At 27.3% G+C, this 144,179-nt stretch overlaps 5 protein-coding genes and 1 non-coding gene across 11 annotated transcripts in view; 3 read left to right on the top strand and 3 right to left on the bottom strand.

Annotated features, from left to right (window-relative positions):
- The window catches only part of LOC129971260 (cytochrome P450 2J2-like), a 21,207-nt gene extending 5,907 nt beyond the window's left edge, over positions 1-15,300 (bottom strand). Inside the window, exons 1-6 of the mRNA XM_056084854.1 lie at positions 14,553-15,300; positions 12,266-12,390; positions 9,413-9,522; positions 4,782-5,083; positions 1,422-1,540; positions 1-167 (exon numbers count right to left, since the gene is read on the bottom strand). The exon at positions 1-167 is cut by the window's left edge and continues 89 nt beyond it. Coding sequence (XP_055940829.1) covers positions 1-167; positions 1,422-1,540; positions 4,782-5,083; positions 9,413-9,522; positions 12,266-12,390; positions 14,553-14,809 — 1,080 coding nt within the window. The 5' untranslated portion in view covers positions 14,810-15,300. The remainder of the gene's footprint in view (positions 168-1,421; positions 1,541-4,781; positions 5,084-9,412; positions 9,523-12,265; positions 12,391-14,552) is intronic.
- A 13,940-nt stretch (positions 15,301-29,240) lies between these two features.
- On the bottom strand, positions 29,241-39,232 carry LOC129972632 (endonuclease G, mitochondrial-like). 3 transcript variants are annotated; one of them, XM_056086841.1, is made up of 6 exons: positions 39,127-39,228; positions 36,716-36,768; positions 35,062-35,556; positions 33,954-34,066; positions 32,978-33,158; positions 29,241-31,842 (listed from the first exon to the last, which is right to left on the bottom strand). In XM_056086841.1, the coding sequence occupies exons 1-6, from the start codon at positions 39,212-39,214 to the stop codon at positions 31,732-31,734; spliced, it is 1,041 nt and encodes a 346-aa protein (XP_055942816.1). In that variant the 5' UTR covers positions 39,215-39,228; the 3' UTR covers positions 29,241-31,731. The 3 variants fall into 3 exon arrangements, with proteins under 3 accessions (XP_055942816.1, XP_055942817.1, XP_055942818.1); XM_056086842.1 differs by lacking the exon at positions 36,716-36,768 and having other exon boundaries at positions 39,127-39,232; XM_056086843.1 differs by lacking the exon at positions 36,716-36,768 and having other exon boundaries at positions 39,022-39,161.
- A 28,104-nt stretch (positions 39,233-67,336) lies between these two features.
- On the top strand, positions 67,337-72,342 carry LOC129971755 (zinc finger protein 271-like). The gene is made up of 3 exons (XM_056085730.1): positions 67,337-68,318; positions 70,286-70,465; positions 72,167-72,342. The coding sequence occupies exons 1-3, from the start codon at positions 67,337-67,339 to the stop codon at positions 72,340-72,342; spliced, it is 1,338 nt and encodes a 445-aa protein (XP_055941705.1).
- Positions 72,343-78,620: 6,278 nt separating this feature from the next.
- On the top strand, positions 78,621-86,418 carry LOC129971311 (mitochondrial ribonuclease P protein 1 homolog). The gene is made up of 3 exons (XM_056084942.1): positions 78,621-79,578; positions 82,315-82,414; positions 85,935-86,418. Exons 1-3 carry the CDS (start codon positions 78,678-78,680, stop codon positions 86,119-86,121), a joined length of 1,188 nt encoding a protein of 395 aa, XP_055940917.1. The 5' UTR covers positions 78,621-78,677; the 3' UTR covers positions 86,122-86,418.
- An 84-nt stretch (positions 86,419-86,502) lies between these two features.
- LOC129971310 (next to BRCA1 gene 1 protein-like) lies at positions 86,503-119,519 on the bottom strand. Of its 4 annotated transcripts, none has more exons than XM_056084937.1 (20): positions 119,375-119,519; positions 116,433-116,495; positions 114,869-115,054; positions 101,639-101,740; positions 101,054-101,174; positions 100,458-100,530; positions 99,257-99,442; positions 98,490-98,619; positions 97,708-97,980; positions 97,383-97,475; positions 95,556-95,639; positions 94,554-94,679; positions 92,773-92,937; positions 91,577-91,718; positions 91,407-91,496; positions 90,588-90,749; positions 90,043-90,485; positions 87,983-88,083; positions 87,568-87,682; positions 86,503-86,987 (listed from the first exon to the last, which is right to left on the bottom strand). In XM_056084937.1, the coding sequence occupies exons 1-20, from the start codon at positions 119,435-119,437 to the stop codon at positions 86,742-86,744; spliced, it is 2,964 nt and encodes a 987-aa protein (XP_055940912.1). In that variant the 5' UTR covers positions 119,438-119,519; the 3' UTR covers positions 86,503-86,741. The 4 variants fall into 4 exon arrangements, with proteins under 4 accessions (XP_055940912.1, XP_055940913.1, XP_055940915.1 ...); XM_056084938.1 differs by having other exon boundaries at positions 114,869-115,048; XM_056084940.1 differs by lacking the exons at positions 114,869-115,054; positions 116,433-116,495; positions 119,375-119,519 and adding an exon at positions 105,785-105,928.
- A 389-nt stretch (positions 119,520-119,908) lies between these two features.
- On the top strand, positions 119,909-119,981 carry Trnar-ucg (transfer RNA arginine (anticodon UCG)). Its single transcript has one exon. It is a non-coding gene; the product is annotated as a tRNA-Arg (tRNA).
- The last annotated feature ends 24,198 nt before the right edge of the window (positions 119,982-144,179 follow it).

The raw sequence follows: 144,179 nt of genomic DNA, 5'->3' as shown, positions 1-144,179 counted from the left end.
GTACTCGGGCTGCTTTTCAGTACCCAAGACGTCCATTATCTCTTGCTGGACTTTTTTTTGGACATCGGGAAAAGCAGCCATGCAGTAAACAAACCAGTGAATGGAAGTGCGGACAGTTTCACTGCCTGCGTCGAAGACATCCATGACATTGCTACGTAACATCTCCTCTGAAAAAGGCGAAAGATAAGTCTCATATGAAAATACACTCAATATAATTTGAGGGAAGTCATATCACTGATTCTCCGACCTGCCTCGAAGGCACACGGATGAAAAAAAAAAAAAAAAAAAAAAAAAACTGAATCACCGGATCGCTGCTACAACAACACTGGCGGGAGCTGTAGTTGAGTCCTAAGAACCATCACCAGCCACGATAGAACCCTTCCCTTAGGAAATACGTCCCGTCATCGATGGGAGAAGCCAGAATCTCACCTTTTCGTGTACTCTCCAGGGTGGCGAGATCCAACCACCATACCGGAAGAATCTCTTCCTCTTTTCGAGGTACACCCCCGGGGGGGAATAAAATTTAAGAGAAAGTATATTTCATAATACTAGTCGCCTTCGACAACCAACTTCTTCGCCCAGATTATTTATTTTTTAAGTTGTTAAATAATTAGCATGCAATAGTTTTTTTTTTTTTTTTTTTTTTTTTACATTTTAATTTGCTTATTTGATACGATCGAAAAACATGAATTTAACAGAATAAATTATAACGCATGCAAATAAAAAAGTGTGCATACAATAAAATAAAAGCAGAAATGAAAATCCTATTTCAGGTTTAAATTACAAAGAAAGCCATTTTTAATATTAATTTTAACACTGGCTAAAGCATGAGATTAAATGTTTTAATGAATGAGTTTGAATTTCATCAAAACATTAAAAACACTCTAACAGATGGTGCATTCAATTAAATTTAAAAAATGTATTAAAAATTTAAGAAAATTATACAGAAGTGAAACTAACATTCTTAAAAGGTAATATTTTAAGATAATATGAAGAATATTTTTGTAAAATAAATGTTTTTAAAGATATGAACATCCATTTCCGGGGGCAAGTCATAATGATTACCGATCTAGCAACGATTAAATTTATTTTATCACTCGATTAAACGTCCTCTTTATACTTATTTCTTGATTTCTTTTAAACCCTCATTCTTCTGGCTAAATGGAGTTTTAGGACTTCAAAGTAATTGGTAGTTATGTTGAAAAATAGTTAATTGGCCACATTTTCATTTTTGTTTCGTATCAAATTATGTACAAAATTATGGCATTGCCATTATTATGTCAAAACTATGGCAATTGTTGATATCCCCTCGTACCATGTAATATTATTACATAATTCAAATGGGTAAAAAGCTTCTTTTCAGTAAATGTTGAAAGGGTGTTAATCATGGTAATAAAGAAACATTTAACTTATAGACTTACCACTGAAAGAGCTGTCCGGATTTTTATCTTTTTGTGTGTCTATTTCTACTAAGTATCGGTCGATAAAATCTCGTATATTTGAAGGATCGAAAGTTTTCTTATGTTCATCTATCTTCTTCCTGGAAATAAAGGCAACTTTTCTAGTTATATTTTGCAGATAAATCTGATAACATTTAAAAAGACACGGGGCAATGCGGGGGTGATCTGAAACATGGAGATCCATCATAATTTCGAGCTTGGATATTTTGACGATTACAATAATTTCTTTTTTGTGCTCTTCATATACGAGAAAATGAAATAATGCGAACTAAAAAAGCTCAGCATAAGAAAAATTGCAACTACAGAGTATATATATATATTGAACGTTAAGCGCGTGAAAGCGATTCCATATGAATTGATTTCATAGCGCGTATTTTCTGAGCATGTATATGATGTTACCCTACCATTAATTTATAGATGAAAGGTTTTCGTTTAAATAAGCAGGTTCTTTTTACGCTTGTGAATGAAGTAATGATGTGGGATGTGATTAACCACAAAAAAATACCTCGCCCTGCTTTAGCATTTGGAGTAATCTGGATGATCGGAAATAGCATTGCAATGATTAAATTATAAATTCCATTATGGAATGGTTTATGCTTTCACGCTTTAAACAGAAGAACAGTTTGTCATCAGGGTGAGGGGAATTCAATATTGTATATGAGAAATATGTACATCATTATTGTACTCAGCAGGGGAGAGAACAAACCATCGCACAGAAAGATTCTCATTTCCATATCTGAGGCTCCTCCTGTTAGACAATGCTGTGCAGTAGACTTACCGCCCTTCCAATTATGGAACGCGATTTTTACGAGAGGGGCTGGGCTTTGGGAGGTGCTGGTGCACAGAAATCTAATTACTGTTTCCTGCCTTCCGCTGCACGATGATGGATATTCTATTAACACAAATGGCTCCTTTGTGATATATACGATATCCCAAAAGATGGGTTATTATACACTCATGTCCATAAATTAAGGATAATTCAGAGTTACGTGGAAATTGTACTTTAAAATGCATATATCACCCATAAAATGACTACACACATCTTCAAAAATCATATGCAAATTGCAGGAAGTCACCAAATGAAACCGATAGTACACGTCACAATGACGAGAGTGCAAGACAGTGATGTATAAGGAATACAGGCAAAGAAGTAAAATTGTTCGTAAGCCTTTCAGTGCCATAACCGCATAGTTATGACACAAAGGACGCATTTGGATGATTTTTTAAGTGGTAGAATTATCGGCAGTCTGGAATGTAGGCGTACCCAGCTGGAAGTATCCGAGGAACTTGGAATCGCCCAGAGTGTCATCTCCAGGCTTTGGCAATGATTCCAAGATTATGTCCTGTCTCGTCAGATCTCTTCAACCACTGGTACGACAGTTTCAAGGCAGACCGTGTACAGATGTTTAGGGCAGATTGGTCTATATGCTCGTAAGCCTGTCAGATGTATTCCACTTATTGCAACTCACTTGCGGTTAGCCTAGAGTAGAGAGCATGAATTGTGGACACCACAACAGTGGGCTAGTGTGATATTTTCCGACGAGTCCAGATTCAGCTTGCAGTCTGATTCTCGCCGAACTTTCATATGGAGAGCGCCAAATATCCATTACCACCAACAGAACATCATTGAACGACACCGTTACAGTGGTGCAGGATTGCTCGTTTGGGGAGGAATTATTCTGGGTTCCAGAACTGACCTGCATGTTCAAATTGGAACCATGATGGGCCAAATCTATTGGGACGTCATTCTGGAGCAACATATACGTTTGTTTCGGGCGCCATGGGCGCAGAATTCGTGTTTATGCATGACAACATCCATCCTCACCATGCAAACATCGTAAGCGAATGCCTTCGATCGGAGGATATCACCCGTATGGACTGACCAGCATTCTCACCGGACTTGAATCCAGTCGAGCATGTATGGGACATATTTGGTCGACGAGTTTCAACTCGTCAACCACCTCCTACATGTCTACCTGAACATCGGAGAGCATTGCTTGATGAGTGGTGTAATATTCCCCAAGATCAGATCGATAATTTGATACTCAGCATGCCTAGGCGTTGTACGTACTGTATTGCATTATCTGGGAGACATACTATTTATTAACCATCATACCAACCATGTAATATTGCTTTTTATAAATATGTGTTTTTTTGTTGTTGTTTTTTTTTGGTAATTTACACCAGGGAGCAAAAAATCGCAATTTTTATTAATGATATCAAACATATAGCATCTTTTTTGCTCTTTACCTTTTGTTTAATAAATAGGCTTCGCAAATATGTCACATTTGTTTTACTTCTGACTCTTTCTTTTCCTGAACATGCATTATCTTTAATTTATGGACATGAGTGTATTTAAATACAGTGCAACATACAGAAACGTCATTTGTAAAAATAGCATAGAGATGTAAACATAAATAGTATTTCTTTATCTGCCAACTAAGTAAAAGAAAAAATGCAACAGGAAAAGTAGAGCAAAGACTTAAAGAGATGCAAACTCATAACAATATAGTGGCATGAATAGAATCTAACGACACGTACACAGTTTTGAACGAAGTCCTTTGATCAAAAGGTTTAATGGTGATATAACATTTTACTTGTCGTTGTGCTGTAGTTATAATTATCTTTAATGCTGCTTAAGACTTAAAGTGAAACTTTTGCCAGTATGAACATGGAACTCGAATGCATTAGAACCGACCCTCCGATATCGCCCTCATCATCTGATCATGGTTCAAAAGCAGACGGTCGATCCTAAATATGCTCTGAATATCTTCAAAACTATACATAAATATAATAAATATTAAAAATGCAATACAATTAAAATCCAATATATATTTAAAAGAACCAATGCAAAAAAAAAAAAAAATGTAATGGTACAAAGTATCTCCTCAAGACTAACTGAGCTGCATGAAACATAAACAACTTCTTAAAGTCTGCTGTTTTGAAACGACCTCTTAATTTTAAACTGGGTCAGATGAGGAGGGCGACAGCTGCACCGGTTACTCATGAATGAATGAATGTTGGATGTTCGACAGAATTAATTCGTCCCCGCCTTCATACACGGCAAATCTTACATAAAATCAAGTCCCAAACCCGGGATCCATAGCAGTCTCGGTCCAGAAACCGAGACTATAGTAGCTTCTTCATCCGAGAAAACCAATAAAAAACGTCATCATGGCAATTTCGTAGCAGTTCACGCATTTCATTTTCAATTTTTTTAATCATTCATAACTGTATTATAGGCAAATGAAACTTTCTTTTTAATTCAACAAAAGCTAGACTAGGAATGCGTTCTAGAAAAATAATAATTGACATACGTACTGAAAAAACGATGTGTAATTCTTTACCACATTTTCGACATGTGGATTAGATACCAACTTTTTGGCAACAGGGATTTTCTGCATCCATGGGAATAATGTATCCAAAGAAGTTTGACTGGCGGCTTCGAATTCCTGTTCCACATTTTTGTCCAGGAATTGCCGTTCGGGATGATCGTACTCGTATCTCTTCCCAAATATCAGAGCACAGATGTTATTGGATATGCTTGGCGACAGGGGTTGCTTCACATCCAGGGGCTCGCCGTTATGACTTCTTAATACCGCTATAAAATGGTTAATTTCATCCTGAAAAAAATAATATTTATTTATATCAGACAATGACCAGATTTCAGAATCGCGATATATCCTCTAAAATAAATCATTAGCTGTATTATAGGTACATTATTTATTAAAATTTATTATATGTACATTATTTATCAAAATTTATTAGAATTAATAAAGGATGTTGTAATGCTTGTATAATATTGTTGAAAATATATATATATATATATAAATTATCTAATGAATTTTTATAATTATACAAATTTATATTTTAATAATTAATTAATAATAATATAAATTAGGTATAATATTAGTTTTATCAGTTTATATAATATTATTTATTTATTGAAGATTTAGCTATTCGACATTACTGCTTCAAATATTTTAATTTCAATTTTACTCGCAACCTTCAGAGACCAGCTGTTCGCTCTTCTTATTTAAAGTTTTAATTTGATAATGTCAACCAATTTTGATAAACTTCGTCTTACAGCTCGAAATGAAAGTACTTTTTTTTTAATTAAATTTGCCCTAGAAACATTCCTGTTGGTCAGCTGTGCTTGCAAAACAGCTAAATCGCTATGGTTGTTAAGCCTGCGGGCACTACAAAAACTTTATTTTTCGCGCTCTCCAGTCTTTACTTACGCTATACTTTATTTAGTGAAAAAATAAACGCTATTATTGCTATTTCTCTTGTATGGCGTTTTCAAAAGGATGGGTGGAAAACATTAAAGGAAAAACTAGTCATTGTAAATATATATATATATATATAATATGCCGGCGTCCCGATATATATATATATATAATACGCCGGCGTCCCGATATATATATATATATATATAATATGCCGGCGTCCAGATATATATATATATATATAATATGCCAGCGTCCCGATATATATATACATATAATATGCCAGCGTCCCGATATATATATATATATATATATAATACGCCAGCGTCCCGATATATATATATACATATATAATATGCCAGCGTCCCGATATATATATATATATATATATATATATATATATATATATATCTAATATATAAAATTCTCGTGTCACAGTTTTCGTTGCCATACTCCTCCGAAACGGCTTGACCGATTTTGATGAAATTTTTTGTGCTTATCCGGTATCTATGAGAATCGGCCAACATCTATTTTTCATCCCCCTAAATGTTAGGGGTAGTCCATTATTAATTAAAAACTAACTTTCCCGCCAAAAAAATCTTCCATTTTTCCCAACGCCAACTTTTCCGCCAAAAAAATCTTCCATTTTCCCCATCGCCAAATAAGTAAGGCATCAGTTGTTTTTTTCTCCCAACAGTAATTAGGCTAGGGTTAACATTTTTCGACGGATTATTTCAAACGATTCTGTTTATTTTCTTAATGTTTTATGCATTTAAAATTAAACATTGTTAATTAATCCATGTTTCACATTCATTCTGAAGTACTTTTGAATTAAAATAACACAGAATAAAGGAAATTAAAAATGTCTAATCTGCATAGCGTTACCCCAACTGGCGTAGAAAAATTTACGCATTTGCGTTGACGTAACTGGCGAAGAAAATCCACGCATGCGCATTGTTCTGATTGTTGGCATGACAACCAACGGACGATTTAAATTATTTTTAGGTTAGTTGCATGCTTTTGTAAGTAAAATGTATTTATGTTAGTTATATATTTTTTGTATATGCTTATAGTTTTAAGTACATCGTTTTTTAAGTAGATTTTTTTAAACCTGTTTTCGACCGATTATTTTAAACGATTCATTTTATTTTCTTAGTGTTTGATGCATTTAAAATTAAACATTGTTAATGAATCGATCTGTTCATGATGAATCTGAGAAATTTTTGTTGACAAATTCTTGAGATATTACATAAATTAAGAAAGATATTCTTTAGTGACCATAAAGTTTAAACGCTCAGTGACTCTATTATCAGTAATCATATTATTAAAAAAAATGCTTTGTTTCAGTAAAAAATATTATATTAATTGCAGATTAATCATTTACACTGTAATTTAAAGCATAATTTCTACGAGGGGTAACAGAAAATTAGAGAGATATATATCACGCTATAACTGAAGGCCTTTATAATATTATGAGTGAATTATATGACTATCAAAATTTGAAGTTTTAAAATATTTTGCTGAAGAATCTATTAAAGTTGGAATTGCGTAAAATGTTTAATGGTACGACCGGAGTTTTATCCCCTGCTTGGCGAAATTTTTAAAAATCGCAAACAACGGCCTTGCGAAATGTTCAAAAGCAAAGAAGCAGATGTTCAATTATAGTGCATAATAAAGATTGCCAGCTTTGGTGCGTTATCGCAACTTGGCGAAGAAGGGGGTTAAACTCCGGTTAAAGCTATTTAATTATTAAAATTTAAACGAACATTAAGATTGGCGAACCGGCTGGTCGCCAAAGGCGGCTAGTATATATATATATATATATATATATATATATATATATATATATATATATATATATATATATATATATATATATATATATATATATAATATGCCAGCGTCCCGATAGATATATATATATATATATATATATAATATGCCAGCGTCCCGATATATATATATATATTCGAGTCCCAGTTCGGACATGGTTGCTCTCTTCCTTGTGTTCTCTCTGTGAAGGGCGTGAATGAGCCCCCCTGTAAAAAGGGGTTGTGCTAGCGAGTGTGTGGCGGTGCTATCTTCATTTGCGTTAGAAGTCAGACTTCGGCTCTCGGGTGCTCAGGTGTCTTTGCCCTCAGAAGCTACTGCGCAAAAAATTTGGCTTAAATAGTCACACGGCAAAATATATATATAGTATTTTCTTTATAATTTGGAACATGGTGTTATTTATAGTGCAATAAACATAGGTTTTCTGTTTTCTAAACTGAGCTTTTACTAATCTTGCGTTTTTATTATTCCGGCAGTCATTTGGTCTCGTATCTACCGGATTACTGAGAGTTATACTTTAATTTATGCAGAGCAAAGATAAAACAGAAAGGGAAAAGATAAATCCTGAAAAGAATTTCTTTCATTGCTTGTGTGTAAAATCCGGAGAAAAACTATATGAAAATAATAAGATGCAGAAAACTAATTTGTTATATCTATGGTAAACAAAAATTGCTGTTTGGAAAGGATGGATTACAACATTTGGCACTGAAATGCTCTAGTTGCAACTCTTGGCGTTAAAATCTCGATGAATCGAAATATTATCGCCAAATCTAAGAGTAGACATTAGCTGGACTTTCAATGACAGTTACATAAAGGTACTTTTCAAAGAATTGCCAAGATAGTTGAAAACAGTCATATTTCGAAAACTGAAGTATGTATGTGCGATTTTTCCTTTTCTTGATATTCTCGCATTTCATTTCTGCCTCATTTTTATGCAGTTCGTCGTTTCTGATTGATATTTGTAGAGCTAGTATTAGTCGAATTCAATTAGATTAATATCACAATTTGCTATTATACCTATATTATTTAAAGAAGTACCTGGTTGTAATCAGTTGACGATAATAACTTTTATGATAGAAACTGTCTTTGTAAACTTCAATACGTCGTCAGCAGAATAAGTTTACCCTTTCGATGAACTATGCTTACTACTTTAAGTTTGCCTTTTATATTCATGTTTTGGAGGTATTAAGTTGAACAAAACTTGGAACCCACAGCAAATTCGATGCAAAAAGATTATTCCAACAATCGACTACAACCCAGAATTAGAAATAAAAAATGCTTTGAATAAAGGTAATAAAGAAAGCAATATGTACGAGGTAATCTCATTACCTGCTCAGGAAAGGAATATTTAACATACTTATTTATCAAGACATATGTCCATAACAGGCTATCCTCTGAGACTCTTTTAGTGTAATGTTATAATGTTAAATGATAGGTATATACAATAGAAAATTTATTTGTTATAATTAATCCTTTGACTTATAATTAATCCTTTTTAACAAATTTTTGTTTGGGATATTTATTATTATTACAATTTATATAAGTACATAAAGAAAAACTAACAATTTGTGTTCAAGTAAATTTTGTTTTTTGAATTAAGTAAAAGAGCTTAACTGCTATTTTTTTAAATGTAAACATCAATTTTGACGACATTTATTCCTGATATTTTGATGTATGAGCCAGACTTCTTAATACAACAATTATAAACGTTCCATTTTGTAACATAGTTCTTATTTCTAATCTCGAAACTAATCTGCCAAAGATATAGATTCAACTTGATCCAAATCTCTTTCTATATAGGATTAAATCCGGAAATAAAAAATGGAACTGGTTTCGATAATATTTGTTATAATAATGTTAATATAGATTAGGTCTTTGCATTTTAAATCTTACCATTATATCTTCTTCGATTTTTGTTTTTCCTAGACCAAGGTCCTTCATTGATTGCACCACGAATCTACGTTGTTCTTTCCAAGCATGAAAATTTCCTCCAAAAAATGCACCTAAAATGGCAAAAGTTTATTATTTCATCAATAATAACTTGTTAATTTCATATTTAGTCTTTTTGTAACATTTATTTATCAACTCTCCACATAAAGAAACGAATTCTTATCCTCTAACCGATGTCCGGTTTGATTCCTTCTTCAGCTGCGATTACACGAGTAATTCTATTGACCTTTATTGTTCCATTCTTTAGAGAAAATCGTATTCTTCATAAACTGCGTTAAAGTTTCATCAGCCCAGGGAAAAACAGGATTATTTTTGCCGAAATGAAGAAATAATGGCTAAATGGAGAGGAATAAAGACACACTCAAGTCACTATGAGGAATTTAGTGCGTATTTAAAAGGAATCAAGGAATGGCAAAATGCCGGATACGATATCGTGCTACAAAATATGATGATCATTTTACATAACAGTTTTTGTTGAAAATTTCTACAGTCTACTACCTCTAGTTTAGTTATATTTCCATTTTTCTGGTTATATGATCTGGTATCATATCAAAATCATAAATTGAGAAATGAAAGCATTGAGCCGTTTTTCTTCTTCATAAATCAGTTTTAATCAGAAACAGGCTTTTCTGTCACCATAATACCTTTCGTATTCTTGTCATCAAGAATACGACCTTTCATCAAATTCTTGAATTCCTAAATGGGAATCAGAAATCATTCATTAAACTTTTTTTGGTTCTACTTCTTTAAAGACTGAAGTAAAACTAAGAACAATAGCTTGTCTTCTTCGGTAGTTCCAAAGGTACTTGCTCATTTTTAAGACCGAGTGATAAATAGCCAAAAAATGCAAACCTCGCGACCATCTTGGCGGTATCTTACGTATAATGGAACTTTTGTGTTTTTGGTGTATTCTGAAAATCATCCAAATAAAATTATCTTGGGGTAATATTCAAATCGCCAAATAATCTAAGAATGCAACCATCTTGGCGAAATCTTGTTATCATATTGTTTGCCAACGGATTCTAAAACCCACCGTGCTTTTTTCATGCGTTAGGATGCGTTTAATTCGACAAAATAGGGGTGAGAGGAAAGATGACAGGAAGAGATGTTTACATTTAACAATAAAGTACATTTCGGAAATACGCACATCCTTCCGTGTCTCACCCCTTAGTGCGATGGAATGTGCGGTCGTCTGAGGATACGTATGTGTAATAGAGCTAGACCTGGAATAGAAATCCTGGCATCTTATGTTTAATAGAGTTTAGTGATCATGGCAAAATCGTAAATTAAACCCATTTTTTTTTTTTGATGATCTTATGATAGATGCGATTTATAATTAAAACTCAAACTAGACTTCCAATGTTGCTGGTTTGGATAATATCCATTCTTGCCATAAATAGACAGGTATTTCTCTGCAATTGGCTACGAAAAATAACAATAATCGATCTTCTTGAGTAAATTTTTATACTCATTTTGACAAAACTTTCCTACAGACCTTGATTATTAATCATCTGACCAGTATAGCTGAAGATATCACAGTAGCTACTAAGGCAAGATTGCTGGCATCGATCCGAAACACAAAACTGTCTCTTCTTCAGACTGAAACAACTAGAAAAGAATATTCAAAACAGTTTGTAATTTGTACCTGATCGGAGATAGATCTCCTTCAAATAGAGTTTTGAAAATGAAATTAATTTAAAAGTTTTTTAATCAAACATTAAACGTCCATCTAAAAACATCAACTTGTTATAAGTAGTTTACAATCCAATTTTTAAAAAGTGGTAAAAGATTTCTTCTTTTTTAAGGCCAATAATTTTTTATGCTAGTCCTTCAGAAATTCCTAAATTTTCTAAGTTTTTAATTCTTTGAAAACTAAATAAATGGATATAATTCTTTCATAGAATTTTATTTAAGTAGGCTTAGATCGCTTATATTGCTAAGTTAAAAAGTTCCGGAACGAATTTTTTTAAGGAAGAAGAATACTGGTAGGAACAATTTATTTGGTATTTCCGAAATGCTCTATTCAATTATGTAATCACTTTTGTAATCAATCACATAATGATATAAATGAGGATTACAAGTCAACTTCTGCCATCTCTTCCAGTGCTGCGTCGCTGTACTTCTTCAGAATTTGAGAATCGTTTCCTTTTAAACAAATCCTTCTTTAGATTAAAAAGACACAAGCAGCAATATCAGAAGAATAACTTGGTTGTAGAAGTACTGGAATATGATGTTTCGGTAGATAATTTGACATAAATGTGAATTGTGAACGCTCTTTCATAAAGAAACACTACAATTTGGGAAGTTTGAGCAATATTAATTAAAAGCTATATATATATATATGAGCGTTATGTGTAAAACCAGTTCTGACTAGGCTTAATATACTACTTTTCGTTTGCTCTGACGAAAATGATATAATTTTGTTGAATTTAAGTGATATTTTACCAATTCTGGTAGTGTTTGGAGTTCTTGCTCTCGCCGCCCGTCAGTACATTTTGTGTGTGTCTGTTGATATATTGCGAAATTGCATCAATCTAATATGTTAATATTTATTATCAAAAAGTTACTTTAGTCCAGATGTCTGAATTCTAGGGTATCTTTATTTTGATCTGAAATATTACTAAAATTTATCCAATTTATTTAAAAAATATATAAATAGTTAGGAACATTTTTAACGTAATTGAATCATTGAATATGTTAAATAATTTTCACACCTTTATTTTTAAATATGAACTTTAAAAACTGGTTATACTTTAATTTTGAAAAGTAATATATAAGGGGTAGATCCAAGCTTACTTTTAGGATTTAGTATAGCTAGTGCACTATCAGGTGGCCGACCCAGGAACTCTGTTTTATTATATGCTTCTTTTATAACTTCAGCTCCATGCAGCACAACAATGTTTTGCGATCCTAATTTCAAACTAAATAAATGGAACTCATAAAGAAGCTGCATCATTACATAAATTATTCAAAAAATAATATTTCACAATTATTATGAATAATTTAGAAATTTCTATTCAGAGATCTAATTCTGATTTTTTTTTTTTAAAAGAGGCTATTAAAAAAATGAGAATATAACATAAAAATTCAACAGTGTTAGTAGGTCATAAGCTGAACGCAATATTAGATACTACAATAAAATGAGAAAAGAACTAAAACTTCTAGAAATGCGAGAAAAATTCTGATTCTCATTTTATTTTAGACAAAATGTACTATAGTAGACTCTCAGTAATCCTGCACTGCACCAATCTGGCTCCTCTTATTGTTCGTCGTTTTGAAGAAACAAGAGAATAAAATTAAAGGAAAAATAAAGTCACTGCATGTGGATTACAGTGACCTTGGTAGGTAAATATCAGGACTTTCTTTCAAGACAAGAGTAATATATCAAGATTATATTTTGTAATATTTATTATATATATAATATAATTTCCATTATAATTTGTACATTTATGTAATATTTTGTACAATAATTATAGGTGTTGCTGGTAAAATACGCTTTTTAAAATGAACGTCAACTAATCCACGCTTTTTAAAATGAACGTCAACTAATCCACGCTTTTGTAGCAGTAACCCTTTGGTTTGATGTCTACCAGATTACTGAGAGTCTATTGCATTTCCTTTACTAAACTGCAATGAAATAAATAAACTGCATATTTTAAAATTTGATTTTTTTAATTCCAGCGTTTAAATATTTTGAAAATAAGAAAAGTTTCAGCCTTACTATTAATTTATAATACATTAGCTGAAGTCTGAGTATTAAATTTAAATTTCTAATCTGTGTTTATATTGTAAAAACTAAAATAATATCACATTTTGATTAATTGTGAAATTTTCCATATAATGCAAGAATAACTTCTTATATCGAAAGATCATAGCTACTTTTGATGTTCCCAGCTCTTTATTTCTGACGTTGTTCAAGTTGATTTTTTCTTTTTTACTAAGTAAAAACTTAAGGTTTAATTAATTATCCCAAAACCTTTAATTAGAAATTCAACGTGAGCAAAATTTTAACCATGTTTTGCATGCAGAGAAATAAGAATATATTTCATTGTTGTACGCGGCGAAAGCACAATACATCCATAAACAAACTCTTTTAAAATACTTATTTTTATTGCAAAAACTTATTTTTGATAAAATGTTGTTAAAAAAATTTACCGTCTGCAATTTTGCTTTTAATTGTAAATAAGCTTTAGAATTCTTCTGAAACTGATAAAAAAACGTTGCCAAAAATATTTTTAAGAAACGGAAATATCAAAAAAAAAGTTACGTTAGTTCAACTTTTCACCGTTGCTTACAAACAAAATATCAATATCCTCATTGGAAATTTATCAATTATTTATTAAATTTTAAAAATTGTCAAAAATTGAAAAAAATTGCACTAGAATGTAACATGGCATCATCGAAAAGGTCAAATTTTGATTTTTAAGATGCTATAAAATTATTTCTTGTGGAATAATTTGCTCCGAAAGTGTAAAAAGGGCAAATTTTTGAAGTAACTTCATATTTAATTAATTTTTACATTTTAAAAAGTTGATTGTATTCCTTGTGAAACGAATAAAATACCCCTGTTAAATAATATTTTATACATTGTAACATACTTCTTAAAAATAGTAAATACTACTGAAATTTCCTTAAAGTTTTCTGTACTTGTTAATTTATCAATTAGAGGAAAAATCAATTACTCTGACTTGTTACTGGATTAACAATCAATTAGAGGAAACTGATTTTAATTTCTTCTGATTTAACATTTGATACAGAGAACATCAAATTTTATAAGGCTATTTCAACAAATTTCAAGTTTTATGTTTCATATTATTACTAACTTGTTTATTGCCTATTTATTATTTTAAATAAAATAACCATAACATCGCAAAATTGAAGCAAATTTTTTCTCTGTGATAGTCATTATAATATCTATACCCAAAACAAACCATAAAAAATTTATGATAATTACGAAAAAATTTCGATTTAAAATATAAATATTTTATTAAGTTTTTAATAAAAAAATATAGAACTACATCATCAAAACTTAATATATTACAAAACGAAATAATTAAATAAAAAAAATATTCCGTTCACTCACCTGAACACATCACCGTATTTTTCTCCAAGTTCAGTTAAATCCGGGAACATATCTTCAGACATGAAAGGGTAGTATCCAACAATCGGTAATCCCATGGGTCCAGGTGGATATTTACGGTTCAATCTCTTAATCAACTTAACAATCACAAACGCCAACAAAAAACCAAATATTCCTAGCGAAATTTCATATTGATGAGCTTTAAAAAATGATATTAAATCATCTATTTTCGAAATCATTGTTAAGTTTTCTAAATACATTTTAATTTCCTTCCTATTCTTTTGCAGATTTAAATTTAAAAGTATTTTTTATCAATTTTTCTGACTTGTTACTGATGGAACGCCTCAGCGATAACTCCAGATATCATTCAAACGAATATTTTTTAATGATTGATACTTCCTCTAAATAGCGGAGTTAAAATTTTAAAATAGAATCAAACGATATCGCAAGTGCAGCTGACTTTTATCTATTTTTCTTTCTGTATTTTTTTTTTTCAGTAACGTTTTGCTATTGTATGGATTCTTATTATATATTATTACTTGAATATAAAGAGGAGACAGTTACATACAAATCTTCTGAAGAATCAAAAATATCTTCTTGTAAAGTTTATCAAAATTTTTCGGCTATTCTTCGAATCCTTTTTCAGTGAAAAGTACTAGATAAATCAGAGAGAAGAAGAAAGTTCGTTTCACGGCAGACGATTTTTTTCGTTCTTTCGGTTTCGATGGCAAAAGTACAATGATGCCACGCTCGGAAATGTGTTTACAAAGTAAATAAATAAATTTTAACAAAAAAAGGGGGGTAGATAATCCGGTTGTTTTTCGACACGTGTTTCCAATTCGAAGGTCATCGTTTAAGTTATCGGAGCACTTTTTTATTTTACACGTGTTTCTAATTTGAAGGTTTATTTCGTAATTATAGTACTACTTTTTTTGGAATCATACTGCAAAAAAATAGAATTAAAAAATAAGGGATGCTGTTATATCATTTTTAAGTATAATTATAAAAATAAAACGATGAAGAAAATCAATTTAAAAAAAGCTTAATTCCATGCGAAGTGAATCTTAGTATAATGATAGCTTTTACATCTTAGATTATGTTTTTGTCTAAGGTGATAAATATGATTTTGTCTGATCATATGTCAGATGATATTGGCTAATGTCAGTTTATTTCGTTCAGATCCCAGATATGATCTAAATCTCATCTGTACTTTTCAAGTTTAATTTAGTTATATTAACGTCCCGTTTTAAAGCAACACTAGGGCTATTTTGGAACGGACCTCATAATTTTGAATAGATGCCAGATAACGAGGATGACACCTGAGCTGTCAGTCCCTCTCCAAACTTCAACACCACACCAACGGGAGGCCGTTTGGTCCAGACGGATTTAACATGCACTAGACCCTCTTACACGATGGTGCTTCGTTGGAATCGGGTGTCGAACCTGTACTTTGCAAAGCAGATTTTCAGCATTAGTGGAATTGAAAGCAATTGCATATGATTGTACTTGTATTTTTTGGCTCACTGCTGCATAATTTTGCTACTTGTTTTTTCTTAAGTAACTCAACTATTTTTCCGGCGGTATTTTTGTTTCTCCCCTTCATTTCATTTAACAAATCGCCTTTTATTATAGATCGCTGCAAACTTATAAGCCAGGTTGTGAGCCCTATTTTTCCTCAATTCATATTAAATCCTTGTCATTTTATTGATATATTCTACTAGTAAAACTCATCGTTTTTCAGAAAATATTTTTCTAGTACATCGAACATCATATTTGATATTTGAAATCCTTCTTAACAGACTTTTTATAAACCACTAAATGAGGAACTAATATTCTAAACTTACCATTAAACACATTAGACGACTCTCTAATTGAAATTTTCTTTCTTCTTTAATACACATAGCATCGATTTCTTTTTTATATAAATTTCAGATCTGTATTTTCATTGTTTGTCTTGCTCTATGTCATGATATTATAGATTAAAAAGACTATGATAATTAATATCATGTACTTCGTATCAACTATCCATGGTACAGGATGTTATTTCTGATCCAAGACAAAGGATGTGCGTATAATCCATAGTGCAAGATGTGATGATTTATGATTTAACACTCAGTAATCTGTATAGCTTATGTTCGAATTTACAAACATCATGTAGCTTTAATTTACTGTGATATTCTGTACAACTTTGAGTACAAAGGAAATCCCTGAACATTTCTTGAATGTTTCTAAATCTATACTTATAATAAAGCTCAGTGTGTGTGTGTGTGTGTGTGTGTGTGTGTGTGTGTGTGTGTGTGTGTGTGTGTGTGTGTGTGTGTGTGTGTGTGTGTGTGTGTGTGTGTGTGTGTGTGTGTGTTGGCGCTCTACAGGCAAGGTCATTTTGCATACAGCTATCAAATTTGGTACATGTATACCTTAGAGGTTGGGAATGTGCACCTGGGGTCCCTTTTTTTGAAATTTTAATTAGAATTTTAATTATTAATTAAAAACTAACTTTCCCGCCAAAAAAATCTTCCATTTTCCCCACCGCCAACTTTTCCGCCCAAAAAATCTTCCATTTTCCCCACCGCCAAATGAGTAAGGCTTCAGTTTTTTTTTTCTCCCAACAGTAATGAGGCTAGGGTTAAAATTTTTCGGTGGATTATTTCAAACGATTCTATTTATTTTCTTAATGTTTTATGCATTTAAAATTAAACATTGTTAATTAATCCTTGTAGAAAAATATAACTCTTCGCCAGATTCTGCTTTTTAAATTAAAAGAAAAATAAATCGCAGCTGCACTCATAAGCAAGACTTGAATGCTAAACATCAACTTTGTCTTTTCACCAAATAGTAGTAAGTGTTGTTTTAGTTAGTTCATTCAAGACGCAAGCGCATACCGAGGCAGGGATTAGTGATCCAAGGTCAGTTCTATTCAAGATATAATAATGATATATAATATTGATTAATTAGCTAAATCCCAGAGCTGCATTCAGCTGGCATTTCACTTCATTTATGCATTTTTAAAAAACATGAAAAAGACAAAAAATCGAAAAATAATTTTCTCTGCTGTGATTTTTGAGAAAATTCTTTTATGGATTAAGGAAAAAGCGTAATTTTGAAAAAACATGTATTAGCACTTTCGACCCTAAAAAATAATAAAAATCCTTATACCTCTCCTGAGTTCGAAAAACATTTTTAGAAAATGTCTGTCTGTGACAAAGATAATGGAAAAACTCTTATCTAGACGAATGAAATTTGGTATACGGTATTTACATCAAATTTGTAGATTTCTATCAAATTTTGCACAAAATCCGTTCAGAGGAAGTCTGTCTGTCCGTTTTCCGAATATAAGTTAACGTGATTAAAACAAAACGAAGAGGTGCTAGATAAATAAAATTCGGTACACAGACTTAACATCTATGTTGTAGACACCTGTTAAATTTTTAGCGAAATCCATGAAGGGGTTGATCTTTTGTCAGTTTGTACTTTCAGAAAATTATAAACGCGTTAACTCAAAAATACAATGACTTAAATATGTCACATTTGATATAGATTTCATGACTACAAGTGTGATTCTGTGCCAAATTTTTGTTTCAACCGGTTAGGAAAAACTCGTCTGAAACACAAGTTCGATTTTCCGATACAGTTAACCGCATACCAAAAATTAATTGCCAAAAAAACTCTAGCCTAGGATGATGTTATAGATTCAGTAAAAACACTAAATTCAAGCCAAAGATTAATATTTCTTAATACCAATACCTCGCAAGGCGTTCAGCGGGATAATATCTTTATTAGAGAGTGTACCAGAAAGTTTAAGGTAGATCATATCCGCTGGTTTAATATAAAAATGACATTGAACTGAACAAATATAAAAAAAGTTTTACCGCTTTTTTTTTTCTTTAATTTATATTTTAAAAAATCCATAATGTTTTAACATATTATATTATGCATTTACAATCAAAGTTAAATGTATTAAATATTGGATATTTACTATTTTTTTTCTCTGCTCCAAATGAATGTAACCAATTTTATTAAATCAACAAGTATCCCATTATTGTGATGCCTATAGGTTGTCGCCTATATTTTCATTTATTAGCGCATTTAGGCATTTTTTTTATCCCAGGCCATGCACATCCTGAGACCTCAATATCGATAAAACTCAATTTTTTTTTCATTTTTTTTAATTTTAATTTTAATCGACATGTTAATTATTTATTTTAATTAATTTTTATATTTTAATAACTCAGTAAAAAAATAATAATTTAATTAGTAAATTGATTTATTTTTAACATATATATATGAAAAAAATAACCTAGTAATAATTTTTTTAAATTACTTCTAATTTCTAAACTAAATTTAAAATATTAAACTTCTGTCTAACAAATAAAACCATCTTAAAACAGATAAGAAAATAATAAACTTCAAAAAATATGATATTAAAAATGAGCCTTTTATAGGACATGTCAAATGGAATGTAACATAGCTATGTGTTTTATTAAAGTAGCTAAATAAATAATTAATATTTAATACTTCAAAATTAAATGCATAATATTGCTTTAATGCTTATAATAAAGACCTGAATAATTCAGTGTTAACATGCACAATGGTACTATTTATTATTTTATATTGTGTTTCATACAATTCTATTGATTTGACAACTAAACTAACAGTATTTTTTAATCGACTCGCCTCAGATTTTGAAATAATCCGCCGAAAAATGTTAACCCTAGCCTCATTACTGTTGGGAGAAAAAAAAATTGAAGCCTTACTCATTTGGCGGTGGAGAAAATGGAAGATTTTTTTGGCGGAAAAGTTGGCGGTGGGGAAAATGGAAGATTTTTTTGGCGGGAAAGTTAGTTTTTAATTAATAATCAATGGCTTTAGGTAAATGCCTAATCTGCACAATCAGAATTCCATCATTGTTTATTTTATGGACACTCAGGTTATGAACCTCATTTACGTAACATAAAATATTTTACAGGATTGTATTATCTCATCCAATATTATAAAAATTGTCCAACCGCATAGTTTTATATAGAATTTTGCTCAACAACAGTAGATAGAAATTTGCTCATTTTGAGATCAGTGAACATCGTTAAATATAATTTTTAGGGAGGAGAGGGGGGGGGGAGGTAAATATCATTTGTTATAAATTTAAAAGTTATTTATTTTTATATTATCTAGAATTTATTCCTAGAAACATAAAATTAAAAAGGAAAAAATGACTATAAATTAAAGATTTTTTTTTCTATAGCTATTGGGCAGAGAGGATTTAAAAAGCACTGATTAATTGCCCCTAGACCAATCTTGCAAAGCTGACATGAATTTCCTTTCTTTTTAATAACTGAATGATTTCCATTTTCAATAGTAATTTACTAAAAATTACGAATTAATGACTCCAAGACCAATCCTGTAAAGTTGAAATGAATTTCTGTTCCTTTCAATAACGAACAATAAATTAATAATTTTTATAATAATTTAATAGAATGGAATCGTCTCCCCGAGACTAATCCTGTAAAACTGATGGAATCCGTTCTTTTCAAAAATAAGAAGAGAGCTATTTTGTTTTTTTCCTAATATATTAAGAGATCGCCTTTTAATCATTTGTTTTCTCTACGACCAATAATAGATACACAAGGTCATTTCGCCAACAAGGAAGTAGTCACGGGATTGGACAAACAAGTTGTTTTTTCTACCCTGAGGGGATGTTTATGACGTCATTTGCTCGTCCAGGCTTCTTAGATTGTATTTTCAGAAATTTTTTTTTAAAAAGAAACATCACTTTAAAGTAATTTTTTAACACTTTTATTTCTGGTTCGAAAGGCTTAACACTAGAACTACCGAAGTTAAATATATACCTAGTTTTACCAAACCAGTCAAATTGACGAGTTTTTCATCATCATGGTTTTCATTTTAATGTTGGCTCAGTTTAGGTAAATAAAAGAATATAATTTAATAAAAATAACATTTAATATAATAATTCATTAAATATTAATGAAAAAACCAAGATAAAAAGTTTGTATTTTCATTTATTGAGTATCCAGTTAAGACTTTTATTCTAAATTGAATCGGAATAAAATAAATCCCATCATAACGGCTGTCAAACGTTTTGGATCATTCAGTATATTTTCATAAAAAAAAAAATGTAATTCAAATTTTTCCAAGAAATGTCTTAAAGCGATGTATGAATAAATGTAAATATGTATTGATGCCTGTGGTGGTAACATCATAAGCCAGATAACAACTTCCGGAGAAGAGAGTACTCTTTTGTCTAGTGGTTACGTTACTCGGCTACGAACCCTAACGTTGCGAGTTCGAACCTCAGCCTGCACATTGGTGACCCTGGTTCTGAACAACCGCATCCTTCGTTCTACTGTCGTGGCTCCATCTACCGGCAGCAACCGCTCGCCGTCGCCCGCCATGACACTTGGCGCGATAACAACGTTCGTCGCTCGCCATAACGCTTGGCGCGATAATCACGTTCGTCGCTCGCCATAACTGGCTCGAAAAACTCTACCGACTCACTGGTGGGGGACTATTGTGGTGGTAACATCATAAGCCAGATAACAACTTCCGGAGCAGAGAGTACTCTTTTGTCTAGTGGTTATGTTACTCGGCTATGAACCCTAACGTTGCGAGTTCGAACCTCAGCCTGCACATTGGTGACCCTGGTTCTGAACAACCGCATCCTTCGTTCTACTGTCGTGGCTCCATCTACCGGCAGCAACCGCTCGCCGTCGCCCGCCATGACACTTGGCGCGATAACAACGTTCGTCGCTCGCCATAACGCTTGGCGCGATAATCACGTTCGTCGCTCGCCATAACTGGCTCGAAAAACTCTACCGACTCACTGGTGGGGGACTATTGTGGTGGTAACATCATAAGCCAGATAACAACTTCCGGAGCAGAGAGTACTCTTTTGTCTAGTGGTTATGTTACTCGGCTACGAACCCTAACGTTGCGAGTTCGAACCTCAACCTGCACATGCCCATCGTTGCATAGATAACACATAAAATATTATAAACATTGAAGTTTCTGAAGTCTCTTCATTTTGCTATTGCCTTGGTATAAATAGGTGTAGGTCATACTGATTAGGGAAGTTAAAATGGTTGAGTGGAAATTGAATAAGAATATGTAAGTGTTCTTATATTTCATTAAAAGTCGTCATAAAATTTTAGAACAATACGTAAATTATATAAAAAAATTTTAAGATGAAGTTTCAAAACTATCAAAATAACGGTCTTGGTAGTCCTAGTGTTAAACAAATTTTATTTTAGAAATGTGACTTTATATTACTTCAAAAAGATTTCGATATCAGATTATATTCACTCAATGTACTGTCATAAATGTCAAAAAGAATCACATTTAATAAATTTTGTGCTCTACGCTGCGAAAAAATATTTTTTTTGGGGGGGGGAGGACAATGAGAACTGAGCATCGTAATTACGCACTTCCAGTTAACGATATAATTAAATGTGATTAACGATCCAATTTGCTGCTTAAACGATTTAGCAATTACAAATTCATCGCTTTAGAGTTGCAGATCTGCAAGAATTATCTGCACTTCTTTTTAAAAAAATTCACAGCTCTTATCCACTGAATAACTATTCTCTTCTGGAAAAATAGATGAAATCTTTGCTATTTAGATCCGTATTGCAATTAGAATGTTTGTTTGTTTGTTTCTTAGGGCACTTGCCACTGACAAGCCCGCTGTTACGAAGACAGCGATTTAAGCCTGAAGGGGAACGTCTCTTATTTTTTATAGCAGCGCCAACAGTACGACTTTGCCACTCACGCATCATTCATTCGCTTGCACAACCCCTTTTTACAGGAGGGCACATTCACAGATAGAACAACAGAAGAACAACCATGCCCAAACCGGGACTCGAACCCGGGGCGCACAGATCACGGGGAAGACGCGCTACCCCTATGCCAGGACGCCGGCGCAATTAGAATGTGAAAATGCTTATCAATCTGCAGATAAAAAGGGAAAAGGCATTATTTGAATAAAAATTGCAGCTAAAAATGTCAATGAATTCTTTTAGAAATTCATTTATTTTTTTCAATTTTTTGTAATTTTTTTCATGAATCTGATGGCAAGAAGTGAAATTTTTGAAAATGACCCTAATTAGGACCTTTTAATCAAGGTCGGAACTAGTACTAGGGCAGTATTTCAAGACCTCTAATTTAAAAAGGTCCTACTGTCTTCCATTTTTGTAAAATCCTACGACAGTCATAAAACCACTGACTAAAACTTTCTCAGCATTGATGGAAGAGGATTTTTCATTTTTTAATTATGAAATATGACTGGAGATTTCTATCAAGTTTTGAACGAAATCTATTCAGAGAAAGTCAATCCTCTTGTGACCAGCCAGCCATCCAGCCACCACTGAACGAAGCAATATCGATAGGATTTATATTGTGGCAGACTGTTGTCTTCATCATAACCCGTCCGATTCATCGAACTGGCATCCTCTTTGAGGCAAATAGACCCCAGTCTCAAAGTGGTCAATCTCAACTTTAGTCTTTATTTTCCCGTACTCTAAAAAGGCTTCTAAGAGAAAAGGAAAAATGACATTGAAAATTTATTTTAAAAAAAAATTGAAAGTTTAAACTTCGATATAAGCGATATTTATAAGAATCGATATTTATATTCTCACTTTTCAAGTCGAAATTTTTTTTTTTATCTAAGTAGAAATGAAGTTTATTTCTCATTAAATAAAAAAAAAAAAATGAAGAAAATTACCTGTAAATATATTACTGCTACCAGATGGCACCACTATACTTACCTACTTTGTATTAAATTAAAGGCTTCTGGACGAATGTAGCATTACCAGAAACGAAGATTAAAAAAACTAGTATTCACGAGAGTGATCTGTAAAATCCTACAATAGGTGTACTAAAATAATATCAGGTATAAAAAGGCGAATCAAAGGCAGTGTGTTGGGATTAATATCTGTGATCATAGATATGTAATAATATGTAATATAGTAATATGTAATAGCACGCATTCACTCTTCTGGGCATGATGATGGAAATTTCTATCATAACATTTAGTGAACAAAAAATTGTACTCGGAACAGGTGTACTGTAAATTGGTTGTTGCTGGCAACTTTTTTCACTACTATTGCGTAATAAGGAACGTAGCTATCAAAAAAATATATATATCGAATGTTGCAATCATTGCAGCTGGTTTGAACTTGTCATTCCGCTGTTTGTTGTGGTTGGAAGAAATGTACGATTTCATGAATATTTTTTTATAACTAATATGAGACTGATTTTTCATGTAATAAAAGCGATAATGAATGAAAAAATTTAGAAGAAAGGGACATTGAAGATTTTGTACTAAGCTTAACATGTAAATTTGTATGATGATGGATATTTCCATCATACATCGTTTACAATGCATCGTTTTTTAATTATGTAATATCATACATTTATACTAAAAAGTTTTTAACATTTTTTCTTTAATCTAGAGCATGAATTATATCACCCTGATTTATTTCACAAAAAAAGAAAAAATCATGCAAGGAAGGGTTAATAAGTCATTTGATGAAAAATGTTTGATTTAATTAAAGCATACAAAGCTATTTCAATTATTAAGAAAAGACCATAAATAATTTTTTTTTAAACGATTAAGGTTAAAAAAAATAAAAAAAAGGGGTACATTATCGTTTGTTATTCTGAAATGTATGTGGAGTAGGGTGGAACGAAAAAATAAATTTTTGATTTTTAGTTTGTAATAGCGTGGAAAAGCTGCCTTTTGGTGTAGATAAAATAAATTATAAATATGAAAAAATATTGGTGTAGGTCTTGAGGTGCCGCAAAGACGTTAAAGTTGCATAAAATTAAAATTTTTTTCTACATTTTAAAGTATTTTTACGAAATAATCAACTTTTGATATTTAATTTGTAATGGCGCTGAAAATCTGTCTTTTGGTATAGATAAAACAAATAACTCTAAAAAAAAATTTAGAATATATCTTGAGGTGAGGTTAAAATTTCATAAAAACACACCTTTTGCAACTTTTTAAGGATTTTTGTGTGCCTCGATTATGAAATAAAAAGCTTTCATTAGGCATTGTCATATGAATAAAAGTATAAAAACAGTTTTACTATTGCACTGGCATGACACTGAGTCGTCGCCGGAGCGGTTGTTATAGAGGTAAGGCGGAGATTTGTGTGCGTCCGGTGACAAGGACAGAGCTGGTTTCAAATCAGTTGCTTTGCCCAGTTCAGTTAAGTTGGCGTCTCCGCTCCGTCTATTGTGTAACTGATTAACGTAACTGATTTGTCAGTTTATGAGTTTGTATGCTTTGCTGTGAGTAAAAATGACTCAGTCTAGATTAGGGAAGACAAGACAAATATCAGAATGTTCTATTTTTGAGGAATTCAGTAGTTTGCTTGAAGTTTAACACACTACTGAAGAATCTAATGCTACTGTTATATTAGACATAACCTCAGAATTGCTTCAGAGAAAGATCCTTCTATAAGCGAAATATGCGACACTTTAGTTCCCATAATATGGTCAATAGCTTCTATTTCCGTTGCTTCTTGCAAACGAATTTCACAAATGATAAAAGCTTATCATGTTAAATACAGGAATTTATTGAAATCTAAAAGCGGAAAATGTTCAGATAAATTTAATTTGAACCTCGCAGAATTTAGAGAAGAAGCTAGACACTTATTTGATATTGCTGACTTATATATATATAAAAAAAAGGTCCAGTTATGGAATAAAAGGTTCTAAACGATCAAAGCTCTAACAAGAAAATGGTTATAGGTAATATTGATATTGCTATCACAAGCGGTTTGAAGTAGAAAGAAGCAAGAAAGAGTAAAGAATTAACGAGAATACTTAAGTTTAATCAAGAACTGGCAAAAAATACTAGTGCATCAGAAACGATTGCTGGTGACAATGATGACGCTGAAGAACAACAGTATTCTTTACAAAAAGAGGCAAGCCAACCAGATCCATCAAATAGACAAGAAGCGATAAAACTACCAAGTGCCTATGCGGTTTAATATTAAGTTAAAACTTTATACAGAAGGCATCTGAAGCTGAACCAAATAGTATAGGGGACTCGGTTATCGACTTTCTCTGGCTTCCTTGTCACATGCAAGCAGTGGAAAGAGCTGTGAGGCTGCTGGCCGAATCGGCTCAAAATGTCTGTGGTTCAATCGCAAGAAAAAAGTACATAAAACCAATTATATTACGTCACATCCGCTGTAACACACCTCATCTAATAGCGGATTCATATTAGTTTCCCTTTGTTTCGTCTGAAAGCTGGCATAGCAGTAATTAATCTTTCTTCGAAGAAAACCGTTTTGCAGGTGAATTGTGAATCCTACCCTCCGCATAAAATTATGGATCCTGAGTAAGGCAGGGATGGCTTTTGCATGGCATTGGCGAACAATAGTTGGCGTATTTCTAACATTTTAGCTGAATCTATCATACAAAATTTGACACGCGACTACAGTTGTAGTCGCCAGATCGCATATCGAATTTCATTGATTTATGTAATTACATTTATGAGTTATCACGTTTACATTCATGCAAAAGTACAGACCGACAGACAATCAATCCTTTGACAGATTTGGTTTAAAATTTGATGAGAATTTACATTTTCGATGGTAACCATGTGTACCAATTTTATCTAAGTAGCTCTTCGCGTTTGGCAGTTACCGAATTCTATTGTACTCGAATAGCAGACAAATAGAAAGAATGGATTTCGTCCAAAGTTAATAAAAATGTTCAAATCTGATGTAAGTTTGTGCACCAAATGTCACGAGTCTAGCTCAAAGAATTTTTGAATTATTGTGTTTACAGACATAATTCCCATAATATATTTTTCGAACTTAGAGAGGTCTGAAACAAGTAGATTTGTCGAAATTACTGCTCGCATTTTTTTAAACAATACTTTCTCTATACTTCATATATGAAAAATTAAAAATTCGCCATCGGCTCAGTACTGCGATAAGCGTCAAATAAATTCCTAATCCCTCTATAGAAAACGCCACTACAAGCAACAAATTGCGGTTGTTGTTGTTTGAAAGATTTGGTTATTATTATTTAAAATTGCAAATAATTGCAGTGCCAAAACATCCTTTTTTCAGGGATGGGTTCCCACTTGCATTCAAATTCTTGTGAAATAAAAAAATAAATAAAAAAATTTCCCATTCCGAGATTGCGCACAAGACATCAATCCTCTTTATGCATAACACTACTAAAGCTATTGTCTTTCCCGAGATAAAACTTGCACCATCATGTCCAGCAAAATGATGAATTCTCTTTATTAAATAAAATTTTCTAAAACTTTATGCTACCTAACTATTTCTAATTAGAATAGTATTTTCGGTGAAAAACACTACATCTAAAAGTCAATCATTTAACAAAATTGATAAATGAGGAAATAATTAATAATTTCCGCATAAAAATAACTTTGTTTTGAGGAAAAGGAAATTGTTTTCACTTACGAATAACCCTCTAAATTTTCTAAATATAAATCGAAGAACTATACTAACACCCAATGTAAAATCGAAAACATAGCGAATTCAGTTACATTAGCATATCATTCTGAAAATGCCTCATAACAGTCAGAAAATAGATCACATAATTGTGAAACGTGTTCAGATACCGAATACGGCACCCGGGCCGGAATGCAATTCTCCAAACATTTATAATACACTTGAGAGAGAGTGCTGGACATATCATAATTTAAGCAAAGAAAAAAAATTTTGCTACAAATTTATAACCAGCGGGAGTTATCTCCCCAAAATTTTCTCGCAATATAGACAGGCCGCGGTGGCCTGGTGGTAAGGTCTCGGCTTCGGAACAGGAAGGTTTCAGGTTCGAGACCCGATTTCACCGAAGAACCGTCGTGTAAGGGGGCCTATTGCACGTTAAATCCGTCCTGACCAAACGTCCTCCCGCTGGTGTGGTGTGGTGTGGAGAGGGGGGTGCCAGCTCAGGTGTCGTCCTCGTCATCTGACCGCGGTTCAAAATTACGAGGTCCATTCCAAAATAGCTCTAGTGTTGCTTCAAACGGGACGTTAATATAACTAAATTAAACGCGCAATATAGATGTTATCCTGAGAACGCTTTGCATAGCACTGGAATACAACAGTTACGAAATATTAATTTTTAACGAGAATTTAGTATTTTTACTGCATCTATTATGTCATTCTTTGTGAAATTTTTGGCGATTAATCCCTGGCAGCAGTTGATAATTTTCGAAAACCAAATGTGATCCACCAATGTTTTTCCCACCCGATTGGAACAAAAATTTGATCCAAAACCATATTTGTCACAAAATCCCATACCAAATTTGATGTATTAAATTATTCCCTTTTTTAGTAATCGTGCTTACATGTTTTTGAAAGACAGACTGACAGACAGTCAACCTCTTATTGGGTTTGGCTCAAAATTCGATAGGTGTATAGACTATAGATGTTAAGTCTTCGTATCGAATTTCACCCATTTAGTTCTCTTCGTTTTGTAGTTATGTTAACTTGTATTCAAATAGCCGGACAGACTTTCTCTGAACGTATTTTGCTCAAAATCTGATAGAAAATAGATCTGACAGATAAAAATATAGTATAACAAATTTGATCAATTTATTCAAAGTGTTTTTGAGTTCTCTTTGTCACAGATAGATAGAAAGAGGGACATTTTCCGCAATTATGTTTATCGAATTCAGGGAGGTTTAAAATGTAAAGATACGTCAAAATCTCCGGTTCGAATTTTTTTTACATTTGCAGTACTTTTTCTATACTACGTACGTATACGAGAGAGTAAAAAAACATAATACTGAATACATTTTTTTAGAATTAAATGATACATGCTTATTAGACATGATACAAGATTGGAATAAAAAAATTCTAATATATTTTTATATTTGGCAGAATTTATAAATAATGAGTTCTGCCACACATAAAACTGAAAAATAAAACAAATCTAATTAATAGAATAATAAAATAAGTAAACTCATATAAAAAAAACTAGATGCATTAAAAATATAGTAGAATTATTAATTAAAAGAAAATCAATCGATTTTAAGAGTAATAAAATTCGATTTCGAAAATGTTGAAATTCTGCGTTTCTGCAAAATAGTGTCATGTCTGTTATGCATCTTTTTATTATTTATTGTATTTTATTTTAAAATTTATTATCAGTTTTCTTTCATGTATTATTTTCTTGTGCAAATACAGTAATTTATTCAAATATTTAAATTATTTATTCAAATAAAAATGATTTGTTTAGTTAAAAAAAAATTTAAATTATTCCTTTTAATTTTTTTTTTTTTTTTTTTTTGAAAATTTGCATAATTGGGGCCAATGTTATAGCTGAAAAATTGTCACCCAGGGTATATGATTTTTCCTCTCATAGGCTAAGCAAATATGAATGAAGTCAGAGGCATGGTTTTATTTTTTCACTCTTTCATCAAAATTGTCTTAACATTTGGTATAAACGCATTAAGATTTTGTTTTCATGCTTCTCCTACTTGTCTCTACGACACTAGGTAATGCACTTCATTCAGTCAAATAATTCCATTTACAAAATCGAGTGCATAAAAGTTTACTTATTATAAAACAATTGCGTCCTCATGAAATTTCTGGTTCATATATTTTTAATAAAACATGGAAAACTGTATTTATTTTAAAAAATCAAAGCATGCAATACAACAAATAACACAATAATGCACTATCAGGTTCAATCATAAAATTTTATTTTAAAAGCAGAGATACAAAATGATCTTAACATTTTTCCTTTTTAATTTTTAACATGATCACAAGGGTAAGAAAGCCTTTTCTATAAAATTACAACTCGTACAGAAAAACTCATGCTTTCAATATGACTAGTCATTGGCACAGTCCATGATAGTATTCACTTAACTATACATAAATTAAAATTGAGCTTCTCCCTTTGTTTGTGTTTTAATACAAATTCTAGAAGTTTAAGGCACATTTAAATAAAGTTTCAATGGTGAAATAAATAAAATATTTACAGCAAATGAAGAAAAACTACTTCATTGATTATTCCTTATATTAAATGATGTAAAAAATTAAAATTAGCAAATTAATAATTATTTTAAGTAACACAGCATATAAATAACAAATTCACTAGTTTCAAATTTTGACTTTGGACTTGGTATAAATAAATTACACATTTTTAATCATAAAATTATTTAAATTCTGTTAAAAATGCAAGAAATAAAAGTCTACAGCTGAATTTATTAAACAAATCTAGATTCAAAAATACTAGACTAGAGAAAAATATGTTTTTCACATATGTGTTTTCATTTCTATTTATGTTTTATAATCATTTGAAAAATGTGATTCTGTTTTAAGAAAATTACTATAAATCTCTAATGTAGAAATATTTTTTTCAACTTTTTCATCAATGAAAGTTTTATTGAAAAACATCATGAGAAATTAGTTAATATAATTCCATGTCCATACCAGTATAAAATTTTGCAAAAGTAAGGTTATTTCCTATAAATCTTCAAAATGTTGTAGAAGTAATTAATGCAGAATAAAAAAAGATAAGAAAATTAAAAGATAACTGAAGAAAAAGTGAGTAAAAACATTGGAAATATAATACAAATGTAATTTTTGTGGTGCTGACATGTTTTTTTTAATAGTTTATCAGAGAAAAAGCTACATAAATGTCTTGGTCAAACTTTTTAAATTTTTATTTATAATTTCGATAAATAATGATGATTTTACAGTTCTTCAAAATGATATTAACACTTCTATGTATCAAATATTAATATTTGAATTTTTCATGAAACTAAGTTTTAATCTGGATACATAATTTAATAAAGAATAAACCTATTTTACACTCAGTGGTGTAACTACGGGTCACAACTCTCACCACAATAACTAAAAATAATAAATAATAATTCTATATTTTAGTTACTTTTTAAAAAATATCATGTTAAGGTCAGATTGAACTTGTTTATTCAGTATATATACAAATTAATTATGCATTTCTATAAACAATCATCTGATTCTTTAGAAAAGAAAAGAAATTTAGATTAGCAATGCTAAGATGGCTAGGATTGGTTTTAATGGTAAAAAAGTTAAGCTGAAATATAAATGATTGAATATAGCAAATGATTTGATTCTGTTAATCAGAATTCAATTCAAATCCTGTACAGAACAGGCCTTTGAAAAAAAATATTATTTATTTACAAAATAAATAAAACAAAGTGGTAAAATTATTGGTGGCTTTATGAAATGAATTTATTTAATACATGCATTTATAGAAATTTAAACATATATATTCTTAGTGGTAGATTTAAACATTCTGTAGCCCTAAGCATACATACTATGAGGCCGATTTTAAATAAACTGGTCAATTTAATTGAACATTTTGAAATATTTTTAATTTTATGATCATTTTACATGTTTTCACTTCTTTATTTTAATTCATGAATATGTGGTTCCATGCTTGAATACACTATTATTTATACAGACATTCAGTATTTGTAAATATTACAATAATCAAATAAATATGATGAAATAGATAGGAACATGATCAATTTTACTTAATAAAGTTTTTAATCATTTTAATTTTTTAAGAATATAGAATTTGCATATTTTACAAATTTTGGCATCTAAGCTAATAACATCTAGACTAGTCTGCAATTTCTCAATTCAGAGCCCTTAGCAATTTTCTAATCTATCTTTTTGAAACTCCACCATTGCATACACTTCTATGCTAAAAAAAAACCCACTGGAAATGATACTGGATTTTTAAAATAAAATTTCTCATAAGTGCAGAGAAATGCCTTTTTTTCTTTTTTTAATTTAGCACAATATTTAATCACGTATATAAAAGATACACTAAAAATTTATATGTATTTGTGTAAAGAATTTTGTTGCCTTTACAAATAATATCAGTATAGCACAAAGTCTACACATTAGACTTTGATTCTTTTTTATTATGATGCATATATAATGAAAGGAATACTTTAATAATAAAATTATATATAATAAAATATTTTAAATAACATTTACCAAAATGCCATACAATTTATAATATTTGCAACTAGTGATTTTGTATGTTGGATTTATATGTTACAATCCAAAAATAATTTTTATACATGAGATCTAGTCTGGAAAGAGTATATATTACTCTATTTTAAAAATTCATATTAAAAATCAGTCTTAAAATAAAACAATGCTAATAATTATTTATTTTTACTATGAACAAGGCGTCCATTAACACTGTTAAGTGCAGAGTTTGGTAACTTTTCAAATAGAAGTAAACCAGCTGCTCTTTCAATAACATCTTTAGGAACCTAAATCAAGGAATAAATTAAATTAATAATGATGAAAAACAAAGCATTTGATGAAAACTTGCTTCCACAATTAAAATTCATTTAACCATTTACAGTATATAAATTTCATTTATCTGTGTGTATGTATATGTGCATGGATTATTAAGGAAAAAAATAAATCATCCTCTGATAGGCAGATAAACTTTGATTTAAAATTTGCACTTTCTTCACAAAATGCATTTGTACATTTTTCTTGAAATAAAAAGTTATTTCAAAAGCATAAAACATATATATGGTGAATGAAACATTAAATTTAAAATTTATTGTATTCATCAAAATTTTGCAAAAGTAACGGCATCACAGTTGAAGACTTCACCAATTTCTAAAAGAGGCGTAACATCAAAGAAATAGTTTAAATTAATAAATTTTTAACACTGTTTTTTTTTTTAAAAAAAGAACAGCTCATTTATCTTTATATGTCATTCTTTTTCATAAAATTTAAATAATAGTGAATAATATCAGTTCTAAACTAATTAGAGTATAATCAAATCAAAATATGGAAAGTACAACAAAAAGGTTTAATTCAATTTCCAAAAATTAACTAAATGAGACATAGAAGAAACAAAATTAGAGCTATAGAAAATTTACTTGATGGCAAAATCAGCTTGGAACTTATATCATTCTTTCAAAATTAGAAGCCTAATAGTAAAATCAGTCAAGTTGAGATTGTGAAATTAAGTCTATATAATTAGATGTTTGGTTTAAATTGGTTGAGAATAGTAATAACTCATTAGTATTTCTCGTGTAATACATATTTAGATAATATGGTACATATTCAAAATAATTTCAATTTGCAAATGTCTGCAAAATTGTCAGCAATCCTAATTGAGTTTAAATCAAAATTTGTCATAAACATTGTTGTATTCAAAATTAATATGAACTATTCATCATTGCTTAGATCAATAATTAAAAATTATATTTACAAGTTTTGTGCAATTTCTTATAAATTATTAAATTTTCCCTTTCAAATACAAATTCAGGAATGATGACAGGAAAAAAACCTGATCAAAACTGCAAACAACATTTCACATAATTTAATAACGAATTGGATAGATCAAAACAATAAATTTTAAATACTAGTATTTCAAGTACTTACTAGAAAAGCTTTTAAAGGAACTTTATCATCAATGGGAGCATTTGGCATGACATAAGCTTCCATATCAAACATGGAATTTTCTCTTTCCGCAACAACAATTTTAAAAAAATGAGTAGGAACAGCAACATCATGAGGTCCAATAACTTGATATTTCACATATTTCTTCCCATCTGGTTCCATTCTAAATTATAAAAAAAAAAAAAAAATTATACAAAAAAAAAATTTTATAAATAATTTAATGCTTATGTTTTGATTGTATGAGGGTCTACAAAATATTCTTCAAGTTGAAAATTTGTTCTTTTAATTAACAAAGTTTTTATTAAGACAGTCCTATTCTATAGATGAAATTTTAGAAATATAATTAAATATTACAGTTAATTTTTTTAAAAATTGCATTGAATAAAAATTATTAAGTAGAAAAAGTTATATGAAATAAAGAAATACACACAATCATTCTTAACATTTTTATTTATATGTATGGTAATATTAAAAATTTACAACAGGAATATTTTTTCAAAAACTGTAAATAAAGGAGTAATTTCACACAACCATATTTGCCTAGTTGGAAAGCATATTACATAAATAAATAATTTTATTTTTACTTTAAAACTTATTTAACCCTTTGGGTACATTTGACATATCAGAACATTCATATTTGTTTAAATTTATGTTTCCATTTTTTTCTTGTAATTCTAATTACTTTAAGTCATCTCAACATCATGTAGCAGTATTATATTTCTGAATAATGAAAAAGAAATGAATTCTTACATAAAAGCTACTACCTTCACATGCTCAAAAAATTAAATGCACTTCAAATACAAAAGTCGTTTCAAATAAATGTGTAGTCAAAGGGTTAAGAAAACATTTTTAATAATATAAATCATTCAAATGAAATTATCAAAGGCTGCATCAATATAATTATATAAGGATTTGATAAATATTTTGAATAAAATCAGTATATTAGGTGATCACCAACCTAGGTAAATATAAAGGCCCACTACATACATAAACATTTTTATAATGTCTCACAAGTTTCCTCACATGTTTTTCCAAGTGATTCCAAGCATCTCGATTAAAACCTTTACCAACCTGAAAGCAAATGATTTTTAAGTAAAAAAACAAAAAACCTTTTGAAATAATATTTTAATTTTGTATAGGTAGAAGAATTAAGTCGAGATAAATAAATACCAAGAAAATTATAATCTAAAACAAGAATTTTTTAAATTATGACAAATTTCAAACATAAAGATTGGAAATGAAAGTGCATCATTTCCAAGTAATAATATATATATATAAATGGAAAACAATATATTACTGAGGAAAACAATTTTTATGTTTTAAGAAAATCTTTTTGTATACATTTATACCAAAAAAAAAAAATGGATAAAAGGCTATTCTGTAATTTAAGTACATTTTTCTGGATTAATTTTAGAAATGATTCTTAAACATATATTAATGGTAATAGAAAGATAAAGGCGCAGTAAAAAAAATGTAAAGATATAATCATAAAACTTTCTAAATCATTCAATAATTAATTCCTGTACAATAATTATTCAAATGCATTTTCTTCCACTTTTTTTAACTATATTCCCTTTATTATTTTATTATTTACTTTTCTCTTTTTACTAAATAATATATATATATATATATAAAACATTATGCTTTATATCTAAGATATCTAAGTACACATTTTGTGGAATATCGTCTATTTAATAATTGATATTTAGGGTAACAATTCCTGAAATTTTGTTTGATGTTTTTTTTTTTATTCTCTTTTATCCATTTCTTTTTATTTTGTTTTAATGATGTTATTTATTATTATTATTCCTATTAATAATTTATTATTTCTTTTACTAATATATTTTTAAAGGAAATGAATTTATTCAGTATACTTATTGAAACAGTAAATTTTATATAATAATTTCTGTAAGCCTCATTTGAACATTACGACACAAAAAGTGAAATTGAAATAATAATAGTTTGAAGTAATTATCAAATGAAGTCTTTTTCATTAAAGAGTAAGCTGTTCATTAAATTTAATAATTTTAGAAAATTAGTAAGTAATTATTTAATTAAATTCTCACTTGAGGGGCTATGTTGCTCAGGACAAACGTATCATCCAGATACTCTTGTTTACTCCGGTGGTTACTTGCAGCAGCAAGATGACCTCGGTCAAACCCACTGTGTTTATAGTCAGAATTTGTAGATCGAAAATATGCATGAATGGATTCATCTTCAAAAAATTCACTTTTTGATCTACTAATATTTTCATCATAAGCTATATGTTCTTTAGTAAGATGTTCAAACACCCAATGTGGTACTCTGTTTCTCCTATCATATGAAAGGACAAAGCTTTTTCTTGATCTTACATTATCTACACCAGGAAAGCCAAACTGCATTGTTTTGCTAACAAAATCCTCTGGTTGATCAATTTCCATTGGTTCACCAGTATCGATTAGTACTGGCTGCACAGGATTTGCTGCAAAGACTTCAAATTTGTTAAGTGGGCGCTTATCTCTGTATAGCATACCACCAAAGAACCCTACAGCTCCAGCAACCACGGAGTAACGTAGAGCCATCTATAAAATATAAATAATGAAGATAAATAAATTAAACTCTATAATAAGATATAAAAGAACTTTTCAAGTTTTCCAGATATAAAAAAATAATGACACATTTTGCTCTGAAAATGTTTCGAAACTACCTCAAATTACAAATAAGAAAATGAAAACACTAATAAATCATAATTTAAAAATTAACAAAAAGTTTATTTAATAAAATTTATGGGTATCATTTAAGTTAAGCAGATCTGATGAAATTTTTTTTAATTCTCAGATATAATGAAAAATATGAAAAAAGTAGATGTTGTGGGAGATTTTGAATTCTTAAACTTTTGTAGGCAACTCCACTTGGAAAATGCAATTCAGTATTTAAGAAAGAAAAAACAAATTAAAGTTGTAAGATTCTTATAATATTCATACATATTACATCATCAAATTTCAGATTCTTTTTCTTTCTGTTAATTTTCCTTTTATACTTTTTTGCTCACTTTTTTTTATTTTAGTATGTATTTCAAATATAGGAACTTTCCTAAATGCCTTAACATGATGATTAAAAACATTTGACTCATGAGTTTAAGTATTAATTTTAAAAAATTCTTTCAAATTTAATAATTTGATGAGTCAGAACATAGCTTTACAAAAAATTATCTCTTTAATATAAATTCTAACCCTTTCAATCAACAGGAAAGTTTATCAAAAAACAAATATATTCAGTTTTTTCAAAAAAATTTATAACAAACAGCTACAATTCCTGTGATGTCTAGTAAGATTAAGTTCAATGTATATGAAACAGACACTTCCTCCATTCCATTCTAAGAAAGAAATCATTTCCTTCCTAGCAAGCAACAGCTTTTTTTTCCCTCAGATAAAAGAAGAATAACTGAAATGTTCATTATCTTTTCTGTTGAATATGTAAAAATTTTACAGGCATAATTTTTTTATTCCACCTTTAACATAACCATAAATCTTATGGTAAATAACTAAAAGAAAATGTTGGATTCTAATGATAGTCAAGATTGTTGAGAAAAGACCAGGAAAAAGATAGATAAAAAAAATTAATCCCAGCACCAAAAATAAAGCATGCTTTTTCCTTGAAATTAAGCATGTATTGATCATATTCCCATCAATTACAATTTTGGAGAAAAATCATGCAGCATGCTCAAGTTTTACTACTTACATAATAATTAATCATTTTGAAGGTGAGATCAAAATAACACAGCCCTAGATTATCTGCAAAATATACCCATTTTATTTAAGGAACTTCCTAAATTACATTTTAATATGACACTACCTATGAAGATTTTATATTCCAGCATAAAGACTAATCTTATTATTAACAAAAATATATAATTTAGAAATGAAGTATGCAAATTTATAGTAATTTAATTGATGCTATGTTCAGAAAATAGGATAAAAAAGTTTAGTGTTTAAAATATTCATAGTTCTAAGTAAACTAACTTTGAAATTACAAAGAAAAATAACGTATAAATTTTCTAATGCATTTTTTTTTTTTTTTTCTGTTTTCTATGCATTAAAAAAATTTATTATCTAGATTTAAATTACAACTATTTGTTCAGAACAAATACATTTATGTTGAATATAATTTATATAAACTTGTTTTTAATAATATGCAAACTATATATACACTTTTAATTTAAATAACATATATTTTCTTTTCCTACTTGCCTGACTAGGAAAAAAAAATTAGTTTTTTTTTTTTGATGTTTATTATTGCTTTGTATTGATTTATAACTTAATATTATATGATAGATTCTCTATATTTGATCTCATATAAGTATAAAAAAAACTATAATATCAGTTATTAATAAAATATATTTCAGCTACACTATAGGAACAATTATGAATAAAATATATTTTAATATTTTAAACACATTTTTATACAATGAAGTACAGATATAATTTTTTTTTCATAGAAGGAGATATTAAAAATAAACATTTTCATGAACATTTTGAAATCAAATATATCAAAAACTATTTATCAATTTATTGCAATGAAATTAAATTGCATGCAATTAATTTAAAAGTTAAATTGCATAAAATATCAAAAATAATATAAGAAAACATTCATTAATCGTTTTTAGAAATTGAAATATCTATATAAAAAATAATAAAAAATTTCTAAAAAAAATTGAGGGACATAATCAATTAAAAAACAATTATTTTCAAAAGAAAATTCAAATCTTTGTAAACTTAGTATAGTATGAAAGGGAATAATATTACTAAATGAATAAAGAGAAATAAAAGTTAATATATGATAAAAGATTTTCTGTAGATTATGATATAAGAAAAATTAAGATTGATGTGCTCTTTTATAAACAAAAACATTAACAAAGGAGGCTAAAGAGAGTGTAAGTAACAATACATAAAATAATGATGCATATGAAAATGTTTACAAAATAGAACGTACAAGCAATCAATACCCTACTAAAAAAATAAAATAAAATTGCATGTTAAAACCTTTTAATAATAGTAATAAAGCACCCAAATATTATCAATTATTATTGAATTAAAAAAAAACTCAAAACCATTATTAAATAAATAATTTTACCAAATCCAAGAGAAAAAAAATGGAGCACACTTAAATGTTTATTATTTAAAGGATTTAACAAGGTATTTTATGTCCTTTGAATGAACTAAACTGCTTATATACAGATTTTTTTATATTTATTTAATAATGATTGATTGCCTTTGCATTGATTTAAAACATTATATATTTATTCTTTGTACTTGATTTCATATAGTAAAACAAGCATATATTAAAAAAAAAATTTTTAATAGAATATATTACAAATTTTAGATTATCAACCCTTGAATAAATAAACATAGTTAAATATATATTCTTTTAACTATAAATAGCAAATGAAACTCAATAATGAATAAATATTTCAGTGAAAAAAACAGCAGTAACAAAAAAAAATCAAAGAAATAAAAGGTAAATCTTTGAAATATTTTTTTTATTTTATATAAATAATATATACAAAAAAAGTTATCAATAATTATAAATCCGGTTTCACCTAACTATATGATTAATTTATGTCATTTGGTTAATAATTCCTTCCACATTTATTATTAAATAAAATATAGAAATTATAGAATTAATTTGTGTGTTCTTAAAATACTGATCAGATTAAAATAGACTATAACTACAAGTTATGTTATTTTGTTCTTATTACATTAAAGAAATAAAAAAGAATAAAAATACAGTAGTTTTCCTGTTATTATTTTTTTCTAAACTCTATATCAAGTAAAAGTGTAAAAACACTCCAACCAAAAAAATTTTTTTTTTTAATTTAATTCGATGCTTTAAGCTCATTTACAATATCTTGCAAGAAATTTTTAAAAGTTTTGATAATTGTGGTAAATATGCATGTTTCCTAGAAAGCAAGAAGTTTTAAAGATTCAAAATTATATTACAATGATAGAATTTGCAACGTATTTTAATAATCGCACTTTGATACTCACATTTACGTACAAAATGATAAATATAAAATTTATATCACACAACTTCACAGGAAATTAACATCTGTTTGCCCGATTAAAAATAAATCTACAGCACAGAACACATACCGTTAGCTATCAAGCACTCCCTTCCGGTGACCGTATACAAGGAATACGAAAGTGAAAGTAAAAATAACACGAGAATTACAATGATCATAAACAGTGAAAAGTTCGCTAATCGCAACTGTGAAATTTAGTTGAGTTGCAACCGTAATTCATTCAACCGTAACTGATATTTTGAATTGAAATTTGTGTCGAAAAGAGCAGATATGTAATCCACATTATATAATATATTTATTAGCTTAAAATTAGCAGAGTACCTTATTGATAACGTTCAGATACAACAAGTATTGAGAGATCATCAGTGTAAATTGATGTTTCACAAGATTAGCTACAAGATAAATTCAAAACTCCCGAAAGATGAACTTGACTGATTTATTTCTGGTTATCTAAATAAAAATCTTTATAGTTCCTTATAGTCACCAAAAATATTGAACACCAGAAATTGCGTCGAATTTCGAAATGGGATGCAATTTCTTTTATGAATTTTATGGCATCTGAGTCCATTAGCTCATTTCAAATAAGCGAAACGTAATTTTTGTTGTTAACTTTTATGAATATAAATATTTTCGTAGCGTCTATTGAGATAAGATGACAGGACACTGCGGTGGCTTAAGAGTTGATTAACATATTTTTCAATCAATCAATCAATTTGAATGATTTACCTTTTGATTTGAAGTTATAAAATCCTACGCCGAATATTTTTCTCAGCTTGATACCTATATTCCGTTAAACGAAAATATTACAGAATATCGATAAATATAAAAATTAAATTCAGATACATCTGCTCCGGATCTAGCTAAGCTATTTATATGCATATAAATTCATGCAGTATCATTTGGCGATATAGACTTTTTGTTGTGCTTCAAAATAATTGTTTGTTACAAATAATTGATTTGAATTAATATCTTTCTGAATTTAATTCTAAATCTTTGAAAGCTATGAGTATAACAATTTTAACATTGATATTCGATTTCAAACAATTATTTCGATTAATTAATATTTAATATTGTCTATCTTTTCTGTAACGGATATTATATTTTTATATATTGTAATTGAATGTTTACAAATATATGAACACTTTTTTAATTCAATTGTCCAATACTGTATAAAACCGCTTCTACATTTATATTTTCTTCCTTCAGTCTGAATTATCATTTAACGTCCTTTATTATTTTTTTAATATTACTTAGATGAGTGTCTTCATGAATACCTTTCATCCTATGAAACATCTGAAATAATGAAATCAAAATGTTTATATTTGTTATAATATGTGTTTGTTTATAATATTGTGAATATGCTATATAATATGTCTTTCATTTTTAAATTTATATATTACTCAATATTAGGTGGGAAATCTATATTAAATACTCTAAGCTTTTTAGAAATGATAGTTGAGTGTTTACCATAATATGCAGTATTTGATCATTCTACTATCTAGATTGCAAATAAAAATTTTTTTCCTTCATTTTGCTCTGTCCCTATTTTTATTTTTCTTGACCATGTTTCTAATTATGTTAAAATAATTTATAAAAAGAATGGCAGAATAAAATGAATAAATTCAATTTGTTTGTTATTGTAATTCTCACAAGATTATGGTTTTAAAGAATTGTTTTCACATGAAATTTCTGTTGTACGAAGTTGTTTAAATATGAACAATATGGTTTTAATTTTATTTTCCGTATATTACATTCTATTTTAGTATTAATTTAAAAATTTTGCTCATAAATATTATACATATATTAAAATATGATACACGTCTTATTTACATTTTTTCTTAACAAAGAAAAAAATTAATTTTATGTTGGGTTCCCTCTCTTCTTCTTCTTATGTTACTGGAAATAAAGGTTAATTTTATTAAAAAGTTAAATTATTTTTAAAGGTTAAATACTATTCTATTCCTATTAAGGAAGGAAAAAACAGTAAACATATAATTTATAGGCTGCAATTTTTCATTAATTAAATTATATTTCTTCTATCTTAATATAATATCTGTTATAGTGTTTGGTAGTTTAAAAAATACTGCAACCTTGCATTCCAATATATATATATATATATAATATATATATTATCAAGTTTGCAACCTTTAGTTCTTATTTTGTATCTGCTTTACTAATGAAAAAGTTTTATCTGACTTATGTAAAATATTCACCATTTGCTCTGATGATTTATTTGTTTTGATGCTTATTCTTTATTTTTCAGAATTTTGCTAATGACGAAATAGAATGCTCGCATAGAAATTCGACTTACTATTTTGACTGTTGTAATATTAGTATTGCACATTTTATTTTATTATCTTTTTAAAATTTAATTGCTGTTACTATGCTATTATGTTCTTATATGTTATGTTTATTAATAAAGAAAAAAATACTGCTCTTGTGTAATGAACATTACAATTATTCAACTTCTAATAATTTAATTTTTTATCTAGGATATCTCGGTAAATCTTCATCAGCTTTCAATATTAGTTTCAAAAAAGATCTGCATTATCCTCAATTTACTTTTCAATCTATTCCTATGACAAGGACTCTTCAAGAATCCACCTCAGAAAACAAATATGTTTGTAGTGTTTGCTTTAAAACATTTAAATTAAAAGGGAACCTTAATGTTCATTTCAGAATTCATACCGGAGATTATCCTTTTGAATGTTCTGTATGTAAAAAAAGATTTCGTACCAAGCAGCAAATGGAAAGACATAGTATTAACCATAATCACAGAAATGAAATATGAAATTGTGTTTTTTTTTTTGTGCAGTTATAAAATGCTGTAAAATTCTATTGTACTCAGAATAGTATAGAGTTTGATTTATATTATTCTTATTCATGTTTGATTGATTGATTTAAATGCATATTAATTTTTAATTAATATTATTTTTACTTTGTTATGAAAATCAAGTTTTGAAAACATTTTTTAATGTATCGGATTATTTATTGAATAATAGATAAATATCTTCTTGATAAAATCTTTTTAATACATTGTGGTAAATCGCATATAAGCCAGTAACAACTCTTCTACCCGAACGATCGTTTTGGTATAATTGTTAAGTTACTGGACTGCTAACCACAAAGTCCCAGGTTCTATCCTAGCACATCCCTCACCGCTTCATTGGTGACCTCGGACGCTGAACCTTCAACCTTCATACAGCTGTTGAGGCGCCATCTACCCGCAACCAAAGTCGCCAGACTCACTTGGCGCAGCAAAGTCGTCAGACTCACGTGACGCAGCAACCCTAAATCGCCAGACACACTTGGCGCATCGGCACCCACAAACTCTCGCCATAATGCTTGGCGCTACTCAAATAATAAAGGTACGGCCCATTAAGACAACAGCTACTACTCAATACATCACCACTCAACGCATATCGTTTGTCTCGCCTCCAACTTCACTGGAGGGAGAGTACTGTGGTGAATCGCATATAAGCCAGTAACAACTCTTCTACCCGAACGATCGTTTTGGTATAATTGTTAAGTTAATGGACTGTGAACCACAAGGTCCCAGGTTCTATCCTCACGCGTCTCAAACCTGCACAACATCATGAACTCAGTGGAACAGAATTACTTTGTGTTATTAAACTACAAATTTTTATTTCAAAGTTCTGCTTAATGTTTTTAGACATATTTCTGTTCTCTGGTTAATGAAAGACACATTAAAAAGAACTCGCCCTATTAATACAGAATGCCCAATAACGTGATGTCTACATAATGTTGGCCAATATTCAAAGTGTTGAATAATATTGTGAAGGTATCTTGTGTTAATACGGCATAAAGTAAAGACAGTATTTCATTTCGTGAAAGGAGCAAATTAAAAAGAGCACAAAAATCACAGAATTTCAGTGATCACTAGATAAAAATTTTCTTGTCATTGCTATTTTGTAGCAAGATTTAAATAGTCAAATTTTTGATGAGTTATGTTAGAACAGGGTTGCTATATATTTTAATAATAATATTAATGTACATTGTTAAGCATTAATTAAATTCAATGTTTGTTATTGTGAATGAGTATTTTCCTTTAATGTTTGTATTTTTCCCTTTTTCTCACTTCAGTTTGTTTCATTATACTCTTAATCATGAAAAAAAATTTATTTCATTTGTTATTAAATGACATCTTTTTTACTTTCTCTCATATGAAATATATAAAAAAAAAAATTTATGAAATTCAACCTTAACTTTTTGATGCATCTCAATATTTTAAATCTCCCTAAGTACAAAAAATACATTTTTAGGATTGTGTCTGCCTGTGAGCACACTAATTTAAAGAGGCATTTAGTTGGATGGATAAAATTTGGTATATAACAACTTTTCTATCAAATAATGGATGATTACATCTGAATAAAATTTTTTGTGTGCATGTGAACACATTAATTTGATAGATGACATTGTATTCATTGTTTAATCACTAGATATATAAATATAATTAAATTTTTGATCATATGACTGTCTGTCAGTCTGTATGTTTGCATGTATGTGAATACAACAATACATGAAAAATGCATTTATTTAGATAAAGATTCCAGTTATAATTTTGTTGTAAAAATTGTAGATCTGATTTAAATTTGGAACAATCAATTGAAAGTATTATGCCAAAAAAATTAATACTCAGTTTCCTTCATTACTTCATGAAATATAAAATATAATATTTTATGCATCATATGCGTAAATTGAATTGTGGAGCATTCCCACATGTAGGATTTGACAAGGGAATGATGACTACGGGTCTAGAGATTTAGGTCTACGGACCTCTGGAGTTGTTCTTCATGAGTTGGAACTCTCTGCTGGTTGGGTCAAGCTTGTGCGCATGGCTGGGGCGTAGTGAAATTGTGGTGTGAAATGGTTGCTGCGGGCCCTCCGGTTATACCATACAAAGACCATAGTTGTTGGCCGGTCAGGGGTGTTCCCGCTATTTCTGTAGGGTTTGACAGGCCCTCCAATTATACTGTGCAAAGACCTCGTTGTTGGCCGGTCGGGGGTATTCTCGCTATTTCTGTAGAGTGTGACATAAAGCCATCTTTTACCCCACCCGTTTGCTGTTATGTTATCAAGAAGTTATAAATTTTCAATATCTGAGAAAGGTTGTTGTTGTTATGGTTATGTAACTTGAAACTTTTCAGTTTTCTTATTTGTTTTTAATTTTCTTATTCCGTATGCTTGAATGAAGAATTAGTAATTTCCTATTATTGCTAGCACATTCTTTGCTGTAGATATCTTGTATTTGTGAATTGTTGATTGTGCTTTAAAATTTGACTTGCATTCTAATTAATATAATCTGGAGATGCTAAAAGATGTCTGCAAAAGGTATTCTCTCCCTTCTTTTTCGTTATATCAGTTGAAACATGTTTTTTTTTTCCCCTTTTGTTTTGTATGCAGTTTTTAACTGATTATATTAAAATAATTTTTTTTTAATCTAAATTAAAATTTAGACCTATGAAGTGAGAAAAAGTTATAATAAGCTGGTATTCTTATATTTGCTAATGAGTGACTAAAAATTTAACTAATAAAAAAACAATTATATTTGTGTTTTGTAATCTGCTTTTCTTTATGAATTTTTAACATCTTACTTGTTTAATATTTCATATTATGTCTATTTTAATTTTTGAATTCTACTTAAAATTCTCTTTTAATGTGGAATTATTTGTTTTTCAAATATTTTTATTTATATCTTCATTAATGCTTTAATCAAATATCTGTCTTTAAACCCATAACTGATAACATGAATTTCCTCGCAGAATATCAATCAGAGACATGGAGTCAAATTTACTCAATTGTTATTTTTGTTTTTTGTAAACAGCATTGGAATTTATTCTGTATTTACAATGTATTTTGAAAATCATGTATTTACCAAATATATTGAAAATATTAATTTTAAAATTGTTATAATATTAAATATTGGAAAGATATTATAAGAATAACCTAAGCAATCTTTTAATGGTATTTACTTCATGTAGATATTGCAGAATTACACTAATATTAATAACAGTTAAAATTTAACAAACAAAAATGGAGAATACTATATTTTAAAATATTATTTTAAGAAAATTTCTTTTTGCATTATTCAAATTAAAAGCAGTCTCGGAGACATGGAGTCAATAACTCCATAAATAACAACAAAAACTTTGAAAAAGAATAACTCAATTATATGCACTTGTTCATACTTGAACATTTGGCAACATACTGCTGATAGAACAACTTGAAGGTACTGAGGAGATGATTGTATTCAAGGGCAAAATATCGCATAATAATCAGAGCCAACGAACAATGCAGATTCACTTTGGCTGACGTCTCAAGTTAAGGGTTAAAGCTGTTCATTCTTTCTTTACTATTCATAACAATTTATTTTCTGAGTTTAGAATGCTATTGACGAGTAATCAAATTGCAATTAAACCAATAAGCAGTCATTCAACTAAATCTGGAATCACGGGAAATTTATTAGTAACTAATTAATGACATTTTTCTGCTTTTGAACATAAATGGCTATAATGCCTAATGAAGTTATCAAAATATCTTAAAGTTTGCATTCATTCAGATCTTGTATGAAATGTACTTTATTTACTATTGACAATGAACAGAACTTCAATGTTACTGAAAAGTAACAATAAAGTTTGAATTTGAGGAAGAAATATTGTATGCTTATTGCATCTTTATTTTTGTATTGAAAGAAGGATTTTGCTTGATGTGTTGATGCATGTGATGAAACAATATTTATATGCTGCTCACTTTGATTGGTATTTTTTTTAAAACTTCATTGATTTTGCAATTAATATCATCTATCAGTTTTATGAATAATTTACTATAGCATTATCTTTTATCAATTACGTGGGTTTTGTTTGTTTGTTTTTTTAATTTCTAAATGTCAAATGTATCAATTTAAATTGATTAATAAATGTATATTAAAAATGATTATAAAATATGTAATTGTTATAAAAGTTGTTTTAATATCTTCTGTTCCCAAACCTTTGCAGGTTTGTCAGAAAATTAAGTCAAAAGTATAGTTTTAAAATGGTTTAAGAATAGTTCTTTATTATAAAAAGTCTATGTTAAAATAAAAATATGTATATTTCAAATATTTATTGGATATTAATTCTATATTAACAAAACATACTTTCTTTTTTTATATAGTTAATGAATGAAATATATATTTTTATATAATTGCATAATATTGTTCATGAATAGTGCTTCTTTTAGTATTAATATGTAATTTTGAATTCTTCTGCTTAAATCAATAATTATTAACTTTTTAAAATGTTTCTATGTACCTTTGTTTTATACTGAAATATATTGGAAAACTTAGCTAATTTGAATTTTTATTTAAATTCATTTAAATTTTTTCATCCTTTGAATTTTTATTTATTATAATCCTTAAATATTGTCCATACTTTGAAGATATTTTAGTTAAATTCAGGTCAAAAATAAAAATTGTAAAAAAAGTGTTTTCTACTTGAATTGTTCCATATGTTAATTAATCCATACTTCACACTTTTTGTCATAAAAGAATAGATTTTTAAGGGCTCTGAATTTGCACTAGGATTTTACTGTTATATATTGTGTTCAGTCAGTAAAAGAATGAAATATAGATTTTTAAGGACTCGGAATTTGCACTAGGATTTTAGTGTTATATACTGTATTTAGCCAGTAAAGGAATGAAATATTTTCTCTTAAACAAGAAAATTAAAATGCATTCTTTATTTTAAAAGGTTATTGCACAATTGGTATACTCAACTTGCTATATACTGTTCATTTATAATTAATTGGAATTATCATTTTTAGTGGGGGGTTTTTTTGTCATTTTTTTTGTCTGTTAAAATTACTTGCTATTTAAATTTTTTCTGCCATTGTTACATTAGTTGCCCTTTTTGATTCTGTTAATTTTGAATTAATCAAATTTCACTGTATTTATGTTTAACTGCAATTCAATAAGTTTCTTTTAATTTCCTTAAATCTCTTACTATTAACTCTGCATTTTATCATATAGATTAGTGAATACATAAGAAACTTGCCAAAAAAATTCTCAGTTTTAAGTCATTTATTTATACATTTCTTTTCTCTGCTTTGTAATTCATGAAAAAATATATTATTCATTAATTTTTTTTCAATATTGTCTAGGACAAAAAAGCTGTGCCTCTATTGCCAATTTCAAACCATTTAGATTGACAGCACGTCATTTTCCAAGCCGGATACCACCAAACCCTATAAAGAAGGGGCCTTGTCGCCAGTGTGCAGTCTGCTGTTCAAAAAAAGATGATATGGGTAAAAGAATTCGGAAAGAGACTAGATATTGGTGTAAAGATTGTGAAGTAGGACTTTGTGCTCATCCCTGTTTTGAAATCTATCATACAAAATATAAATTCTGAGTTTTATAAACTTCAAAATTTCCCATGACAGCACCCTGTTATGATATCATGAATAGATTCCATATGGAAAAATTATCTAGAATACATACCATGATTGCATTGGAAGATATTTAACATTTTCTGTTAAAGGGCCATTTCCATATTTAGATGTTTAAGGTTTGATTCTCATAATGTTAATAATTGCTTTTTTTTTTTTTTTTTTTTTTTTTTTTTTTGTGATACTTTAAAACCATCTTTTAAAGTTACAATTTACATCTTAAAATATTTACTGCTTCAGGCATGTTAAAATATTTACAATAAAGATTTCTGGAAGAAATTTGATTCTTTTTCGAAAACATATATTCAACAGTATTAAAGTTTTACTTAAATTGCATCTGAGGCTGAATCACTATTACACTGCATCAAAATAGAAAGTTTTGTTGTATAAGCAAATGAAATAAAATTGAATATATTTTTATTATTTAAAAGAAATATTAATTTTAGTGTTAAAATTAGCATCATATAGAAAGAGGGGGGGGGGAAATAATTAACACATTTCTATTCTTTTTTGTGTTTTATTCTTGCATTTCTCTATTAGTATACACTATTCTTATCATTATTATTTACAGCTCATAAAAAAAGACTTGGAATGATTCACCACTTTATTTTACAAGAACATAAAAAAATTAGTGCTTTTTTTTTTTTTTCATTTATAAATGTAAAATCATTTTTCTCCCATGCTTTACCACTGGCTTTTTGTTCTAAACTAGTGATTTTTAATTGTGCAAGAATTCATTATATGAAGTCATGTATGCTGGATATATGCTTGTTACTGACTAGGAACGTATATCACAGAACATCATTCAAAATGCTGTCATTTATTTTATATATATTTATTTCCCACTCTTGTTACTTTTTTTTAAGCTAATATTCATCATATATTACAATTCCTAATATGAAAACAGAAATTTGAAATCAAATATAATAATAGAAATAATAATTTTTTTTATATAATTATGAGAATAATTATCTGTAAGATGTCTTTATGAAGTGTTCATCTTAATAACCAAAAATTTATATCCAAATGTGTAATTTTTTAATTCATTCTTAAAGGTTTAAAATTTTTTTCAGAATAATATAAGCATTAATGTGTTGTAACAAAATTATTTTACAAAATGCGATTGTTCACATAATTGGGACCAAATAAAAAAATAACTGTAAGTATTTTATTAAAAAGTCACTTCTAATCTCTTGCCTTTTTTGTAAGTATTGGATCTTTAAAAAAAGTATTAACTTTGAATGAAATTTAGTTTCCAGGTAGAATTTTTGTTGTAGTTTTGAAATTTGACTAGAAAAATGGATATTTCTGTCAGAAATTTTGAAGTTTGTTCTTATTTCAATATGTACATGGCTCCTTATGGAATTTTTAATTCAAAAATCCTTAAGATTATGTTAATATTTTCAATTGATACTTTTTTATTATCGTATGATGAATGTTGCCAGAGTAAACCTGAGTGGCTCTTTTTTTTATTTTATTTATTTCCCCTGTGGTGAAAAGCTATATTGGTAACATCGGACGATGAACCTTTAACCTTCGTACAGCTGTTGTGTCACCATCTACCCTCAGCAATCCAAAGTTGTCAGATCCTCTTGACGCAGCAACCCAAAGTCGTCAGACTCACTTGACCCAGCAACACAAAATCGTCAGACTCACTTGATTCAGCAATATAAAAAGGGCCGCAGCAACACAAAGTCATCAGACTCACTTGGTGCAACAGCAACCACTCACCCACACACGCTCGCCATAACGCTTGACGCTACTCATATGGGTACTGGCACATTTGACTCAACAGCTAATACATGACCACTCAACAGCCATATCGTTCGTCTCACCTCCAACTCACTGGAGGGAGATTACTGTGGTAAAAAGCTTATAAGCCAGATAACAGCTACAAAACACAGGCAATTGATTTTGTCTTGTTACTTGGCTGCAAACCACAAGGTCCCAAGTTCTATCCTCATTCATTCCATTCCGCTACACCCCTATGACTGTACATGACTTGGTATTTATGTTTTCATTTTGTATTTCTAATGCTGCATTTTGTTTAGGGGATTTTTTTTTTTTTTTTTTTTTTTTTTTGTAATCAAATGAGTTGATTTTTAAAAAATTTAGATTCTGACCAAATGTAATTTGTTTTCTTTTCAATTAACATACATGTGGTATAAATCCTATCTTCTGCCCCGTTGGTGTGGTGTGATGTGGGGAGGGGGGTGCCAGCTCAGGTGTCGCCCTCGTCATCTGACCACGGTTCAAAATTACAAGGTCCATCCCAAAATAACCGTAGTGTTACTTCAAACAGGACGTTAATACAACTAAACTAAACTAAACCTATCTTCTGCAATAAATACATTTCAGTCTTCATTAATACAATATTTCACAAGCATACTATGTTGAAAAATAGAGCTGCATGTTGGTTTAAAAAATGTTTAAAAAGAAACAGTTAAGTGAAGTATATCTGAGAATCTCCAAGCCTTTACTACTTCTTTATATAATTTATTCTCATAATGAGCATTTTTTTAAAAATTATTTAATGGAGTAAATTAAAGTATTTCTATCTTGTAGGTATAATTTCCATAAATGATGATGATGATTTTTTTTTTCAGTTTGCATTTCTACTGCTTTGATTCTTAAATTTCCTAATTAAGAGTTTGTATATAGATTTAAAAGATTGTATTCATCAAATATGGATAATTCACTTAAATAGTTATGATTTTATCTCTTAAAAATAAATTTCTAATTATTTTGAAATACATATTTTTTGCCTGAAGTAATTAAAATATTCTCTTCCTTAAATTGCCAAAAAAAAAAAAAAAAAAAAAAAAAAATTGTGCTATCCTTTTTTTTTTTTTTTTTTTTTTTTTTTTTTCAAAAATAAAACGTTTAGCATATAATTGAATTACTTTCCTTGTTAATAATCTCAAATAATACATAAATTCGAATTATTTTTTAACAATTTTTTAAAATTTTATATTTATAGCTAAGATTTTTCTGATAATGTTGAAATTGCTTTCTCCTCTGTGGAAAATTATTTGTATGCACCATAATCTAAAAATGCTATATATTTAATTCATGCATATGTAATGAAATATCTGATATGTGTATCAAATTTTTTATATTTAAATCTATAATTGAAATATTAAAAATCAAATCAATTGATTTATTATGATGAAGATTTTGAAAATCAAATCAGTTGATTTAAATTAAATCAGCGATTTTATTTAAAACTTTGAACATTTTTAAATATCTTGGGTATTCTTTACATTCTTATATAAAATGAAACAAAAAAGAATGATCCAAATAACTTATGTCAACTAATTAGAAAGTTAAATAAATTCATAGGAGAGGAGATCAAAAGTAGAAAAGAAGCATTTCAAAACTAAAACATGATTTAAATGAAAATTAAGTTCAAGTGAATATATCTAAAATTTTATAACATTTTGAATTTTTAGTAATTAAATTTCAATTTTTTTAATGTAAAAACAAAATTTTTAGAATTCTTTCAGATTCTTATTGGTATAAAATTGAATAAAAAGATTGTATTTGCTGTTTTTTAATAACTTTTAATATAGACTATAGTCTGAGGATTGAATGAAGCTTTTATCTCATCAATATGCAATTCTAAAATATGACGAATATTTTTTATTGGGAAATTTCTTATTCCTAATATTTTATTTGTACATGATTAGTTTCTTATAAATGTTAGTTCTTATAAATATTATTTGAGTTCTTTAAGTGTAGGTTTTATGTGTTTATCCGATTTTAACCAAAATTCGATGAAATTTTTCATTGATTGAGTATAATAATTAGCCTATGTTTTTGATTTTGCCTTAAAAATATATAAATGCATCTGAAGAGTGTATATTAATATATATATTTTTATTATTCTTTAAATACATGTTTTCAAGAATTTTTATTAAAAAATATTTGAGAATTATATTGATTTGTTTATTTTCAAAATGTGAAAATTTTATAATTTATTTAGTTCAAGTCATTCTGTAATCATTTTGGATTGTAGAGTTTTATTATTGAATATTTTGCAGTATTATGAAATATACAAATATTAAAATGATATTGCCACTTACAATTCTTTTAAACAATACAAAAATATTCTAAAGTGAGTTTGTCAAGTACTGTATTTGATTTGTATTTCTTTAATTTTGAATTTTTAAATGTTTTTTTATACATATCAACTTGAAAAATGAAAGAAGAAGAAGGGGGGGGGAGAATCTGGAATAAATTGACTCGTATTTAAGTTAATAAAACAGAATCTCAATACTGTTTTTATAAATTGGTATGTAATTTTTCTAATTATAAATTTGGTAACTCTTCATAACTTTTTAGATGTTTCTGTTCCTAATTTACCTTTTTATTAATCAGATTTTCAAGACCAGAGGATTTATCTTGGTTGAAAGCTATAAATTGTATAAATTATAAACAAATATAATTGAATTATGTCATATTAGAATATATGAAAAACCATTATTTTATTGATATCAGCCATATAGACATTTTCAGCTTCCGTGTTGTAATTTTTAAACAACGCGTGTTTATTGCAGCAAGCAAGTTCTGTTCTTTAATTATACTAATTCTGTTAGTTCTCTTTGATTCCTGAGTATATATATATATATAATAATTTAACAAAGGAATAGTTTTATTGGCCATTCTCCATCTTCGCTATGTATTTATGAAGAGTAGGACTAATATTTGATGGTTATGGAAAAATTACCATTATTAACCTCTTTCCACTAACAGAATTAAAATTTTATTTAGAAAACTAAAGTCTTTTGCTTTCATTGTAAAAAAACTTTTATCTTTTTACAGAAAATTTACAGATTTTTAAATTTGCTTAGTATAATTTATATGATTTTAATAATTATAATTTTTAAATTCTCTTTTCTGTATCATGTTTTACAAATTCATTTTCACAATTTATTTTCTCTTTATTCTAATGTTGTGCCTTGCACAAAAATGATATTTTCTGTTTTGTTTAAAATTAAAACTCAATAACATTTAAGAAATAGTCAAAAAACTTGAATGGATGAGCAGTTGAATAAACTTTTAACTATTTGATCTATCGTGTTATTGTATTTTCTTTATTTGGCAGTTTGAAACGGTTATACTCGGTTGTAACAAGATTAAAAGATGTATGAGGGCCCTGACCCATAATAGTACTATTGCATAAAAGTACAGACTGTTATACCAAATATTCACTTCCCAAATTAAAATGAATAAAATCCTTCTTGAGGAACTCGATGGAACGAGAAAAATTACTTAATTTGGCGACACTCTCCAATGAACAATCTTTGGTGCAAATATTGGGTTTTGAAACGATGACAAACTTTTTTAAAATGAAAATTAAAGAATTTTAAATTTTTCTGTATTATTAATTTGTAATAAATAAAAAAAAAAAGTTATGCCAAATATGATGAATAATCTCTCACCTTTCTTTAAATTCTAAGATTCTTTAAAATCAATTAACAGTGCTATAAGGAATCTCAAAAATCAAATACTTTTATTATTAGCAATATTGAAAAATTTCGTTTTATGAGGAACTCCTTTTGACCATTTACCAAAGGCTATAGCTACCTACTTATGGCATATCTGATAGGATGCTATAGGATATTTGAATTCTAAAGAATTTCTGTAATGCTTTGATGTAATTTATTTTTGTTGCTATTGTTATTTATTGTATATTTTAGTGCTTGTGAAATAATATGATTCAAACCGAAACAATTTAGAATGATACAGAGGGGAAAAAAAGGAGGGGCTTTCTTTTCGTCAAAATATATTTGGTGAAGTATTATTTATATTTTCAAAATCTTGTAAGTGAAAGACGAAATCCAATGTATATTGTATTTATAACATCGAGTCTTTTGTTATAAATAACCTAGTGCAGTTCTTAATTGAATCACTGTTAGTATTATTAGTTAATAATATCCTTAGAAAACTGCAAATTTGTGTTGATGAATTTATGATATCTTACAATGTAAAATAAAAATAATTATAACTATAGTCACTTCTTTTTAATTCTCATACATTAAAAAAATATAGCCACTGCAGTACACCCTATTCTGTAAGTTTTTTTAACTGTACTTTCGTTATGCAGCATTAATTATTGTTATAAAAAATTTGATGGTAAGCTATTAAACTTAAAACCAAGTTTAAAAATTAAAATAATCAGTTTTGTTGTTGGTTTGAGAAATGTGAATAAATTAGTACCTGTGCTAAATATATTATTATAAAATTTGATTTATCATGTTTTCATTTAATTTTTATGCGAAATTTTCATCTTGAAATTTATTTTAACTATGAAATAAGACAAAATTTCGTCAAAAACTTTAAATTATCTTTTTCTGTAACACTCTTATGGAGAAATCTTATGTACTTTGAAAAGGCAGTTATTGTCAATATTTTAATAGTCACTCTTTTATTTTATCCTCTTTTTTTCAAATTGATAAAATTTTCCATTTAATCAATTTAAGTTGATTAGTCTGTGGAGGAAAATAATTTATAAATAATTGTATTTTGTCTAAAAGAAAGAAATTTCAAATTGTTGATTTTTTTTTTAAATTCAAATTTTGAATGGTCGGGACAGGATGAAAATGAGACATTATTTCTCATAAAATTCTTTAAATACTTTGAAATCACTTTGTTTCATTTCTTGATATAAAATATTTTTCTGCTCATGAAATAATTTTAATTCTTTTTAATAGTGGATTTCCTGGGGAAATACATAGGAAGTGAAACTGAACCAAGGAAAGATCGATATTCCTGTTCCTTTTGTTTTTATTCAACAAAATTTGAAATGGAATTTCAAAATCATATACAAACACATACTACTGCAGGAAAATTATATACTTGCAAAGTATGCAACAAAAGCTTTAATTTAAAAGGAAATCTCAAGATACATGAGAAGATTCACACAGGTGAACGTCCATTTGAATGTAATGTTTGTAACAAAAGATTCACTCATAAACATGTTCTGAAACGCCACTTTATGTTACACATGTAGTATTTGTTATTTTAAGGGTTTTTTTTAAAAATAACTATAAACTTATGAATCCTGACATTATAATTACATAAAATATATTTTTAACTTTAATTAAGAAAGAAGTGAGTATTTAATTTATAAAACAAGGTATCCATTTCATATCATCAAAGTGCTGTGTTCATTTGATCAGTCATAATGGTGTATTTTTATTTAATTCATGTATCCCATTGTATTTAATTATCAAATTTTTAATTATAAAGTTTCATTTAGTTTCAATGCATGTGTGAGAGCTTTTAAAACATTCTTCAAAATTACATTCAAGCATTTATGGTGTTATAAATATTTTTTGTGTGTGTGCATTTAAATTTAGAAAAAATTGCCTAATTGCGAAAATATTAACTTTTTGAGTGTAATTTGAATTTATGTCTATAGTGAATGACAAAATGTTATAGAAAGGATAATACTTTTTGACTATTTTATTGAATCAATACTTTAAAAGCTTTAAAAACATTTTTTTTTCAAAAAGAAAAATATTGAGACTTTATAAAAGTTTTAAATCAATAAGGTTGCAGATAATGATGGATTATTATCTCTTTTTAAAATTCTTGTTGAGAATTGTAAAAAGTTATTTTCATAAATTTTATGTAGCTTTCTAGTTAGATGCTTGTTTATAACATCATATGAATTGAATTTATATGATTGTTTAAGTTCAATAAATTTATTGTACTTTTCTATCAGTGAGGATCGAATGTATCTTTACACATATTTTTAAACAAATTTTTAAGAATATGTATGATTTTTGTACTGTGAGTATTATATGTTCTATTTTGTTTATAATTTAATAATTCAGATTATTAACTATTATAATCATCCTTTTTGTGGGTAAAGAGTTTTATTCTTCCAATTGTATTAGAATAATAGTATTATAATCTCAGAGGAGCATTAATCTAATATAAGAATCAATCGCAATTTTGTCTAAATGTTAATTCGTGAATATGCTGTTAGATTGCTGTACAGTATTATTTATCTTAAATAAGTTTATTCAATTGCTTTTATTTACTTGACTTGTTTTATGTTTGTTACATTCTAATTTTGTAATTATTCATGTATCATCAGAGTTCAGAAATCATCAAAACTTAATTTTTGAATAATTTAATTTTTATTTTACAGCTGTGAAATATTAATCTTAATGAAGACCTGATGGTAAATCTGAGAAAAATTCTTTTCAAGATTTCATAATATTTATAATAACCTATTTTTAATGATAGACTTAAAGATTGAAAATTATTAAAATAAAATAATCATCTTTTTAGAACACTTATAAAAGTGCTTTTTAAAAATATGGTAATAAATATTTTTAATAAATCAAAAATTATTAAAATAAAATTTATCTTGAATATTTAATAGCTGTTCTTTTTAAAGAAAGTACATTAATATTTATATGTACAATTTAATCTTTTATAATTGAAGACTAAAATGAAGTAATATTGGTAATTAAATCCATATTTCTCATTGATGTATTAAACTTAAGCTGTAAATAGTTAATAAAATTAATTCCAAAGTATAATTTTGGAATAATTTAAAATGGTGTTTTAAGTGTGCTGAAAATCAGTATGATTAACAAATAATAACAATTGATAATAATATCTAAAATCTTGATAAAAAATGGTTATTGTTATGTAGATACTTTATATTGTGTTTTTTGGATGAAAAATTTATCAAATCTTAATTATTTAAGTTTATTTTATTTACCCTTTGGATAGTTGATTTCTAGGCATTTTATCTGTCTTTATTTCTATGCCATAATTATTTTTTTTCGTTTGTGTGTGTGTGTGTGTATTTTCTTTATTACTAAATGCATATATTTAATGGTCAGCTCAATTTTGGGGAACTTTTATTTCATTTTACCTAAATTTAGGATCCAAATAAAATCATTTCTTTTTTATCATAAACATGTTTAATAGTATACCCTCTACCCATACTTAAATGAAGTTTGAATTTCATCATCTTCATTTTATTTGATTATTAAGTAAGAAAGGATTATGCTCTTTGTACTTATTGCTATGCATTTTTGAGATAAAAATATTAAATTTTGTTGTGCTTATATCTCACATATTTGACTAGTTAAATTATAATTAAGTTATTTGACTAGTTGTTAATAATTAAGATTTCAGTGTGGGGATTGGTATAATATAGTTTCCTTTGATAACTCTCCCTTTAATTATAATGTCATTTTATTAGAAATATTTTATATGTATTTTTTAGTGCTCCTGCAAATAATTGTTAAATTATTTAATCTCTTTGCTGGTTGATTTTTAGTAACCTTTATTTCTTATGTTTAATCTAATATAAAAATTGTTCTGTGTATTCATATAAATTATTTGAAAACTAAAATTATAATTTATTTTTGATAGAGTAGTACTTTTTATTCTTCAGAACTTTTTCATCACAATTTTTAGTTAATTTCAACTATTTTTTTTATTAATATCCACAATGAAAATTGAAGCTTAAAAAGAAGGTTCTGTCTAGATTTTTAAAACCTATAACTGTGATTACAGTGGGTCTGAACTAATTTGTGACTTTTTAATTATCGGAATTTTTTTCTAGCCATATTTCCTATTTAGCATACTGTTCATAAGTTCCTGTTTTGTTTAATATTTTTATGCCATCAATTTTGAATTATTCTTCTGCTGTTAAATATTATATCATTTATATTTTACATAATCTCAAAAGTTTTTATAAACCATTTTGACAAGTACTTCTTTAGAAATTAGTAATAAAGTCATTCATGTCACAAATTAAATTGTTAGCAGTATACAGAAATTCTACAAAATATAATAAAGCAATATATTAAGATAAGTGCATATCAAATGCAGTACTAAGGATCTTTTTCTATTTCAAATAATATAAAATCTACTTGTACATAAAATAACTTTCATGCTCTTTGTAATTTGGTACTCTTCATGAATAAAGTTAATGACTTCATCTAATCTTTATCTTTTCCTTATAAATGATAAATCATGAAAATTTATTCTCATTAGATTGTACATTTGATTTGAAGTACATGATAAATTATTTAATTTAATTATTTGTGCTTTTAGAAATTAATTTATATTTTCATTGCAGTGTATCATATGAATGGTGAAAGCCAGCATTACATTTTGATAAATTTTATCGTTATTATTTATGGACTAGCAACTTTTGGCAACTAGCTGGTTTGCTGAGAATTTTTGTTTTGTTTACTTACAATTAAATTTTATATACATAGCTTAATATTTATGATTCCCTCAATAAGTCTTTTAAGCATTAAAATGTGGTAGAAATTAAAGTCTTGTTAGTTAATAAACCAACATATGGGCTATTCATTATGTATATGAACTAATCTAATTGAATCTAGTCTCTTGGTTTCATAGTGTTTAAAAACTTAATTATACAGTTCATCTATCTTTTAACTTTTGTGGTATTGTAATTTCACTATCTGATTTCGCGTGCAAACTGCACAAATATTAAATAGAATCCTCTTCTTTTGCTTTCAACAATGGGGAAAAAAAATCTCATGATTAAATGTTTGATGAAGCAACCAAAGTGGTTTAAATTTCAGAGATACTGTTTGAAATTAGACAAAAAAAAATTAGCAAATTTCTAAATTTCAAGAAAAATTGAAAATATTATTAAATTGATATTAATAAATAATACCAATTATTAAAATGGTATTATTAAAATAATTATTTTATTTTTTAAATGATATAAAAATAATGTGTGTACTATAACATTATCTGCAGTTGCTAGGGATAAACATGAAATTTTACTTAATTTTTAATTAAAATTTTGGGAAAAATTGCTCTGGGATACACATTTTTCTGTTCTAAAATATATCAGTGCCAATTTTGGTAGCTTTAAGCCTAATGTTTTGTCTGTACACACACATTCTCTTTTATAATTGGAAGAGATACAAAATACTGAAGCAGAGGACAAGCTTTATTCAGAGTGGCAATAGAAAAAAGTTTGTATGATGCATGATATTTGAAATGACTGGTAGTATTAATCATTCAAATGCATGTTTTCTATTTGCATGCTTATGTAGATTTATACTTCTTTCCCAAGTTCTTCATATCTGAATTAATAGAGATACAAAATAGTGAAGAGAGGGCAAATTTTATTCAGAGTGGCAAAGAAAAAAAGTGACACTTGAAATGACAGGTAGTATTTAAGTCTCTTTAGTTTTAATTAAATTTTTTTTTCATGTGCTTCCAAATAATTTTAACAGCTACAAATTTCCACATACTTAGTTCTTTCGTTTTTGTTTTTTTTTCCCATAAAAAATTATGAAAGTGATTTAATTTCTTTACTGTAAAAAAGTTTAATTGTACTTATTAGCAGAATGTCTTATTATCTATTAGTTGTTATTACTATATTAAAATTGTATGATATTTATTAAAAAATAATTGATGTGAGTAAAATATATTACATATCTAATTATTCAAATTATTTAGAAGCATTTTGATTATTTTTGGGTTATTTTTTAGAAACATTTTAAGCAAACATAAATTTTCATTTATGATATATTTATTAGACTGCTTTATTAGATTTTATACATTTCCACAAAACTTATGTCAGTTTTCTTTATCATAAATGGAAATAAAATGTACTGAAAGCGAAGCATTGTCATTTATTTTAATTCTGATCTTCCATGGTGATACATACCTTATTATTATTATTATTATGCCCTTTTATACCAATGTTCAAATGTTCTAATACAAACTTTAAAGATATTGTTTCTTTTCTATGTATATCTAAAAGATGGATTTTATATAATACAGTGGGACCTTACCTAATGAGTATAATTTATGTTCAATCTTACTCATTATGCATAACAATTTTTTTCCATAGAAATCTATGTAAAATAGGGCCATATATTCCATTCCAAAAAGAAAATACTTAAACAAATTTATAATAATAAAATTTATTATTTATAATTCATGCCTTTTTATAAAAAGATATTTGTTTTTGACTTATGCTTCAAAATTGGATGAAAATAACACACAGCATTATCATTAAATGAATATGTAGTGCACATAAGTATTGCCTTATTAGGGTGATGCAGCTCAATGTGTGATACAGTAATTTCCCAAGCTTTCAGCATCTTTATTTCACTAGAAAATTATTGTTGTGTTCAGTCTATTATTCCTTTCTCTCCTGAACAAATCAACTCTGCAGATGTTTGCTTTTGACACAGAAGGCAGCCCCATATATTCCTCAGTATTTCTGGATTTATTTTTCTACCAGCTCAGTGGTGTCATTATTATCAACACTAGTCCCATAGTTTGGCCACAGACACAATGTCATTGATTAAAGTTCCACAGACAACAGTGTTATGGAAGAGGTTTGAACCAAAACCTCTTCCATGTAGATATAAAGATATAGAGAGATAAGATATAAAGAATTTTCCTCAAACAAGTGCTCAACACAAACTGATGCAGACCAATTCTACTTGCGACATCAATTCATCCTTTTGCCATCCGTTCTGGGAAACGTCTTTCATTAAGGGAGGTTTTTGCATTTTAGTTTACTTATTATGAGAGGTAATCCTTAAATAAATTTGATTGTGTGTATACATATACAATCAAATATATTCCTTTAAAGATGTGTGTGTGATATTATTATTGTTGTTATGTATATAACCATAGTGCCAGTTAAGTTTCATGTATTCATTTTTTCTAAAATTTCTACTTGGTTATATCTGTAACAATTAAAAAAATTTCTGATTGAGAAAGAATAACTATCTTAATTTGTTTCATTTTAATAATAATTTCCCATATAATTTTGATTCTATTTTTTTTACTCCCCACAGCATTTATTAATAGTTTTTTCCCCTTCTTGGACATAGGTTTTGAATGCATTACACAGGTGAATTCTGATGTCAAGAAGAATACATTTTTCTGCTCCATCTGTACATATTCCACTTCGTTTAAGCCTAATATGAAAAGGCATATTCGAATTCATTCAGGTTGCCGTCCTTTTGTTTGTAGTGTTTGTCAGAGTGAATTCAATACTAAAGATAATCTTAAAGTTCATTTTAGGATACATACTGGTGAACTTCCTTTTAAGTGTCCTGTTTGTGTTAAAAAATTCCGAACTAAACAAGCGATGATAAGGCATTTTACTCTTCATACCAGAAGTTAATAAAAAATTAATATTGTAAAAGATTTTGTATATCGTAATAAATAGAATTTTAACTTATAAGAATTTGTAAAGATAAAATTTCAAAATGTCATTTCCCCTCCCCTCAATTTGTTTATTTGTCCATGAATTTAAAGCTTTTGGTAAGCTGAAAATCAGCATAGCTTGAAACATAATTGCTGCCACTTATGAAATAAATTTTTAATGACTTTTCTTGTGACAATAAAGCTGGAATTACTTCAATCTGCCTTATATATAGATCAGAAAAATTATTCCACCTATCATTGCTTTCCATAAAAAATAAATTCTGTCAATATTATTTTTCTTCTATGCGAAACTTAATGTAAAATAGTTTAAATAGTACTATTTAATTAAGAATAAATTTATATGCTTCATTCGTGTATTAAAAATTTAAGATTTTATTTATGAATTCTCTTTTTTTGTTTACTGTTCAGTCTTACTTTGTACCTTAGGCTTCAAAATTCAAAACACAGTATAAAAGACAAATTTCAAATTAGCTTTCTCATGTATAAAATGAATTGAATTCTTATTTGTGAAAAATGTTGTTGAAATGATGATCACATTGTTATGTAATTGTGTTATATTACTATTCTGAGAAGTTGTAATTAGGAATGCATGATACGAACCTTTATATTTTCATTTTAGAAGATAGTCGAAGTGTGAAATGCAGCATCAGTGCATGATAGTTTAAATTTCTTATTCAAGCCTTATGTTTTGGGCACAAAATTGATTTTTTAAATGTTACTTGAAATGGTTCGTGCAATCATTTATAGCTTATGAATGGAAACTTTTAAAAAATTATATGAGCTGTAGGATTAGAAATTTATTATATATAGCATACAAAAATGTCAAGTTTATTAAAAGTTTTGTATTATTGTATTTATTTATATTAATTTTATGTTATTCTGTTCTGTATTATTTTATTCATTTATATTAATTATGTGTTATTCTGTACTGTATTATTTTATTTTTATTAATATGCAATAGAAAAAAATACTTGCTTAAAAATATGAGAAAATAATATACTACTTTATTTTGTAGAATTCCTAAAGAATTTTTTTCTTTTTAATTCTGACCTCAAATTCATTTGATTTGAGCACCATAGTAAATATATAATAAGAGGTAGTTTTTTACATAAATATTTGCATTAAATAATAAATATGCTCTATATATCAAAAACATTTTTAGTAAATAATCTTAAACTGTTTTTAGTATTAAGGATTTCTCAGTCATTATATATGCTCCCAATTTAGCTTTCGACCAAGTGCATAAGTTCTCAACTGTTTAGCATAAATCGATTAAAATCAGCACAATTAATCTATAGCAAAATTTTCTCAGCTTCAATTGGAATTCTCCCATTGTGCATATCAGAGTTTAGTATTAGTTTTGCGAGTCAAAAGCAAATATTTGATCCTAAAAGCAATTCTTGCCTTTGTTCTTTCTGTATTTAAGCCATAAAACAATTCTGTTTAAAGAAAAATTATCCGGTATGATTGAAATTTCATTATAAAAAAATAGACAAAAATAGATATATAAGCCATTTAAATAACTAGATAATTTGTCTCTTAAACAGAAACTAATTTCATCAAAGCAAAGTTGCAATTTAAATTTACAATGAATGAATTGAAGCAAAAATGAAGTATGAACTTATAATGATTTACAAAGAAGCATGCAAAACCAGAGGTATAAACATGTAATCTCTTCCATGTTGGTTTATATGTATTTCATACTTCTTAAATAAATAGAATTATAAAAGAGTAAATAAATTTATAGCATATGACCTTCACAACTCAACGAAAATAATCAGGAAATAAAGGAATTAATTTATTTTTATCAGGTAATAAAAAAATCCGGATAGCCATAATTTATTGGAAATATAATAGAGTTTCATTAAATTTGTATGTTTTTAATTAGAACCCTTTCTTTGGCCCATTGCATTTTCTATTAACATAATGATATATTATTTCATAACATAATGATATTCCTTGAATAATTTGATCTGTAATTCAATTTCTTGGTTAATTCAAAATAACAATTCTCTATAAAAAACTAAAATATGGATTTCTATAAATTTTGGTTGAATGGAAGAATTTGTAAAACATATTTTTCTAAATTCAAATATATGTATTGAAAGTAGCAAATTGGTGTTATATAATTTCGTGAATATTAATTTTTCAGCTTATTATTTCAAAATAACTATCTAAACATAATTTCTATTTTGAAAGCATTGAAAACATAACAAATAAATGTTTTGAATTCCATTTGAATCATATATAATATATTTTGAAATATATATTATAGTTTAAAATTGGCATTTCCGTATATATGTCAGACATCATTTTTACCTATTGAAGTGCATATTTATAATATCTATCAGAGTTTTTTTTCTATATTTCCTATTACTATAAAAACTTTGTTATATAATTTATCAAAATTTTCTTAAATAAAATTTTCTGGTAATAAATTTTTATATTTACCAATAGTTCACGTTATTATTTTTATTTTTTTTAGTCAGAAACATCATTTTATCTATTTTTTCCAACAAATGATTTCATAATATTATTCAATAATATGTAATATTATACAATGCTGAATATATCTTTGTGCTCTTGAAAGTGAAATGAAAATACTCCTTATGTTGTAACTAAGATTCCTTAAAATATATTTCTTGCATCTATTTTCTCTCTTTTAATGCTGTTAAAATATTTTGTAAAATTGTATTGCCACAATTCTTTAGTAAAAACATTAAGAAATAGATTTTGTTATATTTCCTGCAAATATTAACAAAAGTAAAATATTTTTTGCTGTTTCTGAAGAAGAAGAATGGTTTAACATTTGTAATTTGTTTTTCAGGATTTTTTATATGATATTCTGAAGATAGGATTAATTTTCATTTTCAAAACATTTTTATACCATTGTCTATATTATGAATACATCAATTCATTTAGATGTTATATGAAAATTCATCTATATACTTATACCAAAAAGTGCCCTTACAAGTGCCTAGTGTGCAAATAAATGTTCATAATTAAAGAGAACTTAAAAGTTCACTTGAGAATTCATTTTGTTGAATGTTCTTGCAACTGTTGAGTGTGAAAGATGTTCTGTATGAAACAGAATCTTAAGGCTCACATGAGAATTCACACTAGAGAAAATAGAGTGTTTGTAATATAAGCTTTGTACAAAAGGTAACTGTAAATAGAACTTTACAGTACTTATTTATAAGCCTACTTAAAATAGTTATTTTCATTATTAGAGCAGTTATTGGTATTTTTACTGATTTTGAAGTATATGCTTTTTCTTCGTGTCTATAAATTTAATAGAAAATAAAAAGAAGATGGCATCAGCAAAAAAGAAAAAGAAACCATTTAAGTTTTCCTAATGCAAATCATTATTTTATAAATTCTGTAAACTACCACACAAGTTTTTTTATTTTTGATATTTACATCCTGTACCAGTTCTTTATTAATAAATTTTCTTAGATTCCATTTAAAATGTCATTCAGATTTCAAATTAACAACTCTTCAACTTTACATTCTCAAATTATATAAATGAAGCATTAAATCAATCAATCAGTGCAAACTATTTATGTTTCAATCTTGTCATTCTTTATGAGAAGTATTTGTTGTGCTTACTGTATAATTTACTCAAAGAAAAAAGCAATATGAAATTAAATTGATATTAACTGTTTACATCTTTATAATATATTTTGTTATTGTAATAATAAATTATTGTGTGCAACAATATTGAATTATTATTTATTGAATGAATTCAAAATTTGGTCACATGCTTTATTTGATTTACATATCCTCATTAACATTATATAGCATAATTTTATATTGAATTGTATAATATTATATAACTCTGAGTATGATTTGTTTCTGTCTTAAATCCTTAAAAAATATATTCCTTTTATACAAGCTTTTTTTTCTTTTAAAGTTGGGGAAATATTTTCTTAACTAAAACTAACCATAAATGTTTAGTAATATAAAAAAATTCAGATGTTGTTGCTTTTTTTTTTTTTTTTTTGCATTTGTTATTAACAATAATAATAAAACTTTTAAATATTTTTATCCCAAAAATTAATGCTTTCATGTTTTTTTTTTTTATAGGATTTGCAGAATTTTGTGCTGGGGATAAAATTAAGCCTCATTTTCAAGATGGTTTGTATCGCTGTCAGTTTTGTGAGTGCACCAGAGTTTTTAAAAGTGAAATGAAAATTCATCTACGTAAACATACAAAAGAACGTCCTTTTAAATGTACAGTCTGCAATAAAATGTTCTCTATGAAACAGAATCTTAAGACTCACATGAGAATTCATTCTAGAATATGTCATTACAAGTGTAGTATGTAATAAATGGTTTGTCTCAAAAACAAATCTTAAAGCTGATCTGAGAATTCACACTGGGGAAGTGTAGCGTTTGTGTATTTAACTGTAGCATTTATTAAAGGATTGTCTTAAATAGATCTAATTATTGACGGCCTTGTTGACAATGTTGAAATGAAATAAATATTTAAAGAATTTGAGGTTATTTTTCTCCTGGATTTGAAATATAATGCTTTACTTTATTTTCTCAGATAATTTATAAGAAAATTAATTTTAAAAATTAATTTATCTCTATGCCACTGCTTTGTTTTATTGATTAATTGACTACCCATATTCATATTCCATACTTAGCTGAAAAACAGATTATTCTTTTTATTTCATATAAATAATTACTTCAAAAGCTCATTTCAAGTGGTTTAAAATTCTCAAAATAATTGGACATTTTGAAATATTTTTGGATGATGCCAAGGTAGCCAGTAACCCTTATACATAATATGCCAAGATTGTTGCGAACTGAATTTACAGGGGACTGTAAAAATGGACAAATACCATTAAATCTATAAACATGGGATATTTATTTTTGTTTAAAAAGTCATTGTGATTACATCACTATAGACCACTAGCAATACCTGTATGGTTTCTTTCTTTTTTTTATCATTTACTTTGGAAGAACGGAAAAGAACTCAACTGGAAGATAACTATTACTTTCTTTGCCTTATAATATGATTTGTAATTATAATAAATTATTGTATATGATATTGGTAGCGAGTTATTCATTTATTTAGTTTTAAGCTTTGCATCTTATTTGATTTAAATATTATCATTTATGCAAGATGGTGCATGTTTTTATGCCATATTTCGTAATGTTGACTTATTACTAACAGTGCAATTTTTTCTAACTAAAATCCACAAAAATAAGATTGTTTTGTGTATATCGGTGTAATCCCTTTTTAAAACAGTTTGAAATATGAAGTTAAGCTAATTATAAGTATTAAGAAACAACATGAGAAAATATATATGTGACAATTTTATTTAGGATATAATTAAAGAAGTAATACATAAATATATGTATTTAAAACAAGGATTACAGAATTTTGCACTAGCATTTTTAAAATAATTTGTTTTATAGCCCATGTTGTGAATACAATTCATCTAGAACTAATATGAAAATTCATCTTTGCAAATGCTGAAAAAAACATGCTTACGAATGTTTAAAATGTTAATAAATGTTCACATTTAGAGGAAATCTTAGTTTCCTGAGAGCTAATACTAGATAATGTCCTTGTATAGTATTCTGTCTGCAGTAAAACATTCTCATTGAAGTTTCAAAATTCAGGACAGATAATTTTGTTTGAATGTAGCATTTGCAAAGCATTAAAAACTGAAAAATAAGAGATGCGTATAATACTTAATGTACTTAAATATACTTGAAACAGATTTAATTGTATCCATATTTAAAGTACTTATTAGTTTCTTTTATTGTATTCAAAGCAAATTGGTTTTTCTTTTCTCAGATAGATTATTTAATTTTAAAATAAAAGATGGCATGAAAATATTCAATAATAGTATTTGGATTTTATTATATAATTATTCATTATAATAATTTATTGTGCTACAATTGTGGAATTATTCCTTCAATTTTAATGCAACCTTATTTGATAAGATGGAGCATATTATTATATAGCATTCTATAATGTGTTATTGTGCTTAAAAAAAATGTGTAAAAAAATATTTTCTTCCATATAATTTTTCTCACTTTTAAAACCGCTTGAAACATTTTGTTAAATAAACATACTACTATTGTTCATTAACAACATTACAAAATATATTTTGTTACTTGGTGAGCTGTCTTAAGTAAAACGTGTAAAATAAATATTTCCATACTGGTTATATATATATAATATTTGAACAGTAGTTCAAACATTCTCTTTCAAAAGTTATCTTTCTTTCTCAAATATTTTCTTTCCTGCAATTGTTTGAATAACTTTGTAAAACTATACAATTCTGTAATTATAGCATTCAAAATTTATTTATTTCATCTTTTGCTTTTACAAATGATAATAATAATAAGTATGAGGTTTTTTTCCCTATATTATATACTTTTAAATTTATTTTACAGGAATTTTAAAAGTACTTATTCTGGATGAAATTAAACTCCATTTTGAAGATGGTTTATATCATTGTTCTTATTGTGAATATACCAGCCCACTGAAAACTGAAGTGAAAGCTCATCTATGTAAACATACAGCCGAGCATCCTTACAAATGTTTAGTGTGCAGTAAAGTATTCACAAATGAAGACAATTTTAAGATTCACATGAGAATTCATTCTGCAGAACATTCTTACAAATGTTTAGTGTGCAATAATGTATTCACAATTGAAGAAGATCTTAAGGTTCACATGAGAATTCATACTACAGAACGTTCTTACAAATGTTTAGTGTGCAATAAAGTATTCACAATTGAAGAAGATCGTAAGGTTCACATGAGAATTCATACTGCAGAATGTTCTTACAAATGTTTACTGTGCAGTAAAGCATTCGCAATTGAAGAAGATCTTAAGGTTCACATGAGAATTCATACTGTAGAACATTCTTACAAATGTTTAGTGTGCAGTAATGTATTCACAATTGAAGAAGATCTGAAAGCTCACATGAGAATTCATACTACAGAACGTTCTTACAAATGTTTAGTGTGCAGTAAAGTATTCACAATTGAAGAAGATCGTAAGGTTCACATGAGAATTCATACTGCAGAACATTCTTACAAATGTGTAGTGTGCAGTAATGTATTCACAGTTGAAGAAGATCTTAAGGTTCACATGAGAATTCATACTGCAGAACATTCTTACAAATGTTTAGTGTGCAGTAATGTATTCACAGTTGAAGAAGATCTTAAGGTTCACATGAGAATTCATACTGGAGAATGTTCTTACAAATGTTTAGTGTGCAGTAATGTATTCACATTTGAAGAAGATCTTAAAGCTCACATGAGAATTCATACTGGTAAACGTTCTTACAACTGTTTAGTGTGCAGTAAAGTATTCACAGTTGCAAAAGATCTTAAAGTTCACATGAGAATTCATACTGGAAAACGTTCTTACAAATGTTCAGTGTGCAGTAAAATATTCAAAGTTGAAGAAAATCTTAAGGTTCACATGAGAATTCATTCTGAAGAACGTATTTACAAATGTTTAGTGTGCAATAAACCATGGGCATCAAAAACAGATCTTAAAGTTCACATGCAAATGCACGCTGATGAACGCCCTTTTAAATGCACCATTTGTGATATGAACTTTGGTCAAAAGTCGGCATTGAAAAAACATTACAATACTCATTTGGAAACGTACTTGGAGAAGAAAAATGAAATATCTTTTTAAAGCATTTAAAGATATTTTTTACTGTATTTGATATATAATACTTTACTATAACAGATGATTAATAAGAATAAATTTAATAATAAAAAATTAAGTTATCCTTTCACTATAGAATTGTTCTCTGAATATATCTAGTGGTCATGATCCAATTTAAAACAAATTATTCTTGTTTTTTTTTCTCAAAATTCCAAAATAAAATATTCTTGAGATTTCAATTTCTTTTTATTTCATATTGAAAATATCATTTAATTACTTTAAAATTTCATTTCTAATTATTGAAAGTTATTTTGTCAAAATGATGGACTGCTTTGAGAGATTAAATGTATAAACTAAATATTTACCTGTGTTTAAAGCTTCATTGAGACAAATGAAGTTTTTAAGACATCAGAAATACCTCCGTGGGTTTCTTACTATCTGTTTTGGAGGAAAGAATTGAAAATTTGCTGTTACAATTAGTTTCTTTGCTTTATTATATGTTTTGTCACTAAAATAATCAATTATTGTGTATGATTAGTTTTGTACTTTATTTGTTGTATGATTTTAGCTTTGTGCAAGACGATCGGATATTTTGTAATATTGAATAAATTTATCTACCATTACAGTGTGATCTATTTAAAATCCATATAAATAAAATTGTTTGTTCTATACCAATTTAATTTCTTTCTGAAACACTTTAAAATATTTTGTAAAACCAAGTTGGATATAGATGTTAATTTACAATATGAGAAAAAATATTTTTGCAACTTTTTTTAATTATATTGCCCTGCTTTAATACATGTAAATTAGGACTTGCAAAATCTTGTTCTGAAGATGAATTAAATTCTCTTTCTAAATATTTTGTCTGGTTATCTTTATTATGAATGCAACTCATCTAAACATTATACAAAATGTGCATTGTTTAATGTGTGAATACACAATGTTTAATGTGCAAATAAGTATTCACAGTTAGATATAATTTTAAAACTCATCTGAGAATTAAGCTACTGGAGGATATCCTTTTAAGTATACTGCCTGCAATAAAATATTCCCATTGAAACAGAAACATTTTTCATGGAAAGCAAATCTTAAAACTCACATGAGACTTCATAATCTTATAAATGTTTAGAATACAGTGAATCTTTTTTACATAAAAAGAAAATATGATACACATGAGAATTCATAACAGATAATGTCCTTAAGAATGCAACAATTTTACTAATGTCTATTTTCAAAAGATAGAATTAAATGAACATCACTGACTCTCCCACAATTTTTTTTTTTTAATGCAATTATTGTGTTTGTTTTTTTAATGTGTGGGACGTGTGTTGTGTGGTTTTGTTACATGTCTTATATATTAAAATAAATAATACAAAGAGAGTGATAAATTTTAAAAATCAAATACAGTTGATTTATTTCTCACAATATTTTATTAGTTTCTAAATTTGTGAAAATTATTTCTATTAGAAACTTCTTGGCGAATGCTTTTTTAGAACCATCAAAAGAGACTTCTGTGCTTTAAAATAAGATATGATCTTAAAAAGTACAGTAACATTTTGATTTTTATTTTATAATGTTCTTTGTAATTGTAGTAATAAATTTTTTTATGTGTCACAATTATTGAGTTGACATTCATTGAGTGCATTTTCAATTTTGGTTATACCTTTTTTTTTTTTATCATGTTGTATGATACTGTATATATTTCAGTGCTATTGAATATGATCTGTTCTGTATTTAAAATCACTTACTCTTCAAACCAGTTTTCTCTTTTTCTGAAACTGTCAATGTTCTTTAACATTAAATTCTTCTAGTGTTTAGTTAATATTGAAGGAAAATGGATTTTATAGCATCTTCTAATTTTTTACTCATCAGTAATAGTAAAAGTAAAAGCTTTTTTTAAATTTATTTTTGCAGGAACTCATAAGAAAGGTCGTCAATTCGAGCATGAGAAAGTACATCCTTACAAGTGTATAGTATGTGGCAAAGCATTCACACGTAGTGATAATCTTAAGGTTCATCATAGAATTCATACTGGGGAACGACCTTTTAAATGCTACATTTGCAGGAAGGAATTCACACAAAAAGTTACTTTAAGTAGACATTTCTTTACTCATTCATTGAAACTTAATAAAATATAATTATTGGTGTATTTCCTTATTGTGTGTATAAATTATGCTACTTGGTTTTGATCAATATGTCTCATATGATCATTAAAAAAAATTATACATAGAAAACAAATCTGCTTTCCCCCTCTTTTTCTTTCCCATCATTTTTTTACATGGATATTTTCTTTAATCTATAAATTAGAGAAAGCTGTTTCAGTTTGGAACTTTTTATGATTCCTTGCTCTTTTACAAAATTGTTCCAATGTTTGTTTTGCCACATTTATTTGCAATTAAATATGAAATGTATTTTTTTCTTTTTTACTGTGCATTGTGATGTAATAAAAGGAAATTTCAAAAATAATATCCATTTTGTAAATTTTTGTATAATTTCAAATTATATAAAATTTTTATTTATATTTTTTTAACCTATTCTAAATATCTGTTTTCAATTTGAAGGTTTTGCCATTAGTAAAATCCTGTATTTTTCTAAATAGTTCCATGGTTTTAAGGAATTGGCAGACTATGATTCTAGTTAGCCAGTTCTCAAAATCATAAAAAGGCAATACTTCATCCTTCTTAAACCTGCTTTATAAAGCTTTAGGTATAAAATATAATTTGTTTTTTTTTTCTTTCGTTGTTTGTTAAATTTATTGTCTTTATTAAATTTATCATAAATCAATTTTAAAAAGTCCAGAAGAAAGTTATACGTAGAAAAAAAAAAGATATTTTATTTTCTTTTTTTCTACCGTCACTAAGATGTTTTCTTTAATCTACACTATCTTCCAATATGTATTTGGACACCCATGCAAATCAGGATACCTGCGGTCCTCATCTACGTCATGCCTTCTATAACTAAATATCGTTTAGGAAACATCACTGGCATAAGTCGCATGCAAAATGCCACGAAATGCAGAGCTGTCTGACTTCGAGAAAGTCGTAATTATCGGTTATTATAGAAATGGCCGATCCTCAATGAACATATCTAGTGAAGTAGATATACCAGAATTGACAGTGGCTTTTGTGATTAGAAAGTGGAAGGTGAGTAATGTGCTTCGACACGGCAAATCCACGAAACTAAGAAATAGAGACAGACGAGTGCTGTCCTAAGAAATTCGCAAAAATTGCACCAAACCGATGGCCCACATACTCCAGAAGTTCCAATAAGCATCCGGGATTGTTGTTTCGGTAAATACCATCCCACAAGGAAGCACATTTGCGTGGTTCCCATGGTCGTATTGCGGCCCCTAAGCCTCAGATTACAAAATCCAACCCCGCTGCTTGGTTGAGGTGATGTAAGGCATGTCGAAACTGGACCGTACATGAGTGGAAATGGGTTTTTTGGAGTGATGAATCAAGGTTCAATCTCTATCAGTCAGATGGCAGAATCTGGGTTTGGCGTATGCATGGAGAAGGCCTTTTTTCAAAATGCAATGTGCCTGCAGTGAAGTTTGACGGTGTTGGAATTATTGTCTGGGGATGTTTCACGTGATGTAGACTGACCCATGATCCCAATTCATGGTAAGCTCAACTCCGACTCCACTATTCTAGACAGCAATGTGCTTCCTACACTATGGCAATTTTACGGATTGGACCATTGTTATTTCCAGGATGACAATGCCATTTGTCAGTAGGTCCACCATGGATTGATATGACGACATATGGAATGTACCTACTGGATTTTCCTATCCAGACTTGAATCCTACAGAAAACTTCTGGGACGAGTTGGATCGCCGAATTAAGGAGTGCAGCAACCATCCAAAATTGGTGAAAGAACTTGTGTGTCTTCTCCAAGCCGAGGAGAAGAAAATACCACTGCCCACCATCCAAACACTTGTGAAAAGCATGCCCCAGAGGTTTAAGGCTTAACTGCCCCTAGCTATTACCAATTACTGAATATAAATAAATTGTGTTTATCTTTTTTATCACAGTTATCCAATTACTTATTGGTAGATAGTGTATTAATTAAAGAAAACTTTGTGTGTCACTTTATTATAGACTTAAGTGACTCTTCTGCTTAGTTTATGACATTTACTTATTACGAAATATGAGATAAAAATGTACTATACATTTTTTTAGTAGATTAAGCCGATGTTTGCTATGTCAAATAAAAAAAATTAGAAAATTATTGAAAATGTTCAAAGTAATTTTGTGCAATAATATTTTCTTGAGATATTGCGGAAAAATCTAACTTAATTTTTATTTCATTAAAATTCCTGGGAAAAAAATCCTTCCAATGCGCATATTCTCACGTCATATATCTACATCAAATTGCACTCATGTCCATAAATTAAAGATAATTCAGAGTCACGCTGAAATCGAACTCTAAAATACATACATCACCCGTAAAATGACTACACACATCTTCAAAAATCATATGCAAATTACAGGAAGCCACCAGATGACACCGATTGTACATGACAATGACGAGAGTGATGTGTACGGAATATAGGCAAAGAAATAAAATTGTTCGCAAGCGCTTTATAAGCCTCAGAGCAATAACTGCATAGTTATGACACAAAGGACGCATATGTATGATTTTTTACGTGGTAGAATTATCGGCCGTCTGGAATGTGGGCGTACCCAGCTGGAAGTATCCTAGGAACTTGGAATCGCCCAGAGTGTCATCTCCAGGCTTTGATAACGATTCCAAGATGAGGGTAATGTACTCACATTACTTTATAGCACAGGTCGCTCCCGAGTTACAACGCCGAATGAGGGCCGGTATTTGGAAGTTACTGCTAAAAGAAACAGACGAAGCACAGCATCAGACCTGTCTCGTCAGCTCTCTTCAGCCACTGGTACCACAGTTTCAAGGCAGACCGTGTACAGACGCTTAGGGCAGATTAGTTGGTCTATATGCTCGTAGGCCTGTCAGATGTGTTCAACTTTCTGCAACTCACTGTCGCTTGCGGTTAGCCTGGAGTAGAGAGCTTGCATTGTGGACACAGTGAGCTTGTGTGATGTTTTCTGACGAGTCCAGGTTTAGCTTGCTGTCTGATCCTCGACGGACTTTCATATGGAGAGCGACAGGTACCCATTATCATTATTATCATTGAACGAAACCGCTACGGTGGTGCAGGATTGCTCGTTTGGGGAGGAATTATTCTATGTTCCAGAACTGACCTGTATGTTCAAATTGGAACCATGACAGGCCAAAACTATCGAGACGTCATTCCGAAACAACATGTACGTTTGTTTCGGGGCGCCATGAGCGCAGAATTCGTGTTTATGGATGACAACATCCATCCTCACCATGCAAACAAAGTAAACGAATACCTTCGATTGGAGGATATCACCAGCATTGACTGGCCAGTATTCTCACCGGACATGCATTCAGCAGAGCATGGGTGGGACATGCTTTGCCGACGAGTTGCAGCCCGTCAACCACTTCCTACATGTCTAACTGAACATCGGAAAGCATGTAGTGAATAGCATAAAAGCCAGTTAACCATCATATATATCATATAACCAGCCATCATAGCATATAAGCCAGCCATCTCCCCGCAACCAAAGTCGTCAGATTCACGTGACGCAGCAACCACTCACCCACACACACTCTCTAAACTGGGTAGGCCCATTTAGACAACAGCTACTAAAAATCACTCAACAGTTATGTAGTTCGTCTCACCTCCAACTCACTGGAGGGAGAGTACTGTGGTGAATAGCATATAAGCCTGTTAACATCTACGCTACACGAGCGTACGCTTTTGTGTCCTGGTTTTGTTACTGGACTGCGAACCACAAGGACCCAGGTTCTATCCTTAGCGCATCTAAATCCGCTAAAAGCACTACTTGATGAGTGGTGTAATATTCCCTAAGATCAGATCGATAATTTGATACTCAGCATGCCTAGGCGTTGTACAGACTGTATTGCATCGTCTGGGAGACATACTATGTAATAACCATCATACCAACCATGTATTTTTTTTTTTTTTTGTAATTTGCTTTATGGAGCAAAAATTCGCAGTTTTTATTAATGATATCAAATATATAGCATCTTTTTTGCTCTTTACTTTTTGTTTAATAAATAAACTTTACAAATAAGTCACATTTGCTTCGCTTCTGATTCTTTCTTTTCCTGAACCTACATTATCCTTAATTTAGGGACATGAGTGTAGTAGCTCTAGGTCAAATGGTCTATCTTATTGAGCGCCAATACACATTCTCCTATAATATTAATAGAAATAAATACAAAGTGTCATTGCATTATATATGATGTCCATTTATTGGTCATCGTAAAAAGTTAAATATTTCATTCATTTTAAAAATTAGATTTTAATAATTACTTATTATGTTTATATCTAGATGCCTGCTGTTATCAAGGTCTGATATTTGATTTCTAAACTGATAAAGATAGACATATAGCTCCAGTTAGAAATCAGCAAGAGTAGTCTCCTCAAAATTATCTGGTATATTCTCCAATAAACTTCTCATACCAGAGAACGCCTTACATCATATTGGCCTATAAAGTTACTTAAATATTAACTTTTGGCTTGAATGTAGCATTTTTATTGAATCTATTGTGTCATCATTGGCTAATTATTTGGCAATTAATCCCTGGCATGCGCTAATAGTATTAAAAAGTCGAATTTTTTTTCAGACACTTTTTTCTCAACCGATTGAAATAAAAATTTCAAACAAAACTGCGCTAGTAGTCACAAAAGGCCATATCAAATTAGATATATTTAAGTTCTTGCATTTTTTAACTATCCCGTTTACTTGTTTCTGAAAATACAGACAATCATCCCCTAGTTGGATTTGGCTCAAACTTTGATAAGTGCCTACAATATAGATGTTAAATTTGTGTACCGAATTTTATATATCTTGCTTTCTTCATTTTGCAGTTATCGTGTTAATTCATATTCCAACATCCGGACAGACAGACTTCTACTGAACAGATTTCAACACAAAATTTGATGGAAATCTTCAAATTTGGTGTAAAAAACGTATACCAAATTTTATTCCTTTAGTTCAAAACATTTTTCATTTATATTTGTCATGGGTGAACATTTTCCAAAAATGTGTTTTTCTAAGTCCGGGAGGGGGGGGGGGGTAAAAACGTGGAGATTCATCAAAATCTAGAGTTCGAATTTTTTGACGATTACAATACTTTCTTAATTCTACATATACAAGAAAATAAATGTGTTTTAAATGATAGTGATATTTTATAATGTCTGAGTAAATAAATATATTTCTCAAATCAGACTTTTTATACAGTCCTCCGACTATATCCATCATATTTTGATTTTTGAAAGATGAAACAAGATTAATTGCTCTGCTATAAGGTTTTTTGAAATAGCAAAAAAACTCCGAACTCTTGAGTTTAATTTTTGATTAATTATTAATTTTTGATTGATTAAAATTTTAACAGAATCGCTCATTCTCCCATTCAAACACAGAGAGTGAAAACACGGTGCTGTTTTAAATGCAAGTAAGCAAAAAATTTCGCAAAAACAGTTTTTTTTTTTTTTTTTTTTGAAAATTATGTAGATGCACTGAGATTCATGGGGATCTCAGTTGGATTACCCTGTCAAAGGGTAAAATACACAAAAATAAGAGGAGACTTTTATAAATCCCAATCTTTAAAAGTTTTATAATTGTTGTTGTTGTCGTGTCTATGCATACAGTGCTAGTGCAAAAGATTAGAGTCCTCCAAAAGCCTTGGTGACAAGAAGGCTTTATAATTATAATATTTATATTAGCGAAATAATGCATTAATTTTACTGTTATTTTTTTTAATTCCTAAAAGTATATAGTATTGCGAGACACAAACACCACATTGAGCTATGTTCTACACGATACCGATTTTTTTAAATGTTTTCTATGAAACAGGGCTAAAAAATTTTACACTAGACATTTAAAATAATGCAGAATTTATTTTTAAATATAAGAATGTTAATTTGAAGGTATTTTAGTTTTTATAGTAAATATTTTATAATTAATGGAGTTTTATGACTTTTTAAATATTGTTTAAGTGGGTTTCTTTTATTAAAACTTTCTCTGAAAAAGAAAATACAATTTCAATAAAAATAATGAATAAACAATACAATCTAGAATATACATGACCGACAATCGAAAGGCTGCTTGCAACTCTTTTTCAATAATTTTTCTTCCTTTACTTTCGAAAATTTCGATTCAATTTTTTTAAATTTTTAATTTAAATTGATTGAGACAGTAAATTTTACTGTTATTTTCTTAAAATGGCTTTTTTTGCACATTTATAAGCTTATATTTTCGAGTCTAATAATTTCAGTTCTCTTTTATATACCTCTAGAACACTTTGTAGAAACGGGGAGGGTAGAGGAAAATGTTATGTTGAATTGGTAATTTATTTAACTCCATTTAAATTAAAAATATTTTTAAGAAAATCAGTTTATTGCAAAAAGAATAAATAAATATTTTTAATGTGAACGCTATAATTTTTCCCGTTAAATTTCGAAATCCACGAAACTGTAATAAATGAAGCATTTTTTTCTGTTCCAACCATAACATTGATGATATATAAACAAAAGTATTTATATATACGTGATACTAGCATTTAGATTTCTTGTTATGCATTAAAGAAATATTTTCATTTGGATGAATTTCTGTGCATCACCTAAGATGTTTTTAAAAATCCATGAAGAGAAATTTATCATTAGCAATTTATTTAAAATATCCCTTTTATTTTTAAGCTATAAATCTGTTTTTAAAAATTTGGGCAATCATTCAGAGCAGCGGAACTCTCATACTAACCAGGCACAGAAAATTTAATTATGCGAATATCAAATCGTCTCAATCATGGAAAAATAGTAGTTTATATTCATTTAATGATATCGCATATGAAATTTGTTTGGAGCACTGAATACCTCAATAAACTTGTTTGAAAAACAAATAAATATTTTTCTGTGCAGACTTGAGTGCAAAAGAAATCTTATTTTCGTACAATGAGACAAGCCGCGCATTGCTTCCAGCAATAGGACCTGACTGTTTGTGAAATAGGAAATTCTCTGCGTGTGATCAATAGGTTCCGCCGCCGCCTCAACTATTTGTGAGAGGTCTGTTCCAAAAACGTACATCAATGTATAAGAGACTATCCCTATGCTAGGGATGACAAATATTTTAAGAGCGGTTATTACGTAACCAATATCAAAAAGTCATAAATACCAGTGATCAATATTTAAAAAAAAAAAAAAGGTGTGATTCAAATCCTTGACATGATCTTACTGGTGATATTTCGCTTAAAGGTCTTGGATCACAATAGAAAGTACCAATCGGTACGATTCTGTCCAATGGAAGCTCTAAAACAAGAATTCAATCATCCAATATGTGAATGGATTGAAAAGTGAATGGACCGGTTATTCTTAGAATTATCGTATCATTGAATCGCATATCACTGAAAGTGAAGCTATCACAGGAAAGTGTTCATAATTGTGAAGTCACCGCTCCGCTATGATAACCGCTCACTTGACTTTCCAATCTTCGCATTTGACAATGCGTTATCCAATGAAGATCATTTCTAATTACCTGTGACATGACTCTCTAATGGCATACATTCCTTTCACTCTGCAGGCGCCATCTATTAGCAGAATATTGAACTAAAGGGGAAATTTTAAAGAAATGATTTTCTTTTAATTGAACTTTTCAGAAAATGGTTTACTCCAATAAATAAATTAAATTAATAGTTTTGAAAAAAATTAAAATTAAAAAGTAAGCTGAAATAGATAAATTAATTCAATCACATGTTACTTAAAATAGTAAATTAAGCATTAATTAGAATTAATAAATTATATATTTAATAATAATTAATAATTTTTAATTAATAATATGATTGAAACGACAGATATTTGGAACGAATATTTAAAAATAACAATAGCAAAATTATTTGTTATTCAAAAAACCATGAATTATGCATCTCTAACCCTTACGCATCTATCAACTTCTGAATTGTTTACGACTTCAGAGCGACATTAAATCGATCACGAAATTACGGATGCTAAAAATCAGTTTCTAATCTCAAAAATCAACAAACTTTATTTTGTCTTTTAAATTAGTGAATTTAAGTGAGAGTATTAAAGAAATATTAATCTTTGAAATTGTAACTCGATATTTTTATTTGATATCGATTAATCACTCCCTATCGATAGTGATCCAATTTTGTTTGTTTATCTTGGTTTTCACACATGTGCGAGATTTGATTTTGTCAATCTTGTTACTCACAAATGAAAGCTATAACGATATTATCTTTTTGCATTAAAAATTGCGGCCAAATATTTAATCAGCGATTCAATATTACGGTAAAGAATACATGCATCCCATTTCATAATTTGTCAAATGTGTTTCGATTTTGTTCTTCGAGTAATTATACGCCGACAAACGAACAGTATTTTAAGATTCGTGATTTAAATAGACAACTTTTAACGAAAATTGTTCCTTCTCTTGAAAAGGATGAGAAGTCGACAACCATTTGTACAGAAATTGAATTTGTTATTGCTAAAAATAGACGATTTCCAGAAAATATTACAATTGATCAATTGAAATCGTTATGTAATTTAGAAACACGCACTCAAAGATTAGAATATTTGTCTTTCCTTTTCAAGAAAGAAAGACATAAAATTTCTGATGCTTTGAAAAAATTAGAGAAAAGGAAAGAACGAACACTCAAAAAGCCCGATTTAGTGTATAGTGTGACAAACCCGTCGATAAAATATGGATTGGGTAGAAATTCTATATTACTGTCTGTTCGGACTCATGCTATGAATAAATTTTACAAATACCGATTGGCATATGCAACTTTATTCGGTGAGAAAATTGTACTTGATTTAAGTTATGATCCTTTTATGACAGAAAAAGAGAAAAGTGCTTGTGTTACACAATTAGCTCTCATATACAGTGCAAACAGAAAAAATCGAGATCCATATGACTTGCACTTTTGTAATGCCATTTCGTCGTATATGTGTGTTAAGAAATTTCAAAACTTTCTGCCAAAAGCAGCTGAATCCTTTGTCACTCTAACTGAAAAGAGTTATTTGAATATATTTCCTAAGGAGAAGTTAGTATATTTATCACCTCATGCAAAAGAAACTTTGCAAGAATATGACCACAATGCAGTTTATGTGATAGGTATGAAATTCTTGATATTATTATTGTTGTTGTTGTTAGCTTTACTTATTTGTACTTTTTGTTCTGTGTTGATTTGACAAATCAGTAAATTTTTTTTAAATTTCTCATTCTAACTGTGTAATTTGATGAATTGCCATTTAACTTTTCTGGTGCATAGAGAGTAAGTGATGCTTTTTTTTTATCATCCTCATTTTATTTAATATCATGTTGTGAAAAAAAAATGCAATACTATTTTGTCTTCATGGTGCCCCAGAGATTAGGAACATAGTTCTTCTGTGCCCTTTCCCTTCGTTGTGCTGTTATTTAACATCACTTTCATTCTTTTTCGTAGTGATAGATTGGTATCAAAATTAAGTTGTCAAAATTTAGCTATAATTAATTTTTATAAATAAAAATGAAATGCATACATAGTTTTTATGCTATAAAAATTCAAATTATTAAATTGATTTTCTTCTAATTTTGCTTCAAGTACTATGAAGTATAAGAAAAAAATCTAGTGCAAGTTTGATAATAGTGAATAAATAATAAATTTTTTATTAATCAAAAATTAAATTTTCATGTATGGAATTGTTTTCTCTTAAATACTGCCATTCCTATTGAATGACTTTATTATAGATATTTTATTTAGTGCTTTCAAGATGCTGCAATAATGTTGAATTAAATTTTATTTTATTTCATAAAAACTGATAATGACTTTTTGAAAAAATGGTTTTCTTTAGTTTTTAAAAATCATTTGATGTAATCTGTATCTTTTGGACAAGCTAGGAAGTTAAAAATTATTTAATGATGTTGATATTTTCATGTTATTGAAATAAATTACAGATGATAAAAAGATTTTGTTTTGTATGATTATTATTTAATTTTTTTTTTATAAAAAATATTAAATGTTCATAATTTTGAATTTTTAACTGTTTAATGATAATATTTGCAATACTTTTTATGTGTTGAAATTATTGATATTGCACAGAATTCATTTAAATTTAAAATCTGTCTCTGAACATATTTTATTCTTATTAATAATAAAAAAAAAAAGAGTTTATACTTCTGTGTAGTTACAAGGATAGAAAAGATGGGGAAAAAAAGAATTAATTTATTCTGTTACATCATTATTATTATTAATATTTTGAATTGGAATACAGCTATTTCTATAATTTAAGTTTTATTCTTCAGAAAAATTTGTGCTTTATTCCACATAATGGTATCTTAAACTATAAGTTATGACCTCAAATAGGATCATAAAGAATAATATTGAAGTTACAGAAATTTTGTAATTATTTTCCTTTTCCTACATAAAAATTATATATATCGAAGAAACATTAATTGTGTTATAATTACAAGTAAATCTCTTATACATAACTTGATGTTTGTTATCAAATTGCAATATGTATTAAAATGTCTTATTTTAAAAGCATTTTGTTCTGTTTACTCTGTATGAATATGCTATTAAAATTAACCTTCCTAATGCAGTCCCATAACTTCAATCCACTATTAAAAATTTAAATATCTATATCATTTAATTGCATATTATCTTTCTGTGACTTTATATTTCTTACCAGCTGCCACCAGCAGCCTGCTAGTTCACTGAAAATATTGCATTTAATTTCAATTAAATCTAAGTTGTGTTCATGAATCTTCCTAATATAGTCAAGTCCTATGATATCATAGCGCTATTAAAAACTGAACTGTTTGGTTAAAATTTCACTTATGTATTTTTATATAGGTACTTTGTATACATTAAACAGAAGCTTTTGCTTCATTTTTGCTTTTAAAATTTGATAAAAATATAGTAATTATATATTTTAAAACAGTTTGAATTTCATAGCTATTATTAATTTCAATAATAAAATCTTTTTAAAAATTATGCTAGAAAAAAATTTAAAAATTGTATAAATTTAAGAAAAAAAATTACTTTTTAAATACTAAAAGAATCTAAAAAATTTGAATTTTAAACAAATGTAAAAATATGTTTTGTATTGTAACATTTTCAAAATTTATCATAGGAAAACTCCAAAATCTCTCCAAGTTTTTAATTACTTAAAATTTTGGTGCAATCCAAGGTACATATTTCAATCCTGCAAAATATATTTGCACCAAATTTTGAAGTTCCTGATCAAACTGGCCTGTTAAGTACTAACAGACAAGCATGCTTTTTTCTTTTTTAATTATAGAGATTATTCTTGATTTCCATATTTTATGGCCATGAAAAAAAATTGCGGTAAGAAAACATTTAAAGCCCCATTTTAATATTCTTAATATTACATTCTTCAACACTCTTTAAGAAGTTTCTAGTCCTTTCAAAGAGAAATATAATTCATATAAGGAGGGGAAAAGTTAAAGAACACAATTTCCCGCATTGATTTTTCCTGAAAATAATAATTTTAAAAAAATACCTAAAAGGGAATGTATTTTAAATGTAAATGACTTGAAACTTACATGCAAAATTAAATAAATTTGTAATTTACTTAATATACTAGGAAAATTGGGAATGCTGCAATTCCTCTGTGACTAGATATGAGCTAACCTTGAAAGTTAGGAGTAAGAATTAGTAAAAAGCAGCCTGTTTTGTGTTTCATTAAAAGAAAATGACAGAAATTGCCATTCCATTCAGTCTCATTATAGGAATGATAATTTTTTGCATCTTAATGTGAATAGATTGTACTTGTAATGAGTTGCAGATTTATTCAATAAAAACTAAAATATTTAAGAAACATTTATTTATAAAACAAATATTTTCAGGTGCTTTTGTGGACACAGTGAAGAAACAAAAACTCTCTTTTAACAAAGCTGACAGTGAAGAAATAAAAAGTTATTCTTTGCCTCTGGATGACTATGTTATGTAAGTGTTATTGATTCCATAATAGTAATTAGTTTTAGAACAATTAATAGTTTAAATAATTTTGTTTTTCAATACATGTCAAGGTATATAATTATAGTTCTTGATAATTATGATTGCCTTTCTAGATGATCTAGGTCTATCGTCTCTCATAATAAGCAATAATTAATACTAGGAATGGTCCAAGATCAAATTTCAAAATTTTAGAAATTGAGTAGAAAACAAACACAATTTTTAATGATATACTAATACAATGCACATATACTTTTCAAACAGTTTCATTTGTAAAGTGTAAAATATTTATATAGTTAATTTTACAATGTTACTTATGGCATTTTTAAAATTAATTTATAATTTTGTATTTCCATGCACATTAGGTTGGGGGGGGGGAATCATATTTGTTTGTCATTATTGCATATTGCAAACTGGTAAAAATGAAAAATATATATATGTATAAAATTAATTGATATCTTCTAATTAAAAAAAACTGTAACATTTATTGTTTTTCATTAATATAAACTTTATCTCTTTTTTTAAAATAGAAGTTGTTAAATACACAACTTTTTAAAAGTAATAAAATATACTTTAACAGGTCAGTCCGTAACTTCTAACTGTCCCTCCTAAAAAAATTTTTAAAAAAATGAAATTGAAATTACATCACAATGTATGTTTTAATTTCTAATCACTGATAATTATCTTCATGCATCAGTTTATGGATGAATTATAATAGTTTCATGTATATGCATTGCAAAAGATTATTTGGCTTTAAAAAAAGTATTTACTTTTTTACTGTCTTAACAGATAGTAATGCATTGCAAAATTAAGCTCCAAAACTAAAATATTATTTGTTAGAATGAATAACAAAAATTTAAAAAGTAATAAAAATTGAGTGATTGTTAAGAAAGCATTTCAATTTTTAATGCAGCCATGTGTTTCTTAAATTTCTTATATAGTCTTATTCTTTCTCTGCACCAGATGATACTTCAAAATCTGATGTGTAAGAGATATTTGGCATTACTAGCGATAAGATCATTTCTAAAATGAGTTCTGCAAATATACTGTAGTGCTTCTGATGTTCATTACTCTTCAGATTTTGAGTACAAACCCAGAGTGTATGTCTCCACCTAATTACATATTTTTCCTTCTTAATGTTTGGTGAATGTGATTTATCAATGAAGAAAAACCAGAATATCAATACATGAGTCCAGCTTGAGAAAACAGTACATTAATTTAAATCAACAAATATTTCATTGAAAACATAAAAACTAATGGGTTCAAAATTATTTGTAGTTTGGTCTGAAACATCTGACCATTTTTCTCCTCAAGACTGACTTTAAAATTTATTTAAAGCCCAGTTCTATGATGTGTTTTCGGTCGCACCATATCATAATCATCATCGTATTTTCAGCTAGGGCAGAATAGTCTTAATGATTATGGCCTGATACTTTTTGTTATTTTTCCCTGCAAGACTGCATATTTTCCTTTAAAATTTACCTAATGCTCAGTTCTCTGATGTGTTTTCTATCATTCAGTAACATAATCAACATCATATTTTCAGCTAGGGCAAAAAAATGCTTACTTTTTGTTCAAAAAATTAATAATTTTAAACAACTTTTCTTAAAGGTATCAAGTTATTTCAGGCTCAGAGATATATTTCCTGTTTTGATATTAATAAGAATAATGAATTTTTGTACTATCCGATTACTTTATTTCTTATTTTTAACCAGCTAAAAATGGCAGCTGGCTAAGGTCACACCTAATATGGAAAGTGTACTTAATATGTCAGCATTGAACGATCATTGAAAGTAGATAAAACAAACTTGTTTTTTGGAAATAAAAAAATGACAATTGAAAGTTTAAATTCAATAAATCATAAGTGCTCATTGTGTGCATGTATTTGTTCCTCTGCTACCAATAGGGCTTTCATAAACTTAAGACACACGTATATCAGCTGCCTTTCAGTGTCCTACCAGACATGCTCATGAAAGTGTGGGGTGTTTATTCATATCCTCCAACACCTATGGAATTTAGGAAAGGTTAGAAACTATGGACACATAGCAGAAAACTACAAAAAAATTGGAATTACTCCTCATAATAATAAATAGAGTAGTTGGTTATAATGCTAAACTGAGCAATGATGACTTCATATGAAGTATTTGCTAATAAATGAAACAAAGTAGTAAATATTTAAAAAATATGTTTGATCACCAAAATCGTGTTGTGTGATTTTTTTAAAATTTCACTTCTGCTTTTAGTTAAATATCCATTAAATAATGTTTGAAAATATTTGTTTTAAAATTAAGAAATTTCTATTCTTCAATAATTTGTTGGCACTACATTATATGTTACATATCAGGAAAAAATGCCACTAATAATTGGGTAACCAATGTTAAATGGTGTTTATTATACCATCTTAATGTTTAAGGAAAAGTAGCTTACAAGGAACATTTATAATTGTGATGAATTTTAACTTTTAATTTTTTTTTTATTTCTGTTGAACAATGAAGTTAGGACATTCAATTATGTACACTTAGTATTTCGACATTTGGCTTGCGATCAAAATATTAGAAGATCCATCATTTAATTTCATTTTTTTTGGGGAAGATCAATAAAAGAGTTACAGCTATAATACTCAAAATCAGACTCCTAAGTATCATCTAGAAAGAATAAAATATAAATTTCGTGCTAAAAAAATTTCTTAAAATAGATGCTTTAATTACTGGAATGTTTTTTTTTTTTTTTAATTTTGTTTACGATAACCCATTTCAAAACTAAGAAAATAAATGTTTAAGATTTAAATCATCTTTTATAATATAAAAAAGAAATTATATATATATATATTCATTCACCTAGAGTATATTTTGAAGAATTGCAAAAATCACTCTACATGTAAAAATTTTGCATGATTAACAAGGCATTTTGTTGTATTTTACTGAGGGGGTGGAGAGAACGTCCTTTTCCCTTTATCTTTTAAGTGTGTATTTAAATCACACTTTTCTTTCTTACAGTAATGTAAGGTTTCAGTTCTACTTTGGTAAGCCTTTACTTCAGATTCAACTTAGTATAACCAGCCATATGACAAGTATTAGTTATATTTAAAATTTGTAGCATTTCAGTTACAAATTTTATTGAGTAGATAATTAAAACTTTGCAGTGACATAAAATGATTTTGCTTATGTTTGAAAATGTATACTCTGAAAGTCTTGTATAAAGATAATTAACAGTGCATCATTTTATTAAAGTAACTGTACATTTTATTCTGCAGATAAGTCAATATTTTTACGATAGGTTAAGGGTATAATTTGTTTTGCATGGATGTAATAATTTAACATGTGCATATTCATTTTCTCTTTGCTTTTGTTGAATATATCCAAGAGTTATAAATTATATATATATATATTTTTTTGATTGGGACAATCATTAACAAATTTGAAATTAGCTTTTGAATCACCGTTAGAATGGGATTCTTAGATCTTCTAAGTGAAATATATATTATTACCTTCTATACTTTTGTTTGTTTCAGGTGGGGAGCAGGAACAAAAAGTTTAACTGTGAACCAAGTTTTTGAAATAATGCTTATCATGAAAAATACTGGTGACTGGAAGAAAGCATTTGAAGTAATACCTACTAGAAAAATTCGGAGATTGGACAAAGAGCAAATAGAAAAACAGAATGTCCCAGATAAAATATTTTTAGTTAATTCCTCTTAAATGTCTCATAGGTAAGAGCTCATGTAAGTCTTGTTAACTTTAATGTATATTCCAAGTTCCTTTTTGATGGAAATATTCTCAACTACAAGCAGTTCAGTTTTTTAAAAAATCTTTAAATATGTGCAAAGAAAAACCTGATTAAAATAAATATTCCTATCTTATAATTCATAAGGTGTCTAAAATAATGTTCCAAAATTAATATTAAACATTACTTCTATTTCTCTTTCCAAAAGTTGCTTAAATGGAGCTGAATGGTGCATGTGAAGTTATTATATAAAATAACAAGATATGCATATTATCCCAATACAAACATGTAGCATATTAATTTTTCTAAATTGTAGATATCAATAGAAACAATTATTATGTGGGTGAAATGAAAAGGATAGTGAATAAAATTTTTATTGTACAACAGGTTTTATTACACAAGAAAATCACATTTAGTCTGTGTGACTACACCTATATTAATAAACATGGAAGATGAATACTAAAGCAACATACATTGTTCATACATAAAAGATAGGTTTCATCATAAAAAATGAAGAAAAAATGCATAGTATATAACTTCATACATAAAATTTAAATTGCGTAGTATTTTTAGTTCGTTCACCACAAAGTGACTTCTAATCAAAAGGTGGAGGCGAAGGAATGTGGCGAGAAGCATACCAATCATTGTCATTCAAACTGACCAGTTCAGCAACAACTAAGTGAAGATCTCCATTGTGTTTCTTCAAAAGGCTTTCATTTTGCTGTCTGTTGCAAAATCCCATCTCAATTAGCTGCTCCATAGGATTAAGATTAGTTGAATGGGTATTCAGAGTTGGTCCACTGGTGGCAGCTTGAGGCAATTCTTGTGACAAGCATGCTCCCTTTAAAGGATAAAAATAAAGCATAAAAAGTCAAAAAAAGGGGGGGTGCAAAAATGCACCTCATTTTGCATGCTATTATTTATATTAAGTTATGAACTGAAAATATAAAAAGCTTCAGAAAAAAATTTATTTTAAATTGATTATTTCTACAAAATAAACTTGCAGTGTTAAGATTTTTGTCTTATCACGATACATATTCTTCCAACTATATAATTTAGGATATATATACATCATAATTTTTCATACTATCAAAAATTTATTAAATTATATATGATGGTATTGTTTATTTTTACACATTATTAAATAAAATGAAAAATGTAACAAATAAAAAATGAATAATGTTTACAATACAAAAAAAGTTTTTTGTACAATAAAATAAAATATTGTCTACATGCAAAATTACATTTCCATACACATCCCCAGTAATTCTACAAATGATGACACCATTTAAGATAATTTTAATACTATTCAATGAATAAAAGCAATATTATATACTTGGAATTTATTTAACATGAACCACATTAAATACTTGCAGACCAAAAATATATATCTATATAAAATCAAGTTTTATTATAATTACCGCAGCATTCCTTGGTTGTTGTACAGTTGATATAACAGCTCGGGCAGTATTATAAAGCGATGCAGCAGCACTAAGAGCTCCTGTTACAAGGCCTTCTGGCAATACTTGAACAGTTCTGCAAGATTATTATTAAAGTTAATCACAACTCAAATATATTTAATAAGCCCATGACAATGGAAGTAACAGATGAAAAAAAAAAAAAAGGAAACTTTTCATGTATATTTTATTATCATGCCAAGTTATTCTAAGAATAATCTATTTCTAATTTTACAATTCCACATTAGATTATATTTGATTCCCAATAAAATTTATTAATTCTACTGCAGTATAATTTTTTAAATATTCATTCAATTTGCACTAATTAAATGCAAGTTACTACAGAATTTAACATATTGTAAAGGATTAAGTATCATACCTTTCTTCATTTGACGCTGGAGATGGATCATATGTACTGTTGACAAATTCAATAGGAAACTTTGGAAATGTCATACTTGATGGATTTTCTTCAGGCTGAGGCTTTAAATTAAAAAATATATATTTTATCTTAATAGCCCTCAAGAGAGGAATATTTCTAAAACACAGTAATGTAATACTACCATGAACTAGATAGTGGAATATTTGTTTAATTAATCCTTTGGAGGATTTTCATTACAAAGTATTTATTAATTCTGTAAATTAATATTTAAATTAGTTGGATCTTAGATATTCATTGTTAGCTTCTATACCAAGTTCTCAGAAATAATTAATATAGGATTATATTAATATAATAAACAAGAATAACAGACATAACATAAATAACAATATAACAGACAAGACTTTTAAGAATAAATAGACTCTTAATTGAGGACTGCAGAAATACTGGAATGGTGGCTACAAAAACTGCAAAAATTTTTTTCTTCACTTATGGTTTGAATTATATTAATGTTCTGACTTTTTTCCAACTCAGAATCTTTGTATTAATATAAAATACTTTTATTAAAAACCTTTTTACATTTAAATATATATATGATTTTTTTAAAATTGGAATGAGCAACCTAAATAACTATTAAAACACTACATTAAATTTTTCCTAAATGAAGAATTCTAAGAAACATTAAAAGTATTCTTTGCAACGCTATTATATTATGTTATCAGTAAAGGTTATTATGATTTTTGCTTAAAATTTTAAAACATTCAATAACTAATTAGAGCTCTTTCCATAAGTACCAGAATAAGAGATTATATGTACCTAATAGTACATATTTTATTCAAAGACTTAAAGGAACAGAAATTGCCAAAATATTACTTCAAATTTTTTTTATCAAATCATTAGAAATTAATTGTTCTAATTCAAGAACTTAGCCTAAATGAATATAATTTTTTTTTTCTTATTATTACAAGTAATGCTAGATACAAAATACCAATTTACAGATAAAAACTCTATAAACAAATAACAATTATTAGCCTATGACACTTAAAATGCAAAAAATTACAAAAAGTTTTAAAAGTTTCTTTTTTAAAAACCTGCATTTTTTCCCCTCATATCTGAAACTCTTTTTCGAGTTGTGTTAAGAGTTTATTTATTGCATTTTATTCTTTAAACTAACACTTTTTGTCAAATTCCTTCCGTTTCTTCATATTTGGTTTGAAAATTCATCACACTTAAAATTAACTGCTTCTGTCTTCTCAATCTTATTGATCTTAGTTATCTTTGATCTCTATCTTTATTGATCAAAAATTCACTCTCAACAATACTGTTACCATTAGGAATTATCAATATCATTTTTAGCAAGAATATAGCATTATTGTGGGTTATAAGCACGGTCAAATTAAAATAATTAACTTTATGTTTTTTGAAAATTGAAAACTTATCCCAAAAGTTTGATTAAGGTTGTTGTTAGCGACATTCATCAGCTTATTGGTCTTCTTATCATAATGAAGGTCCAAGAAGTCTCTATATCTTTGAAAAAAGCTGTCCCGAGTTGCTGATGCTGTGGTCGCTTTGGTGAAATTATACTTTGGGTGCAGAGAAATCAATGATTGTGCATGCTAAGTGCAAAATGCTCTCATCAGCAATTCTCAGATTTTTAAATAGCTTTACGAATTTTTCTAACTTCTCCAAATTGATAAAATTCATTAATGTTTTCTTAGTTCTGTTGCCACTCTGTGAAATCTGAGTTACTGATATATAATTGAACATACGGTCATCTTTAGCTAAATTACATTTATTTTATAAATATATGGTGTTGAATATTAATTCAAGATAACGGAAGTTTGAGAGATGAATACATAATTTTCTTCATAGGAGATAATGAGTTTAATTTTACATTATTATTTAAGGAAATTTTATAAATATCAAATACAAAAATATTTTTTTTAAATCTTTTTTTCTTAACATAGCTGTACAACAGAATTAAAACCACTAAAAATGAATATTACTGTTTTATCTTAAGTGAAAACTTAGAGAAAGAAAGAATAAATCAAATTTATTCTGACCTCATTCTGTGCATGTTCCTGAGAAATTACATTGTCATTTGATGCATTCCAAGAGACTTTTACTTCATCACCTTCATAAGCACCTGAATCACCCTCAGAAGACACACTGATGTTAACTGAGCCAATAGTTTGTGTTGCATTTTCCGCAGTCGGACTATTATCTCCACTTTCAATGATGCTTACTTCAGAAGAAGAACCATCAGTAACAACAGATACATTTGTTTTCTTGCTATTTTTCTGTTTTTCTACAATATCCAGATATTGGTCACAAGAGATAACAGATAATTCAGGAACTCCAGTTTCTTGTGAAACAGTTCCTGAAGTCAGTGGATTACTTTTTGGAGCACATTTCTGTGGTTGCATATTTTCTGCAGAAATAATTCCAACTTCTTGGTCTCCAAATTGCATCATTTTATGGATATTTTTGCCAGAATAATCGGGCACTATGAAAGAAAACACATTTATTAATGTGAAATAAAAATTTAATCAACTTTAATAAGAAAACATCTATACTCTATTAAACAAAAAAAGTAAATATTACTAACCTGCTTCATTTGGATAGTTTGACAACAAACTAGACCTATGTTGAGCAAAGAAAGACTCTGACAGATTGAAACATTTCGGCATTGGAATAACAACAAATTCTGTATCAGATTCGGAACTTCCTAGGCTTACAACACTACATTCATCATCATCATTATCGGAATCTGGAGGAGGGGGAAAAAAGCAGTTAACATTTTTTTTGCCCTAAACATATGAATTATATAACTTTATCCACTTTAATAAAAGAGTCAAGACAAGTGTTTCATCATTATATATACCGATATATGTGTGAGTGTGTACGCAAAAAAAAAAAAAAAAAAAAAAAAAAAAAAACATTGATTTTCTATTTTAATGCAAGCTTTTATGTACACTGAAGTTTTAATTAAAAAATCAGTAAAAATGTTGGAAAGTAAAGAATGGAAATAAACAACACAAAATAGAATATTCTTAAAACAATCAATTGAGTAAGCTGAGGTATTCTGCTCTTTTATATAATAACAGCATATCCTTTCAATTCCATGGATTTTTTAAATACTTCAATAAGATATAAGTAATAATACAAAATTATTAGCTTTCAAAATAGAATGATTGCGTGAAATGTTCGTTTTTGCTAAATACTGACTCCACAGTTAGATAATTCAAATCAAAAATATCCACGGAGAGCCTCCTAAAAGTTTTATTAAATTGATATGGACTTAACTTTCATATATAAATCCTCATAAAATAATTGATATTGCATGTTAGACATTATGAAACATTTATAATAAATAAATTGTGTATTATATCAAAACTTATTTAAATGAATATAATACACATCTTACCTTTGACATCTTGGGAATTGTTTACATTCATACTGTGCACGTCTTTCATTGTTGGTGCATGATGATCAGGAGATTTTGGTGGAGTCAAATCTGAAAAGAGATTAGTGTTAAAATTATTTTTTTCAATCAATAAATGCTCAAAATAAAAATTGTATGGTAAATATATTTACCAAACGGAGTATTATTAGGAGTGGCTGTCTGAGATGAAACAACTGCTTTCCTAATAACAATATTTCCTCTGTCATGTTCTTTTTTAACAGCAGTCAAAACTTGTGCAATACAGGAAACTTCATCTTGCTTGTTTTCAGCCACCTAAAAAAAAAAAAAAAAAAAAAAAAATTCATTTAATCAATAAAAAAAAGCTATATAAAACTTTCCTAACCATAAATATGAAGCAGGGAATCAATTTTTAAAATATAGCAATTACATTTTAAACCATCTAGTTTTCATATTCTAATTTTCTTATCATATATTCAAAAACAATTTTAAAATGAAATAGGAGAAATATTTCAAATATAGAAAAAATATATGCTTTACATTTATAAAATAATAAAACAGAAAGAATAGATTATTTTACAGGGTTACCCACTCAAGTCAGGGGAAAAACTCCCCCCCCACATGTGTATATTCAGCATGCGAGGAAATGCAAAATATGACTTTAAGCAATGGGGAAAGCAAACAGCAATTTAACATTATTTGGAATAATAGTATATTAATTAATTTATTTATTTTTTATATTTTATAACACAAAAAAAATTAATGTAATTGAGTGTTCGAAGAAAATTCAGGCAACAAAAGAATTCTGATAGTAGAAAGGTAAAACATATGAATAGTAATATCAATACATCTATATTTTTGATATTACTTGCTTTTATCAATTTAATGATGAGTATTTTCATTCTTATAGAAATTGTTTTAAGATTCAAATTAAATGAAATCAAACTTTTTATGGAGAAGAAATGAAAATCAAAGAAAGTGATTAGATTCTTTTGATAAAATGTCTTTAAATTATTTTAATGGACTAAAAAAATAAATTCTGTAAATTTTGGCAAACATATTCAAACTTATATATCACTTAATTGTCAAAATTATATTTATATACATCATTTGAATTATTTTAAAACAAATTGGCATTAATAATAAATACTTTACAATTTTTAAGAAATTCTAATTTAATTCAATATTTATCACAGATTTTAAAAAAATATTATATTGGTTTAATTAATTAAACTTTTATTGGAAAATAAACACCACTGGTTCTAAATTATAAATATTTAAGCTAAAACGCACCCTTTAAATAATATTTAATATATTCTCCCTCATTTAAAAGTATATAATTTAATGAATAAAATTGGCGAATGCTCACCTCTTCAGGAAGTTGCTGCAATTTTAACTTTCTTTTGTGGTCTTCTTCAGAATCACTTGAGGATGATTCTGAACTGGAACGTATTCGAGTTTCTGTTTTTGATGCAGCTGTCTGACACCTGCTTGCTTCAGCATGTAGGTCAGCATATTTACTTTCAAATACGGTCTGTGAATTTTGAGAATTTATTAGATTAATAATGCAAGTTCAACAATTAATAAAGCAGCATGATGAGAGGGGGAAACTGTCATTCCTTTATTACACAACTCAGATTAAATATCGATGATCTCTCTTTCATACGCTTTCTTTATTTACAAACTTAAATTTTTGCTAAATGTTTAATATATATTTTTGTACATAACATTTTATTTCATAGAATTTCAAAAGAATTCCCAAACTTTTTAAAAATTATCAACATAGAGATTGTACTTTCCAAAGGTCATCATGAAACTAGAATGCAAAGTATCAGCAATATTTTCATTAATTTTAGATCACCATTCTCAATTCTTAAAGAAAAATCATTCATCATGTAAAATTTACTTTTAATAAAAATTACAGAAGAACAAGACTTCACATGCAAATTTTAAAAAATCAGGGAAAAAAAAATTCAAGACTCTGATACAATGATGTGATATCAAAATTGCAATGAGAAATGAAAATTCGTTAATATCTATACTTAGAAGATTGGTAGAAATAGTTAAAAAGGCGTAAAATACTGTCAACTAATTTTATGCAGAAACACAAGTCATCTGACAGATAGTAGCCATTCACTAAGCAGTAGCAAATTACAACAGGAATATTTTTTAACTGAAAACTTAAAAGGCTCATTGATCACTATAAATTGAAAATGTTTTATTTAATACTTTAGATAAACTAAGTCTACCTATATTAAAAATTTTAGTTTATAAAATTATGACAAATTCTTCAAAATAGTAAAGATAAAAAATTTAATAATAATCAATTTTTTTAAAATATTATCTAATTATGGTCATACAAATTGAAAAAAAGATTACATATTAGATTCCTTATTGATAGTGGTGTTCTCTTTTGCTTTTTAAAAACATGCCATGCCTTTTTAAAAAAAACAGCAAACATATGATTTATCTAATTTTACAAAAAATTTAGTCATAAGCAAATTTTATATATTAACAGATAAACAAAAAGGCTGCCTGATTTCAAACTATTCTATTAATAATCATAAGAAAGCAAATTCTGTGCATAACAAAACATTATATATTCCTGCTAAAGAGTTACTTCATTTTTAATAATTTATTTATCTAGAAATAAATGTTTAGAAAATTGTTTAGTAATTATAATAATTCAGAATAGAGGATAAAACGGTTTAATAAAAAAGCCAAGCTGTGTTTACTTTATGTTAAAAAATAAAGGATATTAATACATATTTAAATGCTGAATTAGTTAACAAAAACAAAATATGTTTTATATTTTAAATTTCATTCAAGAATTATCATGCATAAATTTATAAAATCATGCTTCATTGTTAATATCATAAGTAGTTTCTCAGCAAAATTAAGATAAGCCACAATAAATATTATGCTAGTACTTAAAATTCTTCTTCTGTTTTTTTTTTTATAAATAATGAGCAGGGGGATTATCATTAGTCTTAAACAATTAACCATTCTAAAATTGTATGATATTAAACAATTTTTAAATTTAATACAAAAATAATATAAATTATGGAATTTTCTGTCTTAAAACATGTTGATATTGGCGAACAAATAAAATAAATGCTTAATCATAGTAATCAAATGTCAATCCCTTGCCTGGAGTTGTCTTGCCTTCATAACAATTGAGCTATTAGCACAGTTTTTATAACAATTGTTGAATATTAATCGCATATCAGCAGCAAATTCTTCAGGAGAGTTGTATTTAGAATCTTCTATTTTTGCCTGACAAAAAAAAACATTTAAATAATCATAGCAGAATAATAATTAAATAATAATCATTTACAGCTTTAAAAAAAAAACTATGCTAAGAACATACAACCAGTAACCACACAAATTATCTTTTTCAGTTAAAAAAGATATGTTTAAAAAACTATAAAGAAAATAAATAAAAATCATACATTAGTAATAAAATATTGTTGTTCTCACAAATTTTCACTGACAGACCATTATTGTTCTTCTATATCATATTTCAATAGTTCAGTTTTTACATGCATGATGCTTTATCATTGTTTTAAAAAGATGCTATTTTCAAATGCAAGTATTAAAGCAGTTTATTACTCTGGTATATGAATGCCTCGATTTAAAACTTAATTTAAAGCAAATTTCAATAAATTTCTTTCAAATTATGATAAAAACATCCCGATTAAGAAAATCAAAATTAATTTTTTAAAAAACAATTTAATTGGATAATTATTTAAAAGATAAAATATTAATAAAAATCATTAAAAATGTATATTTAAGATACATGCCTTAAATAATATAGTACAATATCAAATATACATATAACTTATAAATTTCTGCCATTATTTCAAAAAGAAATTTTGTTAAAACATCTAAAATGTCATTCTAATTTTAGCTAATGGGCTATATCAGATGTTTGATAATTGTTTAAAATTGCTCATTGAGTTTCACTGATGCCGCAACAGTAAAGTATCACTGCCAATAAATAAGAAACTGGGATTCATGCGACTCTCATAAAACATATACATTCCCATCATCTAAATTAAAAAATAATTATTCCGAAAAAATAACTAATAAATACAAAATACTCCAAGCAAAGATACAAATATATCATAATAGGTAATTTTTTATTCTTACCTTCATAGTATTAAGATCCATAGGTGTTTTGATTTTTGCATTATAATCTGAAAAATCTATCTTGTAAAATGGCCAAGCATAAGCCTAAAGTAAAACAAATTCAAGGATTAACATAAAAATTAATCATTATAAAAATTGAGATTATTAGCAAATTATTGATTAGATTAGTTTTTATCTGCCATCCAAATGGAAGAAAGTCAGTTGAATTAATTTCAATTAAATCACTTGATGATTGTGATTACTTCTACAAAGTATTTTTAAACATCAAATCAAAATAGAAATTAAAACTTATTATATTAAAAAGCTAACACTAGTTTGTTTACCATGTTTTATTATGTTGTTGTTGTTTTTGTCACCATAGAACAAATAGTATCCAGAAAATTTCTCTCATAAGGTGTTGTTCTCAGTAATAACGTAACGGCACTCTTTTATTCCTCATATTAACTGCACACGTATTTAGCTGATTAACATATATCTAAGTATTTAAATATACTTTATAACTTAACTTTAAACATTGGAAGAAAATCTAACAATCAAATACCTGAGGAAACAATATGTTTAAATTTCATCGCAACAACCAAAACTATTGTTGAAAATCGTGCATCCTTTAATCTGTCAAAATTTAAGGAAAATTTGCACCACAACTAAATTGGTATCATTCAAAGGATAATTTTTTAAATTTCAAATAGTTATACTTAATAGTTAGATTTGTGCAATATCTTTGGGAGTTATCATGGAATAATTTCCAATATTTTGCTTCATTTTTAATTAATTAAAATGTTAAAAAATTGCTCAGAGTTGCAAAATTTTATTCTCTAAAGTAAATCTGTGCCAAAATTGATAGCTGTTAAGTTAAACAATCTGTGTTGCAGATTGCCAACATGCATATTTCTTCTATTATTAGTAAAGATTGTTATATATCAAATAATATAATATCTTATTCTGTATAATGCTCTTTAATGCAAAAATTTTAAACACAAACAATTTACAAAGCAAAATAAAACAATCCTAACTCTAACTCAACTCAACTCTAGTTTAATGAAATAGGAAATAGTGGTCAGAGGAAGCATTAGCAAGGGGCCAATTGTTCTCATATTGACAATTGTCTGACCTCCCCCCCCCCCTCCAGTAGGCTCAAGGTGGAGAGTTTCACCAGGAAAAAGTTTCCACCACTTCAGGACAGCTGTGAATAGCTGGGTACTAATAAATACAGTAATTTAAAAGCCATCTTAAAGTTAATATAATATAAACAATTTAAATATCCAAATAAAGTATAGGCAGTTTGATTACATTTGGCAATAGAGTGAATAACCTACAAGGTGATAGGTAAATAAGATAACACATTGCCGATTACTTTTGACCACTTAAGAACGCAATGCGACGGATGATGACGACATTTTAAAAACCTAAATTATACTTAATTTTTTTAATTAAATGTAAAATGAAAAATTATTATGAAGCAAAATTACAGAAACTGTGCTTGACCCCTTGTCATATTTATACTACCTCCTTGCCAAAATAATCTTGTTAACCTGTCGGCACACTTCTGATATCGCCTTTGCTTGTTGTAATAATTTCTGTTATTAGCTTTTTTTACCATGTATTTTAATAAAATCTCTTCCCATTTTAAAATAAGAATCATCTGGCTAAGTTGATAAACAGAGGTTATGTGTATGTGCATCTTATTTTGTTAAAGCATTTCACATATGGAGTGTATAAATTTCTTCCAGAATCAGATATATCAACTAAAACTCTTTTGTCTCTTAAAACAAATTTTATAATGACTACACTCACATGCACCTACTTAAAAAAAAAAAAAATACATACCACATGCGTCTCTTCAAACAAATCTGTTATTATTTCATAGCAAAACTTTAGATCCTCACTTGGCTTAGACTTCTTGCTTTTAGAGGTGCTCGTCTAAGAGAAATAACATATTATTGAAAAAATAAATTTAAAATAGTTTTTTTTTAAATATTCATATGACTTTAATGAGCTGGGGCAAATTTAATTTTCTGAACAGAGATAAAGTCATTTTTTCCACATTGAGTATTCTCCATTATGATAAGAATATCCACCAAATATGAGTTTAAAAAAAGCATTTCAAACCAAAATTTATTAAATTTAAACATATAATTACTCAAATACTAACTTCCTTTGAGGCTGTTTTGTCACTCTGCAACTTTTCTGAGGGTGCATTTTCATTTTCTGCTTCTTCTGGAGATCTTACAACAATATGACACCAAACAATATCACCAAATGGACGACTCTTATGGCAGAAATTCCAATGACTACGAAAAACTCCTGGGAAAGATGGAGTAGTGAAAAGAACTGAAATAATTCCCTCTTCTCCAGGTTTAAGGTGTGGAACATCCACATGATCATTAGTAGGTACTAGACCTGGGGAGCCTTGTATCAAACGCAGCTAAAAAAGTACACATGAGTTATTAAAATTACTGTTTTAGGTTATTTTTTAATAATCTGATAAGACATCCAAGCACTTAAAAAAATAAAAGTGACAATGACCAATAAAAAAGCCTCTAATATAAGCTTTCATTATTGAGATAATTAAACTATTTAATCATTAAATAATTAATCCACCTATAATTACTAAATACTATTGTAATATATATAAAACTGGAACATTAAGAATAGCTGAACTTCTGCTTTTTAAAGTTGAGAATGGTTAATTTAAAAATAATTGCAAAACAAATGATACTTTTTATTATAAAACTAAAGTTTAAATTTCTCTAATTTGTTTTGCTTTTCTAATTATTTTTATTATTTACTTTTTTTCTTTATACTTCAACAAATAATATCTAAATAGTTATAGTAAAATCAGTATTAAATGAAGCAATTAACTCTCACCTCATATTACCAAAACATATACAGAATAAGGGAGGGACAGGGGTGAAGTAGAAAAAAAAAACTTACTTTAGTAGCATGAGTCCAAACTCTAGTACCACTATTTACAACTCTCCAACTTTTCACAAATTTGGTAGAAGGTGGGAGAACAGTACTGTCAGGTATGGTTTCATCCATTACAAATTTTGCTTCATATAATCTTTAAAAAGAAAAAAAGATCATAGCAAAAATAAAATCTCATAAAATATTAAAATAATAAATATAACAAATGGATCACAATATTATAGTTCAAATAGTAAATCAAACAGACTTAAATTTTCATTTGATTAAAAATCACATATGGAAGAGCAAAGAGATATCACGATATAAATTTAATAGCAAATGAAAATTCAATGGAAAAAAATGCCAAATAAAGTATGCAACTTTTAAAAATCTTTTAAGGAATATTATATGCAAAAAGACAAATTTAATTATACAAATCATACAGTAAGCATAGCATACATACATATTTTAAAACCTCTAATATTAACAAAATGAAAAACAAACTGCAGTTTTAAATTAATTAATTTAAAAAATCAATTTACTTCTGAATATCTTATGTTAATAAAAAAAAAATTTAAAAAAAAACATTCTGAATATTAAATTATAATCTAAATGCAGCATTGCACACAAGGTTCAAGATGTGATAATTATATTTCATAAAATATGAATAGTTAATAGAAATTTTGTATGGTTAAAAAAATTTCAAAAATATAAAATCAGCACATTACTATTAGATGAAATGCAACAATCAAAAAGATTAAATCACAAGACAATATTTTATAAAAAGAACTAACTTTTTGGTTTGTCGACTTCTTGATGACCCTGTATGCATTTTTCCTGGATTTGGAATTTCTTGATGCTTTTGCTTGAGATACATCTTTAAAGCAATAGGATATCGTATTTTCAAGAATATATGATTTTTATTATGTATGTTAGGCAGGCTTTCACACTCTTGGCAGAGATCAAAATCTGAGCAATTTCTAGAAAAATAATACATCAATTCCAGGCAATATTTTTTAAATTAAGATAATTGTTACTTTCATATATAAATAAATATGCTCAGTTTCTATCAAAGGGGCAGTTATTAAGTGTGTTGGCATAATTTTTATCTTTTTATATTTTATTTCTTATTGATTAAAAAGTCACTCTTCAAAAGGAACAAAAACAAAATGAGATTACATATTTAAACAATAATAATAAAACCAACATTCGTTGAAATAGTTTGTATTCTGTACAAGTATTCTACTTCTATGATTGCTTAAATTTCAGAATCAAATGCTTCTAAACTTTCACTAGACAATCAGATTGAATTCAAAATAACATGCAACATTTTTAAAATAAAAACTAGAAAAGTTTTTCAAATATTCTTAAAGCTACACAAAATGCCAATTTTAAATTAAATATCTTTTTCGAAATTCCTAAAAATTGCATTTTGTATTGTTAAAGCTAAATTCCTGATAAGGGGGGGGGTATCTCTCTCGTATCCAAGATAAGATCTTCAATATTTAATCCAAGATCTTTATCTTGGATCAAGTATCATCACTTCATTTTTTCACTTGATTTTATTCCATTTATTTTAACTTTTTCTTAATCATTGTGTGAATCAAAATACAAACTTTTTTAATACATTTCAATTTAAGCAAAAGTATTTTGAAAGTTAAAAAAAAAAAATAATAATTTTATTTTTCTTAAGATATAACCATAATGCTATAAATTTTTAAAAGATGAATTTTACTAGAAATGTGAAAATTTACAAATCATCAAGTGGGGAGAAAAAAAACTAAAGCTAATGATATAATTGAATCAGCTTTCCTCTCAGAATCAATCGTAAGCTTGGAAGCAAAAAATAGTTTTAAATCTGGCCTCCATAAACAAAAAAATTAAAATACATAATTGAAGTTTAAATTTTTAATACTTAATATTATAAGAAATTTTTTAGTTAGAAAGAATAAAAAAATTAAAATTTTATGATGAGTTACAACAACGTTTACTTACCCACATTTATACCGAATTCCATGAATGAGCTGATCACAATTATCACAAAAGATACCTGCATGAACAACTTCACCTAAAAAGAATTATTACATACAACATGTTACATCAAATAAAAGGAACAGAAAACTCTTTTTATTCAATTAAAACAACTCTGAATAAGACACTTAAATAAGGAACAAAAAAGTGTATCTAATTGGAATATGGAAACTGAACAGCAATTTGAAAGTATAATATAATGGATAATCAGTAAGTTTTTAATAAAAATGTAAGTAAAGAATGTTTATTTAATTTCATTTTGTTAATTAAAACAATGCAATTTGACATTTTTCAATATATATAAATATGAAGTTCAAGGAACTAATTTCTTTTTAAATAAACAAATAATTTCAACTAAGATGTACTTAACCCCCCTTAGTTACTTTAAAAGCAAATAACTTGTCCTCCCCCCTTTGATGCTTTAAAAGCAAATAACTTGTCAAGTCCTGACAACTTTTCTTTTCCTTTCATTCTGCCTTCAAGACTGATAACAATAATAATAAAAAAAGGGACACACTAAGTTTCAAAATGAAACAGTTTTAATAATAAAAAAATCTTACCTTGAAAGTCTGACTGGTTTTCTTCCACTTTAGATGCTGCCCCAGGTTTAATGGTCGGTAATTCACCTTGAGATACTTGCAGGAGCTCATCAAGAACCTCTTTCTTTATCTCATGTTTCATCTACAGTAGCAAATTCCAGCACATTTTTAGATCAAGTGAAATCACATATTTTGCAAAAGAGCAATGTAACTTTTTGAAAAGATATGTGTGAAATTCAAAACTGAATGCATTAATAAAAGGTATCTGTCGAAATACATTTTCTAAATTCTTTAGAATGTTAATGTCTCTATTAAAATCTTCTTATGCATTACATGTACAATAATTGGCACAAAATTAAGATGTCATTTTTAGGAAAAAATTAATGTAAAGTAAAATTTCATAATTTTTCATTTTTGTAAATCCATGTATGGGAGGATTAATCTAAATATTAAATAACAGAAATCAGAAAAAAATTAATGATATTTCTTAAATTTCTTTTATTATGCAATTTGGGGTGTAAAAATTATACGATATTTATGCTAAAAATTTTATATACATCTCTAAAAATTTCATTTTAATATGTGCAGAAGTAATAAAGAACATACTTTTATCATATATTGTTGTAACCACAAAGGACACTGTTCTATATCAAACTCATCCAAATTCAGATCCCCAGAAGCTTTCTCCATTGTTCGAGATGCTGAAGCCTGCAAAATATTTAATTTTATTAAAGAATAAATTATACACTAAATAAAATAAATTTAAAATAATTCTTACAAAATGATAAATCAAGAGTAAGCATTAAAAAATTGTGTTAAAAGTTTAGCATATAAGTAAAGTATATAAAGGCCCACTATGTTTTGAGATGTTGAATTCAGTAATAATAACCTTTATTATTCCCAAATAATAACCATTCATATTTCACTAAACCAAATATTGAATAATTGAAAAAAATATATATATTATAAAAATGATTTCAATTTTAAACTGAATGTCAAAATTTACCTATAATTTTGGCTTTCAAAATCAAAAGCAATCCAATTAAAATATTCTAATAAAAGTAATAAAATATCAGTTCACAATGCAAATAATTTAAATATACAATGAATCAAAGTGCCAAACATTATGTTTTGCAATTTTATAAGCTAAAATTAATGAAAACTATACTATTTTTAGATGCCAAGGGGATTTCAGAAAGTAAAAGCATTTATAAAAAAACATAATTGCATCATTGGTTCATTATTTTTCTAAAAAAATAAAATTTTGTTTTAAGTGAAAAAAATTAAATTAGCCTTATTTCAGTTATAATATGTTATAACAATTAGTTCACTCACCACAATGGTATTAGAATCACAGTTAAAGTAAATTTAAATTAATAAGCTATATTAATTATTTTAAGGTAAAATAACTACTTGAAATTATTTCAAATCAAAATCTCTGCATCAAATAAACTGCATTTATTTTTTTTTCAAAAATTCACAACAAATAGAAAATAATGAAATTTAAAAAATATTGTAATGATTCAGTACACTTCAAAAAAAAAAAAGGTCAGACAAAGCTGTTATAAAAATAAACAAGCAATTATAATAAATTACAAAATAATTGTCAATCAAATAAATGCAACACAAAAATTCAAACTAAAATGTAATTGCTAGCAGTCACTGTTTACATATATTAAATTTAACATTGGATTGTTATCGCAATATTATAAATCCCAAGTTTAAAAGAAAATTAGTATAAAAAGTAAATATTTAACAAAAATTTTATTGGGCCTGTTTATAAAAAAGAGAAAGATATTTAAAAAAAATAATGACATCCAATGAGAAACCATTTAAAAATCGATTTTCATATTACTAAGATTTAAATATTATTCATATATTATCTAAATTAAGCTGATAATATTTCAAATTATTAAATTACGTATTATAATAATGTAATTATTGATTTTCATTATTTGATTTATTATAATATTATTTCAATATTGCTGATATAAATGTTATAACTGAAGGTTTTATATCTACCCTATTCCAGATTTCTAATAATTTTTATTGAAACTGACTTTTATCTGTAATTCTATTTGATGAAATTCTTAAAATTGAATAAACTGATATATGAAAAAAATAATATAAATTAAACTGATAGCTTAAATAGATTACTTTCTGGATTTTAATATATAGTAAAAAATTGTTCTTGATAATTCTCACAGAAATTATTGAAATGGAAATACAAAAAGGCAGAAATGTCATATTGTACCATTTCAAAAAAAAAGCTTAATGCACTGTTAAAATGAAATTTGGGAGATGCAAATTTAAAACAATTTGACTTAATTTAATTATTAAAACAAAAAGATTTATCAAGATATATATATATATATATATATATATATATATATATATATAAGCTATTAAAAAGCTTTTATAATGCTTTATTGTGAAAGTCCAGACATTAATATAACTACATTTTCATGAGCTTAAATTCATAACTAAGAAGTTGTAGGTAATTTCAAATGATTTTTTAAATATGAAAATACCATACATTACTTTTTTTTTCAATATTCATTAAAAATATTAAGATTTTAATTTTAAAAAAATGATGTAATTTTTCTGTTTTTAGAAGAAAAATAAGACAATTAGCAGTTATCTATAACAAAAAAAAAAAAAAATCCATACTTTGTAGATAAAAGTGAGAGTAATTTAGTTATTTAGTTTTGTTAAAATTTATTTTAATACATATTTTTAAAAAATTAAATTCATCAATTGATTCCTAATTTATCCCAAAGTAATAAGAAGAAAAAAAAGAACAAAAATAAAACTAACTTTCTTTTCCTTTTAAATCTATATAATAATAAAAACGCATTCAAAAATGCGATTCTTTACTAAAAGAAGATGTCAAAGAAATTTTTTCCTCAAGTTTAAAAGTTACTTTTCTTCTAGTGTATATAATAATCAGACAAGAACATGGGGATGGGGGAAGGAAATGTCATTCACCTATGGCTATTTATCAATACCATTTAGTGAATTGTATGGAAAAAAAAAAAAGTACTGAAATCCAACGATCAGACTTAATTTTAAGAGTGATAATTTGCTTTTTTTTAAACATTTGTATGAATTTGTTTACTGATGCAAAACTAAGCGTACCTTTGAAAAAACATAAGCAGATAATGAATAGATAGATAATGAACAAATAATGATATCCTCCATGATCAGTGGTTTAACATGAAGTTGCTACATGCATTACATACAGAGATATAGCAAATTATTTGTCAATAATTTACCTTCACGTACTTACATTCATTTTTAGTTAATACAATAAAAAATAGAAAAGAAGCTAAAATTATTGAATAATAGATAATATATTTCAGTTATATAGTGGATCAGATTCTACAAAAAATTATTAGGGCTAATTAGATTTAAAAAAACCCTACAAATCAAAGTGTAAACACTTTTTTTATTTATTAACACTAGACAAATTGTTACTAAAACACTACCATAGATATTAAGTCTTTCAAAACAAACAGAATTAAAGTTCGATTTATCATTATTATCCCCACAATGAGGGTTATACAATGCTTAATTATACATACGTGAGTGCAAGGAAAAACACAGATTCAATTTGCTGAATGTTAAAGGTCAGGACAGAACATTTTTTAAGTACAAAAACAAAGGTCAATAATAATTAAAACGTCTAAAATTAGTAACAGAATAATCAGAAGTAATAGCTATTAATTATACATAATTAATCACAAAAAAAAATCCACCAATGAAATTATGTATTTGTTATATATATATATTTAAAAATGAAATAAATATAAAAAATTGAAACTGAGAATATAAATTAATCAATAGCATGATGATATAAAAGGTCTGTTTTCTTAGAAAGTATATACTATAGTCAATTATGTGCAAAAAAGAAATTTCAAGAAAATATTTAAAATTACTTATATAAACATATAAGTGATAATAAAATTTAAAAAAAAAATCCTTCAATTTTTTCAAAAAAATTGATTGCCTAAAAATAAAACTTATTCAACATACAAAAACAGCAAGAAGTATTAATGCATTGCATATTTACTAATAAGGAATTATTACCGTAGGTAGATATTTCATGGTCATTTGTTTAAAAATATTACTAATTAAATCAAAAAATTAAAAAGTCAATGAGAAATAGTATTTTTAATAAACGTGCTATCCTATTTATAATACTATGTTAACATTTTATCAGCATATATTAAATAAATAAAAATTTGCATTATCATAAAAAGGAAGTTGTTGGATTACTTTCAAAAGTGAAAAAATATCTGGCTGAAGACTGATGGAATTTATGAAAATTAAATACTTATAATCCAAAATAAGTGATTGTTTTCCAGACACAAACAATTATTAAAATTAAATAGCAGGTTATTAGCGAGACATTCCTCGCTAAATGTCATTTACTAATTATTTAAGTACGTATAAGCAGACATACAATAAAAGAAATCTTGACTTCAGTATATGATGAAATAAAAGTTTTCAAATAAATGTTTGTAAATCCAGATAAGGTCTCTTACACAGAAATATTAACAAATAATTTTATTTGATAAAATTTTTTTAATAATATCAAGCAACTGAATAAAAATAAAATTATCGCAGAAAAACTTTCCCTTTTTAGCTCCAAGCATAAACGAAACTATTGTACGACTACCTAGTAAACAAACAACAGAAAATTAAAATTTTAAATGTCATGATTTTCCTTTAGAATCATGAATTACTTACCATTGTATTTTTGATATTTTTTAAAACTTTTAAAAATGCCAAATATTCGTCATTGCGAGAAGAAAGAATTTCGATTGCAAAAATTTACACTCTTACGTCGTCGTTTGTTGTGGTACGTCATACGTCTACACAGCAATGAAGCTCGCGGTTTTGTTATGAAACACCGTACTGGATAGAACAGGACTTTCGGAATGTAGTAATGCGTGACGTAATTAAGAACCAGCTGGGAGAAAAATATATAAATAAATAAATAAAAAATTTCTCACCAGTCGCATAGCATTAAAAACGGTTTCGCTCTTTTTTCTCTCACGGTACAATTGATTGTTTATTTTTTTTACCTCTTGGTGAAATGTTTGCTGCTCAGTTCAGCGACCAGATGTCTGCTTCAAATTTCGCATCGCATTTGTAACTTTCATTGAAGTTGATAAAATTTATAATAATAAGAGTTGCACAAAAATGTGATAAATTTAATCATCGCTTCTGATATTTTAAGCACATACTATCTCAAATACATAAACAAATCTACAATTATATCTTTCGAGCTGTATGCATTTAAGTTTGCTAAGCTTTCTTCACAACGACAATCAAGATTTTTTATATAAAGAAATTAAGTAATTTAAAATCAATTATGTCCCTGCTTCATAAATGTATACAAAGAACATACTACTTAATTAATGCAATTAACTGTCCAATTTATATTTTAAAAATTGTTTGATAATAAATGATGAAATTAATATTAGACAGATGTTTTTTTAAGGGGAAAAAACTATTCTATAAATAGGAAGAGGTTTGAATTTTGCCAAAGAAATATGTAACCTTGCATATTAATAACAACAGGGACTGCTTTAAACAACAGATTTAAAAAAAAGAAAGAAAATAGACACCAGAAAGTTCTACATTTTCCCTGTATTAGTTTAAGATAATGCTTAAATACAAGAATTTCAACACTAGATAAATAACAACAATTAAAATTCGCAAAATTAATACAAAAAATGCAAATATTCAAGAATTACAGGAAACTGGATTCTTTTCTTAAATCTGAATATTTGGAGTGCCCAACAAATATAAAAGAGAAAAAAGATTTTATTCTAAAAAAATTCTTTAAAAACATATTTTGTTTCTACACAAACAGGAAATTTCAATTGAATTTAATTAATTTAAAGATGTATTTTGTTCAAATATATTTTCCTGAAAAGATTTATGTCTAAGTCAGAACAACTATATTGAAGGAGCTAAAGTAAATAATGCAGACTATAAAGGATCTGTGAATCTCAAAGATATTTACAACAAAACATGTCATTTTATGCTTTTGATATTTATATTCCGAAGGTACAGTAGAAAGGGGAAAAAAATATAAAAACTATTAAAAAAATTTCAAATTTATGTAATGCCAGAATTGTTTTCCTACGGACTTTCATAAGGCTTATTTATTTCAGGTGGATAAATAAGGTCATTTAGGTTTTATTTATTCACCTGAAATCTAATTACTTGCAAATAAATCCCTCTAATAACAGTACATAACAATGAAAAAGAAAAGTTATCAATTTGTTCAGGGTAAAAAAAGAAGAAAAAATCAAAATTCATAAAAAAAAATGTAAAAATTTCAATAACATGCTTTGCTGCTAGAAATATTATTAAAAAGATCAGATTAGCTAGCATAAAGGTTTCAGATGAAATAGCATGCAGTTAGAAGGAGGAAGTATTGAAGCAACAATAATTAACTTCAATGGCCACTTGAAATAGTTTCAATTTTCAACCAATTTTGTCAATATATATATATGTAATGATATTTTAACTCTAATTTCAATTTAATTAATTTTCATAGTAACTTCATCTTAATTTAGCCCATAGTAACTTCATTCTAAAATGATTCATAGTAACTTCATCTTAATTTAGCCCATAGTAACTTCATTCTAAATATTCTCTTATTTTGTGATCCGATTCCACTGTCTCTACTTAATTAATTCAAGAGAAGCTTTGTTAAATTGTTGAATCAGCTAAAATCTAACTTTCCCACACTACACGTGAAGAGATAACATACCGCTGATCAAGCAAATTCTTTTTTTAAATCTCCCTGTGTTTCCCCTACCTTGTCCACCCGTGTAATGAAAATCCCTATTGAAATCTCATAATACATTAGAACCGTAAAGAAATATTTTCCCTATCAAAATCATAGGTTATATAAGACCAGGGATAAAATGTCCAAGGGCTTTTTCCTCATTCCTTTTCTGTGTCGTTCTGTGTGCTCATCGCTTGTACGTATGCTTGCTTCTTCAAAATGAAATAAAACGACGTCACAAAAATTAAAAGTATCTTCACTGTCTTCAAACTGCATCATGCTTCACAACAAATAATATTACATATATATATATATATATATATATATACATATATCTAAGGATTAACACATTTTTTTTTTGTTGTTAAGCATACATTTTTTAAAGCTATGTCATTGAAATTTCAACAATAAAATATCCATTTAAATGACATAGTCAAAAAATATATATAAACAAAAGAGTAGTATTAATAGAAAATTACATTAAAATTAATTTAATGTTGAAATGAATATTTGAAATTATGAAATTAACTTGTTTGCAAAGATTTATCAATTTATCTATATTTGTAAACCAAAAAAAATTATAAAATTTTATTGAATTACATCTCCAAATAAGAGAAGAAGTAATTTAAAACTGCAAGTGTAAATTAAATCAATTTAATTCTCTTTCTCCTATGTATGTAAGAAAAAATCTAGAAAAATTCCCTGAAGAATTTAAGGAAAATTATTTAAAATCATTAACTAAAAATTCTGTCAACTTTCAATACACAAATAACAGAGATGTATTCAATATTTTGATGTAAATGCTTTCTCATAACTACTACTATAAAATAAAAATGATAGTTTACAACTTTAAAGATTTCAAGGAGGAAAAATTCTTTTAAAAATAGCTGTGGAAAAATCATACTAATGATTTCCAAAATCTTTTACCTTTTTTCAAGATTTTATATAACAAAGATAATTTTAAAAAATCTAGTTCTTATAAATATATTTAAAATGCTTTAATTCATTTCATAAATAAAATTTTTACTACAGAATAAATATTCCAGTATAAATATGGCTGAATTCCATTACATATAAATATTCAATATGGATATCACCTTCAAAACAATACAAAATTTGTATAAGACAAATTATGGAAGTAAAAGACAAGCTGTGTTTGGGTAACTTTGCATATTAGATAGTTATTTCATAAAGTAGAATCATATATATTCAATAATGAAACTAATTCAATATTTGTAAGCATTTATCAAATGAAAGTTTTAAGTAATTTTATTTGAACTAATGTAATAAAAAATATCTTGCCCCACACAAGAAATAATCTTCCATTTGCTAATATGACATTCTAGCTTCATGAGAAATATTAGTCTCTTTATTATTTGGGTTTAAAATAATAACTTATTTGGAGATAAAATGTAATGTCATGAAAAGATGATATTCAGAAGACAAGAAGGGGGGAGGGAAAAATGATAGCCCAGATGCTGTTTATAATTATGAAATATTTCCTTTTTTTAAAAAAACATAGATACTTGGAGTTTAGGAGTTAGTAAATATTAAACTTCAAGTACATATAGATGTCAAAAATTCCTTCTACAGACACCATTAGGGAATTTGAATATCCAAAGAGTGTACTAAATTTTTATAAAACAACAAGTTTCTTTGTAATAGCCCCCCCCCCCAACCTTCCAAAGGTCAGTTAGTATGATTACTTAGAATTCTAATCTTACATCTGATGAATACAGTGGTCACAATTCTTAGTTGATAATGTTAAATTCCCCATTGTTAAAGAAAAAAATAAATGTAACAATTTCTTAAGCATAATCTCTCTCTCTCTCTCTCTCTTTTTTCTTTTTTTTTAATAAGGAAAGGATGGGAATAAAGCAATTGTTTAAAATGTGTTAATATTTTTGAAAAATAATACTGCCCAATGACATTTTAAAAATATTTTTATTTCTGTCAAATTGTTTGGAAACATACATATGCATGAAGGTAAATCATATTAATATTTTCAATTATTTGAAATCAAGCTGCATTTTAAAACTCCTTCATGATTTTCTGGATTTAAGAATGTGGATGTAATTACTTTTGTTATTTTCTTAGATCATCATTAAAAATTGCTTCAAGCTTTGATTTATTACACCAGGTACAATAATTGTAGAAATATTTATGTCACATATATGGAGTTATGGAAAAATATTCATGTCACATATCTAGATTAGGAACTTCCATAAAATTTCATTTCTGAGCGCCAAATTATTGCCATAAAAATAGCATAAAAAATAGCAACAAATTCAGTTTCATGATAGTTTGCTGATTTCCTAATTGAAAATATTTAATAATTTAATTCAAATAGTGTTTTAAATTATGACCACATACTGCTACTGCTCAATTATTATAACAAATACATAATCTTTCCCTTAAAAAAATCAGTTTTAAACTTGATTACAATAGAATGTATTTCCTGATTATTTTTCAATATAAATTTTCTTATTCAAATGAAGTTCTCTCTTGTATTTAGTGCATTTAATTCTTTTTTTAACTTTCTTCTTCAAGACCACTTGTTTATTTTATGACATTATATTTAATAATAAAAAAAAAGCAATCAAGCAATCATTGAGAAAGCCATTTTCCTCTCTCAAAATAAAATTCAAGTCTGTTTTCTTTTTTTAATTCTATAATCAACATTCTAGTCCATGGATCATTTTGAAAAATTAAAGATTATAAATGAGCAGTTAATCTTTATTATTGTTTTTTTACTTGAAAAAAATGTGTGTGTTAGAATTCAATATTTTAGTTAGGTTCGAATAAAGTTCCCACCAGTTTTTTTCACCCTAAAATTTAAGACTACTGTATTCCCTTCTACAGCTTTTATTTTTCTCTATTTATATTCTTGACAGCAGATTTTCAACAGTAATTACAATATCCATGCTTTACTTTTTGCAGGCAGGATCTTAAATCAAACAGGATTACATCATTTCATCCTAGCAATGTCCCCCCCCCCACACTTTTCTTTTTCCTTTCTGTTTGTTTACAACTCACAAAAAATCTTTATCACCTTCGAAAATACTAGCAGGGTTAAAAAATTTTGTATGCTTACCTTTTTGTTTTACATGTTTAATTTTTTTTAATTGTAAAAAAGCAGAAATTGAACTTTTTCTCTACTCCAAAACTATTTATGCTCATTATTGCATTCCTAATTGTATTAGATATCATTATATAAAATAGTGTCCATAAAAATTGATATATCAGTAAAAATACCTTAAGTGATCAATTACAGTAATAGCCTTAAACCAGCAAAATGACTATTTGAAATATATAATGTGTACATCTGCTATACTGTATTTATTAAAGTAGAGTTTGTATGATATAACTCCAATTATATAAATGGACTTGGAGGAAAATGGAAAGATTGAAGTAAATTTAGGAGTTTCTACAAGCTTTCAGTTTTACAAACTTGCTAAACTTAATTCCAAAAATTAAAATTATTTTTCTGTCTGAGAACTTTATTTCTTATTTCAGCTTTTTCATATTATCTGAATTTCCATATATTTGAATTGGTCCAACATCTACTTAGTATGGATATCTGACCTATTCTACAACTGATATATGTAACTTCTAAAAAATGCTCACAATATATATATATATATATATAAACTTAATTTTTTTTTCTTTCAAACTATTTTTGAAAAAGACAAAAATTTTACACTTACCGAATGACAGTTTTTCGATATATATTGAAGTGTGAGAAAGAAAAAACACAGCATTATGCAATGCTTACAATCATGACAAATTAGTCATTCACATTTTTATTCCATCTCATGCAGTCACTAGTGATATTTTAATCTATACTGCATTTAGCATAAAGAATGAAGTACATATAATTACGAAAGTAAATAAATTTTTTTCTTCATTTTTATATATTTTTTACCACTACAATACATTTTTATTACATACATTTAGTTTTTCATTATTTTGATGATAAGGTTTCTAACTAATATTAAAGTATTAATGCCCTTCCCTTAATAAAAGATAAGTTTATAGGTTAAAGATTACAAATTTTTAAATCATTGATTACTAAGTGATTATGTCTTCACTTTTTCTTAAAGCAAAGTTTCATTGTAACCTCAAAAATACTCATAATTATCTTTTATTATATAAAGATTTTTCTTTTAATCTTCAGTTATTTCTTGTATAATGGTTTGCAAATCATATTTAGGTTCTAAAGTGTCTTTTAATTTGCATTGTATCCACACACAACAGCCAATTAATTAATAGCTGAAAAGTTAGTAATTTTCTCTAAAACTTATAAGCAACTGAATCTCAAAACATTTGAATAACATTATTTTATGCATTAGTTTTGATACATAGAACATTTAAAAGAAATCAATGAAAAAATATCATAATTTCTTTCATAAATTATTAAGAGATTTTCCCATTTCTGTTTTCTGTATGGTGTTTTGTTATTAATAAATTAATAAATAAAAATAGCATGAAAATCTTTCTTCATGGGGAAATGTTCATATGAAAAATCCTTTCCTTTCAAATTGACAAAAATTCAATATGTTTTTGGGATCTGTGTGATTTTTTAAAAAATTTATCTTCGAGATGAATAATTTTTATGTAGGAAATGTAAAATTATTTTAATCAAGGGAAGCATTTAAGAAGAAATCAACAGAATCTGAAACAACAGTCTTTTTCTGTTGACAGAGATCACAATCTACTAAAGTCATTCTTAAAGTATGTGCCTCTATTCCTTTAAAATATTCACTTCGTATTAGTACTATACTATTCTTAATTTTAAATTTAGTTTTATAGTTGGCATAAAGAGTGGCTGGTTCAAATTAATAAGTAAATGATTTGTGTCAGCTCTGGTAGATATTGCATATTTTGGTTTATACTTAAATAAATATGGCAGTTAGCAAATTTAGTAATGGATTTACAGTTTTTGAAATCACAATGCTCTTTAGTGTACAAAAAACACTTTTTGATTGAAAGGAGATATTATTGTAACCCAATTTGCTATTAATTTTTTCTGGAATAATGAAAAAAAATCGATGTGGAATAGGATACAGGGTACCACTTTATTCCATTCTTTGAAAATATAGTAATCTTAGATATTCATCAGTTCAATATTAATATATTAAACTTGATTCTAAAATATCCAATGTAAATGAAAAGAATTTTATTTATTTTTATCAAAAAACATTTATTGGTTAATTTTTAAAAAGTCCTTGCAAGAGTTTTATAAACTGTGCAAGGATGGCAAAAATTGAAAAAAGAAAAAAAAAAAAAAAAAAAAAGGGAATTACTGGTCTTATATTTGAAGACCACTGGCAAATATTACCTTATTTAAAATATACAATGCATAAATGTGAAATAAAAGGAATGAATAGAAACCAATTCTCCACTATTTAAACAAAATGGAAAACTTTAATTACATATTACAGCTAAAATGATTTTCAATTGAGACTGATTTTACATATCATTATACAATATATTTCTTGTTTCTATTGAACTAATGAAGACATTAAACAAAATTACAAGGATAGGATCAAATATGAACAAAATCTAATAGGAATTTCCTTTTCTTCTCCCAATGAAAGCTTTAGTGGTGAAAGATAAACAAAAATGCATATAAAACTAGCAGTCATAGTCTTCCTGAAACTTTCTTACCCATTCTCTAATAAAAGTATTATCTTCCCCAAGGCATAAGATTGTGAACTTTAAGTAAGATCATGAAAGCAATAAGTACTCAGATATTTATTTTTAGATTTACATATATGAGAGTTTAATACAATAAAGAAAGCAAAATGTGATTTTTGAATGCCCTGACTGAAACCAAACTTTGACAGAAAATCAATTTAATAATTTTTAAAAAAATTGCCAATCTTTTTATCCAAGTTGTCACATTTTTGAGTTACCATGTTTAATTGCATGCAACATTACAGACTGACAACTCCTTGACATACTTAGTTCAAAATTTGAAATGGATCTACATGTTAAATGCTAACTCTATGTTCCCTCTTAGTGTTTTGTAGTTATTATTTTCATTTAAACAAATGTCCTAAGAACGGATTTTTTCAAAATTTCACAAAAATCTACAAATTTAATTCACAAACCATATACCAAACACATCATCAATCTAAAAGTGTTTTGAGTACCTATGTTCATTTTTAAATAGACAAAGAAAAAAATTTTTTAATGTGTTTTTCAGATTCTAGGAAATCTGAAATGTAAAGATTCAATGTAAATTTTTAATTTTTTGATGATTATAAAATTATATCCTTATATACATGGTACATAAACAAGGAAAAATAACAAAAATAAACAGCTTAAATATTTAACTCTGAGAACTAAATTTAAATCATATTTCTCCATAAATAATTTTTCTACAAAATTTATGAGAAAGACTTTCATAACTGATATTCATACTTCATACAAAATAATTCATTTTTTAGCAAGCAGTTTTCCTACAAATATATATATATATATATATATATATATATATATATATATATATATATATATATATATATATATATAATGTTATTGAACTTCCACCAAGAATAGTGTAATTATTTATTATAATTATTACTACTCCAAAAATTTGTTAATTTGATTCAATTAAATTTTGAATCAAATTAACATATTTCCTTTAAGAAAAACCTAGAAAAGAAAGAGGTACACATATAATCCTTAATAATGCATGTTTATAATAACTGATATACAAAATTTCTTATTTTTTGCCATTGATTTTTACCACATCTTGTGAATATAAAATTAAATATCGTCATTTTAACTATTAATAATAACAAGCATATAAATTTCCAGGATCTATATGCATATATCATTATTTTCCTTCAAATGTAAAAATTTGAAAAATCAAAAGCACTTTAAACTCATGAACAGAGGAAAAGAAATGTATAGTTTGAAACTACAATATTTTGATTTAGAATTATTTTGTATTTGTAAAAAAAGCCACAATACTTTAAAAATATTCATTTAAAAAAAGTTAATTTAGTACTCACAGAATCAAAGAATGTATGGTAATTTTCACATAGGGTCAGAGCATCAGAGAGATGCAAATTTCTAAATTTCTTTGTCACTTCTTTAATTCTTGGGCAGTAATTTGGATCCCATGGGCTGGCAATTCTTGGCTCAGATTTTTCATTTAGCCCAGAGTTCCTTCTGTCTGGTTTACCAGGAAGCTGAAACTTAAAGATATTATAGTTGTCATTTGTAATTCACATTCAGAAAATGAAGTTTTCATCAACAATCATTAATCTTTTTTCTTCTCTTTAAGTTTAAAAGAACTACAAAAATTTAGCTATTTATTCTAAGGTAGCACAATAATCAAAATATCTAATGATTTAATTACATGAATATAAGTTTAAAAAAAGCTTATAAATAATTAATATCTTCAATTTTTCATAAATCTATTTAAAATATCTAACACTTAAAAGCAATGTATAACGAATAGTAAGCAAACAGCAGAATAATTTTTTTTAATAAGAGATTTAAAAATTTTTTAATTAAAGTTATCATATATTAATATTTTTCTGTAAGAATTATCATTTTTATTGAATAGCAAGAAGACAATAATTTTAAATATTTCAAGCCAAATAATATTTAAATCATCATTTAGATAGTTTTTAAATATATTTCGGTGTAACTCTTTATGGCATTAAAATTAATTAATTTACATATTTCATATATTTCCTATGCATCATAGTATTAGTAACATGTTTAAGAAGATATGGAAAAAAATTCTATAAGAAACCAGCAAATCAATAAAACAGTATTTTCAGTGATATTCTGGCTTGGTAAAATTTGAAATTCATCTAAAAATTTTAGAGTTATATTTGACTTTGCAGAAAATTATAATTTTACATAGCATATCCATTTAGTCTTTTCAAAGAAATTAATTTTTCCACCTTTTTTTTATATAAAAACTCAAAATTTACTAAAAATATTTATAAAATTTTAACGAAAAAAAAAAATAGAATTCAGCATTTTATTATCACATAAAGGTAATTCACAGAATTATACAGCAAAATTTTAATAACTAAAATGATACCTGATTTTTTTTTTCACTAAAATAAAAATTATCAATTTACAAAACAGTAAAAAAAAAAAAAAAATCTTTAAAACTATTAATATGCAAAACAACCAGACATGAATATAATAAATGTTGTCATACATAAAATTTTAAGAGTGACTCATAAAAGATTATTAAGGATTAGAAGAAGAAATAGATATAGTTAAAATTTTTATTAATAATACTTAAAATTACTAAAAATTTAATTATTAAATTAATTACACTGTCATAAGTTATATTAAAAAATAGCAATTTTTTTTTTAAATCACTCTTGCAAAAGATGAATGATTTAAAAATTAATATATGTCAGATGACTGATAAAATCTGCATATGATACACAATTTGTGTAACTTGTTATAATTTTTTTTCTTTTGTTATTTTTCATTTGTTTTTAAGTTTCATTTTAGAACGTAGGAAATTTTAAATTACTAATACTCAAAGCATATTACTAATTAATTGTCAGAATTTTAAAAAAAAATAAATAAAATGCTTACATTTTTGAAGAACCAATTTGAATCTGTTTTTCGTTGCTTTCTTTCTTCTCGCCTTGAATGATCCTGCAAATAAAAATTTTCAAGTTAAAATAATATATAAATAAAAGCAGTCATCAATATAAAAATCAGTTGAAATATATTTATTTTATATGTTGTTTAAAAATGAAATGAAGATTTTTTAAAATATAAAAATGCTAATTGCTATTGCAAACTAATCATTCACTATAAAATACCCAGTTTGCAATGTGTTTTAATTGTAATAAATTTATCAATAGTACAACATATAAACATAATGTTGACAATAATAAATTTCTATTTTGTACAATCCAAATAAAAACTTATAAAATAAATAGTAGACAAAAATGAATAAGAAATTGTATTTTAATATTCTCTATCAAGAACTAATAATTATAGTAATAATACTATCCAGTTTTTCTTTATTAAAAATGTGCATCACAAAAATTTAAATTATTACAAAAAATGCATCATTGTAAAAAAAAAAAAAAAGAGAGAGAGAGAGAGAGAGAGTCTAATGAAATAAAAGGATATTTTTAGTTTTACAAGAATGCCTCTGTTACAATAAAATACTTTAATACTTATAAAATAATATTTTGATGCATTGATTTACAAATAAAACTTTGCTTAATAAATGATAGAAATAAAGTTAAAATATTCTAAATTTATTTTATAGTCTAAATACAAAAAAAAAAAGCAATTATAAAAGTATGATTTAAAAAATCACATAATTTTTATTCTACAAATTTATGGCAAGCATACATAAACATGATGTCCATTAATATCTCCATTTGGACTATTATCATAATACAGAATGTTTTAGTTGAATTTCTATCATTAAATTTTAATATATCTGCCTAAATATTAAAATTATTTAAAATAAATATTTATTTTGTACAAAAAAATGAAATTGAAAAAAATTAAAATTACATTAGCAATGAAACAGTAGAAGAAAGTTAGAAGGAATGGGACAGATTCCACAATTTTTTTTTAATTCACTAGTTTAGAGAATAAAAGAATGCAGTTTTAAAAAATCTAACAGTATATTTTTTATTTTATTTTAAAAAAATAAAAGAACAGCAAAATACAAACAATGAGTTTTTATTTGCATAATTAGAAATTGTAATATTTTTGTCTAACCCCTGCCTCATATGAGGGACGTGTAGAACACATTTAAGGTAGGAATGGGACAATGTATGAAAAAAATTAAAATTAATAAATATTGTGTTTTGATATCCTATTCATTGAATGATTTATGGTTTTGAACGTGCCAAACAAGAGCTAATTTTGAAATCTTCACTGCTGCTGCCACATCTTGAAAACTTTTTCATGACCATTTCCACTGATTACAATAAGTTATTATTTAATATATTTTTCTTTTGATGCATACTTTTGCTTTCATATTTGTGACATTTTTATATAGAAAATATAAACTTAGTAATTCTTTTTAATTTGGAGTAACAAAAGCTTTAATAAATAAATTTCATAATTTTTCTTCTTTTTTTTTTATTGCTTAATGCTTATTATATGGCTTATAACTTTATTATATTTAGAGTAGAATTTCCCTTAACTGAACTTAAGTAGTGAACATGATTTCCAGTAGAAAATAATTTTTTTTTTATATGAAATGATACAGAATGATCTACAATATGTATTCATACTTTATATGGTACAATTATCAACAAATTACATTTAGATAAACTGGTGCTCTTGATTAAATTTTTGAAAAAAAAAGTGGAATTTTATTTTATGCTTTCTGTTTTGGTTAATGGAAGCTCAGATTTTTTGTTGTTGTACATTATTGCTTTATTTTATTTAATATATATATTATTAATAATGTAAACTAATTCATATATTTTAATAAATGTAAAATCATCAACTTACTTTGTATTGTAACAACCAAGCCACTCATTTTATGAAACAAAATTTAAAAAATTAAAATCTTTAATCATTAGCATATTTAGAAAATGTACTGAAATGTCATCAAGCCTGCCCCATTCCTCCCTCAGCAGAAATTTCTTTTATAATGCATATCACATAACACATGCTACATTTAAGCTTAATTTGACTGTTAATTTGTAAACACTATATCTTTAGTTATATACATTTATTATATAGTTTATTATACATTTAAAATAGTTTTATTTTACAAATAATAAGACAAAAAAAAAACCACTGAAAAAATACGAATTTGTATTTACTTCTGAGGCTGTTATAAACACTAATAATATTATAGCTGCTGTAACAATTAAACGATAAAACAAGGAGCTATAGCTACTTTATCTAATAGAGAAAATAAAAATTAATTCTAATCTTTGATTTAAACATAAAGGCAACTGTCCCATTACTCTCAACTTTCCCCTAAACTATAATGAATTTTCATAGATACGATTTATTGGAGAAAATAATTAAAAATGTTTAATGTAAAAGTTCTAAACAAGTACTATAATAGTGTCCAACGGATTAATAAACTGATCAACACGTCACTTATTGACTTAAATTATAAGACGCACAAAAGAAATCTGAACAAAAATTTTAAAAATTAAATAAAAATAATTGCATATATGATAAAAAGCATAACTTTTTGAAAAAGCTAAAAAGTGTTAACATAGGTATCCTCTTGTTAAAGTATGTTTGACTCAAAAAAATTTTTAACTAGAAAACGATCATGAAAACGAAAACTGAAATCGCATAACTAAATCAATAATGCAATTTCAGGAAACAAATTTATAAGAATTTAAATTAATTCCATCTTAAAAGACACGAATTAAAATGTACTGAACAAAGAAATATTGCAGTTTATTAGAAAAGCCTTGACATGTTTCGTTTCTTACCTAACTGGAGAGCAGACCTCAGTTAAGAAAATACTTTCGTAATTTGAACAGAAAAATGCATTTAAAAATAGGGAAACAGAAATCTAACATTACCTCTGATGGTGGCAATGTAAACATATAAGGCTCTTCATCAATGATGTTAGCTGTTATCCGCATTTTGAAAACAAGAATTTTATGAATTCGACATGGACAGACGCTGTAATATTTATTAAGATACTGTTGCAAAACAAAACTAACTTGTTGCCAGATTTGAAAAAGTAGTTAGCCTTGGAAACAACAAGATCATGCGCATTCTTTCAACGCATGTCAAGAACTTTTTTAAAGATTTTTTTTTTCGGGACTAAAGTAAAGTCGATTCTTTGATTTTCTTTTTTTGATACAAACTTTATAAGTTTATGGTTTAAAGTGAACTATCATGATCAAAATACAGAAATATTATTTGCAAACAGATAATTTTGATAAGAATTAATTTAGTGATGGCGAGGAAAGGATAGTAGTATCGTTTTGCATCATATTATAAAAACTTCTAAGTGAATTTTAATAGTTTAAGATAACTATAATTATACGAACAAAAAAAATTATCCAGGAAAACTTTTATTTAATAAAAAATTGTTCTTATTATAACAAGTCCGTGTGGCCTAATGGATAAGGCGTCTGACTTCGAATCAGAAGATTGCAGGTTCGAGTCCTGTCACGGACGTTCGGTGCTTTATTTTTAATTTGTGTCTCTGTTTTATCGTTTGTAAAATAAATTTTAAATTACACATTCATACATTTCGAATACTGCAAACTAATTTCCACAAAACTTTTTTTTTATATAACTTTTTTTCTTTCAGAAATAGTTTTGTTCTCGTCTTATGAGAGAAAATTAAAAATTTTGTCACTTCTATAAAAGGGATAATTTATTCAAAAGTTTTCAACTTTACACTTTTAAAAATTATTACTAACCAAAAGTCTGAAATTTAAATGAGGAATATTCCATAAATTTAAAATATATTTTTAAATGAATTTTTTATAAAAGTATACTAAATGTTTCAATAATATAAAATTGATCGGTTATTTACTATTATTATAATTACAATCTTATTTAACTCCACTTAGTTAATCAATAGTGAAAAAAAAAGTTGAAAATAATGAATTTAATTTCTTGGATAAATTTTAGTTTTATGGAATGAGCTTAATTTGTTTATATATATATTACATTTTGAAACAAACAGACATGAAAAGTAAAAGTTTGAATAAAAATTAGTACTTGATTGGAGCATAAAACTGTAGAATTATGGATATACAGAGCATCTTTAAATTATAATATGAAAATATATGCATATATTATTCTTCGAGTACATGCGCGCCTATTGTTAAATGTTGAGAAAAATGTCTGCCGTGTTTATATTTGTAACTTTATTTACAAGGACAAATACTCAATTAAAATATAATATAAGCTAAAAAAAATTGATAAGTTCTCTCAGTTTTCGATTGCACAGATATGGGAAAAAGAGACAATAATTGTCCACATATATCGACATCGAACTGGCTTACTTCGCAACAAAATAGTTCTAATAATGATATAATCAGGTCTTGAATTTATAAAATGAAATTTACCTTTTATATAATTAAATGACATGATGTTCAGTTATTATCAAAAAAAATTTTTTATATCTCTCCCTTTTTATTTTATTTTATAATTACCATACCTATCAAAAGATAAATAGTATTATTAGTATACATTGTAAAAATTCGATGAATTATCTTTTATCATTTTCAGCCATTTTTTTTTTTTTTTTTGTCCTAAATGTTTTTATTGTATCATCTTCAGAAATAAACTTTAAGTAATCTGTTTAAAGATAGATTACAATGAAATGAATGCTTTTTTCGAAGTAGTTGAGAAATATTTACAAAATTGCAGACAACTGCTGCCTCAAAGCAGTAATTTCTGTCGCGGCTTTAAAATCTGTCTGAAAAAATAATCCACAAAAATTAATTAATAGTCCTTCAAAATCGATAATAAAAAAACAGTAAAAAATTTTTATTAACTACAAAAAATAAATAAATATACATATATGAATTGAAAATTTCTTCTTTCGTTTTATCCCAAACAGCTAATTGTAAAAATCGGTAATTGCTTTTAGTGCATGATTTAATCTTCTTATTCAAAGCTAGGTTTCAAAAACAGATTTTAATCGAAAATAATTTTATATTTTAACATATGAGAATAAAGTTTTTAAAAATGGTTAAATAAATTCACCCCACTTTTTGTAAATTATAAAATGATAAGTAAATGAAAAAATTCTTAGCTTCAGTTATATAAGTATACTTTGAAAATACTTATTTTTCCAGGTGTAGCGAATTTTCGAATTTGAGGCCCAACTTATATTTTAAAAATTATCAATGTTATTCGTGCCTTTTTTTTTACGTCATCATTAATACTTTAAAAAGAATTTCTTTATTGTTGAAATTTTTACTACAAAAAAAAAAGAAAGAAAGAAAAATCATAGTAAGTTATCCAATTCTTACATTACGAATATCCATAAAATAGATAAGGAAAGTCTATTTAAAAAAAGGGGGGGTAGATAAAATGGAAAGTGACGAATCAATATTATGTTTTCGTTTACGATATACCAAATTTAAAACAAAACTTTCATCCTAGATGGCGCTACTTCCCTGTTTTTCACTTTTCGGAATTGGGAAAAATAAAATAAGTTTATCAGAAATCTACCGAATGTCATCATAGATACTCATTAGTTTTCTCATATTTTATTAATCAGAAAAACCTATGACAAATTTTAAAAGACATTCAAATTTTTAACCAATAAAATGCAAATTCAAAAGAAAATTTGTGCATAAAGATTTTTATCATTCGCTATCTTATCGGGAATGTTACGCAAGCGGATTTTCGATTATATTGATTTATTTTAACATTATAAAAATAGATACATAGAAAATTTAAATTTTAAACTAAATATTTTTGACATTTGATCAAAACCCGTTACTTACGCTTCGACGACATCTTAACGTAGCAACAATAGATATAAGAAGGCAGTTTTAATTTAAACAAAATAAATAATCATGTGATCGTCAGTTGTATTATCTGTAAAACCTACTTAAGTACGTTCCTATTGATTATGCGAAATTTATTACTGTAAACAATACCAATAGCCTATTCAGAAATGCGAAGAATTCTTTTGAACATTTCAAACTCCTATTGAGTTTCAAACAAAAATTAAGTGGAACACCAAAATGCTTTATTAAAATGCGTATTCTTATTAAGTAAACCAGAATCTCTATCCAGTACTTCTTGGAGAACATAATTATTTAGAAAGAAATTTTTTAACAACTTTCTATAATTTTTTGAAATAATAATGTATTTTTAAATAATATAATTTTAATTATAAATAATCATTAAATCAAGGTTTTTAATAATATAATTTTCGGGTGGGGGAGGAAGATTGTTGTTTGGGCATAGTGAATATAGCTCTAAAAACGTGATATATATAAAATTTTCTTCAAATATAAACAAACCACTATATTCCTTTGAGCACAATATGCTTTATCAGTATATTCCTCAATATGCTTAGTTAAAAATATGATTTTCCAAACAAAAGATTATTCAAAATTCAATTTTATAAAACAAAATATATGATACATACCTTAATGTTCTACAATCTAGAATATTACAGAAAAATCTGAATAAAGTAGTTTAATGTTACATTTGGAAATATGAAGAAACAACGCATTCATTATCATGATTACAGAGATAAAATGCTGGTTTTAAAGTGCGATTAAAATATGAATGTTTCTTATCATTATCATAACTTGACTTATCTCATGCACCTGCGTTCTAACAAAATAAAATTAGTCAAACTATTGAATGTTGAAATCTTTATATAATGTACACCCAATCACCATTCACCAGTGATTGAATTCTATAATACCGACAGAATTGTATTTATGTTAGATGCTGGTTGTCTATCTTATCTTATTACCAATCATTGAAACTGTTTTTTTTTTTCTTTCTCATATAATGAAATGTTAAAAAATGATGAATGTTAAAAAATGTACACTCAGGATTTTGATGAATCTTCAAATTTCGGTCCTCCCTGAGTTTGGAAATAACATTATTGAATTATTTCTGTCTGCCCATGAACAAGATACAATACACTCCCGATTATCCGCGGAATTGGGTGGCGCGCCCGCCTCGGATAACAAAAATCGCGGATAATCCGAAAAAAGCTAAAAACGGGTATAGCAAAAGAGAAAACAGTCATTCCAACTTTGAAAACTCGTTTTATGTACAATAAAACGTAAAATAAACAGCTGGAAATGTTTAACTAACGCTTAATATTTTAGTATATCACACAAAACTAACCTCAAATGCATCTTGTTAATGAAAACAGAAAAGTGCTTTGTACTTACGAGAGGCGTCAAGGATACACAGAAAAATGAATACATATGTACTGTTTTAATACTGTAATGTATTATGTAATTATAAAAGCATAACTGTAAAAATACACCTTTTTGAAGAAATCAGTCATTTGTGTTTGCTTCTTGATTTGGAAGCATTTTCTCTTTGCTTGGAAGCAAAAAAAAAAAAAAAAAACTTAGTGCGGCAGGTGCGGATAACACGCCCGCGGATAATCGGGAGTCTACTGTAACTAAAAATTACTTTCAGCTAAGTAGATGAAATTTCGTATGGGCCCTTTATTCCAAAATATGAATACCTTCATCAAATTTAGAACGAAATCCATTCACAGGAATTATGTCTGTCTGGAAACCCGAGTAAAAATGAGCACCACGAAAAGATACAAATTTAAAGAGTTTTTTAAAAAAAATTACAGCCAGTCACCCCGTTACCACAGAACTAAGCCACACAAACAAGGATGATTGTGACTGGCTGAATATAAAAAGCTAGAGGGATAAAAAAATGTACCAGATTTCACAACTATAGTATAGATCCGTGTCAGATCTTGAATCAAATTTATCATCGGATCCACCATTGTATGCATGCGAAAATATAGACTGATAGTGGTAAATCGCTAGTCTGTTTTTATTTTCGCATGTATGCAATCGAAATAAAAAACACAACACTTGAAATAAATAAAATTTGGAATGTGATTTTTTGATTAAAATTGTATTTCTAAGTTAAATTATAATCTCAATCGGTAAACAAAAAGTGGTCCATAATGCATATTCAGTTTTCTAAAATATATGTATAATGAAACCGAAACCCCTTAGTGTGGGACTTTGAAAATAAATGGCCTTGCCCAATGGTTACAGTTTTAATTGGAAAGGGAGGGGATAACACCTTTATTTTAAAGTAGACGAGGAAATTGTAGGGAGACAGCTTTCACTGATGTTTTTAGAATGGCATATTATCAATAAACTGTAAGTGATTCAAAAATCGTTCAAAATACAGGGTGTTTATTTAGTCCCGGACCCATTTTGATGTTTAATAACTCATAAAGTAATAAAGATAGATTAAAATTAATAACATAAATGGTTAAATAGACTCAAAAAGTTTCATGACCCCTGTCAATGAACCCCCACGTGTGCCCCCTTCGTCGCACGGAGAATATCAAGTCGATAGTCAATTTCACGCCAGGTAGCGGCAAGCATGTCGGCATCCACAGAGCCTATTGCGGTTGTAATTCTGGCTTTTAGGTCATCAATGTTTGACACTCTCCTAATGAAAACGTTGGAGGATCTTTTTGGTAAATTCTGAAATTTCTCTGTGCTTGCACTATCGATTTCGTTTCTATGAACCACCATAAAATCTATGCTTTCTCTTGTGGTGTATGCATTCTCCTTAATATCCACTCGAATAAAACATCACATACAAAAGTACTACATAGAACAGACACATCAAAAGTAAACATAACATTGCAATAGTTGCCAAAGCCAAAAGAGAGAAAAATGCAATTAATAAGCAGACGATATTTAGAAAAGTACAGATATTTAGACTGGAAAAGGAAATTATCTGAAATTAACCACACACGCAGACAATATTTACAAAAGTAAAAATATTCAAACCTGAAAAGGAAAATATATGAGTTATTCCATCGATAAATGCCATAAGTTTGTTTATATCTTCATTATTTTATGAGTTATTAAACATCAAAATGGGTCCGGGACTTTATAAACACCCTGTATTTTGCAGAGTAGCAAATATGGCGGTTGGTTTGCAGCGTTAGCAAATATGGTGCACAAATATCTTCTTTGAATTCACTAAGAAGATGTTTATTGAAATTGTAAAAATATTTTAAATAATTGAAAATTAATCGACATTTTAACTTTTTTTTCCTCAATTACTTCAATATATTATACCTCAAAACCATTTTAGGCCATTTTAAAATTTAAAATTTTGCTTTTTAGTGGAACATTTTATTTCCATGCCTTTTTCATTAATTTTGATAATTTTTGCAAAGTTAATTTTAAACAGAATTTGTAACAATATTTTTTATTGTTGAAATGAAATACTGGCCACTTTTACTTTTTCATTAAATCCTTCGCTTGTGAGCTTTCGCCAATATTAAAAATTAATTTTTTTAAATGCTTCCTGCTTGCATTACTTGAAAGCAGAATTTTAAAATTTCTTTATTTGCCATGAGGATTTTTTTTAGGCTGACATCTTTTCTGTAAATTACGTGATGTGAAAATTATTACACACTGAAAGTAACAGTTTATGCAATCAAGCCAAATACATTTGCATGTTATTATATTTCTGATAAGATATTTGAATTTATTTCTCGATATAGACAAGTAAAATTGTTTTGGTCTAAAATATTTCACCTCGAAGAAAATATAAATACAGTAAATCCTAAAACTGAAAGGAAATTCAATCTGAACTATGGTATGATCGGCAGAATACCTGCGAAAGCACAATCAGTTATTATCAGCTTCACAACATAACTGTCAAAAAGAGAGAAAAGTTTGGTTAATAGCCGACTTTGACGATTAACTGCTGATTGTGCTTCAATTTTAATAAAATCTCTTAGATATGAACGTGATGTTTATGAATCCCTTAACAACGTTTTTTAAATATCAAATTACAATAAACATTAAAGCCATGTTATTTTAATAGTTTTATACCTATTCATTTAAATGTGCGTATGAACCTTTCTTAGGGAGTCAAGGTCTATGGTATTGAATTGTCTTTAACCCTTTCACTACTGATCCGGCCCAATTGGCTGAACAAATTCTATTCTGTCGGGGCGGTTTCTGTTTCAAACTAGAGCTGTAGGATGTAAAACGAGATATCATCAAGGATGTCTTTACTTTACATCCTGCACCCCTCGTTTGAAACTGAGACCGACCCGTCAGAGTAGAATTTCAGCAGCCGGTTGGGCCGGAGCAGTAGTGAAAGGGTTAAAATTTTAAGTGCCTGGAAAAAGTATATGTTGTCTTTTCTAGTAATGTAAACTTCAGTTTTATATATCGCTTATAAACTACGCTGATAATAGACGGAATCTTTTTCTTTCTCATATACATAGTATAGACAAAATATAATAATCGACAAAAAATTCGAACTCGAGATTTTGGCGAATTTCCAAGTTTTAGACTTCCCTGAGTTCGAAAAGCCCACTTTTAGAAAATGTCCCTCTGTCTGTCTGTAACAAAGATAACACAAAAAATCTAGACGGTTGAAATTTGATATAAGATCTTTACACAAAATTTTTAGATTTCTATCAAATTTTGTGTAAAATCTGTTGAGAAGTCCCTCTGTCCGGCTGCTCGAATATAAATTAACATGATAGTTACAAAACGAAGATAGACAAACAGATAAAATTCGATAGACAGAATCAACATCTATATTCCTATCTAATTATGAGCCAAATCCAATAAAGGATTCACCGGCTGTTGTTCTGTACTTTTAGAACCATGTAAACTCGCTACCTCAAAAAACGCAGTGACTTAAATATATCAAATTTTGTACAGGGTTTCGTGAGTACAAGTGTAGGTTTTGTGTCAAATTTTTGTTTCAGTTGGTTGGTAAAAAAGTGCCTAAAACACAAATTCGATTTTGGGATACTATTTACTGCATGGCAGAAGTTAATCGCCAAATAATTCGCCTAGGATGACGATATAAATTCAGTAAAAATGCTAAATTCTAGCCAAAAGTTAATATTTTTTAACTACTGTACGCCAACGCCATTGATGAAACAGGCAAACTGATTTGAATTTTCTTGCATCAATAAAATCTGTTACAGAAAATTGAGCAAAAAAATAATTTTAGAAATTGTGCAAATTTAGGGGAAAACATTACACGACAGTTAAATTGATGTAAATAAAAAGACATACTTTCACATTTTAAAGCAGGGTGAAAATTAGTTTTATACAAAAGTACTTTCGGGAAATATAGGAAAAGAACAAAAACGCTGAAATCTCGTATAGCTTTTCACTAAACAAAATTTCAATAAAATCGTTCCAGGGTGCTAATTTTTACTCTTCATAGATGTGTCAAATTTGGCAGTTCTAGGTCAAACTGTCTATTTTGTCGGGGGACACATATCTTTCTCTATTATTAATAGAGATAATTGTTGAAGATACAGAGTATTGAAGCAGTAAACACTATCATTTACTGGTCTTTAAGTTTGGCGATGGATATTTTGTACTTGGGTCAAAATAATATTGGGGGAGGTGGGGGTAGTTTAATATTGGATAGAATAGAGGGAAGAAAAGAAAAATCTTAAAAGTTTTTTTTGGGGGGAAGAGTGTGCATATTCAACATTTGAGTTGAATATGCACATTCTAATATGCACAGGATATTCTACGCGAAGGTGGATGGGAAAAAGCAGTAAACACTATTGCAGGAGTAATCTTGGGGGAGGAGCTATGACAGTGGTCAAAGTGACCAAAAGGGTTTTATTCTCAAAATTTTCTGAAAAGAATTTTTTAAACCGTTTTTTAATTTTATTTTTTAATTTTTATTTTTATTTATTTATTTCTGTTGTTGTTGATGATGCGTGATTTTAATTTCGGATTTCAATAAAAAAATTTCCTAAACCCTTGATTTGAGACACCCACTGGGACAGGAATGTAGCTGTTACTAAGGGACCTCGTTGAAAGGTTTATTCGATTAATAAAGTTGCACAAATAACCCTAAAGGACTCACTAGTTATTCAAAGTCGTTCTGTCTAATACAGGTAGAAATTATAAGCTATTTTAAACTCAGGGATACAAAGTACTTTATAATATCATTTAAGAGGTTCCAAATATACATTGAAGCAATAGTTCTGTCCAATATCGGTAGAAATTAAAAGTAATTTTAAACCCACGGATACAATGTATTTTATAATATCATTTAAGAGGTTCCAAAAACACACTGAAGCAATTCTTTGATTCAACTATAACTTTTTTCCACTGGCAGATTTCCGACAAGACAACTAGCTGAGCTAAGCTGAATAAAGAGGAGCAGACAGTTTGATTTTTAAAAAAATTCTTTGCTTAATTGCTAAATAACTAAGTTTTTGGAAATACAAATTCTATGAATTATAGCACATTAAGATAACATTAGCGCTTTACCAAGCATGCTTGTTCAGATTCGTACTTGTTTCATTAAATTCATTTTATTATTACACTATTCTTAATTACTGGGCAAAAATGCGATGTCACACAATAATGAATCACGATAAATAAAACAAAAAAATAATAACCTACAAAATTTCTTACAATTACTGAAGTAAAAATTATAACCTAAACAAATCATTAACACTTTCAACGCTACCGACGAGATATCTCGTCTTTCAGATACTCCCAATTACGGGTTTCTGCAGTCTAAAATTTGTCTCTTATACAGTGTAGATAGGTTGAACTTTCTAATACATATCTGATGAATACCTTCACTTTTTTTCATTTATTGTATAAAAAATATCAACAGCCAAAAGAATTGATATTTGTCTTTTCATGGAGTTTTTATCGAATTCATCCTTAGCGATGAATGTGTTAACGTATTGATTAAATTAAAAATATCTTGAAATTTGGAATTAAATTTCCAATTTGTTAAAAGAGGAAGGGGAAAAGAGCCCTTGTAAAGCACCCTGCCTAAATCGCCACTGATTTTTTTATGATAGATTAAATGCTTGTTTTCTTATAATCAAATGCATTAAATAAGGCAATGAGCTACTCCAGTGCAAACAGAATCAGATGTGTTGAAATTCATCAATACCTAAATAAATCTGTCTGTGTAGTTTCTGGGAGAGGACATAAAAAATTCCCTAACATTTTCTTAAATAATTTCAGGAAACCTTAATCCATTACATGCTACCTTGGAATTAAAAAAATATTCCAAAGGCACAAAAAAAATAATAAAAGCATTCCAAGTTAATAGGTTTTGCTATATAAATAATATTAATTCGGATGATCTGCAATATGATTTACGGGAGAAAAAAACCTCAAAATAGTTTTAAAATAGGTCAAAAGAGGGCGACAGCAGTTCATTAGAAGAGAAATCTAAATGCAAATTACAAGTCCTGTAAAAGAATTGGACAACTATCGCTTCTTATTTATGAGACAAAAATACTTTAAAATAAATTCTTGTTTGGATAAGCAGCATTTAATTTTGCTGGATACTTTTAACAAAAATTTCAATATACCTATATATATTTATATTCTTTATATAAATATGTAGAATGCTAAGAAACAATAATAATAACTAGAATATTGATTTTTATCACTCGTAACCATTTATAAGATAATTAGAGACCCCATTTTAATGCAGAAAATTTTGACACAACTAAAATTCAGTTATCGATCGACCGACTCATAGATCTAATATGAAAATTCTATCCGACTCTACAAGTTTAAAGCATAAATTCATCAAAATTTCGAGATCTTATTTTTTAACGATTATAATATTTTTGCTTTATGTATTACGTGCATGAAAAAGTAGAACAACGCTGGATTCAACTGTTTAATGATGTATAAGGATTGTATTTCCAATCATTATTAAAAAAAGAGTACTTGCCACAAAACACGTACACTCATTTTTATCAAACATATGTCTGTTCCTTCATTTAATTCAATAGTATCTATTTCGTTTTATCTGGTTAAGGTTACATTATTTGTTTACCATTAGCCTAGCAATGTAATTAATATGAAACTCTTTAAGTTTAGAACACGTTTCTGTTATTGCGAATCGAACCATAGTGCCATAGATTTAGAATCGAATATTGCCATAGATTTAGAAATAAAGTAATTGTTAAAATATCTAAATAGCTAAATTTGCTTTAATTGTTAAAATGTATAATTTTTCTTTAAAAAATTTAAAGAAAGTTTGTGAATAAATTGTTTTTATTTATTTATTATTTCACTTTATTAGCTAAATTTGCTTTTTTTTTCGAATGTTTCTTTAATGGTATTTTTAATATTGTGGATAAATTAAACCTTATAAAAGTATAAATGTATACGTATGGCAATTATATATAGCATAAAAACATTAAGTTAACTCATTCCTACAAAGAAAAAATGAGGTTGAACATGGTGATAAAAAAAGGCCATTATAGATAAAGTAAGTCCATATATTCTTTACTAACTGCAAGTTACTGCAATCAGAACTGTAACACTATTGCACCATTAGATAAAAAAATTATTTTTATTGCTTTGATATATCTTCTAAGGTCAATCAATCCAATCAAAATCTACTAAGCGTATTTCAAAATAGATACGTCATCATAAATTTTGTGTCGAAAGTTTTTAAGGAAAGCAGGATATTAATGGTTTCTTAAGATTCAAGGTGAACTTGGCTGGGAAAAAAAATCGTGCCATGTTGGCTAAAAGATTTCGTCATAATACTATTTTCAATTTCAAGATGAATGAAAAACGATAAACTTGTGGAAAAGATTGTATGTGTGAAACAGATGAACTGTTTATGCATTAACCAGCCAAAGTAATGTTTTTAATAAATATTAGTTCTTTTGTTACTAGTTTTATTTCTTGTCTTGTTGAACATATGGGAAATATTTGGTCTGGACAATCAAAACTACTATTTTTAATTAATATTGATTCCCTAAAGAATTACAGTGGCAAAAGCGACCAGATAATTTGAATACAAAAGAACTATTTGGCAAAGTTAGTTAAAAGTACTATTTCAACTTGATAATTATTACAATCTAACATACCATCTGCAAATTGTTTCATAATACATGTTCGATGCCAATAATGATGAAAATGTGCAGAACAGGTTGTTTGATTCACAGCTATCAACTTTTATCTGAAGGGTAGTAGATGATCATTAAGAAAGTATTTCACAAAATTTTAACATGATTTTTAAAATAAAAATTAGTTAAAACTTTAGCGGATTTCCTTCGAAACATGTGATTTCAGGTAAGCTGTTTTTACACTACTTAAAAATTCATATAAATAAATAAGCAAAATAATTTTTTTTTAAAATTTAACCAATCAGTTTTTTAGCGATATCAATTCTTTTCCCAATTTATTAAATCATTAAAATTTGTTTTATATATATTTTACAATACTTGTCCAAACTTTAGCCCACTGAGACGATATTAAATATATTCTTTTACATTCGTAAAAATTTAATAAATAAAATAAAATAAATATATGAAAGAAGCTTAAAATATTGTCATGTTACAGTGTTACAAGCAAGCAGTTTGAATATCCTTCATTAAATAATACATGTCATCCTATTAAGAATTTTATTTTATCTTAACTAAAGGGACCAGTTCATTTGATTCGGGCCATTCTGAAAGTTGAGAGAGGAAAATCTTAAATATTATAATAGTTAAAAAAAAAATCAGATCTAGAATATTTTTTAATATAATTCTCCCCACTTGTGGATCACCTCAAGTTAAACCAGCAGGAGTGGTCACCACAAAACTTTCTCGCATATCCTCTAGTAAACTTGTCATGATAGAGAACTTCTTACATGGTACTGGCGTGCAATAGTTACGAAATATTAACTCTTTGCGTGAATTTACCATTTTTGCTGAATCTATCCTGTCATCCTTGGCGAATTATTTGGCGGTTAATTTCTAGCATGCGGATAATAGCATCCAAAAATCAAATTTATGATTTAGATCTGCTTTTTCCAGATGATTGAAACCAAACTTTGTCACAAAACAACAACTGTAAGCACAAAATCGCGTACCAAATTTGGTATATTTAAGTCATTGCATTTTTGAATTATTGCATTTGATTGTTTCTTAAAGTACAAACCGACAGACAATTAAACCTTTGTTGGATTAGGCTCAAAATTTGACATGTTTCTGCACTATAGATGTTAAATCTGTGTACCGAATCTTATCTATCTAGCTCTCTTCGTTTTTCAGTTATCATGTTAACTTATATTCGGACAGTCGGACTTTCTCGGAAAGAATTTATTCAACATTTGATAGAAATGATCAAAGTTGGTGTAAAGACTGTATACCAAATTTCAACTAGTACAACAAGAATAAGCAACAAATTTAAACTAAAAATTTGCAGTACGGATTTATTTTGTATATTAAAAAGAATTTAATAAATAATATAATTAATGTTTATTTAAGCATTTAATTTTTTAATAATAATCAATATTACTTCAAAAAATGTTATTCAAATAATTTAAATAAAACGTAATATCAATTTTAATTAATAAAATTATTATTTTGTTAAGTACTTAAAACTTAGCACTTCGAATAAAGCATTTGTACAATTAATAAGCAGCCACGAAATTGATGGCATATAAACAAAAACATACAAGACATGTTCGACTTAAACGCAGAAAATAATTCAGAAGCAGAAACACTATTTTTTAAAAATAATTTCTTGTTTTTACTTAAGACTACAAATGATATAACAATATTATGCTGGACTCCAAGTATTGGAGAAAAAAAAATCAAATTGCTGAGAAATATGAATTAAAAACACTTGAATTAGCTATAATCTTTATTGCTAAAAATCATATAATTTACTAAACATTATTATTTTGAATATCAAAGGCGAATTAATAAGATTTCTTCAAAGTTGATTGGTTAACAAACAATTCGTGTTATGAATACCATTTATGAATGGATTCGAAATCGATTACCCATTATATTGTCTGTGAAACTTGGATAAACATTTAAAAACAAGTAATTGACACTTTTTTACGAAATAAAAAAAAAACTGTTTCAAAGAAAGAAAAGAATCAATTGAGTAATTCTGAGCTAAAAGAATTTCAATTTATTTCTAATTTTCGAATTCTAAGAAATGGATTTATGATATATCCTCGAAAATCTTTAGTATAGCGCTAATCGGTTGACACACAATTCGTGTTATGAACAATATCTTTCAACCGATTCGTAAACCATATTCAATTCGACGAATGAATTCAATTTGTAAAACTTCGATATTTTGATAAGAACATGTGGTAGCCAAAGGATTTCATAACTTCAGACGTGTCACCAATGAAAGAAAAAAAAAAATTGCTATCATCAACTATGCCACTCAAATTATAAAATTTCCCCATTTTTTTTACAATGTTTTGGAAATTTGAATTAAAAACATTCGAATTAGCTATAAATTTCTTAATTAAGAACATATAATTTATTAAATATTAATTTTTTGGATATTAAGGACCAATTTATGAAATTCTCTTGAAAATTAATGACTTGTTAACAAACAATTCGTTATGAACATCGTTTATGAATGGATTCGTGAATCGATTACTCTTATATTCAGCAAGTGAAACTTAGATAAATAATTAACAAGTAACCGACACATTCTTTTTTTTTTTCTAAACAATTTTAAATTTTCTTCCATCAAAGAAAAAAAAAATCAATTTAGTATTAGTGAGCTAAAATAATCCTAATTTATTAATTATTTTTCGTATCCCAAGAAACAAATTTATGAGTTCTTCTCGAAATCATAAATATCGTTAATTCATTGACGAGCAATTCGTGTTAAGAACATAGTCGTCAATGGATTCTTAAACCATATTCATTTAGTACTTGAGCATCGTTTATGAATGGATTCGTCAATCGATTACCCATTATATTCAGTCTGTGAGACTTGGATAAATATTTAACCCTTAGCACTCTGATGACTTCTCTCAGGTACCATTCAAGACGGTGCATCATTTTGAAGCTTTATTTATTTGTTTTTCAATTTTGGTTGTTAAAAGAATCTCAATTTATTAATTAATTTTCGAATTCCAAGAAACGAATTTTTGAGATCACCTCAAAAATTTTTAATATATTGCTGACCAGTTGACGAACAATTCCTTTTTTTCGAACATAGTCTTTCAACTGAATCGTAAACCATATTCAATTCGTCGACTGCGTTCAATTTGTGAAACTTAGATATTTTGATAAGAACATGTGGCAGCCAAAAGATTTCATAACTTCAGATTTGTCACTAACAAAAAAAAAAGTAACTGTCATAAACTATGCCACTCGAATTACAAAATGGCGCCATTTTTTTACAATGTGTCCGAACCATCGAACACTTACAAAAGAAACAAACTTATTCCCATTTCTTCCCTTTAGTGACAACATAATCTGTCCACAGGCGTGCATCTATCTTTGCAAAAAAGGGGGGAGGCAGGAATTAGGTTGTTGAATGATTGCGGCAGCCTCAAAGAAGGTAAATCGTTGCGTCACTTTCGCCAGGCGTGATCGCAGGCATTGCGTAGGCCACAGAGTTCGATAGCCGCATGTGATCTCTGATCTGTGTCAAGGATAGAGCAGATCGGAGCGGGAATAATAGCTGCCCACCAACCAACCGGTTTGCTGTTGGACGGTGTCAGGATTTCAGAAGGAATTTTTAGAGTTCACCTACCGGGATTTTATTTCATTAGTTTTTGACGGTTGGGTTCTAGAAGAATTCGAAAGAGCTGGTTTTTCGCGCGCATCAGATTGTTTGGGCGCCATTTTGGATTATGTAGACCAACCGTTTTCCATCTGTCAATATTTTTCGGTTTAAAAAAATTTTTTAGATTTCACTTACGTTCGGAAAATCTTGTTGGGACTCCGAATTGGACCAATAATCAAAGAGACAGAAAAATTATAAGTAGAAAAACAAATTCGATTTAAAAAAGAATCATTCAAATGCTTTATGGAATTCGATTAAAATAACATTTTTAATTATTATAAATTAAATATTATTATTAAAATATTATTTATTTATAATTTATATATTTATAATTATTTATAGATTTAAAAGTATGTAATTTCTTTTTAAAAAAACTATTTATAAGTTATTCAGATTAATTTAAAAATTAATGTCTTTTAGTTTTAGTTAATAAAAAGGAATTTTTAAATCATTTTCCTTTTCGTTATTGCGGCATCAAAATCGAGTAATAAAAAAGAAAATGCAGAATTTTTTTTTGTGACATAAAAAAATGAATCATTTAAAAGAATTATTTAAAAATTTTGTTAGTTAAAATTGAAATGAACTATCAAAAAGTTTATTTAATAAGATTTTTCTTAGTTATTTTTAATTTATAAAATTAAAAAAATTTGAACCATTTTTTTCTTTTTTTGTAATAACTAACGTAATTTGGGAAATGAAGAATTTAATAATAATAAATAAATAAAAAGAAAGACATAAAATTATTAATACTTTTTAAATAAATTTTAGAGAAATCTAGTAAATTGATTTTCTTATTATTCTTGAATGAAAAATATGAATAAGAACATCCCATCAAAATTTTGAACAAATATACGCAATAGAAATTACATGCGCGACATATAATTTAAAACTTTTCCCATTTTTCAGCCTCTTCCCGTTAAATACGAACCGTTCAAAGTGATATTCATATAATAAATTATGCATTCGCCAAATGATTTTTTTAAAGGAAAATGCACGAATTTTAATGATACATTGTTCTACCGATTAGTAAAAATTAGTATTCAGAATGAGAATTTTTAAAATAATATTTATAATTGTTTTAAAAAATGTCATTCACTATTTACAAATATACGAAAACTTATTTAAAAAATAAATAATTAAAAAGAAACAAAAAAGTTATCACACAAAAGTCTACTTACACTTTGAAGAAATCTACACATAGTAATAAATATTGGGATAATTAATACTTAATAGGATATCCAGCATACGTAAAAACGGTTAATATATGAGCATAGAATGCAACAATTTTTTGGTATTTCTGCATCAATGTTTCTCAATTTTTTCAATATTTACTATTTTTAATTCGGTGTTCATACTATTGTTTTGTCATCCAATTCTTCCAAAAAATATTCTCGCTTTTAATCTGGTGAGTGAGGTGGTGTTTCCAGCTTTTGTACACAGTTGAAGCTAATCAAGAAGAACTTTGGGAGCCATGTGTTTAAAAATCATTATACAAAATATAAAATTATTTCAAATATCCAAAATTTTGGCTTATAATTTTAAATTGTTTTTACAAATGTTTAGATCAAGAGTATGATTCATTATTCCCTTAATAAATACCATAATACCTATTCCTAATACTGATATGCATCGACACATGATACTATCACCGCTATTCTGTAGTGTTCCAACTATGGTTTAACAAAAAAAGTTGAACGCCACCTAATCCAGGTTATAGTTTCATAGCTCATCGAATAGTTTCAGGTAAAATTAAAGTAGAAGACATTTTGTCAAACTCCTCAGAAATCTTTAAAAAATTCAAACATGAATTTTTCACGATATTTTTATCAATATATGTCTTATTAAGGGTGAGTTTATTTAGCTAGTCAGTTCTTTTATATTGTTTTTGTTTAGTTTATTAGTTGTTTAGTTTTGTTAGTTTATTTTGTTTTTCTTCTTTAAAACGATTTATTAGATATTGCACTATAGAAAGGAATAAATTTGCTAATTTAGCAATACGCCGAATTACTTTACTACTTCTATGATAAAAAAAAATAATCACTTTCCAAATGCTATTTGTTATTTCCTTACTACTACAGACCATTTTAAAATAATAAATGGAGCGTAGAGAAATAAGTAAGCAAGGATTAATGCCAGACGATTTTTAAAATGTCACCAAATGCTAAAGAAAGAAAAAAAAAAAAAAAAGGAAAAAAAAAAAAAGATTACACACGATAATTTCAGCTGCAAATTTGTCTGAAAATTTTTCGATGTAGGAGCACTTTAGTGACATGTTTTTATCTCAACTTTCTTATATTTTCATTTTTATAAGAAAAATTAAGTATAATCGATTTTTCTCCCAAACTTATGAAATAAACTAAATGAAATACTGGATTTTATATTCCAATTCAATTTCAAGTTACTTCATCTTTCTTCACATTTTAAAGGTATAAGAACATTTTAAATAATATTCGATGTTCTATATATTTGGCATTATAATGTCGAAAACTCGCTTGCAAAATATGAAACGAATTTCACACAATTCGATGATACACCGGCAAAATATGACATACATCTCCGATGCCCCTCTTGTACTTTATATCTTTACCTATAATGAAAATGAATGTGTGTGTTGCACTCTATCTACAGCTAAAAATTTAGCAATAATATACTTTGGAGAGCGGGAATATGCACTTCGGCGAGATTTTTTTTTTTAAATTTCAATTAGAATTTTAATCAAAACTAATCGAAATTTTAGATTTTCTGGCAATAACTTTCGGAAGAATTACAACAAAGGTTTTGTATATTTTTTAAATTAAAAATTTTTTATATATCTTTTAGATGGTACTTATAATTTTGCAGTATAATTTTTTTTTTCAATTTTTAATCGAATTTTGAAGAATATTTTAAGTATATTTTTCAGCAATTTATTTCGTACTAAATAAATATATAATTCAACCTGCTTTTATCAATATGTTCCCATCAATTTAACAAAAACTCAAATTTAAAAAAATAACTTAACTACTACTGTAAACTAAATTTAGAAAAGTGAAATTTTGACCTCGTTTCGATTCGAAATATAAAAAAAAAATGAAACTACATGTTTCTAGTAAAATAAATGCAAGGAAAAGGCTTCTGTGACTTTAAAAAATATCTATATCATTAATTTAATAATTTTGTAATATTTAAAGCAAACGCGGTTTGATATATAATAGATATTCACTCTAATTCGAACCAAAAACTAATTCCGAAACCATTAGCAACAGTTAGCATAGTTTAAAAGAAACAACGAATTATATTTTATGTAGTTTGAGTCAATATATATTTTAATGAAATAAGAATTTTAAATTCTTATTTAAATTTTTGGACCTATAAATCATATTTAATAAAATATTCTTGAAAAACTAAAGATTTTTTTTTTTTTTTTTTTTTTTTTTTTTACATTGCGATATGTTAAAAAAAATGTTAATGTTTATTTACATTTGAAAAACTGTTAAGAAATAGTATTGTTTTATATTAATTTCACGGACAGCATGAATTCCTAAAACCCTGCACAAAATGACACATAGAATCATAGATTTAGATGGCAAAGTTTCCCCCAAAATGGGAATAAATTGCTATATTCCTTAAATAAAATGAAGTTTCTGTCATACTATTATATTTACTATTATTTAGCTTATTTACTATTTAATTTTTACTTCATTTAGCATGTTTTCATTGAAACCCAGATCAATAACTCTGCGACAGCTAAATTAGTTGATAGCACACACTACTTTGATAGAAATAGCATGTTATTAGTCTTAGTTTCGAAAATTAACTTAGTTTATTCTGAAGAGGGGCAATTAACAATTTCAAAAACAATTAACAAATACAATCAATTACAAGTCCACTGCGATTTCAACAATCATTTATGTTTTTCTGGATTGCAAGCTTTTCGATGAGAAAATCTTGCAATCCAGAATATCTTTTTTTTTTTTTTTTTTTTTTTTTTTTTTACATTGCGATATGTTAAAAAAAATGTTAATGTTTATTTGCATTTGAAAAACTGTTAAGAAATAGTATTGTTTTATATTAATTTCACGGACAGCATGAATTCCTAAAACCCTGCACAAAATGACACATAGAATCATAGATTTAGATGGAAAAGTTTCCCCCAAAATGGGAATAAATTGCTATATTCCTTAAATAAAATGAAGTTTCTGTCATACTATTATATTTACTATTATTTAGCTTATTTACTATTTAATTTTTACTTCATTTAGCATGTTTTCATTGAAACCCAGATCAATAACTCTGCGACAGCTAAATTAGTTGATAGCACACACTACTTTGATAGAAATAGCATGTTATTAGTCTTAGTTTCGAAAATTAACTTAGTTTATTCTGAAGAGGGGCAATTAACAATTTCAAAAACAATTAACAAATACAATCAATTACAAGTCCACTGCGATTTCAACAATCATTTATGTTTTTCTGGATTGCAAGCTTTTCGATGAGAAAATCTTGCAATCCAGAATATCTTTTTTTTTTTTTTTTTTTTTTTTTTTGAAAAGAGGAAAAAATTTGTCAAATTTCATTTAAAATTGATTAAATGATTGGATTAATTAAATTAATCTAATCATTTAATCTTAAGATTATAATTATAGATTTGACACTTGGCGTAATCGAATATGAAGAAATCGCAACAATTTCATTTTTCCCAAAAACTTCAGCTGTGAAACTGGGTTTAAAAATGAATAAAACAAAAAGAAAATAACTAATTTTAAATTGGCGTTTTATTTAATTATTTTATTGAATTTTGATTGGTAAAAATACTTAAGAATGGTAAAAATATGTAGATTAATTTTCTGGGAAAATTCAACTTCAAAAAATTTATATATATTAATTTTTCTGAGTAATGAACGAGTTCTCTTATTCGGCAAATATTTATGCATCTAATTACTTTTCGGAGCGCTAAGGGTTAAATAAAAATCTTTAAACTTCAATCAACTAAATTATTCACTAAAACTAAATAATTTATGAATTTTGATTATAACTCTTCTATAAAAATTGGCTATTTTAGAACATTTCATAGTCCATTTCAAAGAAGATACGCCAATCTTTTACCAGGTTTTCTCAACAGTGATTGGCTTATAATTATGAAAATATTGATTGTTCTAATATTGATAAGTAAAAACTGACAGATTTGATCACAGAAGATAGAAAGTTTATTTATTGAACTTGAATTAAGAGTTGAAGTGTCAAGAGTATTTCGCAGAATATGACTCCTTAGGACAAAAGGGCTGTGTAAAATTTAAACTTCATAATTTTTTCATAGGAACATTTATTGACTGAAGTCAAATAAAATATTTTCATTTGCATCATTTAAATGTTTTGAAAGTAAAAATAAAAACTGAATTTTACGATGAAGTAGAGAAATTTTTGTTGAGTAATTCTTTAAGATATTGTATAAATTACAAAAATTATTCTGCATTGCATATACAACTTCAATGCTGTGCGACTCTACATTCAATTTTCATATTCAAAAAAAGATAAGATATTGTATAAATTACAAAAATTATTCTGCATTGCATATACAACTTCAATGCTGAGCGACTCTACATTCAATTTTCATATTCAAGAAAAGATAAGATATTGTATAAATTACAAAAATTATTCTGCATTGCATATACAACTTCAATGCTGAGCGACTCTCTACCTTCAATTTTCATATTCAAAAAAAGATAAGATATTGTATAAATTACAAAAATTATTCTGCATTGCATATACAACTTCAATGTTGAGCGACTCTACATTCAATTTTCATATTCAAAAAAAGATAAGATATTGTATAAATTACAAAAATTATTCTGCATTGCATATACAACTTCAATGCTGAGCGACTCTACATTCAATTTTCATATTCAAAAAAAGATAAGATATTGTATAAATTACAAAAATTATTCTGCATTGCATATACAACTTCAATGCTGAGCGACTCTACATTCAATTTTCATATTCAAAAAAAGATAAGATATTGTATAAATTACAAAAATTATTCTGCATTGCATATACAACTTCAATGCTGAGCGACTCTACATTCAATTTTCATATTCAAAAAAAGATAAGATATTGTATAAATTACAAAAATTATTCTGCATTGCATATACAACTTCAATGCTGAGCGACTCTACATTCAATTTTCATATTCAAAAAAAGATAAGATATTGTATAAATTACAAAAATTATTCTGCATTGCATATACAACTTCAATGCTGAGCGACTCTACATTCAATTTTCATATTCAAAAAAAGATAAGATATTGTATAAATTACAAAAATTATTCTGCATTGCATATACAACTTCAATGCTGAGCGACTCTACATTCAATTTTCATATTCAAAAAAAGATAAGATATTGTATAAATTACAAATATTATTCTGCATTGCATATACAACTTCAATGCTGAGCGACTCTACATTCAATTTTCATATTCAAAAAAAGATGTGCTTGTTTTCAGTAAAAAATGTTTTTTTATTAATTGCAGTTTAACATTTTCACTCTAATTTAATGTGCACATTTTATGAACTCTGACAGAAATTAGTAAGTAATACAATGAACAGAATTGTTTAAGGCCTACTGTTAAGTTATGACTGAATTATATAACTATCAAAATCTGAAACTTTGATAGCTAAATATTTTGCAGTCACTAAAGGCGGCTAGTTTCTGAATAAAGATATTGCTAAGTGAACTATTGTATTATATATACATACACATACATTTTTTCCCTTTTTATGAGTATAGATAATAGCGATTTTCAAGAAAATTCACTCAGAAATAGGAGATTGTTCAAATATTACTAAATAAAACAGCTATAGATTCTCTTATAACTTACTTCTTTGTAAATGAATTTAATTCCGCTATTCATTTTTCTGATAAAAACAGTTACTTTTCTATTAATAATAGAATTAATTATCATTTATTGCAAGATATATGAATAAGATATATGTATGTACATAAATCTCATAAATGCAAGATCAAATAAAATTTTTGCAAAAAAAAAAAAAAAAAAAAAAAAAAAAAAATACAGACAAAATAGCATCGATTTCTGAATTATATATATATTTAAAAAATACATTTATGAAAATATCCAGAGGGGGAAAAAGCTACGAAAACATTATTATTGTGTTTCCTAATTTTTTTTTCTGGCCCTGCACTTGAAAATAATATTTCTGATTTTTATTTATTTTTGTATTTCCACCTTTATTTAATTTCCAAAATGAAAATTTTTTAGCTTTGATTCCTTTGGAGTTATATTTTCACAGGATGCTGTGTATTTTACTTCTGCAATTACATTATCACCAATTAGCCCGACCGGAACTGGGTTTGCGAATAAACTGTCACCCCTCGAGATGCGCGCCAAGTTTTCTTGCCAAAGGTCCAAATCCCTGTAAACCTACAATGCAACAGGAGTAGGGAATAATTTATTGAGCGCAAATGCCCCATTCCCGATATTTTTCGATATATCGTGATATCATTATTTATTTGTATCAATTCTAAGTTATAAATAGCATCTCTTAGTATATTGACTGATCAGAACGACTCCAAATAAAAGGAAGTTTCAATTCATATAATAAAAATATTCTATTTCTTTTAAATGAAATTAGAAAATAAATTTGTTAAAACCTTTTGAAAAAAGTGTGTCATTGACAAAGCAATGTCTGCATGCTACAATTTATAACAAGTATTTTTATACATTAAAATATGACAATATTTATATAAATATTAACAAAAATTCTGTATGAAGGTCAATAAGAATGAGGAGCAACAAAAATAAACACTAACTGGTAACTAAAATGAAATCGGAAAAGCAAAAGCAAATTAATCGTGAATATCGATTTATAGTATCGCGATTTATCGTGAACTATTATTCATGATCATGCTTTCGATATATCGATATTTTTTGAAAACTGGTAACAAAAAATCGATTTTTTTTTCGATAAATTAAAAATCGGCACAGCCCTGGTGATGACTGATTGTAATTAAAAAAAAACAAAAAAAAACACTTGCTGGTCGTTAAAAGTGGCTAATAATAATGCACAATAAACGCTTTCAAAATTCCTATGAAAAATAGTAATGTTTTTAGCGCTTAGAAAATATTTTTATTCATTTTGTATACGAGAGAATTAAAATATATTCCTTTACTCGAAACCTTGCACTCCTACAATTCTTTCAGAATTTTTTCACAATGCAGAATTCTTTCTTTCAATGCACTTCTACAATTCTTTCAAATGCGTTTATAGTGACGGACTCCTTTACTCATAAGAACCTCCCCTTTCCCTTTGCATTGTAAGAGAGGGGGACTTCATACGTATTCTGAGAACTTTGACTCCTCCCATACATTTGAAGTGTCAGAAGGTTGCCCTCAGGTTTAGAATATACATTTGCATTGCACTACCGATAACTGTTGACTAAATTTAATCACTCCATTCAGTATCACGGGTAATTTAATGCTTTCTCGCATTCTTTCGCTTTCGATTTTCGATCATAACTTTTTCATTTCATAAAGCAGGAAAGTTTTATTGGATATTTTTTTTACCTTATTAAACAATATATTTTAATAAAAATATCAATTTTTCATTCTTTTCTAAATATTTGTGACTGATTTGTAAAATTTTGGTTTTTATAAATATTTTTTTTTCCAAATAAAGAAATAACAAAAGAATTAAACATTCCTGCTTTTTTAATAGCACAAAAGAGAGCTAATTCTTTATGAAAAGAGATATTTTGTAATACGAAAGCATTCCCAATAAAATTCGATAATTATTATAAACATGAGTGTGTGTTGGCTTGTTTTAAATACTCTCACATATGCAAACAGGCAATTGCCTAGGGTTCTGTAATTATAAAGGATCCCGAACTGTCGAGATTTTTTTTGTAGTATTTGAAAGCCATTTAATCGCGTGCTTTAATTTAATTACCAAGGGCATACAATATAATTTATTCAAATTAAAATCCAGTGTTGTTTATTTTAATTTCGCAACATTATTCTAATAATATTAATAATCAGTTACCATTTGTAAATGTTATATTATGTTATTTAACAATTTTGAAAAAATGCGGTGTTTCATAATTTAAAAAAAATTCCGATTCTGTT

This window comes from Argiope bruennichi, chromosome 6 (assembly GCF_947563725.1).
Source record: "Argiope bruennichi chromosome 6, qqArgBrue1.1, whole genome shotgun sequence".
NCBI lineage: Eukaryota > Metazoa > Arthropoda > Arachnida > Araneae > Araneidae > Argiope > Argiope bruennichi.
Note: the sequence above shows the minus strand (reverse complement) of the source record. Positions and strands in the feature narration are given on the sequence as shown.

Bases quoted from the DNA above. Each gene is read 5' to 3' on its own strand.
- LOC129972632 (XM_056086841.1), bottom strand. From the start codon at position 39,214: ATGATCATTGTAATTCTCGTGTTATTTTTACTTTCACTTTCGTATTCC. The intron at 35,557-36,715 runs GTAAGTAGTAAA...TATATTTTATAG, and splicing joins TCAAAATGATTAATTATTAT to ATGGCTCTACGTTACTCCGT. The intron at 31,843-32,977 runs GTAAGTACTTGA...TCCTTGATTTAG, and splicing joins TTCCTTTAAAAGCTTTTCTA to GTTCCTAAAGATGTTATTGA.
- LOC129971755 (XM_056085730.1), top strand. From the start codon at position 67,337: ATGAGAATTCATTCTGCAGAACATTCTTACAAATGTTTAGTGTGCAAT. The intron at 68,319-70,285 runs GTCAAAAGTCGG...TTATTTTTGCAG, and splicing joins CATTTGTGATATGAACTTTG to GAACTCATAAGAAAGGTCGT. The intron at 70,466-72,166 runs GTAGACATTTCT...TTTCCTATCCAG, and splicing joins CACACAAAAAGTTACTTTAA to ACTTGAATCCTACAGAAAAC.
- LOC129971311 (XM_056084942.1), top strand. From the start codon at position 78,678: ATGAAAGCTATAACGATATTATCTTTTTGCATTAAAAATTGCGGCCAA. The intron at 79,579-82,314 runs GTATGAAATTCT...AAATATTTTCAG, and splicing joins CAATGCAGTTTATGTGATAG to GTGCTTTTGTGGACACAGTG. The intron at 82,415-85,934 runs GTAAGTGTTATT...TGTTTGTTTCAG, and splicing joins CCTCTGGATGACTATGTTAT to GTGGGGAGCAGGAACAAAAA.
- LOC129971310 (XM_056084937.1), bottom strand. From the start codon at position 119,437: ATGCGGATAACAGCTAACATCATTGATGAAGAGCCTTATATGTTTACA. The intron at 115,055-116,432 runs GTAAGCATTTTA...AATATCTTTAAG, and splicing joins CAAATTGGTTCTTCAAAAAT to TTTCAGCTTCCTGGTAAACC. The intron at 91,719-92,772 runs GTGAGCATTCGC...TTTTTTTTTTAG, and splicing joins TGCAGCAACTTCCTGAAGAG to GTGGCTGAAAACAAGCAAGA.